The sequence below is a fragment of the Manis pentadactyla genome, chromosome 4 (genome assembly GCF_030020395.1).
Source record: "Manis pentadactyla isolate mManPen7 chromosome 4, mManPen7.hap1, whole genome shotgun sequence".
Lineage (NCBI taxonomy): Eukaryota > Metazoa > Chordata > Mammalia > Pholidota > Manidae > Manis > Manis pentadactyla.
The window spans coordinates 19433832-19574169 of NC_080022.1; the positions used below are offsets into that span (position 1 = coordinate 19433832).

General features: G+C 48.6%; 6 protein-coding genes and 1 pseudogene across 20 annotated transcripts; 4 read left to right on the top strand and 3 right to left on the bottom strand.

The window, feature by feature from the left end:
- The first annotated feature begins 1856 nt into the window (after positions 1 to 1856).
- On the top strand, positions 1857 to 30717 carry CEP85 (centrosomal protein 85). 6 transcript variants are annotated; one of them, XM_036914837.2, is made up of 14 exons: positions 1857 to 1983; positions 6077 to 6152; positions 8766 to 8918; positions 15729 to 16423; positions 17226 to 17359; positions 17772 to 17889; positions 18864 to 19049; positions 22295 to 22447; positions 22678 to 22832; positions 23936 to 24050; positions 24970 to 25020; positions 27167 to 27274; positions 28366 to 28591; positions 28977 to 30717. In XM_036914837.2, the coding sequence occupies exons 1-14, from the start codon at positions 1951 to 1953 to the stop codon at positions 29135 to 29137; spliced, it is 2364 nt and encodes a 787-aa protein (XP_036770732.1). In that variant the 5' UTR covers positions 1857 to 1950; the 3' UTR covers positions 29138 to 30717. The 6 variants fall into 6 exon arrangements, with proteins under 6 accessions (XP_036770732.1, XP_036770738.1, XP_036770734.1 ...); XM_036914843.2 differs by having other exon boundaries at positions 15729 to 16045; XM_036914839.2 differs by lacking the exon at positions 1857 to 1983 and adding an exon at positions 2203 to 2494.
- A 1157-nt stretch (positions 30718 to 31874) lies between these two features.
- SH3BGRL3 (SH3 domain binding glutamate rich protein like 3) lies at positions 31875 to 33497 on the top strand. 2 transcript variants are annotated; one of them, XM_036914856.2, is made up of 3 exons: positions 31875 to 32103; positions 32780 to 32947; positions 33060 to 33497. In XM_036914856.2, the coding sequence occupies exons 1-3, from the start codon at positions 32056 to 32058 to the stop codon at positions 33123 to 33125; spliced, it is 282 nt and encodes a 93-aa protein (XP_036770751.1). In that variant the 5' UTR covers positions 31875 to 32055; the 3' UTR covers positions 33126 to 33497. The 2 variants fall into 2 exon arrangements, with proteins under 2 accessions (XP_036770751.1, XP_036770750.1); XM_036914855.2 differs by having other exon boundaries at positions 31930 to 32103; positions 32762 to 32947.
- Positions 33498 to 33526: 29 nt separating this feature from the next.
- Positions 33527 to 55416, bottom strand: UBXN11 (UBX domain protein 11). Of its 7 annotated transcripts, none has more exons than XM_036914848.2 (15): positions 55264 to 55416; positions 51382 to 51487; positions 50610 to 50737; positions 49884 to 49982; positions 47325 to 47425; positions 46813 to 46903; positions 46300 to 46376; positions 43892 to 44015; positions 37569 to 37768; positions 37182 to 37259; positions 36187 to 36301; positions 35964 to 36067; positions 34636 to 34709; positions 34422 to 34562; positions 33527 to 34342 (listed from the first exon to the last, which is right to left on the bottom strand). In XM_036914848.2, exons 2-15 carry the CDS (start codon positions 51450 to 51452, stop codon positions 34180 to 34182), a joined length of 1566 nt encoding a protein of 521 aa, XP_036770743.2. In that variant the 5' UTR covers positions 51453 to 51487; positions 55264 to 55416; the 3' UTR covers positions 33527 to 34179. The 7 variants fall into 7 exon arrangements, with proteins under 7 accessions (XP_036770743.2, XP_057355857.1, XP_036770744.2 ...); XM_036914849.2 differs by having other exon boundaries at positions 33528 to 34342; positions 46813 to 46867; XM_057499873.1 differs by having other exon boundaries at positions 33530 to 34342; positions 50610 to 50638.
- Positions 55417 to 82464: 27048 nt separating this feature from the next.
- CD52 (CD52 molecule) lies at positions 82465 to 84156 on the top strand. Its single transcript, XM_036914858.2, has 2 exons — positions 82465 to 82615; positions 83766 to 84156. Exons 1-2 carry the CDS (start codon positions 82562 to 82564, stop codon positions 83934 to 83936), a joined length of 225 nt encoding a protein of 74 aa, XP_036770753.1. The 5' UTR covers positions 82465 to 82561; the 3' UTR covers positions 83937 to 84156.
- A 1360-nt stretch (positions 84157 to 85516) lies between these two features.
- Positions 85517 to 114760, bottom strand: CRYBG2 (crystallin beta-gamma domain containing 2). 3 transcript variants are annotated; one of them, XM_036914857.2, is made up of 22 exons: positions 114539 to 114732; positions 112499 to 112568; positions 110303 to 111030; positions 103095 to 105642; positions 102598 to 102645; positions 102400 to 102512; positions 102101 to 102230; positions 100087 to 100226; positions 99154 to 99280; positions 98890 to 98925; positions 98419 to 98555; positions 98144 to 98270; positions 97721 to 97860; positions 97498 to 97624; positions 97219 to 97251; positions 96983 to 97095; positions 90562 to 90691; positions 89290 to 89429; positions 88826 to 88949; positions 87158 to 87316; positions 85796 to 85955; positions 85517 to 85697 (listed from the first exon to the last, which is right to left on the bottom strand). In XM_036914857.2, exons 1-22 carry the CDS (start codon positions 114652 to 114654, stop codon positions 85609 to 85611), a joined length of 5535 nt encoding a protein of 1844 aa, XP_036770752.2. In that variant the 5' UTR covers positions 114655 to 114732; the 3' UTR covers positions 85517 to 85608. The 3 variants fall into 3 exon arrangements, 2 of the variants coding, with proteins under 2 accessions (XP_036770752.2, XP_057355860.1); XR_005030705.2 differs by lacking the exon at positions 85517 to 85697 and adding an exon at positions 86508 to 86620 and having other exon boundaries at positions 114539 to 114760; XM_057499877.1 differs by lacking the exons at positions 112499 to 112568; positions 114539 to 114732 and having other exon boundaries at positions 110293 to 110366.
- Positions 90718 to 91349, top strand: LOC118927152 (mitochondrial import inner membrane translocase subunit Tim9-like; annotated as a pseudogene).
- Positions 114761 to 115201: 441 nt separating the features above from the next.
- ZNF683 (zinc finger protein 683) lies at positions 115202 to 124195 on the bottom strand. Its single transcript, XM_057501972.1, is given in 7 exon segments — positions 115202 to 116560; positions 118075 to 118203; positions 119204 to 119883; positions 121329 to 121533; positions 122168 to 122238; positions 122241 to 122291; positions 124165 to 124195. Coding segments are annotated over 7 exon segments (1473 nt in total). The 3' UTR covers positions 115202 to 116254.
- Between the last annotated feature and the right edge of the window lie 16143 nt (positions 124196 to 140338).

Sequence of the window (140338 nt, forward strand, 5' to 3'; positions counted from 1 at the left end):
TTACCAAAGGGGAGAGGTGTGGGAGGGTGGGTGGGGAGGGAGGGAGAAGGGGATTGAGGGATATTATGTTTAGTACACATGGTGTGAGGGGGTCATGGGGAAAACAGTGTAGCACAGAGAAGGCAAATAGTAAATCTGTGGCATTTTACTACACTGATGGACAGTTGACTGCAATGGGGTATGGGTGGGGACTTGACAATATGGGTCAATGTAGTAACCACATTGCTTTTTCACGTGAAACCTTCATAAGAGTGTATATCAATAGTACCTTAATAAAAAATTATAATAAATAAATAAATAAACCAAATGACATGCAGAAATCCTCAAAAAATATATATATGTATACATAAGTAGGAGTCAGATAGACACTGAGAAGGGACTAGGGGTTACCAAGGGGGTGGGTAGCGGGAGAGGGTGAAGGGGATAAAGGGGCACAATAATTCGCAATCAAAATATAAGGTGTTCATGGGGACGGTAGTACAGCATGGAGAATATAGTCAATGATTCTGTAACATCTTACTATGTTGATAGTAACTGCACTAGAGGGGGTGAGAATTTAATAATATGGGTAACTGTTGAACCACTGTGTTGTATATTTGAAATCAACATAAGATTATATATCAATGGTACTTTAATAAAAGTATATATATATAAATGGAGTCATTCACTTTTAAAAATTAGTAGTATGATAATGGAGTTACTTTTAAAATATAGATTATCCGTTAGAGAAAACAGTACAAATGTACTGTTTACCATTTGTAAATTTTAATCTCAGCACTTTCACTGTTTCCAGTCAGGTTTCTCTTACATTCTCTGCATCTGCTCTTCAAATCCTCCCCATTCTTCTCAGTCCTCTACACAACCCTGTTCCTGCCTCCTCTCAGATGCTTTTCACAGAAGTAATAGAAGCCATCAAGTGGATGTGTCCACCACCTACAGACTACTTCCTACGAGTACACAAATGTATTCATTTAGACACCTATCCTTTCCATTTATATTTTAACAAAGGCTTCTGGCCTTAATTTCAGAGAATACCCTCTAAATTCATCTATCATATCACACCCAGATTCACTATCCTTAAATCTATATTATGCCTTCTATGTTCGTTCTTTAAAATGTTACAGAACAGGGCATGGAACTTTGGAGCACATCCTGAGTCCTTCCTCTAGAGTGAGTTTGATCCAGTAATTAACTCTGTCCGGTTCTTCAAAGTTAAGAAATCACACTTTTTAATGCCTTTCCCTCCCAAGATGTTTCCAGATACCTAGAATTTCACTATCCTTTGGCTAATGGCTTTGTTTCTCCTTTTAAACAATTTCCCTGTCTGATTATTAAGTATTGTATATATTAATGCAAATGAGCTTAGTTTCTTTTCTTGCGGACTGAGTGAGTAGAAGGCAAGGATATATCCGTTACATTTTAATCTGAGTCCTGGTCATGGACTGACCACTGATTCTAACCCAGCCCAAGCCCTGACCCTGACAAGCCAGTGACCCAGGCCACTAACTCCTGGTCATAACCTGACCCGTTACAGGTAGGAGTACAGCTAATGTGGTGGGGAATGGGAGGAAAGTGCAGCAGGTTGGGTGGGATTCCCAAATGATTTGCCCTGGCCGGAAACTTCTGGATCCACATAGGCCCCGCCAGCCACTCCAGGCCTGGGTGAGCTGGGCTCCACCCACAGGTGAGACCCGGCGTGGTGCTGAGGTTACAAGAGGAGGCGGCGTCATGCGCAGGGAGAACCGGCCGAAAGCGGCGCCGAGTGACGTACAGGGGCGGAACACCCAGCGGCCCGGCTCCTGATTGGCTGCAGGCGAGCAGAAAGCGGCGGGGGCGGGGCTGCGCGCGCTCTGAGGCGCGCGGTCAGGCGGGTGTATAACGGTCATTAGCCTGCGGAGGGATTGAACCGCCGCCCTTGGCCGACGTGGTGCCCCCAGCCGGTGTCCCTGAATGAGGGATTTCGCTGCCCGCTTTCAGGCCCACGTAAGTCCTCCTCCCCTCGGGGGCTCCGGTCGGACTGACAGACCCTGCCACACCTTGGGAAACCCCGGCGGAGCCTCAGACGCTCGGGACCTACCTCGGGGTACGGGGGTTGGGGTGGGGGTGGGAGGCGAGGGAGCGCGGGGCGCATGCGCAGAGCGACTAGGCCGTCCCCCTTGGTCTCTCAAGCCTGTGCTTCCTAAAATAAAGCCACGCATACGCCCCGTCGTGGCTCTGTAGCCTCCCCGTCTTCGTTGCCTTGCTTTTTCCTCCGTCTTTCACTACCCAGCAGTTGCTTTACCCTCGTAAACAGTAGGCCTTGTGCCAGTCGCCAAGGGGACGGCGAGAAGCATGTTCCTTGCCTTCATGGAGCACACAGTCCGTGAAGAGTGGACGTTAAGCCGGTGATTACCAGGTAGCCCTCGGTAGTGTCGGTTGGAGAATACAAAGACATAGGAAGGCGCTGGTGTAGTGTGGGGGGCAGGGAGCCCTCCTTGAGGAAGTGAGGTTTGAGGTGAGATTTGAGGAATGAAAGTTTTGGTACAGAGAGCACTTACGAAGGCACTAGGCTAATGTTTGTGAGCCCGCACGATTTTTGTACCCCACGGAATATTTGACAATGTCCGGAGACATTTTCGATCATCACAACTCGGGGACTGTTTCTAGCATGTCGTGGATAGAAGTCAGGGATGCTGTCAAACAGCCTATAGTGTGCAGGACAGCCCCCCATTGCAAGGACTTACCTGACGTAAACCGTCAGGAGTGCCGAGATGGAGGAGACCTTCACTAGACCAGGAGAGGCTAGTGCTTTGGATGAGCCATAAGCTTAGTGGGTTAAAGCTAATTTGTCAAATAGAGGTTGTTGGGCACTTACTTCATTGCAATAAACCAGGAGGTTCAGAACAGTTTCTTATACCAGTATTTTTCCAACACATGGCACAGCCAGGCAAATAGTGGGCACTGAGAAAACTTTCGTTGATGAATTGAATACTGTGTGCTAAGTATTTAGTAATGGTGATACAAGGATAAATTAGGCAACCATGGCTCATTACTTGCCCATTAGGCTTTTAGGCTTTGTCTGATTTGGTAGTGGTCTAGTGGTAGTGTATGTCACAGGACTTGTTCTTTGTAAAGGCAGTTTCTCAGCAAGGATGTAGCATCTTCTTTAGGTCTGTTTTAATGAATGATCAGGGCCATGAAAATAGCATGATGGTGTGAGATTCTTACTGTGTCTGTGTCAGCTGTCCGTGTATCCCTTCAGATCCTCTCCTGTCTTGATGTGGTTCTGTCAACAGCTACCAAGTGCGGTGTTCCATACTGAGATTATAATTCAAGGGGAGAAATACTTATTATAACAGTCAAAATCTAATTCTTGATGAGCAGTTTGGGAAATAGAACCTGGGTAGTGACCAAGAGCAAAGTGAAGAAATTATATGAGCTCCTAACAGCTTTGGGGCTTGCAGCTCTGGCTTCATCTGAGGCAGAAACTCCAGTTTGTGGTGTCTTAGTAATTTCCTTTATTCTTCGTCCCAGACAGAAAGACTACCGACTAGACTATAGCATTTCAGCACAGTCCTGGCTTTGAAGCCTCTTCCAGGCTATATGATCTTCACCTCTCTAAACCTTTATTTTCTCATCCATAAAATGAGAATATTAGTAACTGCCCTAGATTTGATGTGTGCATTAAACATGAGACACAATACCTATAGAGAATTTAGCACAGTGCTTGAATGGTAGTAAGTACTGAAAACATGTTAAGTTTGTTGGATGAACAAATGTTTCTGTAGTTTAAAGGGCATTGAAGATATAAACTAATGTTGGGTGGTTTTTTTCTGTCTGCTTCCACTCCTGCCTTTCTTGGCTGTATAATTGATTATTTGTGGTATTTCTTGTACATTCATTTCTTCACTTTTATCTCAGGAAATCTTTATCTCCTTCAAACGGCTCTAAAAACTTCCACCAGTAGCCCATCTACTTTTGAACTTCATAGGAAACAAAATCAGGAATTATTTATTCTGTAGTGTTTTACTCCCTGTCAGAGTTCTTTTTAAAAGTTGAGATAATATTCACATACCATAAAATTCAATTTTATATGTGTACAATGCAGTGGTTTTAGTATATTCACAAGGTTGTATAGCCATTGCCACTATCTAATCTCAGAACATTTTGATCTTGGAAGAGAACACCTATCGATCAGCAGTCACTCCTCATTCCCTCACTCAGCATGCCCTCCTCAGAGTCTTTGCCAACCACTAATTTATCAGATTTGCCAATTCTCCCAGATTTGTGCATTTCATATACATGGAATCATACAATATGTGGCCTTTTGTGTTTGGCTTCTTTCACTTAGCGTAATGTTTTCAGTGTTCATGTTGTAGCATGTATAGTACTTCATTCCTTTTTACTGCTGAAAAATACTCCATTGTATGGATAGACTACATTTTATTTATCGATTCATCAGTTGATGGACATTTGAGTTCTTTCAACTTTTTGGCTATTGTAAATAATGCTGCTGTGAACAGTCATGTACAAGATTTTGTGTGAACATATGTTTTTATTTCCCTTGAATATATACCTAGGAGTGGAACTGCTGAGTCATAGAGTAACTCTTTATGTTTAACTGAGATTTCTTTTGTCATCTGAATTTGGAATGGTCTCAGAATCCAGTGGGCCTACTTTATAGTATATTTTTATACTTTGTTTTTATTTTTCATTTTATTATACTTTATTAAAAAGGGGGTGAAGAAAAGGATTTTGATATTGACATGTAATATCATTAGTTGGTAGGTTATCTAATCCTTCTGTGTCACCATTAACACACTGAATGATACTAGCCATAGTATAAATTGAAGCTTTTATTGCTATACAAATCTTACCTAGTATGTGAAGACCTGGGTTTTCAGCGGATGGCACCCTTTCTGTTGTAGATGCTGTGAATTAGTGAGGGTTTTGGTTGTTACTAAGAAAAAACTATAGAGGTCAGTAAAATGCATCAGAGAAATAGGACCATGTATCCTTTGTTTTCCCTGCAAAGTTGAATTTCATCTCTAATTGTATTCTCTTAACAGTTTGTCCCAAACTCTTGGGGCTCTTAAAATTCAGAGTTTCTAAATTCATACCTTATTTTCCAGGAACCATATACTATGCTACTTTTTATGACATAAACTGCCAAGTAATAATAAAAACATTACTTAAGCACTTAGTATGTGTCAGACACTGTTGTAAGTTAATTCTAAATTAATTAGCATGAATTAGGTCCTGTATATCCACATTTTTATGTTAAGGAACTGAGGCACAGAGATATTAAGAAATTTGCCCAAGGTTTCACAGCTAACAAACTGCTAAGTCAGGCTTCAAACCCAGGCTGTCTGTCTGATCAAGTGCATACTCTTGAGCCACTTCCTGGTACTACCTCTCAGTGCTGTGCAAATGTAAGATATTATTATTATTTGCTGCTATTAGTTAAGCTTAATTAAAGCTTTTTATTTACACATATAGTCATCAGACTTCAGGTGAATTCTCAGAACCTACTACCAGAGTAAATATAAATGTTTTAAGGAATGGAGAAATAGAAAACCTCATGTTCTCAGCTGAGGATTGGGGTTCTGCTTATGACTAAGAATTTTGTCCATCTTTGTTCATCATATGACTAACTTTCTTTACTGGAGGAATTGGACAATTTGTTTTATGTTTATCATAATTGAAGCTATAATACTTCACTGTTGGTTTGGTTATTGGGTTCTTTCAGCACCCTACCCTCCCATCCTATCCCCAACTAAGAAGATCCATGGCAAAATTTATTAGAAGTAATATTATTTTAAATTTTGCAACAATTGGAAGAGTTCTAAGAGGACCATATAGGATTGGCATTGGGAATCACTGTTTGGTTCCAGGTTTTCTCTCCTTGCTTTAGGAAAAGAAGTAGGATGGAGTATTGGGAGTTGCTTTGCCTTAAAAAATATCTTCAGGAGTAAAACATGTGGAAGAATACTTGAATACTCTGACAAGTATTTGACAGTTTCAGTTGAACAGGGACAAGTTACAGGGGATTAAAAGAAAATAGAGAGATCTCACTGGTTATTCCTTCCTTCTACAGTTGGCTCAGATAACTGTGTTGATGGCCATGCAGGAGAAATACCCAAGGGAGAGGATCTCTCATGCCACTTCACCAGGTGAGTAGTCAAAATTTTCTAGGTTAAATTCTGACCTTTGCTCTGTTATTTCATAACAGTTTCCTTTAAAGGAAATACTGAGCAAACAAGTTGAAGTGCTGGTACTAAGAGACCAAAAATAACATGGGGCTTCATTGAATAGAGGAACAGATCTCTCTGAGAGAACAACTTAATTTCTGGTGCCACATGGCTTCCAACAAGGCCACATGATTGATTGGAAGGGGAGAACACATAAAGGATTGGAACAGACTGACTTTGGAACACAGTTCCATTTGAAATCAGAAAAACACAGCATAAATTACTGTGTTCTGTGTTGTCTTTGTAGTCCAATGGGTGTGTGAGTCATCTGCTAGCCCACAAAGATGGGGATTCTTGGATGCCAACAGTTTCAGTTGTGTTGTCACTACAGACTCAGGAATTTATCTCTAGAATGGATTGATAAGATTTTGAAAGCTCAGTAGATATAGTAAGTGGATATATTAAACATGTATAAATATATACATGTACTCAATCGACAATGTAGATAAGGTATATTCAAATAGCATTTTAGAAAAGTAACTTTTTAATTCTGGGGTATTTATGAAGAGTGGTACATTTTATTCAACTAAGGATATGTTTTATTTAATTTTAAAATTCCACAGTTCCTTACAGCAGTTAGTAGATATTTGTTATACTCTGCTAGGCACATTGCCTAGAGTAGGCACTTTGAAAACAATTTCCTGAATCAATTCGGTATTCATTCAGCAAATATTTATTGAACATCTGCTCTGTGTCAGGCACTGTCATAGGGCTAGATTGTACAATTTCTTACAACAATTATGTGTATAATGCAAGTTTTTGGAATGTAGCAATTCCTAGCAAAGCTCACTGCTTTTCTGATAGCTTTGTCTTCAGTAGTCTCTCATTTCATTAGTAATGGTCTTAATATTTGATAAGGATGTTGCTGATAGGCCATGTGAAGTAACAAAAAAAATTTCATCTTTCAAACTAAAATTTTGAAAAAAAGCATAAGCCTCTATAAGTATACCAAAACATATTTTTGTATATTTTAGCAAATATCTCTTTAGAATTGATGTATGGAATTGGTGGATAGAAAAGTGGTAGTGGTGAAGAATAGAAGATTAGTAGTAGTAGCAGAAGTGATTTCCAATAAGGATCCAGGAACATGGTAATAGAGGTCCTCAGTCAATTTTCACTATTTCAAAAGGTCTAGCAAATTATACATTGACTAGAGTGGTAACACCATATGGACTCACCAAAGAAGTCAAATTTCTTTGCCTGTTACAATTATCCTTAGTATAGTAGCACTGGCTAATCTTAGGCTGATCAGAAGCACTGATTAAAGCTGTGTTTTCTATTAAAGATTATTACAGATTAGTGCACTCATACAGATTCTTTCAGATCAGGAAGTCCTCTGTGACTCAAAGAATAAAAGGAGTCCTTGGGGAATGTTAGATTGCCTTCAATAGAAAGCAGAAGGAAGGGTAGCAAAAAAAGGGAGAAAAAGTAGAAGAAAGTATGTTAACAAGATGGGAGAAGCACTTAATTTGGAAGAAGGGAATAAGGTGATTTGTGTTCAAATGTTTGCTTCCCACTAGATCAGAGAGTCTAAAACCGTATTTTCTGATTTCAACTCAAACTCTTACACTGGAAATGGATAAGTATCCACTGTTACCTTTTTGTTTGTTTGTTTGTTTACATGGATCATCGAAGATTTAGGAAAATTATAGTGATTTTTTAAAAATAAGGTGAATTGAAGTCTTTGCTAGTATGTTTGTAAATCAAGTATTTATTGAACTCTTCCTATCTACCAGTCCTTAATGAGCAAGCTAGCAAAGTCACAGAAGTCTCATCAATCTTACTTTGTCTTATACACTCAAAAATTTTAGTGGTTGCTTTGCTTTGCCCTCAAAGTCTTAAACTCTTCAGAGTGACTTTCAAGACTCACTTTGATCTGGAGTCACTGCCCATACAAGTACCCTGCTTCAGTCAAGCAATTGTTTTCAACAGGGGCCTGGACTACCTGTTACCCTGGGAGGCATTTAGAAATGTATGGGTATTTTCATATTTCATAGTGATGATGGGATGGGTTGAGGGCTGCTACTAGCATTTAGTAGATGGCCAGCAGAGATGCTGAACCATCCTGCAATATGTAGACACACATTGAATAATTGTCATGCCTGGAATGCCAAAAGCATCTATTGAGAGACCCTGTAAGAAGGAAGAATGTGGGTGTTGGAATCAGAACAACCTGGGTTCAAATCTCAGCTCTGTCTTTTCTAAAATAGGGGTAATAATCTTGTCAGTAAATTAGTAGATGAGATCATGTTGGTAAAGTGCAGTGGCTTCTAGGTTTCAAAAAGTGGTAATTGCTATTAAATATTACTGTTTTCTGTCCCAGTACTCTGGATTCTTGGTGGGTCTTATTTCTGTCTTTGAACATTCTCACCTTTTATGCTATTTCTATTTAAAATTAACTAACTCAGTAGCAGAAATAGGCACAGAAGGGGTGGGGTGCTGCTATTCTCATAGGTTTAAGTGATTTTTTTTTTAAGTCTTTTCGCGGTACATCAGCTGGTTTACACTGAATGTGGGAAACGCCACTTCTTTCAGGTTCCAGTGTGATTCAGAAGGGAAGTTCCATGGGAACTGAATGGCAGACTCCAGTTATCTCAGAGGCCTTTCGGAGCCGCTTCAGCCGCTGTTCAAGTGTAGCTGACAGTGGAGACACAGCCATTGGCACATCGTGCTCAGACATTGCGGAGGGTAAGTAGATTAATGATTCAGTTATCGATATGTATTGTCATTTTCAGATTGTGTTCCACATCTGTTGTCTTTTCCAGAAAATTCATAGGTCAGTCCACTCAGTCAAGGAGTCTGATTCCTCTTACCTCCCTGCTTCTCACAGCTGGTCCCTTCTTCTCAGTTTCTACTGTTTGTCTTATCTGAGACAACTTTCTAACAAGTTTTTGGCCTCAAGTCTTTCCTGTTGTTGCTAGATGAATCTTTCTAAAAGCTTGATTTCATAGTTTCCCTTTCCTGCACATCCTTGATTGTTTCCATTATGTAGAATAGAGGCCTTGGTTATTCTGTGATCTGGCCCTATCCCACCCATTCAAATACATTTCTTACTGTTACCAGGTGTGTTGTCTATGCTGTGAAAGTACAGAACCCTTTTTTTTTTATGCCTGAGCACTTCGATTCTTTAATCTGGGCCCATTTGTGCAGTTCCCACCTTCTCTTGCCCCTCCCAGCCATACTTATCTTATTTTTCACTGGTGAAGTAAGTGTCTGACAAGACTTTTCCCATCTCTTGCACCCATTACTGATCTTACTCTTTGCAGTCTTGTGTCTTTATTGTTTCTGCCACTTGTTTTTTTGCACTTAATAACTTGCAGGCAGTACTTTAAGAGTATTTTGTTTTTTCATTTAGGGGACGAATTTCTAGAAGATGTAGGATGCAATAATATTAATTAATTACTATTGATTAAATACTTTGTGATGGATTGTTAAGTTTTTTCTACATTTTTTATTCATGCCTTTAAGAACTCTGAAATATTTTTTATTTCCATTTTACAAATGAGAAAGCTCAATTTCAAAGTGATTAAATGAGTTGATTGAAGTAAAAACTAGTCACTTTGGTACTTTATCAGATGTCACACCCACTAGACTGGCTATAATCAAAAAGATAACAAGTATTGGTGAGAATGTACAGAAATTGGAACCTCTATATATTGCTGGTGGGAATGTAAAATGTTGTATCTGCTTTGGAAAACAGTTTGGTGGTTCCTCAAAAGGTTAAGCATGGAGTTATCTTACTGTTCAACAGTTCTTCTAACTATATACTCAAAAGAAATGAAAACATATGTCCACATAAAAGCTTGTACAGGAAGGTTTACAGGAGCATTATTTATAGTAGCCAAAAAAAATAAAAACAACTCAAGTAAAATGTAGTATATCCATATGATAGAATATTATTCAACAATAAAAAGAAATGGAGTACTGATACATGCTACAAAATGTTGTAAAAAGTAGATCAGTGGTTGCCAAAGGCTAGGTAAGTTCGGGGAAATGGTGTGTGACTGCTGAGGGTTAGGTTTATTCCTAGGTATTTTATTCTTTTTGATGCAATTGTGAATAGAATTGTTTTCCTGATTTCTCTTCCTCTTGGTTCATCGTTAGTGTATAGGAAAGCCACAGATTTCTGTGTGTTAATTTTGTGTCCTGCAACTTTGCTGTATTCTGATATCAGTTCTAGCAGTTTTGGAGTAGAGTCTTTAGGGTTTTTTATGTACAATATCATGTCATCTGCAAATAGTGACAGTTTAACTTCTTCTTTACCAATCTGGATTCCTTGTATTTCTTTGTTTTGTCTAATTGCCGTGGCTAGAACCTCCAGAACTATGTTAAATAACAGTGGAGAGAGTGGGCATCCCTGTCTTGTTCCCGATCTCAGAGGAAAAGCTTTCAGCTTCTCACTGTTCAGTATGATGTTAGCTGTGGGTTTATCATATATGGCCTTTATTATGTTGAGGTACTTGCCCTCTATACCCATTTTGCTGAGAGTTTTTATCATGAATGGATGTTGAATTTTGTCGAATGCTTTTTCAGCATCTATGGAGATGATCATGTGGTTTTTGTCCTTTTTGTTTATGTGGTGTATGATGTTGATGGATTTTCGAATGTTGTACCATCCTTGCATCCCTGGGATGAATCCCACTTGGTCATGGTGTATGATCCTTTTGATATATTTTTGAATTCGGTTTGCTAATATTTTGTTGAGTATTTTTGCATCTACGTTCATCAGGGATATTGGTCTGTAGTTTTCTTTTTTGGTGGGGTTGTTGCCTGGTTTTGGTATTAGGGTGATGTTGGCTTCATAGAATGAGTTTGGGAGTATTCCCTCCTCTTCTATTTTTTTCTAAACTTCTATTTTTTCTAAACTTTAAGGAGAATGGGTATTGTATCTTCTCTGTATGTCTGATAAAATTCCGAGGTAAATCCATCTGGCCCGGGGGTTTTGTTCTTGGGTAGTTTTTTGATTACCGCTTCAATTTCTTTGCTCGTAATTGGTTTGTTTAAATTTTGTGTTTCTTCCTTGGTCAGTCTTGGAAGGTTGTATTTCTTCTAGGTTTTCCAGCTTGTTAGCATATAGGTTTTCATAGTAGTCTCTAATAGTTCTTTGTATTTCTGTTGGTTCCATCGTGATGTTTCCTTTCTCGTTTCTGATTCTGTTGATGTGTGTTGATTCTCTTTTCCTCTTAATAAGTCTGGCTAGAGGCTTATCTATTTTGTTTGTTTTCTCAAAGAACCAGCTCTTGGTTTCATTGATTTTTTCCATTGTTTTATTCTTCTCCATTTTGTTTATTTCTTCTCTGATCTTTATTATGTCCCTCCTTCTGCTGACTTTAGGCCTCATTTGTTGTTATTTTTACAATTTTGATAATTGTGATGTTAGACTATTCATTTGGGATTGTTCTTCCTTCTTTAAATATGCCTGGATTGCTATATACTTTCCTCTTAAGACTGCTTTCGCTGCATCCCACAGAAGTTGGGGCTTTGTGTTGTTGTTGCCATTTAGTTCCATATATTGCTAGATCTCCATTTTAATTTGGTCGTTAATCCATTGACTATTTAGGAGCATGTTGTTAAGCCTCCATGTGTTTGTGAGCCTTTTTGCTTTCTTTGTGCAATTTATTTCTAGTTTTATACCTTTGTGGTCTGAAAAGTTGGTTGGTAGAATTTCAATCTTTTGGAATTTACTGAGGCTCTTTTTGTGGCCTAGTCTGTGGTCTATTTTGGAGAACATTCCATGTGCATTTGAGAAGAATGTGTATCCTGTTGCTTTTGGGTGTAGAGTTCTATATATGTCTATTAGGTCCATCTGTTCTAGTGTGTTGTTCAGTGCCTCCATGTCCTTACTTATTTTCTGTCCAGTGGATCTATCCTTTGGAGTGAGTGGCGTGTTGAAGTGTCCTAAAATGAATGCATTGCATTCTATTTCCTCCTTTAGTTCTGTTAGTATTTGTTTCACATATGCTGGTGCTCCTGTGTTGGGTGCATATATATTTATAATGGTTATATCCTCTTGTTGGACTGAGCCCTTTATCATTATGTAATGTCCTTCTTTATGTCCTGTTACTTTCTTTGTTTTGAAGTCTATTTTGTCTGATACTAGTACTGCAACACCTGCTTTTTTCTCCCTATTGTTTGCTTGAAATATCTTTTTCCATCCCTTGACTTTTAGTCTGTGCATATCTTTGGGTTTGAGGTGAGTTTCTTGTAAGCAGCAGGGTCTTGCTTTTTTATCCATTCTATTACTCTGTGTCTTTTGATTGGTGCATTCAGTCCATTTACATTTAGAGTGATTATTGAAAGATATGTACTTATTGCCATTGCAGGCTTTAGATTTGTGGTTACCAAAGGTTCAAGGTTAGCTTCTTTAGTATCTTACTGTCTAACTTAAGTTGCTTATTGAGCTGTTATAAACACTGTCTGGTGATTCTTTATTTCTCTCCCTTCTTATTCCTCTTCCTCCATTCTTTATATGTTGGTTGTTTTATTCTGTGCTCTTTTGTGTTTCCTTTAACTGCTTTTGTGGGTAGTTGATTTTATTTTGCCTTTAGTTAGTCTAAAGGCTAGTTAGTTGGTCTGCTTTCTTTGCTGTGATTTTATTTTCTCTGGTGATGTCTATTTAGCCTTAGAAATGCTCCCATCTAGAGCAGTCCCTCTAAAATACCCTGTAGAGGTGGTTTGTGGGAGGCAAATTCCCTCAACTTTTGCTTGTCTGGAAGTTGTTTGATCCCTCCTTCATATTTAAATGATAATCATGCTGGATACAGTATTCTTGGTTCAAGGCCCTTCTGTTTCATCACATTAAATATATCATGCCATTCTCTTCTGGCCTGTAAGGTTTCTGTTGAGAAGTCTGATTATAGCCTGATGGTTTTTCCTTCGTAGGTGACCTTTTTCCTCTCTCTAGCTGCCTTTAAAACTCTTTCCTTGTCCTTGATCTTTGCCATTTTAATTATTATGTGTCTTGGTGTTGTCCTCCTTGGGTCCCTGCTGTTGGGAGTTCTGTGTACCTCCGTGGTCTGATCGATTATTTCCTCCCCCAGGTTTGGGAAGTTTTCAGCCATTATTTCTTCAAAGACACTTTCTATCCCTTTTTCTCTCTCTTCTTCTTCTGGTACCCCTATAATGTGGGTATTGTTCCTTTTGGATTGGTCATACAGTTCTCTTAATATCGTTTCATTCCTTGAGATCCTTTTATCTCTCTCCGCATCAGCTTCTATGCGTTCCTGTTCTCTGGTTTCTATTCCATCAATGGCCTCTTGCACCTTATCCATTCAGCTTATAAATCCTTCCAGAGATTGTTTCATTTCTGTAATCTCCCTCCGGACGTCATCCCTTAGCTCTTGCATATTTCTCTGCAGCTCCATCAGCATGGTTATGACCTTTATTTTGAATTCTTTTTCAGGAAGATTGGTTAGGTCTATCTCCTTCTCAGGGGTTGACTCCGTGATTTTGGTCTGTATCAAATTCTTCTGCCTTTTCATGGCGATAGAGGTAGTTGTGCAAAGCTGGCGTGTGTGTCAGCTGGGAGAACGTCCCTTCTTACTGGTTTTGTGGCCCTCCTCTCTTGGGAGAACAGCGACCCCTAGCGGCTCGTGCTGGGCAGCTGTGCGCAGACAGGGCCTCTGATTTTGCCCGGCCGCTGTGGAGTTAAGCTCCGTGGTTGCTGTGGGTGTGGCCTGTCTCAGGCTGCTACTCCAATATGGCGGAGCCAGGTCGGAGGGGAAACAGGCAGGAGGCTGTTTATCGCCGTGAGGGGCCTCCAAGCTGTGCTGACGCCCAGGGGGTTAGGGCGCCTGGAGTTCCCTGGGATTCCCAACTGCTGGACTAAGTGTCCCAGAATGCTTCCGTCCAGCTGTTGGGTCCCTGTCCCTTTAAGACTTTCAAAAAGCACTCGCTTTTCTTTGTCCCAGGGGCACTGGCTGCGGGGACCCACTCACAGGTCTTACTGTCCTGTTTCCCTAGTATCCAGCACCCATGCACTGTGTGTCTGTGCTCCGGTGCGGATGGCTAGGGCTGGTTATTTAGCAGTCTGGGGCTCCCTCTCCCTCCCCGCTCCGACTCCTCTCCTCTCGCTGGGAGCTGGGGTGAGGGGCACTTGGGTCCCGCCGGGCTGCGGCTTCTCTCTATCTTACCCCCTTCGTGAGGCACTGGGTTCTCATGGGTGTGGATGTAGTCTGGCTGTTGTCCTGTGTCTTCTGGTCTCTCTTTTAGGAGTAGTTGTATTTGTTGTATTTTCAAATATATATATGGTTTTGGGGGGAGATTTCCACTGCTCTACTCATGCCGCCACCTTGGTTCCGCCCCCCAGCTTGCCCGTGTTTTTAAAGAGCTGCTTACAAACCCATACAAGAAGATGGTAAATCTGTACTCATACAATTCTGGAAAAGGTTAAGTGTGTGTCCTCATTAGCTGAGCATATTCAGTGTTGGTTGATGGGAGAAAAAAGAGAAACAAATTAAATTGGTAGTCCAACCTTCTCTCTGGTTGATGTGCTTGGTTTGGAAAAGATTACCGCACATATTTGAAAAGGGAATTCATTTATATGCCTTGTCCCCTTATTCAGTTTTCTTCCTGCTTAAAGTAACAGGTATCGTTCCTCACATTCCTGTCTTGTTTGCTTGCAGCCCACTGCCCCAAGCACATTAGTTCTGTGACCCTGTATTCCCCATCAGACTAGAACTTGAGAGTTGGAAATATGTAGAAATGTGGACCTTCTGCAGCAGGGCTAGAGAGTTGTCTCCCAAGACTAGACAGGAGTTAAAGGAAACAAATCCAGTCTGAAGGAAAATTGAAAAATCACAGTTGAATACAAACAAGGGGGGTAAGTGAAAGGCAAAATATAAAATAGAGGATTTCAGTGTGTACCCACTTGAGAGTGCATACTGTGCTAGAGTGAAACCTGAGAGTTACTAAGAATAACTTCACATATCCAGGCAGTCAGGTCTGTTGTGTAGGAGCGAGAACAGAATACTGATTCAGATGCTGTGCTCCTTGCCCTGGATGCAGAGCAGCACTATCCGGCTCGCCTTTTCCTTCAGATGGTTTAGATTCATTGCTCACCTTCACTGGGGAGCTTTTGGAGGTCACAGAGGATTCTGGCAGCCCTTGGAAAAGGTATTTTTGTTAGATTGGATTATAGCTTAGAGTTTCCTAGCTCCCAGAAAAGTAGGACCTAAGCCATTTCCCTTAAGTAAGTTATTTCTTTTTAAGTTTAGCTTTCAGCTTTGTTTATTGGCTGACAGCATTTTTTATACAAATACAAAGGACAGAGTATAAGTTAACAGGGAAGCTAGGGTTGCCTTTTGTTGGTTTGCTTTGTGAATGGCATTTAAGATCCTAGAACACACATCTTCCAATAAGGCTGCCATGTCTTTATGCCTGATACTTGTGCGGATAGTGCTCTCGTGCCTGGTCTCAGGGCAGGCAGAGAACATTTGGCATACCAGCCAAACTCAAGAAAGCTTGCTGCTTCAGTTTTGACTTATATTCTCTCCACAGATTTTTGCAGCTCAAGTAGCAGCCCTTCTTTCCAACCCATCAAAAGCCACATAACCATTCCAACAGCCCACGTGATACCTTCTACTTTGGGGACCTCTCCTGCTAAGCCAAATTCTACACCTGCTGGGCCATCTTCCTCCAAACTCTCTTTGCCAGGCTTGGCTGAAAGTGTAGCGCTGACAAGAAATGGAGATCTTGCTGCAATGAAACGTTCTCCAGGCCTATCTAGAGAATTCATGTATCTTTGTGGCGCTACTGGAGAAAATGGAATTGAACAGTCCTGGTTTCCAGCAGTGGGCTATGAAAGAGAAGAAGAGGTGAGGAGGTTTGATATTCCCAGCATGGAGTCTACCCTAAATCAGTCAGCGGTGATGGAGACGCTTTATTCAGATCCCCACTACCGAGTCCACTTCCACAACCCAAGAACCGAAACAAACAAGGAGTTATACAAAGTGTTGCCAGAGACCAAGAAGGCACCAGGCAGTGGGGCAGTATGTGAGCGGAATGGACCACATCCTAGCAGCAGTGGGGTGCTCCCTTTGGGACTCCAGCCTGCTCCTGGGCTCTCCAAACCTCTGCCCTCTCAGGTGTGGCAGCCGAATCCTGACCCTTGGCACCCCCGTGAGCGATCTTGTGAGCTCAGCACGTGTCGGCAACAGCTAGAGTTGATCCGTTTGCAGATGGAGCAAATGCAGGTAGAGGCCCTTCTTCCCTTGGATTTAGCAAGTTTTGCACAGATCTTAGAACTGCATAGGTTTTTTCCTCCAAGTTTTGACTTTTAAAGAAAACATTTGTAAGAGGGAAGATGTTTGTAGGGAGGAAATGACAGCTTGTGAATGCCATTGAATCTATTGGTGGTCTAATTAAACACCGGGTAGGTTCTTCAGAGTAGTGGACTTCAAGGGAAAACCCAAAAGGTAGGACACTAACATTGATTGTATACTTAGGTACCACTCACTAAGCTGTGCACTGAATATAGCAGAATCCTTACAGCAGCACCCCACTGAGGTAAATGTAGAAATTTACCAGGTTCTTTAGACTAAGTTATCTGTCCAGGGTCATAAAGCCGGTAGTTGGCAGAGCTAGGGTTTAAAAACCATCTTTGAACTCCTATATTCTTACCACTATACCACATTTGTGTTTAAAAAAAAAAAAAGTTGTGCTACTTAAGATGTGAAGGACGGAAGCAGGACATATTCTCCTTTCTTGGTGAAGACATCTTAGCTCCTGGTTTGCCTCTGTTGCCAGATAATGAAAGATAACTGACCTTTTCTTAGAAACTAGAGCCTTTCTGAGCAGGGAGTGTCCAGTTGGCAGGAGTCTTCCTGGCAGGTTCTTTCCAGTCATGCATCAGAGCTAAAATTATTTCATAAACACTGGGCTTTCTCATCCTGAGCCAAAGTGAGCCTTGTCTGCATACCCGGCTGGGTACTGCTCGGGTATTTTCAGGTGTCTGTGGATTAAGATAAAGCCCCTCTGGGCCTGCTTGTCTTGCAGCTTCAGAATGGAGCCATCTGCCACCATCCTGCTGCTTTTGCTCCTTCACTGCCTACATTAGAACCAGCACAGTGGATCAGCATCCTGAACAGTAATGAACACCTTCTAAAGGAAAAGGAACTCCTCATTGACAAGTAAGAGGGCAAGGGGTGCCATAAGACCAGCATCTGCTCTTGCGTCCCCCACTGAGGGCACCTAGTGAGGTCTCCCCAAGGGCAGACTATCTCCCTCAGTTTAGCCTTACCTCACGGTAGAGGTAGGTTGATAAGCAGTCTAGTCCCATATTTGACTGATGTGATAGGGCAGTTATGTATCTCTGCAGGGGCTCTGAGGAGTGCCTACAGGGGGGTATCTGGTCCTTTGCAGCTGATCTTCCCTCATTTCTCCTCAGTCAGCTTTCTCATTTGCTCTGCCTCCTGCAGCAAAACAGTATTGCCTAGAATCCAAGGCCTTTACTTTCATGGTATGGATTGTATCCGCTAAGGAAAGAGGGGGCTCATATTGCAAATGGGTTAGTGTCAGGACTTTATCTACTGGCTTTTGCAGGCAGAGGAAACACATCTCTCAGTTGGAGCAGAAAGTGCGAGAGAGTGAACTACAAGTCCACAGTGCCCTTTTGGGCCGCCCTGCTCCCTTTGGGGATGTCTGCTTGCTGAGGCTGCAGGTGAGCATTGGTAGCCAGGATGGCAGTCAGCTTGCACTAACTCAGTGTTGCCCTGGCTTGGTACTGTTAGGTATGCAGGAGATAGAATAGAGACCAAATGATGGAAGGTGCTTCTACCCTAAAAGAATAAACATCCTAATTATAAAGTATCCCTTGTTCTGCCTTTGTAGGATAGAAAAGCTTGGGGATAGAATCAGGTGGAAGTCCAGATGCCTTGACGTCAGGGTGTACTTGGGAGAAAGGGAAGGCAGAGCAAGATATGTAGTAAGGTTCTAAAGTTGGGTGATGTTCTAAAAAGTCTTAATCTGGCCCTGGCCAAAAGGAGGGAGAGGCAGAGGTCATTGGGATTTAGAGGCATTCTCATTTTTATTCTTCCATGTCTAGGAGCAACTGAAGGGAACCATATTCTTAGTGAGGTCAGTGGCTTTAAAAGAAGCCTGCTTTGTTGACCAAGCTTCTTCTGCAATTTGGGTTTTTGAATTATGGGTATTAGACAGATTATAGTACTGGTCTGCCACCTAGGAGGCCTAAAATTGAGGTCCACAAAAGAGGAAGAATTTGCCTAAGATCATATAGGTAATGAATAGAGGAGAACCAGAACTTGAGAGTCTGGGTCTTCTGATACCTTGTTCTGTGTTCCTTACATTATGCTACAGTCCCTCAGGTATTGCTTTAAGGCAGTTCTGAAATTTGACTGCATCAGAACAAGCAGGAAGGCTTGTTAAAAGATAGATTATTGAGACCATCCCCAGAGTTTCTGACTCAGTGGGCCTGGGAGTTGGGCTGAAGAATTTGCATTTCTAACAAATCCATAGATGATGCTGAAGCTGTTAGTCCTTTAAGCACATTTTGAAAAGCACTCCTTGAAGAAATTCTTAGATAAAGGTGATATTTCTCTAAGTATCCTGGGGATAAGTAAAATACATGGGACTATAAGGGGAAGGAACAGTTATGTACTGAGAATCTTTCTGCAGGAGTTGCAGCGGGAGAACACTTTCTTACGTGCACAATTTGCACAGAAGACAGAAGCCTTGAGCAAAGAAAAAATTGAGCTTGAAAAGAAACTCTCTACTTCAGAAGTTGAAGTCCAACTCATCAGAGAGTCACTTAAAATGGCATTGCAGAAGCAGTCGGAGGAGGGGAAGAAACAGGAAGAAAGGGTAAGCTAAAGAGCTGTTAATCTCTAGTTCACAAAGGAGTCCACATTCAGTCCTCTCCTGTGAACCTTAAGCTGTACCTGGCCCCCATTCTTGGAACCAGGAGGAACCAGTTGGGTAAGATCCTACATTGACTTACCATGCAGGGCTGGTCTGCTGGAAATGGTCTCCTTTCTGCTTCATCTCCACAAAACTACCACAGACAGGTAAAGTCATATCATCTCTCATTGCCCCAGGTTGTGGTGGGCTGCCAACTGGCCTGGGTGGAAAACCAGCCTGGGCAGTCATACCAGATGGTACTCCTTCAAGATACCTATAGTAAATTTACATCATTCAGCTGGTTTCTTCTCACTCTGCCTAAAAAGTAGAGAAGAATTCCATATGTGCAACCAGTTTGGGAGCTTTTACATTTTTGCCAGTGTCCTTAGAATTGTCTTGGGGTAAGATTGGTCATCACAGAAGGAATGAACTTAAAATCTTTTGGTTCTGTTCACAGCTACTGTAATGCAAATGTTCTTGGGGGACTAGTTAAGTAATGTTTACTTCTGGACCACTTGCATCAAAATCAGCTAGAGTGGTGCTTCTTAAATGCTTCTTTATATGCATAAGAATCATTTGGAGGTGTTGTTAAAATTGCAGGTCCAGATTTAGTATTTAGAGGGAGGCAGGCTGAGATCCTGCACTTCTGACAAGCTCCTCTGTGATATTGGTGCCATTGGTACAGCGAGGAACTTAGAAGCTTATTTAAAAAAGAAACTTTTAATCAAAATAATACATGTATGTAAGTCAAATAATCAAATACCAATATGTTTATAGTAAAAATAAGTATTTCTTTGCCCAGCCCCACTCCACAAACCTATCCATCCTCAACTCTTTTCTTTCTCTTGGTATATACCTCTATATTTTGGAAAAATACTCTTCTCTTATATTTTTCTACTGTTTTTTTGTTTCTTGGATGTAGTATCTTTTCTTTCTGATTATATTGCTTATACCTTTTGAGATGTCTACATCTGCTTGGAGTGTTCTGTGCCCTTCAGGTCCTTTTTATTTTGTTTTGTCATCTTTCAAGTTAGAGGCTTGGTGTTCCTTGAATGAGTAGGCGCTCATATTTAAGAATGAAGTATTTAAAAGCTGAACGGAAGCTCTGGATTTGTGATAGTTGCCTGGTGAACTTCACTGAAGGATGGTCAGACTTAGATGGACTCTTCACTTGGGAACCCTTAATATCAGAATCTGAATGTTTTATCTCACTCTCTTTAGGAAAGAATCTTAGCCTGCTGCCTGGCTGGGGACAAGAATGCTCTGGCCTTTAGGTTCTCAGCATTGAGAAGGAGATTGGCTTAGTGTCCCACAGTTCTGAACATAGATTTTTTACTTAAACTTATTCCCAGTGTTGAACTCTCTCTTTCTGCTATGACTAATATCCCTGAGTCTGGAATCTCTAATTTGATTTCTCCAGAGAATGAATTTTCAGTCTCCTTTTGGGGAAACCTAGAGTGAGGATGGTATCCAGCTAACCTGTATACAGACTTCCAGTGAATCCCCCTCTCTTTCAGGTATATGGCTGCTGCCTGCCTCAGAGGTTCCTGATGCTTTGAGTACAGAGGTTCTTGGGGGTCATGAGGACACCTAGTTAGTTGTCCACATTGTCAGTAACTTCCACCCACTGCAGATTGTAACTCTTGTGCTCCAAGTCGTTTATCCCCGTCTACTTTCATCTTCTGAAAACACTGAACTCTCTCATATACTTTTGTCTCCTCCTCTATTGACTTTTTTAGATTAGTATTTCATTTATCCCTGTCATTTTAGAGATGGAGAAGAGAGAAACATCTGTGGGCAGTCCACCATTTCTTAAATTCAAATCTGGCTATCAGCATTTTCAATAAGTTTTCCAGCTGATTCTGATAAATATTAAAATGTGGGAATCACTGGTCAGAGCTCGAAAGGTACAGATTATACCTGGGGTAAAACTTGTGGCTGATTTTCAGGGAACTGTCTTATTTTTGGGTTAAATTAGGTCTGTACTTCCTTTTCATAAGTTAAATAAAAAGCCTTAATAGTGAAGAAAAAGTGTCCATTCAGCTTGGTTGAGTGCCTGCTCTGTGCCAAGCATTACACTACGTGTCAGGAATATAATAATGAGCAAAATGAGCACAGCCTATCCTCTCAAGGAGTTTATAGTCTCATTAGCCCTTCCAGATGATTACTTCGGTTCATATCATGTGGAGTGTTCAGGGAAGAATGCATTACCTATCTCACCAGACCAGAACAGACTGGTTGTACATCTACAGGGAAGTTGTATATACTTCTTCAGTTCAGTTCTAATGCAGACCACCTGGAGTTAGCATTGGACTTCATAGGTTTAAGCACATAGTCCCCAACAAGACTGTGCTTACTTCAGATGCCAGCTGCAAGTTCTGGGTTCCCCTGGCCACCTATACTTCTGATCAACTGACTACAAATCCAAGGGTTCCCATGACCCCTTCAGGTTCAGTAATTCACTAGAATAACTTAGAACTCAGGAAAGTGCTGTATATTTACAGTTTTATTATAAAGGATACAAAGCAGAACCAGCCAAATGAAGAGGCACATGGGGTGAGGTCTGGGAAAGTCCTGAAAGCAAGGCTACCATTTCCTTCTCCCCTTGGAAGCAGGGCATATCACCCTTTTGGCACAGCTATGTGTTCACCAGTCAGGAAATTCCACCAAGCTTTAGTGTCCCAAGTTTTTATTGGGGTTTTGTTATGTAGGCATGGTTGGAATCAACCTCCTACCCCCTTCCTCTCCTCAGAGGAATTGGGCTCAACTCCATTGGTCTTTCTAGTGGCCAGCCCCCATTCTGAGTCACCTCATAACATAAATGCTTGGGCAGTTTTCTTAAATTGGTAGCATTTTTATATAATAAATAATTCATCTGGTCTTTGCTCTGGAGGGAGGAAGTTTCCTGGGAAGTAACTTCTAAACTTTTAGAATTTCCCAAATAACAGGAGTGTCTTTGTTATTCATGTGAGCCAGAGCCCACCGTGAATGCATTTACGTATTTCCTCACCCTTTGATTGGAAAATTCAAGTGTATTAACTCCGCAGTTTATGCTCTAATCTCAAATGGCAAAATTTGATTAGCTTCCTCCTGCCTTCATTGCAGTAGAACATTTACAGCCTTAAGAGAGTGGTCACTTTGGGGAAAAAGTTGATGTTCAGGGTCCTAAAAGAGTTAATGGAGGCAGATTCTTGACATTTCTGTCCTAGGTCAAGGGTCGTGATAAACATATCAATAATTTGAAAAAGAAATGTCAGAAGGAATCTGAGCAGAACCGGGAGAAGCAGCAGCGTATTGAGACCTTGGAACGCTATCTGGCAGACCTCCCCACCCTGGAAGATCATCAGAAGCAAAGCCAGCAGGTAACAGCAATGTCTGGGCATACCTGGGGCAAGCAGGGAGTGGCCAGGCAGGGGGACTTTACAGCCTCTGCTGTATGCAGTTACTTTATGGCCTCCTGAAAGGAAAATCCCAAAGGAGTCATGTCCAGACTCACATCTGTCAAATTTGTAACTGGACTGCACATTTTCTGAGATACCTAAACAAAGCCTTCCTTGGCTTATTGACCTAAGCATAGGATCCTGTCTCTCAGCTTAAGGATTCTGAGTTGAAGAGCACAGAGCTCCAGGAGAGAGTAACGGAGCTGGAGAGTTTGCTGGAGGAGACCCAGGCAGCATGCAGAGAGAAGGAGGTTCAGCTGGAAAGCCTGAGACAGAGAGAAACAGAACTCTCTTCCACTAGACGTAGGTAAGGAAAGGAGTGGGGTTGAGGAAAGAACTGGAGAGCTAGGTTCTGGTTCTGACTACCCCACTCACTCACTACCTATGTGACTTTGGGCATATCACTTTGAGCTTTGTTTTCTTTGGATTGTGAATAATAGGAAAGCTGCTTATTGGGCAAGGAACAGGTTTTTGAGATGGAGTGTGTAGTGGGGGCAGTGGTCACATGGGACCTTATCACTGAGTCCTTTGGAAGAATCCAGTGCAGTACTTGGCATAGTAATAATTCTTGAGTATGTAGTGTTGAATGAATGGGAGCATTTCATAAACTGGGAGATGAGTTATCTATATATTTGCAAAAGTAGATTCTGATGCTGAGGACTGGAGTGCTGTCCACATTTTAAACCTTGTAAACTAAAGGCCAAGAGCATCTGTTTCTCCTCAGCCCTGGGGATTACTCTCAATTGCTACAACAGGCTCTGAGAACAAAACAAGATACCATAATGTCTCCTCAGGGTATCTTGGGAGCCTCTTCCGTATTAATAGCAGTTTCTGAAAACGTGATGGCTGTGTTTCAGTAGCCTCTTGGACCAAATCCATTTTCTAATGGGATGGATTGGATTTCTCATCCCATATTCAACCACAGTGACCCTTTGTTTATCTCAGCAGACGGGCCATGATGAAAGTGGTTGTGGGCACCCACTGGAGGAGACCATTGCTTGGAGTCAGAAGCAAGGTTAGGGGACGAAGCTGACTCAACCCCAGACTATGTGCCAAGAAAAAAGGAGATTTTTAAAATATTTTCCAAAATTTCTACAATGCACATGTATGATTTTTATAATCTAGATACTTGTAATGAAAGTTTATTTTTAAAATATTTTAACAAAGAGTAAAAGAGCCTTGGGCAGGTAGACAACTATAGATGCTGGCTTCTAGGAAAGAGAGCTGACTCACACTGGGCAGCTTCTGTGTGGCATACACTGTGTTACAACAGACCTAATACATTATCCTCAGCTATGGCTTGGAAGGGCCTAAGGGTCTTGCCCCAAAACCCACAGTAAATAGTAGAACCAGGAGTCAAATCTACATCTCTCTGACTTCAGATTTCTTGAAGAGGCCACTCTCTTTCAGCCTTCAAGATAAGCAGTGTGTGGAGATGACCAGTGGAGAAGGTCTAGCCCAACAGGGAGAAGGTCCAAAAATGGAAATGGAGTCCTGGCAAAAGGAATGTGATTCTCTCCGAAAGGTGACTAAGGGTGTCGGGGCTGTAATGGGGCAGGCTGAGAGGAAAGAGATAATGTATTGGTAAGGAGCTGTGAGTTTCTGGCCCTGGGCCATCTAAGATCTGCTGCTTAGAGCTTTTCTCTCTTTTTCATGACGTGACCCCTGTATAACAAGTTGCATTTTAGATAACTCATCCTTACGACAGGCAGGCAGTTAGGGGAGGACATGCCTCTAAACATCCAGACTGGATGCTCCAAAATGATGCGCTGAAGGTTGGTACACTTCATTCATGACCCAGGCCCCATACAGGTCCTCTTGTGTTGGGCAGAGTTCTAACCAGTGATGGCCATCACTCAGCAAAGAAGGAGCCCAGTGCCTGCCAGTGAGACTGTAGATCAGCAAAAAAGACGCAGAAATGGTTCAGAGAATACCTGCATTCTCAAAGGTTGGGAAACAGGCCCATTCAGATTCTCCCCTTGAACAGTCACTGTGACCAGTGCTATAAGTAGCAACAATCCTCACAGCCCTGGATGGAGCAGACTTCATTAGAGCTGAGTTTTTAGTCATATCCTTTACTAAAGAACCAGAATGTACTCTAGCATTCTCTCTCTCTCTCCCGCTCTCTCTCTCTATATATATAAGGTTGATTCCACTGGCCTGCAGTTATCAGGGCCCCACACCCAGTAGTGGTCATACTTCACACTACCTTCCTGTTTAAACCTCTATGTTGAGTGGAGTACAGGAATGTGAAGCTAGTTAGGTAAGATAGGGTGTCTGGGTTAGAATTCTGTAAGTAGAGCTAATTTGTCTTCACCCTGGTGTCACTATTGACTGGCTGTAGGCAGTGGGGTTAATAGCCAGACCACAATCCAGTGCAGCCTCTTGCCCTCTGACCTAACAAGCCTGTGATGATAGCCTTCCTTGATAACTTGGTCTTTCAGATTGTGGAGAAGCAACAGCAGAAGATAGATCAGTTGCGTTCACAAGTACAGGTGAGCTGGAGTTCTTGGGACATGGTATGCAAGACTTAATGATGGAATCTCTAGAATTCAGCCAATACTATTCTTTGGTGCAATTTGCTCAGTACTAGGAGTACAACCAGAATGAGACCCAGTCGATGCTTTTAGCTTACAGTCTTTTGGGGAAGGAGTTTCAGCACATTACTGTGAAAACAATGTCCATGTTACCCTGGGGAAGCATAGAAGAGTCCATGGGAAGTGGGGAGGCCAAGGAAGGGTTTTGGGAGGTCATGAGCCTTAAAGGAGGAGGAGGAGTTAGCCAGGCAAAGAGGAGGAGACAGATAGAAGGAACAGCCCAGGTAGGAGCATGGAGGCATAAAACAGCAGGTTTGCACATGGAGCTGCAAGCAGTTCAGTATTGTTGATGTAAGGTGGTGAACAGAGAACTGGGCTACGGGAGGGCTTTGTCTCTCTAACTAAATTGGCTTTTATTCTCTAGGTAGGTGATGGGAATCTACCATAGCATTTAATTGGGGAGTGATGTGGTCAGGTTTACATCTCAGGCTTAAGTGTGGAAGATTGACACTTGGAGACTGGCAAGGATAGAGGCTAGTGGACTGTTGAAGAAATCCTACTAAGAGATGACAAAGGAACCAGGCATAAGGCAGCACAGCAAGGAGGAGATGGGATGAATTTAAGTGAATTTGAGGAGGTAAAATTGAGAGGAATCAGTGATTATCAGAATGTAGGGGGTTGAAGAATAAGAAAAAAATTACAGGTGACTCCTGGTTTCTATTTTGGGTCCGAGTGGGGGAGTGTCCTTAATTGGGTTCTTCAAGAAATCCTAGGTGAAGCAAGTTCATTCAGGTTCTCTTTGGACTCAAAGAGGTTTTCACCCCAGAACAGGTACAGCACTCTGAGAAGCAACTGAAAGCTGCAGTCCTGACTTTGCCATTATGTGGGTCAGGCTGTTTATTTAGTTCACCTATTTCAAGTCCTAGAAGGAGATAGTTGAGCCTAGTAAGCATTCCTAAGAGTTTAATGTATCTCAAAGTACATTCCCTTGAGCCCTGGAGTTACACAAAGGTTGAGAAGTCCAACATTTTAAATGGTACCCATGATGAGATTTCTCAGGCAAATCGCAATGTCAGGTGAATTTGCTGGAATTAGGTGGATTCAGAATGGTCGCACTGGGTATTTCCTAGTTATCAGGCATTCTCCTTGGCGGTTTACATTTTTTAAATGGGGAAATTGAGAAATATTTTATATGCTTCATTTGTTCAAATCAGTTTCAAAATTGGGGGGAAATTATGATGAATAGAATGGAGTCAGGAGATAACAAATTCCTCCCTCCTCCTAACCCTGATTGTCCCTACACACGCACACACACGCACGCATGCATGCACTCAGCATGCACACACACACAGCTACCTATGTTAGGTGCCTGTGGGAGTCCTTGCTTTCCTACCCCTTCTCAATCTCTGTCAAAAGCATTTAATACACACTGTTGTCAAGGGCTTTGACAATGAGCTTAAGTACAGGGATTGTTGGGTATTATTCTCAGTATCCTCAGGGCCTGTTACAGTGAGTGCTCAGTAAATACTGAACTCAGCTGAATGGATGTTCCTTGTCCTCAAGAAAGTTATGGTCTAGTGGAGGGAGGAATCATGTGCACTCATGAACTGTGATGGAGGTATGAACAGCAGGGAGATATTAGGGTTAATTGGATCTGATTTGCAGATTGAGGAAGGCTCAGGTGGATCCTGGAGGTTTCCTGGGTGACAGGCAAAGCAGAAAAGCAGTCTGGGCAAAGTGGAAGAGGAGTGAGCAGCGGCGCTGGAGCTGGAGACTTCGGGGAAGAAGGCTAGTCAGTCATTCAGTGTAGCTGGAATGGAGACTGTGTGGAGGGCAAAAGAGATATAGCTAGAAAAGTAGGTAAGGGCCAGACTGGGCTGGAATGCCCTGCTGAGAAGCTGGTCTCTATTTGGCACATGGTCAGGGACTGCAGGAGGTTTCCATTGGGAAGTCATAGATTAGACCTGTTCTAAAATAATCTCCGCAGCAGTGTGGGGGCAGGGTGGGGCTTTACATACAGTCCAGGCCAGAGGTGATACGGTCTGAACCAGATTTATTATACCCCCTGGGGTGTTCTCCCACTGCTCCTTGCCGTGGGATTCAGAGCTTAGAGCAAGAAGTGGCACAAGAAGAAGGAACAAGCCAGGCATTGAAAGAGGAGGCCCAGCGGAGGGAGACAGCCCTGCAGCAGATGCGCACAGCGGTGAAAGAGGTGAGCATCATCAGCCAAGCCTTTTAGCACTGCCTCCCCAAACTGATTTCTCTGGGTACCCTCCCCATCCCTCCTCCCACATCCTACTCCCTTGTTTGAAGGTCACTGTTGAGCTTTCTTGGCAGAGGGATAAGAAGGGACTTTGCATCGTCTGTTATATTAAATGTCTTAAGCCAACCTTAGGATGGCCATAATTGCCCAGGAATGTCTTTTATTGTGAAAAGTCATTTTTTCTCCCTTTGTCTTGGTGCAACCACAGGATTGTGGGGTTGGGGAGGAAGGGTTCAAGAAGGCTGTGGATTGGGTGTTCCTTGTGGAGTGAACAGAGCTGTCAGCAGGGGGCAACCAAGTTCACTAGCCAAGTGCCTAAGAGGGAGTCTCTCAGAGCTAAGATTGTTATGTGGGCCACTGTAGGTGAAGGGCTGGGGCTGGAGGAGGAACTCTATTCAGTTCTTTAAAAGAGAATAGAGGTAGGAAGGGAAGGAGAGTGGGTTAAACTGTTCAGGGAGAGGGAGGGGAAGAGACACAGATCTCTGTGAATAGCTGGTCTGTGTAGTAAAGTCGGACTTCACTGGGGTGAAGGTTTGAAAAGGGCAGGACACATTCCTGCACTGTATCCTCCAGGTCCCCCGCTTCTCCAGGCCCCCATCCAGTGGCCACTGACTGTCATGTCTGTCTTGCCCCTTTATTCCTCTGAGTCACTCTGATCAGGCTGGCTGGTGGCCACTTTTGTCAAAGTGACAGGGAGAGATTGAAACCAGTGTCTCCTCAGATTTCACAGTTCACGTTAAGCCTTCTCTAATAGCCTGGCTAACAAAGTTGGCTGAGGGACTGGCTTCAGATAGAGTTCCGAGGATCAGGAGTATCTTCTCTGGGTCCTGAACAGAAACTTGGAGACTGATGTCTCAGAGCCTTGTGGAGAGCACTTTTCTCCCCACTGTTGGAGCCCAACCTACAGTCTAGAACTAGTATCAGGGGTTGGGTGGAACATGCCTGGGACTCATACCTTCCCCTACACACATCCACACTCATGCACAGATACTCTGCCTTTCCCTGGGCCTGGGTTAATGTGCTTGCCCATCTCTGCTCAGCTTTCAGTGCAGAACCAGGACCTGATTGAGAAAAATCTGACACTTCAGGAACACCTGCGCCAGGCCCAACCAGGGTCCCCATCTTCACCAGACACAGCCCAGCTGGCATCCGAGCTGCACCAGGAGTTGGCCAGTTGCCTTCAAGATCTGCAGGCTGTCTGTAGCATTGTGACCCAGAGGGCCCAGGGCCATGACCCCAATCTCTCCCTGCTGCTGGGCATTCACTGTGAGTCCTCAGGCCAGTCTGGGACCCAGGAGAGAATTACTTTCATTTTCCTCTCACCCTATCCCAACTTTCCCATCCCTCTGGTAATGTGTGAAAAGGGCTACAGAGGCCTGGTCACTGCCCTCTGGGAGTTTATGTATTTTCCCAAAGTAGATGGTAAACCTATTTTGGAAATGGGCATCTATATGGGGTACCTGGGTGCAGGAGAAATAAAGTGTTCCTTAGCAAGTTTTCAGCCCATTATCCCCAGCTGCTTTTTTAAAAGTGCCATGTCCCAAGACCACAGGTCTCATAGGACTGCTTATCCATAGTGCCCCCTCCACATGAAAGTGTCTCTTAACTGGCTTACTTACTAACATGTCCTTAAAATTACTCTCCTCCCCAGCTCCACAGCACCCAGAGACTCAGCTAGATTTGCAGAAGCCAGATGTGATCAGGAGGAAACTAGAAGAAGTTCAGCAGCTACGCCGTGACATTGAGGACTTAAGGACCACCATGTCAGACAGATACGCCCAGGACATGGGAGAAAATTGTGTCACACAGTGAGGAATGCTGGGGGTGGGACAGGCTGTATTCCGCTCCCCGGGAGAATCTGGTCTGCCGAGGTCCCATTCCAGCAGGTCCTGCCCTGACAATCTCTTGCCTCCTCTCTGCTGCTATTACCAGACAGAAGGGGTGGAGGAGAGCTAAGAGCTGGCATTCGGGGCTAAGGGCTGTTTTAGGGAACTGTGCCTGCCCTGCCCCACACTGGCCTTGCCTTGTTGGACTGTTTGTCCTGTCATGCTCATTCACCCTTTGAAGGTGAGTGACCAGTTAACTTTTGCAGGTTAACTGATAAGTCCTCACAAACTGTTCCCAGCCCCAGGCCAACATCAAAGGCAGACAGCGCTCTCTTCCCTTCTCCGTCCTCTGGGATGGATCCACATTCATTCCCATTCCATACTCTGGTCCTGCTGATACTGAGTTCATTAAAGGGCCCTGGAAAGGCTGAGTACCAGTAACATTGGACATCTGAGGATTCTCAGGCCCCATGTGCCAGCCTTCCTGGGAGCGAAGCTGGCTTTCTGGGTTTTCTTAAGCCCAGTCTCACTGCTTTTTCCTCAGGGCTTATGTTCTCACAGGCATCCTCAGGGTGATCTATTCATTTGTAAAGTACCCCCTAGAATTGGGGGCCTAGGGATTAGAGCCAGGGCTCCTTCATCTCCTAACATGCCATTTTATAGGAGACCCCACTCTCCAGCTGCTCTGTGCCCTTAGGGCCCTGGCCATGTGGTTAGCAGAGCCCTCTTTTCCTTTTGTTTCTCAGGCCATCCAGGTAGTAACCTTCTAGGGCTTTGAGTGCAGACTCTTCTCTGTGATTCTGGGTTTGGACAGGATTTTCCCCCAGAATACCATAGGGCAGCTGTTAAGCTGTTCACCCCCTACCCCTGGTGCTGGGGTCAGCACCTACCCTCTGATTTCTGCCAAACTTGTGTTTGGGGGCAGGGGTCCTTTCCCTTTCCTGTTCTGGACTCCTTCAGAGTTCCCAGAGTATCTAGTACAGGTCGGCTTTAAGGTACAGCTGTCAGTGTTTGTTGTGTTTTTGTTTGTTTCTCTGGGGCCTTTGGACCCTCTGCCTTCTGGTTTCTCTTGCCTCCTTGTTTAGGGAGCATCTTAAAATTGTTTGTATCTGGTTGTTGGGCCAGCCCCAGGCCTCCTTGAGATCTGGAGCCAGGCCATGCCAGGGCTGTGTGTGGGTATGGGGGAGCCTTGAGCAGAGTTCAGGAGCCCAGAGTCAGCCACTGTAAGATTCTTGCTAAGCTCTGGGCTGTCAGGGCAACATCCTGGACCTCACTCCCAGGCCTGAGTGAGACTCCTTAAGTGTTTTTACAAATTCGTGTTTTATTTATGGAGTGACTTAGCCTTTTCCATTCAGAGCGGCCCCACCCAGCCACCCCTCAGCCTCTGGGCTCCTGCCTCGTAAAAGGAGCTGCCTGGTTGGGCTCCACCCTGTATTGGAAGCCCAGTCACCATGCTCACGGGTATTTTTCCTCTTAAAGTTTATAAGTAGTTATTTATATGAATCCTTGTTATGTTAACTGGTTTGTATTGCCTATTTTGATTACAAAATAAAACATTTATCAGACTCATCGGTTTTCCATTGCCTTCCTTCACCATCATCCTACTCCACCCCTCATTTTGGCTTCGTTGAGCCAAAGCCTGGGTGTGTAGCCAAGTTCTTCAGAAAGCAGCAAAGCAGGGCCTTTGGCAAGTTGAGCCTCATGTCTGTTATCTCTCTATGACTTCTGCTCTGTCATTCTATTGGGACAGATGAGATCTCTTCCCAACCCACTTTCTATAGGGCAAACCTTCCCTGAGTCACGGAGCAAGTTTGTCACTGGAAAGCATTTCAGTAATCCTCCAAGAGAGAGGAAGTTGCTGCCTCTGGGCTGCTGTGAGGAAGTGGTTTCCCCAGAGCCAGGCAGGACGCTGGACTGCCTCAGGGAGCTGGGGTTTGTCTTCCTGGGCTACTCTCAAAGCCCTGGCCCTGAGGGATTCTTCCGAGGGAAATCATGTCCAATCCCAGGCAGATAGCTGACTCTCTAAAATTGGCTGGTTGCTGCAGTCTCCTTCCCCTGAGCCTCCTGAATTTTTGCAGGCAGGAGTGTTTGAGAGGGTCATCTGCAGCATGGAGTTGGGGCTGAGACACCCCAAGACCAGCTATGGATTTTTAACAAGGGCCCAGGCCTCTCAGGAGTCAATACCAACCTCTGCCTCCACCTTTTCCAGAGCTGGCAACCTCTTACCCTGGTTTCCATCTGGCTCCTTAAGGGCGTGGCCCTGTCTCCTGCCACCACCCTTCTGTCCAAACTTGCCTATCTGATGGAGAGGATCTTTGGAGGAAATAGTCTAAGCAGGGGCTGTCTCTGCTTTGGAATTCCTCCTGTCTTGTGGGGTTAGCCATGTGTGGGTGCCGCCGGGTATAACGTGGGGAGGGGTCCTTTAGAGCGAGATTCCCTAGCTTGGAAACTGTAGGTTGAAAACAGCAAGTCTTCAAAGCCCCGCTCTGAGCTGCGCTATCGTGGCTCCGGGGGTGGGTAGCTGGGCGCCCCAAGCTCAGGCGAGGCTGAGGTCTTTGACAAATCTTCATCCCTGCCCTCCCCGACCTTTCCTGCCATCAGGTTACCCCCTAGCCTCACTGTGAGCCCCAGATGTGGGAAGGGCCCAAGGAGCCGGCCTCGCGTGCGACTAGCTGGGGGGCTCCGCGCGCCCGGCCCCCGGGGGGAAGAGCGGGGGGCGCCCGCGGCGCAGGGGGCGGGGTCGCTCAGGCCCCGCCCCTGCCCGCGCCGCCCATTGGTCCTGAGATCAGTGACTCGCGGGCTGAGCAGGAAGGAAACCGCTCCCCAGCGCGGCGGCGTAGTCTCCAGGCCGTGCAGCTGCTACCGACGCCTGTCCGTCTGTCTGCCCATCAGTCCACCCTCAGCATGAGCGGCCTTCGCGTCTATAGCACGTCAGTCACCGGGTCCCGCGAAGTGAGTGCGCGCCGGGGGCCGGCGCCGAGGGAGAGCGCGGGCGGCCGAGTCCTGGGGCTTCGGCCCCGACGCCCGGGACCCGCCCCCAGGGCTGGGGCGGGGCGGGGCGGGGGCGGCAAGGCGCGGGACACAGCTTCCCGGGTCGGGTCCCAGGGTGCGCTCGGCGGCCTCGTCTCGAGCCCCTTCTTCGGGCACCCTGGATCCTCGGTAGCCCCAGTATGAGCTGCCCACGCCCATCCGCCGTCACTCGGACACGCATTCTCTGCACCCCGACTGCCGGTCCGACCCTGACTGTGTCCTTACCCAGCCTTTCCTCACCTTCCCTGAGCGTGTACCTGGGGCGGGGTGGCTCCTTACCAGCCTCCGCCCAGGCCTACCCTGCCTTCCCCTCGCTGAGCTCCTGGTTCTCCCCACCCTGAACTTCATCCCACTTCCCTTCATTCTGACTCCCCACGGTTGGTGGTCCCTCTCTTACCCTGCACCACTGCAAGCCTGACTCATCCTCCCAACTCCTAGTGGCCAGAACCCTTCCCCACGGTGTGGACGGGGGCAGGGGGCAAAAGCCCGTGGCCACAGCCCCTCTCTCTCTGCCCAGGGTGCCCCACGTAAACCCTCTCTGCAAAGGGCACCTCCCATAAATCCTGCTCACTACCCCCAGCGCGTCCTCTGCCCCCAGATCAAGTCCCAGCAGAGCGAGGTGACCCGCATCCTGGACGGGAAGCGCATCCAGTACCAGCTAGTGGACATCTCTCAGGACAACGCCCTGCGGGATGAGATGCGAGCCTTGGCGGGCAACCCCAAGGCCACCCCACCCCAGATTGTCAACGGGGACCAGTACTGTGGGGTATGGGCCCAGGGGTTGGGGGTGGGGGAAGTGCGGTAGGACCACCCCAGCCAGAGTCCGACCTGAGACAGCACCAGCACTAGGTGACCACTTCTTGCCTCCCCTCCCCCAGGACTATGAGCTCTTCGTGGAGGCTGTGGAACAAAACACACTGCAGGAGTTCCTGAAACTGGCCTGAGCCAAGCTGGCTCGCCGGACTCCACCACATTCCCCCCAGCCACTGCCACCGCCAGGCCCTTGTGACCAACCCCCTGTTAGTCTTAACCTTCTGACCTTGGAGCCCCTTCCCCCATCCCAGCCCCTTCTGCTCCCTAAATGTAGCCCCCTCTCCTCCACTCAAAAAGGCAACATTCCTTACCCACTAATCCCAGAAATTGTCTTCAGCAATAGCCCAAGTGCTGGCAGCCCTCAGCCAGGTCCTGTGGCTGCCACCCTGCCTGGCACTGGCTGATGGGCACCTTGTTGGTCCCACCAGTCAGGGCTCTGCCAAAGGCCCCGCAGTCCCTATCCTGGGAGCACCCTAGAATCAATTAAATATCCCATTCCATTGGCCCTGTGTCTGTCTGGTGTGGCCTGGGCATCCTGGGTCCCTGCTGTGAACAAGGTTGGTAGATGTGGTTGTGCTCCTGTGAGTAGGTGGGTTGAGCTCTCACGTGTGGCACCTGTGTGTGTGTGTGATTTGCATGTGTTTGCATCTGTCCAGCACACACACATTGATCCTTTGTGGACCAATGGTTTCTGGAGACTGGGTGTGTCACCCTCCTGTTACATGCATGTGATGGTATCTGTGACATGCCTTTGCCTTGGTCTGTCCTGCATTTGCATGCCTGTCAGCGATGTGTGCCATGTGGCTGTCTGCCTGTGTTCCAGCAGATTGGCTAAATGTGTGTCATGAAGAGGGTACACAGCTGCAGTTCTGCCAGTTTGGGGGCGGTGGCTTTGTGCATAATGTTGATCAAGTGTCCCCACATGCTTGTGGGTCTGTGCATATCTGTGCACAGCGATCTGCTGGCTGCACACTTGTACGTGAGGCTCTGCTGCCCCAGCTGAGGCTGAGCCAGGGCTCTCCTTCCACGGCTGGGTTGGTTTAGCCCTTCTAGGGAGAAAGAGGAACCTAGAGAACAAAGACCTGCGGCCTGCGGGGGCTCAAGTTAAGGGCAGGTTGACACCGCCCCCTCCCTGGGCCATCCAAAGAGGATCTCCTGGAGCAGCCAGTTTTGGGGGGCAACACTTTATTTGGAGAGGGAGCCAGGGGCGGGCAGTGGGACCATGCGTGACCGAAGCAGCAGCGTTGCGTTAGGCACTAGGCCTGCAGCCTGAAGCGTGAGTGCATCGTTCTGGTAGACAGTAGGTGGGAATGTACTGAAGATCTCAAAGGTGGTGGCATCCATGGCTCTGGGGACCCAGCAAAACAAGTCAGGCTGAGTTGTCGGCCAGAGTCCCCCTGTGGCTGCCAGCCCCACCCCATGCCCACCTAGCCTGGGCGAGCAGGGTGCGCATGTCCCCAACAGTGTCCTCTGGCCGCATCATCAGCAGGAAGACCTGCTCGCCATTCTCAGACTTGATGCGCAGCATGGAGAGCTGGGGTGCTGGTGACTCGGGCGACTCCTGGTTCCTGTGGGCCCAGAGGTGACCAGTGCCCCAGGTGGCCCAACTCCCTGGTCCTCACCTCTCCATTCTGCCCTTACCTCTCACGCTCAGCAGCCAAGGCAGGTGTCTCTACCATGATCTCCTGGATCCGGGCAGACCATGGGCAGCAGCTCTGGAAGGCATGGACAGGGGTGGACACAGCCCTGGGCCCTGCCAGAGTCACACTGACCCCCAGCCCATAGAGGGGCTTCTCCCTGACCAGGGATGGATGAGACCTCTGAGCCAAAGGGGAAAGGGTGTTGTCCGTAAACCAGAGCCCAAGGAAAGGTAACGGAAGGGAAGCTTTCGGAGGTGACACCATCATTCCCCCCAAGAAGCCTTGGGAACCTCAGTCTAGTTGGGGAGACAGAACCCCACACAGGATGACCTGGCCGGATGCCTAACCCCACATGGATCAGGGAAGGCTTCCCAGGCAAAATAACACCTGAGCTGTGACTGAAGGATGAGGAAGAGTTCATAGAAATGGAATGGGAGGCAGGGATATTCCAGACATCAAGGGCAAGGACCCCCAGGTCAGGGAAGCCTTCCAAGAGAAGCCTTATATTTGGGAAAGGGTCAGGGGTTCATGCAGCTAAAGCTGGGAATCAAGTTGGACTAGAAAAAGAAAACGTTAGATGTGGGAAGAGAACAAGCAAGAGATGACAGGCCCTGAGTGCCACGATAAGAGCTTGGCCTTAACCAAAGACCGTTAGAGGGTTTCAATAGGGAAGAGCCAAGATCCAATTTACATTTTTAAAGGAGCACAGAGGCTGCTGAGAAAGGTGGTTGGCAGGGCAGGAGTGGTGGTGCAGGAAAGGCCAGTGAAAGGCCATGGCAGTTGTCTGGGAGAGACACTGGAGCCTAGACGAAGATGGTGGGCAGCAGGGATGGATTTGGGAGAAGTGCTGGGAATAGATCAGACAGGACTTGGCAGTTGGGAGAAGGAGGCAGAGAATCGTAAGAAACTGGTTGGCACCTTTCACTGAGGTGGAGATGTGGGAGGCTGTATCAGGAAGGGGAGTAAGGAGAGAGGATGAGGACCTCCGTGAGGGCCAGGAAGGGGTATCCAGGACTGAACTGGTTATTTTGGTCTGGACCTAGCAGGGTGGCCTGGGTCTTGGGCTCACCCAGCCTATACTCTGACATTCCCCCTCTTACAGCCACACTCTTGCCAACCCAGCTGCTCTCTGGGTCCCAGCCAGAGCTCTCACCAGCTCTACAATCTCCAGGAGGCAGTGGAACAGCTCTGACAGACTCATCTCTCCAGCTAGAACCTCCTCAGGGGCGCAAAGGTTGAGCCTCCAGAAAAGCCACTGTTCTAGCAGGCGGGGCCAGGGTTGATGATAAAGTCCCCTGAGGAGGCTGGGGGAGCTAGGGCTGGCCTCACCTGCAGGGTGTCCCAGATGGGTCTCCGGATGTCAATCACCTCTCCTTGTTGTATCACACACTTGGGTAGCCTGTTCAGAAACTTCTTGGCAGTCATCCTGGAGCCTGCAAGAAACGCATTAGAAGCTTTGGCCTGGGGAGTGACTGAGCAATGGTGGAGGCCACCTGGAGCTCATCCTGCACAGCAGCCCCACCACCTAGCTCAGCTTCAGGGCCAGGCTCACCTCCATGCTCCATCTTGTCCAAGGGCTTGCAAATCTGCCGGCCCACCACTCGGCCCTTGCCTGGGAACAGGTCCAGCCCATTCTCCAAGTAGACCTGATTGCGCAGGTCACTTATCTGGCAAGAAAGAGAGACAGTGACAGACCCAGATCTTTAGCTCTGGGCTCCACACCCACCTGTTCGCCCAAATGCTCCAGGAGTGGTATATGGTCTGATGCAATCCCTATTTTACAGATGAGGAAACTGAGGCCCTGAGAGAGAGCAGAAAAGCTGCAGTTCATGCTGTTATCACCCACCTGGGCCCTGCTCTGCCTATGAGCACCTCTCACCATGCCAGCTGGAGCTGACGTTCTCTTCAAAGAGCCCTCAGGAGCCAACAGGGAGGGGAGGGACGTGGGTGTTAGGAGAGGGCAAGTCCCATCTGGGAATGGACTACCTCAAACACCCAATCAGGACTCACATGATTTCCAAGCTTTAGTGGTGCTCTCACATGCCCTGTGAACCTAATGCACTGTCCCTGGAACACTGCCCTTGGGTTCCCATCACAGCACCAGAGGTGGGGATAGCCTGGCTCTGTTGCATGTCCTTCAGTCTCAGCAATTGCCTCACTGCCTTCCACCCCAACCAGATGGCTTCAGGAGCCTCTAGAAGCCAGGCGGCTCTGGCAGACTCCTCAGGGACGCCGAGTTGTCCGTTGCCTGAATTCCTGCAGAGGCGGGGCAGTGGTCCTGTGTGGCTGAGGCTGTGCCTTCAGCTCGCCAGCAGGGGGCACTGCCTGCAGCTCAGCCAGAGGCTGTTGCTGCTGCTGAAAAGGCAACTGTGGCCCGGGAAGTCTCCCCAATATCAGGCTCACTCTCCTCCCAGAAGTGGTAAGATCAGGGTCCCCTGAGGTGAGGCAGTGACTTCCTGCCTCAGATTGGTTGATGCCTGAGGAAACAGTTTATCCCCACCTCCTCCAAATTCTCCATGCGGGATGGTTTGAGGCACAGCCCATCACCTTAAAGGGGACTCCATCAGGGTACAGCCACTGGAGCTCTGAGGGAAAGAAGCCGTCCAGTATGTCTCGGAGGCAGCGCTGCAGGGAGGAGAGGAAGGGTGAGGTCCAGTTGGACCACGGCAGCGCCCTCCCGCTGCTTCCTGTCTGGATGGCAGGACCTGGGCCCTGGGCCCTGGGCTTACCCAGCAGCTCACACTCTGGAAGTATTCAGAGCCCCAGAACTTGGAGTTGGGGGGACTCTCCAAGTTGTGCATGGGCCTGAGTGCCCATGAGGGGCCCGCTAGGCTGGGAGTGCACTGGGCCCCACCATCTCCCTGGTGAGCAGGGGAGCACCAGAGCAGCCTGAGTGTGTACAAGCCTGCCTCCCCTCCCAACCCCGACTCCTACCTGCGTGGAGGGATCGTGAAAGGGCCGGAAGGGCCCATCGAACATCATGATGCCATTCTGGTAGAGCTTCAGTGGGATGGGCTCAAGGACACTGGGCACTGGCGTCACCTGTGTGTCACTGTCTACCACCAGCTCGCTGAGGTCCTTCAAGCTGGCCAGCAGTCTGTCAAAGTCCACCTCGGGGGGCACCAGTGAGTCCCCTGGCAAAGAACACAGACACGGTTGAGCCTCTCTTCGTGGCTGCCATGTGCTCTAGCAGCCCTGGCTCCCACGGTCCCCTCCCATGCAAGGCAGTGGCCTTAGCATCTCCTTAAGTGACTACCTGGGCAGGAGGAAGAGTACTCACACTAGATAGCAGCTGCTCTTTCTTTCATTGTGCTAGGGGTTTAAAACCTTATCCTCATTCTCCATACCAACCCTATACTTTAGGGGCTACAATCATCCCCATATTTAAGATAGGGAAACTGAATGTTAGAGGTTAATGGCTGGCCTCGGGATGCACAGAGTAAGTGGCAGGAACAGGATCTGACCCCAGGTCTGTGTCAGGCACTGGAAAGCAAGTGTAGGACTCCCAGCTCTAGACTGAGGCTGGGTTCAGATCCCAGCCCTTCCACTTCTACCTGTATGACCTTGACCAAGTCAGTCAATGCTCTGTACCACAGCATGCTCTTCCTGAAGGGGGTAACACTGTCTGCTGCTCAGGATGGCTGCAAGGGATGACCGTTAACGGCCAGTGCGGAAGGAGCACACTGGCCCTGACGGTGACTGTAACCAACTCCACCAGGCACAAATGGCCCTCAGGCCAACCCAGAGGCTATGAGGCAGGAGTTATTTATCTCCATTTCATACATGAGGAAACAGGCCCACAAACATGAAAAAATGACTTGCCCCAGGCCACTTGGCAAGCGGAGGAGGGGCTGACTCGAGCCTCTTTCCCACCCATCTGCACCATCAGCAGAGAAGGGTTGGGGTAGGGACAGATGGCTGCCGGGGAGGATGCTGGGACAGCTGTTGGACAGAATAAATTTGGGGCAACTATTTCTGGGCCACAGACCCCTTTGAGAAGCTGACAGAAGCTTTGACCTCTTCTGAAAAATGTATTGACATACAGCTGTGCATAAGCTTCAGTGGGGAAAGGGGGTTGTGATGACAGATGCCAAAGCGAAAAGGGTGGGGAGCAAGTAGGACGCTGACGGGACAGGGCAGGGCAGTGTCTTCAGTCCTGGAAGGCTGCAGCAAGGTGTAAGTCGGGACCCTGGGGACCTAGTTTCTTTCACCACAGTGGTACAGTGGCTTTACTGAGGCAGTGGTTGTGCTGGGGAGCACGGATGTGGGCGGCCCTGTTTCCTGTTGCCTTTGTGGCTGCTGAAAAGGGTAGGCCCCAGCTGGCCTTCCCCTCTCCCCTACATTTCCTACCATTGTAGGGCTGCACCTGTCCCCTACTTCTTACTGGGGTCCCCTGGAGTCCCTGAAAGATTCCCAAGAAAAACTCATAGAATATCCTGGGCATCCCTGGCATCAGTCAGAACAATACTGAGACACTATTTTCCTTTAATAACCAGCTACTTTCAGGACACACTGGTAAACCTAAAGACAACAACAGAAAAGCTCACCTCATTCAACGCCTGCCCCCATCCTTATATTCATACAGGTGAGACAAGTGAGGCCTAGAAAGGGCAGCTGACTTGGCCCCAGCAGACAGTGTGGTCATCTAGCTGCCTCCTGGGGCCAAAACTTTTCCAGGGAGCTACTGGGCATGAGGTGGTACAAGCCCAGGGAAGGATGCCAGGAAGCAGAGATGGAAAACGGAAGTTGCAGAGAAGGTCAGCCCTGATGGCTCTCAGCCAGTGGGGCAAGGGCATGAAGTAAAAGCAGGGTGGGCCAGGCAGGTAACAGGTGCAGCAGAGCAGAGTGAGACGGGGCCCAGGGGAAGGCACAGCAGCTCTGGACGAGTGGAGCCCCAGGAAGGGGAAGCCTGGGCTCTAAGGATCTCAGGATTTACGCCAAGGAGCTTGGACTTGATCTCCATGCCTCCCTACTCCTTTAATGAGCAGGGGGCCACACTGCCAAGACCACTGTTTCCAAGCTGTGTGACCCTGGGCAAGAAGGCCACTCTCTCTCGGCCTCAACTTCCTCTTCTATAAAATGAGAACAAAAAAGTCCCCACCTCACAGGACTGCTGAGGCTCAGAGGAAGTACCTGGCAGATGGTGGCTGCTGTTGTCACTTACACCCCATCCTCTTGCTCATCACTGGGCTTAGGGTGCTTTCCCACCACCTCCCCTGAGAGGCCTTGCCAAGGAGCCCCTCCCCCTGAGGCTGGGCCCCTGTTCCTCCTGGGTTCCAGGAGCCCTTGGGCCCATTCCCCTGACTCTTATCATAGGCTGTTACCCTTTTCTGTTTGCTTGTTTGTCTTTCCAACCACACTGGGTACTCCTTGAACACAGGCTAGAGCCTCCAGCCCTGACCCTGGCCCAGAGTGGGTGCTCAAGAAGCATGTACTGTACGCATCCTGCCATCCAGCAAATATGTCTGCAACGCCCGTGCTCTGCTAGGCCCTGAGAGTCATGGCTACGCCCATGCCCAGAGTCTAACCTTCCTCAGGCTCATAACCAAGTGAAAGAGACAGGGCCACAAACAGCGACAAGGGCATGTGGTAAGTGCCAGTGGGGGGCATGGGGCCCAGAGAAGAGTGAGACCCTGCCACTATCAGCAGTGAGTGGTGGCCTGGGCTGGGCTGGCTCCCACCTTCCCCGGGTGGCCCATCTGCTGTGAAATACCAAGACGGTGCCAGCATGCCCTGCCCCCATCTCCTCAGGCAAAGGCTGTTGAACAAGGAAATGGACCTATAGTTCCACACCTGTAAGCCAGCCCTGCTCTGGGACTTCACCTGCATCCATTCTGCTCCTCAGGAGCCGTTGGTGAGAAAACAGGCCCTGGGAGTCTGGTAGCCTGCCAGGGCCACAACCAACACTGGCCCCTGCTGTTAAGCATCGTACCACCCGTCCCCACCTCATCCTGTGCAGAGGACTGTCCCAGTGTGCTCCAACTGCCCAGGCTGGACACCTGAGCACCACCTGCCAATCACATGCGTGTGTACGTGCCCTGGCCTACAGGCTGAGCACTGTGGGGCACAACAGAGGCTAAGCAATCATGGTTCACAGTCTTGTTCATCTACCATGTGTCAGCCCATGAACACACGCCACATGCACTATGGCATTCAGGGCTCTCAGCAGTCTAGGGGTCACCTGGACCAGCCCCTCATTTCACAGGTGAGGGCATGGACCCAGGGAGGTGAAGCAGTTTGCCCACACAGGGCTGGATCTGACCCAGGCCCCCTGCCACTCAGCCAGAGCCTCTAGGGCTTTTGCTCTCTCTCAGCCCTTCCCATGGCCGGGGTAGCGGCAGGGTGGCACGGTGGCTGGCAGTGAGCAGGCGCTCCATGTAGGTGTGTTTTGCTGGAGCAGGTAGGGTTTGAGCGGAGCTTCAAAGGCAGGGGGAAAAGGGGGCCAGGCACTTCAGGGGACACAGCACAAGTCTGAGGGGAAGGACTAGCCTGCCTGGAGTCTAGGCCAAGCCAGTTCTAGGGGCTCGAGGGTGGCCCAGGGACAAGTGAAGCCAGATACAGCCCAAGTTGTCAAACTGGCTTCCAGAGCAGGGGAGAGAAGAGGCCCCCACCAGAAGCAGGCGCATGGGGCTTTGGAGGAAGACTGGTGGGGGGACATGGGGGCTGGCAGGGGGAGGAGAGGTAGCGGGAAGGCAGGAACTTGACGAGGGGTGGGCAAGGGGAGAGGGAGTGACGTGCTCTGAGTTGACTGGAGCTCTCAGCCCTGAGGCTCAACACCTGGCCCTGGGCTGTGTGACCAGACCAGGACGGTCCCTTCCATGTCTCTGCATACCCTGAAGCACCTGGCATCCTGTTCAATGTTCAATATAGGGTTGTTGGGGAGGCAGGGGCTGGGGGAGGAGTGAATGATCCAGCCTGAGGCTAAGTTCTTGCAAGGCTTCCCCTTGCTGGGCCCCCTTTATGGGGTGGGAGGCAAGCGTCCCAGGCTCTAGAGCATTTGAATGGCCCGAGTGTGGCCCAGTACAGGTTCCCTGGCTCATCCATCCACAGCCGGCCGGTGGGGAGTAGCATCCAGCAGAGGGAAAACCAGAGAAAGGAGCCAGAGCATCAGGGCCGGCAAGAGGCCAGCTCTGTGGCCCCGAGGGCCCCGGGGCAGGAGCAGCTGGCAGCTGAAGACATGGCATGAAGACATGGGGAGAGGAGGAGCAGAGCTGGAGTCAGGGGAGCCCCAGGAGGAAAAGCTGCTTGTAATGAAGAACATGTTCGTCTGGCAAAAGAGCTAAAGCAAGGCCCCTCCTGTCGAAGAATCAAAAAACCAAAGGAAGAAGAGCCACAGAGGGAGCTTGTGGCCAGGTGTTCTTCACAAGTTGCTCTAGCTGTGAAACCGTGGGCTTCAGAGCCAGCCGTACTCAGCATAAACAACACGGGGCAGAGTGGGGCCTGCTCTCTCTTTTTGTGGGGAGTGGGTGGGAATCCTCAGAACCAGGTCCAGAAACCAGCTCTGTGGCCCGCCACCCCTCTTCAGAGGAGCTCCAGGGGAGCCCCCAGCGGCCGGGAGGAAGGCTGCCCTCCAACAAGTTGGCCATGTGAGGTCCGAGCCCAGCTCACCACAGCGGAGGCCCAACACGCAGGCTGGCAGGCCTCTGGCCCTAGATCCCAGGGACAGACATTCTTACAGCACCTGCCGTCACCTGCCAGGGCCTCACCTCTCACACAGGCCGGGTGCTGGAGAGCTCTTCCCACAGCACCCACTGGGGGTTCATTAGTGTCTTTGAGCGGTCCTGTCAGCACGCCCAGGCCCGCACTGCGCCCCCACCCCACGCAGGGCCCACGCGCTCCCCAGCTCCCAGCTCAGCTGCATCCCAGATGGACTCAGCATCTTTCCCCGCAGCTCTGCGCCCTGTGTTCATCCCTGACACTCCCCAGCCCCTCCCTAAGGCACACTTAATCACCAGGGCTACAGGCCCAGACTCCCACATCTCCGCTCTGCTCCTTTTCTCCGCCCCCACCACCCTCACCCTCCTGCTGGGCATCACCCCCCCTTTGCCTGGGCAGTTATAACCAAGTCCCAAAGGGCTGCTAGCTTTAAGTCTTGCCCCTTCATTCAACAGGCTTCAGACTTAAGTGCCTCATTTTTCCCATCTATAAAATGGAATGACCCCTGGCCCATGTGAAGCTACTTATGAAAATGCTTTGTAAGCTGCAAGTGTTGCACAAACGGAAGTGCACTTTTTAGAACAAGTGGTAAGGGAGCTGTGCCCTGATATTTACGGGGATCTGGCCAAAGTATTAGGCCCGCAAAGGGCTCAAATATTTTGAGTCTGGGTGTTTGCCCAGCAGGAAACTTATGAAATCAAGGGAGGCGTGTTGTCATCTTCCAAAGAGTCCTGTCAGGAGCCTGCTCGTGTTCCCATGAGATTGCCACTGACCATTTGACTATGGAAGACAGTGAGAGTTCCCACGTGGACCGAGGACACGCAAGGTCCACCCTAGATGCTCTGTGTCTGACTCCTTGTACCCTCACAGGGAAGAGGACACCCCATTTATTGATGAAGAACTGGAGGCTGAGAGTGGGAGTTGCATGCCCGAGCCACACCTGGAATAGGTGGGGAAATGGAGATGAGGGCCCAGGTTTGACAAACTCCAGAGTGTGGAGAAGGACTGTCGGGGCAACCACCTCCAGTCTCTGAAGACACAGGCCTGGCTTTCAGGAAGGGCCAGTTCTGTGGCCTCAGGTCCATGGGCACATCCCTCTAGATATTAGCAGTCAAGTTAAAAATAGCAAGTAGCAGGTCCCAGAGAGGCAGGCAGATTTCATGGCCTGGCTGCAAATGAATCTGGAAAAGGGATTCCAAAGGGGTCGAGCCTAGAATTGAGGGGCAGCTTCCAAAGCAGAGGGATTGCTTTCAAAGGCAACTGTTTTTGGATGGATGACATTTGGTAAACTATGGAGCCAGAGACAAATGAAGTCTTGTTACATCTTCTACCTCTGGGTCTCTGGAGCCTTTGAAAGATGAGCAAGCAGAGAGTCTGTGGCAAGACCAGAGGAAGAAAGTGGTGGCAGGTTAGGCGGCCTGTGAGGGCAGCCGAGGCCTTTCCTTCCCGCCCCTCTGGGGGGACACGGAGCGGGATGTTGGGCGGCACCTCATGCTTGGAGGTAGGAGTAGGAATGAGACGGCCTGTGGACAGACACTAGCCAACAGGAAGCTGCTGCAAAATCCTTTGCAGGAGGGGCTGGGGGCAGACCCCCGTTCTACCTGGCTTCCAGAACTTCTTGGCTGTCATCCGGTCCCTCGTGCTATCCTCCGGGCCTGACCCATCCCCGTCCTCCTCGTCCACAGGCTCACCCACCCACAGCAGGCCGTAGTCGCCAAGGAACCGCTGTGAGGAGAGAAGGGGCGACGCTGGGAGAGCTGTCAGGTCAGCCCCTTCCCAGGGAAAGGCGGCATCAGCCCGGTTCCCAGCCTCGGACCTCAGCTCCCAGGGCCAGCTTGGCAGACAGGAAGGGCTCTGGGGGCCGGGCCACCCCCTGGCTGTGACCTAGCTCTAGCCTCAGGCTCCTCCCTGCTAAACGGGAGTGACAGCAGCTGCTCCAGCCTGTGAGGAGGACTCAGTCAGCTCACTCACGGCAAGTACTTAGCACAATGCCTGGCACAAGTAGGGACTCCGCCGGTACAGTGGGGGGACCATGTGGGCCTGGCCTGAGTGGCAGGAGGGACAGGGACACCGGGCTCTGAAGGACTGCGAGGACGTGGCCTCCCACACGCAGCCTCCGTCACAGCAACACCTCCTGTTGCTGCCTCCTCTGCTCCCTCCTCGATCCACCTCAACTGGCCACCAGCTCCACAGCTCCCCGAAACTGCTCGGCGCAGCCACCAAGCCCCTGCCTGGGCAGCGCCCAGTGGGCCCTCTTCAGGCTTCATCTCTTGCACCACGTTGCTCCTTTTCAGTTTCCAAATTTCTAGCCACCTACACTCAGATGTCTAACAAGCATTTCAAAAGGAACTTGTCCCAAATGGCCATGGCTCCCTGCCCCCGCCTCCTAGAACTGCTCCCCTCTAGTCTCACGGCACCCCCTCCACGTCAGCCTCGTCCATGCCCCACAGGGCCTGTGGGCACCAGACTCAAACCCACTCGCTCCGCCCCACTCGTTCGAGCCAGTCACCTCCCTCCAGGACAACTCAAAGTACACTTCTGCCTGCCTTCCCCTGGCTGCCCCTGGACCTGAAGCCCCCTGTGACTTCCCATCCAACCCCGCAGTGGGGGAGCCCATGATGTGGCCCCTGTGGCCTCTCTCCTCCCCTGGCTCCCCACAACCACCCACCACTCTGAGTGGCAGGTGGAGCCTGTCATGTATTCCGCCTGGAACCCCTTCCTGGTCCCTTCCTGCACACAAGAACTCTTTCTTGTCCAACACCAGCCTGCAGAGCAGCCCAAACCCCGACTTGTCTCTACTGCATCACCCATGTAAACATTCCACCTCTTCTCTCCCTGGTGTATCTGTGCACTTGTTTATATCTCTGTCTCCTCCAGACTGTCAGGCCCAAGAGGGCAGAGCTGTCTATATCCCAGGGCCTGGCAGGGTGCCTGGCACACAGGAGCTACTTTGTAGGGGTTTGTTAAATTAATGAAACAACAATGTGTGACTGCAATGAACTTAGAACCATAGTGCCCTGCCCCTGAGATGCTGGTGGGGGCCCCACCCACTGTCGGCAGCTGCTCAGAGAAGGCCCAAGGCGGCCAACATTCCTGGCGGGCTGCTCAGGGGGCAGCTGTTTACCCACAGCCCCAGGTACAAACAGGCCTGAGCAGACAGGCCCTCAGCTGCAGCTGTGGTCTGGGGTTGCTTCTGTGGTCTTAAATTAGGTCGGGGCTTTGGAAACCCACTCTGCATGGAGAGGGAGAGGCCAGGGCCCAGGAAGGGCTTCTGGGGCAGGGCGACCATGAGGGAGGGGGGACCCCTGAGTGCGTGCCCAGGACCCGCCCTTGATCCCGGGGTCCTCCGGTTCAAGTCCTGTGGTATGAACGGGAGAGTGAGTGGGGGCCAGAAAGGTGACAGCAGGAGAATGCAATGCCACGTTCAGAGGCAGGGGATGACTGTGACACAGTGACCAGGTCAGTAACACACATGGCCAGGCACCAGTCTAGGCCGTGCAGGGACGCACAGCAACAGACAGACAGGAGGAAAGCGGTCCCTCCCTTCCTGGTGCTGCTCTGTCCCACAGAGGAAGAGAGAGGGGGCACTAGGAAAACTCAGGACAGAGATTGTGTCCTGGTCAGAGTCGCAGAGGCCATGGGGTAGGGCCCCCACCTCGATTTGAGACTTGAGGTGAGTGGAAACCTGCCAGGGGAAGGTGAGAAAACATTCTAAGCAGAGGGAACAGCATAAGCTAAGGTCCTGAGGAGGAAAAGAGCTCCATGTGGTCAGAGAAGAGGCAGGTCCCCATGGCTGGAGGGGATGGTGGTTCGAGGTGAGACAAAGAGGCAGGCAGGGACGAGCCCAGGCCCAAAGGAGGGGTGTGCTGGGTGCCAGACTCCCCCCTGGCTCTTTAAACTCCGCTTAGTCATGAGCTGGGGAAGACAGGGCAGGGCCCCTGTGTGGGATGTGGGGCAAGGGGGGCCCAGTGCCTGAGGAACAGACAGCCTGAGCCGCTGCCTTTCTCACCTCCATCTGCTCGACCTGCCGCCGCAGCTTTGTGCACATCGTCTCCAGCTCCTGCTGCCGCTGCTGGGTCACCTCACCTTCAGGAAAGATGGGGAGGGGTTCCGGTAGCCCAGCAAGGAGGCTGCCAAGGACCTGGGGACTTGACCAGTGCTCCGCCCTGAGAGTCATCTGAAGAAGCTGCCCTTTGAGAACTGCAGGGATGCTGAGAATGGCCCCTTGGCCTCTCTCTGACCTCGAGAGGGGATGCTCTGATGCCCTCAGGAGGCCATCCACTCGGAGAGAGGCTCCTGAGGGCATGAGCTTCCCCCATACTTTTGGTGGTATGTCCTCTGCTCAGGGCTGGACTGCCTCTGCACTCAGGGCCTCCATGCTGGGTGCGCCACTGCCCCTCTCTGCGCTCAGCTGTCCAGACCCTGCCACGGGACTCAGCTTACTCCTCTTGCAGCCCTGACGTCCAGGGGTCGCCAGGGGAGGGCAATAGGAGGGCCACTGTCTGCCAAGAGAGCCTCTTACCCCGATGCTTCTGGAGGGTCTGCACCAATTCCTCCAGCGCCCGAATCTTCCGGTCCTGAAGCAATGAGACATGGGGAGGTGGGAGGAGGTACTGCTGATCCAGATGGGAAGATTCGGAATTTTTGCCTCTGTTGGGCACTGGGGAGCTTAAAGCCCCCGCCCCTGCCATTCTTGGCACAGCCACCACCCTGTACCTAAGATGACCTATGCCTTGCGATTTCACTGAGGGGGCAGGTGAGGCACACCCTCGAGTGCCAGCCACTGCTGCCACCGGCCTGATGCCTGCAGGCCTTGGTCAGCTGTGGAGAAGACCCCCAGCCTCTCTGCTCAGGTCACAGGGATCCAGATCAGTCCCAGGCCACACCTGGCCTCAAACCGGGTGGTTCAGTGGGGGAGATGGTTCTCGAACCCATCCACCTGGCCTACAGCAGTGGTAGCCTCACTGGTCTCCCCAGCCCAGGCCCCTCCACCCCACAGGCCGGACGCTGGCTGAACCCCCACTGGGGTCCCACCTTGGACAGCAACTCATCAGTCTGGGCCTTCACCTGCTGCTCCAGATCTCGCATCTTCCTTGTCATGGTGGCCACCAGCTCCGAGTCGTGGAATACAGGGACTGCCAACCAGACAAGGTCCTAGAGCCCAGGCCTAGAGCTGAGGCTGAGGTATGGGGGTCTGGGGAGAGAGTAGACTCCCCAGGAACAGAAATAAGAGCAGTAACAACAGCTGCAACTTAGATAACAGGGACTGTCCTGAGTAATTTTCATACGTCCACTTGTACAAGCCCCTGGCTATGCCTCTGAGGAAATGAGCTGTTTCAGGAAGCTGAGGCACAGATTCAGTACCTGGTCTGAGGTGTATGAATAAGTGGTATGATAAGTGAGTGGGTCACATAACTACAAAACCTTGCCCAAAAGTTTGGCCTTTTGAATTGAATGGTGCCTGTAAAGTTCACCCCCAGTTTACAGGAACTATAGCAGATAGGGGAGCAAGTTACACAGCACCAAGGGCGAACAGGCAGGCCGATCCCCAATGTGGGGCACCCTGTGAGACTAGCCTAAATTCTTCAAAAATTCAGTGGCAGTTTTTTAAAAAGCAAGTATGCTGATTAACAGAGGTATAACAATAAAATGCAGTACACAGCCCTCAGACAGAACCTAGATCAGGAATAAAAAACCTGTAAGAGATATTTTAGAAAATGGGAAATGTGAATGCAGAAGAGATGTTAGACAGTATCACTAAATCATTCATGTTCTTTGGTGGATAGTTGTGGTTATGTATTTCCTTATTCTTAGGAGATGCACGCTGAAATAGACAGAGGTGACATCACTTGGTATCTGCTATTTTCATGCTGTCTGTGATAGATTTCTAAATGGTCACCCAGAAATACGTTTACAGTCATACACTTGTTTATATGGACAGACAGAAAGCAAGTGTGGCAAAATGTTACTAATTGATGAATCCAGATGGAGGATGTATGGGTGTTGAGTCAACTATTACTTCAACTTCTCTGTATGCTGGAGTTTTTTCAAAATAAAAAGTTTGAGAGAAGAAAACAAAGGCAAGAAATGGGCCCTCTCCTTCCCTGGACGTCACTCTCTCTGTGTGTGAAGCGGCAAGTGCAGCCAGCACTAGGCAGCCACGTGGGGACGTGCCAGAGAGGGCTCGGGGGACAGAGGAACACCTGAACTGCTGGTGATGCCCTCGGGTCACTGGATCGACAACCTGGAGCTGCCTCCTTAGGATGTCTTAGTATGGGGCACAGGAAGTCCTCGGGGCTCATGCTAGTGGACTAAAGGGTTTTCTTTGACCTGCAGTCAAAAGCTTCTTAAGTGACCCACAGTCATCTGGGGGCTGCCAGCACGTGCAGCGATGGGGAGCTCCCTGACGCAGAGTGCGGGGAGAGGCCAGAGGAGCATCACGCTGAAGAGCTGGGAGGAAAGGCAGGTCCCAGAAAAGTAAGCTGAGAGGAAGGAGCATGGGAGGCAGGAAGCCACCGGGAGAGGGGTCGCGTGGTGGCCCAGAGCTGGGGTGGTCCGCGATGGAGGGAACGGCGAACTGTGTGGATGCTGCTGTGCAGAGAAGATAAGACAGGCAGGTCCTTATTTGTGGCCATGGTGGAGACAGGCATTGGCTGAGAGTAGAGTGAGAAGTGAAGGGCAGGGGAGAGGCAGAGAGGGCAGGGGGATAGCTCCTTAGGGGAGGAGATGGTCACTGGGCTGACTGTTGGGAGTGTCCCCAGCTAATGTGACCGAGATGCTGGCTTTGTGACTAAATGGCTGGGAGGCCAGACCTTCCCTTTCCAACCTATAAAATGGGAGCGGTGTTCGGCGGGGGGTCGTCTCATGGAATCCCCACATCAACAAGCTGACTTTAGTGTTCTCATTCCCACTTCATAGAGGAAATGGAGACAGGAAGTTCCTTATCCAAGACATCACAGCTAGTGGAAAATCCCAGCCTCACCCCTGGCTCCTCCAGGCTCCCAGCTGCCTCTGGCCCTGCCCAGTGCTCTGCACAGCTCACCCTGCCTGCCTGTCTCCCCTCTGCCCAGTTCAGCGAAATCCAACTCCTCTGGGAAGCCACCCCGATGAGCCCCATCCCACCACAGGCACCTCCAGGATCACCCTGTCACTGCAGCCCTTTGGAGATGGTTTGGGCCAGGGTGGGAGGGCTATTCAGGGGACCTTGGGCCTTGCCCCGAGCCCTGCAGAAGCAGGAAGCAGATGGCTGGAGGTTGAGCTCCACCCTCAGATCCTCCATTCCTTTCAGACCCTGGATCCTGGACCCACTGACCTCCCACTGGATGGTAACTTCAGCCAGGGCCACTCCAGGGTCTCCAGCTGCAGCCTGGCTAGCCCTCCTGTGCTCAGGGTGGGGCCTGTGTGGCGTTATGCCAAACCAGGCCCTGGACAGGTTTGCAGGTGCAGACACATGGCCATGGTCAGCCAGGAGTGGGAGCAACTCCTGAGACCCAGCAGGCAAGAGTAGGTGCCATGTTTCTCTGGGCCTCACTGCTTCTTGCGGGCCCTCTCCTGTGACAGGGGACCCAAACCCCTTTGGGCCACTCCTCTCACCTTGCCTACTCACAGAAGCACATATGCCACCATAGCAGGAAGGGACGGAGATCTTTTCTTCCAAGCCATGTCCATCATTCAGCACGTCCACCTCATCTTCTGCAGACAGAGACCCAAGTCACTGCTCTGGGACTGAGACCCAGAGGAGACTGGGGCCCTGGGCCGTGGCCAAGAGGAAGCATCCTATTCTCTGCCCCACAACATATGAGGGTAGAAAACAGGATGTCTAGGAGCAAGGAGCCAATCTGAATAGACCTCTTCTTGCCTGGGTAACCTGAGTGGCCAGTGCTACCGTGGAGAGGGCAAGATGGGGTTGGTATGAGAGGTCAGCCTGCTGGAGTCAGGGCAGTGGTGTGAGGACAGGGCTTCAGGGAGGAAGGGCTGTCATGGGCTAGAGGAGGCTGTCAGGGGAAGGAGGGCTGGGGTCTGGCCCCCCTCATGGGTTCCTGGCACCCACCAGCCAACCCCACAGTGGGTGCATGGTTTCAACCGTTAGTGATGACATCTCTGCTAAGAGTGTGACGCCTCCTAATCAGAGCTACCAGGGGGAAGGCCCATCCTCAGGGAGCGGTCCGGGAGCTGCATGTGACACTGTAGTCGGGCCAGCTGCTCTGGCTGACAGGAGTGTCCATCATGCTCTTTCTCTCCATCCACCCAACTGCAAGGAGCCCCAGCAGATGGGAAATGAGGAGGACACGGGGCAGAACCCACACTTACCACACTTACCATCTCTGTAGATCTTTACCCCTTGCCTCCTGGGAATCCAGGCCAAAAGGAGAAGGAAGACAGACAAGTTAGGAACCCCTGGCATGTCATCAAGAGAGAGGCCCTGGGTACCAGGTCCCCAGCCGAGCCTAAAGGAAATGGGGGCCAGCCTCTGCCTCTTGAGGACATCCCTCACCCCAGTCCCATCCCAGCACAGGGGCAAGTCAAGGGTCAGGCTTCGAAGAGTCCTACTCATTCCAACAGGGGATGGGGAAGAGCCAGAGGGCAGAGTCTTGGGTGCAAGCCTCCCAGAGTTCTCGATGCCAGGAGCCCAGCCCCTGCTCTGCTTTGAAAGGCCTGTCATTGAACCTCTCTGGATCCCCTAGGCCTTCGAATGACTCAAATGGTGTTCAGAAGAGCACAGAGAGGTAAAAAATGCTTTGAGAAAATGGAAGTGCTAGACAGCTGTAAAGGAGTGCCTTTACTGAGAGCCCAGCCTGGACTATGTGCACCACCAGTGTTTGCAGAATTAACACGTGAACATGACTAGAGATGGGTGCTGAGCCACTCCTCCAGGGCCCAGAGCTTCCCAGAAGGAACAACCCACGTGCGCGTAGACACAGAGTAGAGCCCACCAGAAGAAAGCATGGAGAGAACAAGAAGGTGATCGGGGGAAGCTGGTCCATGTAACTCCTCATCGTTTGCCCGAGACACTAGAAGTCAATCTCCTGGTCCACAGGAGGGGAGGGGTGAGGGGTATGGACACAGAGACCCAGTGAGGCGGGTTCCTTACCCTGAATTCACAGGCTCCGACTGCAGAGGCACTCTTCGGGCCTTGCCAAGGGAGGCCAAAGGTGAACTCATAGTTTTACTTCTAGACTCTAGCTGTCAGGAACTCCCTGAGAAGAAAAAAGGAAGTCAGCCCTTGGGGACAGGCAGCTCGGGACTTCAGGAGCAGGGGGTAGCCTGAAGCTTCTCCCATGGCTCCTTCTCTGAGGAGGGAGCACTGTGCAGGGAGCAGCACCCTCCCTCCCTCCTGCTCCCCTGCAAAGGCAGTGCGGCCTCAGGATCCCTGTGCCTGAAGTCTACCTGCTCCTCTGACGGTCTCACTCTCTGCTGTGGCCCTGGAGGCCTCTGGCCCGGTAGCGTTTAGGAAAGGGCAGTGGGAGTGGGGCATGTGCAGCAATAAACCAGAAGCTGGGGACTTGCCCAAACCTAAAGCCCGGGGCATAAGACTGCCCGGGAGGCCTGGGGCTTTTGTCAAACTGTCAAGAAGCTGGTCAACACAACACACAGGTGTCCCCTACCCTCATATTCCAGAGGGGCACCCCAAAGACAGGATTCGACTAAGACACAGTCCACATGGTAGGGAGGTCAGGAGCCCAAGCTCTGGACAGGCTCTGCCGCCCACCAGTGTAACTTGTGCCTTGGCTTCCTTTGGTGTGATGTGGGGATGGTAATAGCACCGGCCAGGCGGGGCTTCCGAGGGGATCCAGATACACACAGAGCACCTAGCCCAGGGCTATGCTCAGAGGAAGCACCTAAAAATGGGAATTGTGGCTGTTGTGGCTTTTGTTGTTACTGGCGCACAGAGGATACCCAGAAATGTTGGTTTCCCTTCCTTCCCTCCTCCTTCTGGAGAGATGAACACACACCAGGGATGAAATTAAAGGCCAGTACTCTGTTCAAGGGATTAAGTATACCATGCGGCTAATATCTAGAAACCCTAGAACCAAGGACCTCCGTCAGGGCCTGACTCTTTTTAGGACAAATCCAAGATGTTCCACTTTGGAAATAAGTGGCACGGCCTCCATCCTGCTGCTGAAGCTACCCAGCAAGGGGACCTGTGCCACTTGGAGGCAGCCTCCTCAGCCTTCATTCTGGAGTCTAGGACTCCTGCGCCTTCCTCTGAGGAGCCTTCCAAGGACTAGGTCCAGAGTTTCCTCACCCACCATCCAGCCTCCCACATCTGCCCCAACCCATCCCAGCCCCTGGCTGTCGTATCCAGGTTTCCTGATGGTTTGCGTGGCCAGGTGTGGTGGTTCCCTGCACCCATCTCCACATGCTGCCAGATGGATCTTCTTATACACAAAGCTGACATGTCATTTTCCTGCTAAAAGCTCCCAATGGCTCCTTCTCACCCACAGAATAAAAATTCAAAACTCCCAAACATGGATGATCTGGCTCCTGATTGTATCTCCTGACCCCACCCCGACTCCTATACTCTGAACTGCCAGCCAGGTCTCAAATGCACCGGGCCTTTGCACGCCTGGCTCCCCTGGCCTGGAACCCCTTCCTGAAATGGTGTCCCCACCCCTAACAGCATCCTTCCCTTCATTAGGCTAACTCCTCTTTTTTGGTTTATTTGTGTCTGTTCTTTAGTTACATTTTAACTTTTTATTTTAAAGTTACTATAGATTCACAGGAAATTAGGAAAACAGTACAGAGAAGCCTTGTGTACCCTTCACCCATGTCCCCCAGTAATTACATTTTACGTATGTATCCTTCTATGCCATTGCATCCCATATGTAGATTTCATGTAACCACCACTGTTGTCACGATACAGAACTATTCTGTCACCACAAAGATTACCCCACGAGGATCTCCTTCATGTTACCCCTGTATAGTTACACCCATCCTCCTCCCTCCACCATCCCTAACCCAGGCAACCACTACTCTATAGCCATCTCTATAATTTCTTCAAGAATGTTTTATGAAAAAAAAAAATGAATGGGAACACATAGCATGTGACTTAAAAATATATTTTTTTAATGTTTTAATTGAAATATAGTTAATATAAAATATTACAATCATTTAAGGTGTACAACATGGTGATTTGACATATATCACCTTTTAAAAAATAGCTTTATTGAGATATAATTCATATACGTAACTCTTTCAAAGTGCACAATTCAATGGTTTTTAGTATACTTAGAGAGTTGTGAAGCCATCACCACAATCAATTTTAGAACATTTTAATCATGCTAACAAGCCCCAGGCCCTGTACCTTTAGTGGCTAAAACCGCCCTGCCTGAACTTCCACCAGACCTGATTATTTCTCCCAGTTCTCATCACCATAATGGCGCCTCAGAAGAAACTGGTCAAAAAGACAGAAATAACAAGTTTTGGCAATGATGTAAGTTGGAACCTTACTGGGAATGTAAAATGGTTCAGCTGCTATGGGAAATTCCTCAAAAGGTTAAACAGAGTTCATGTTATGGGCCAGTAACTCTATTTCCAGATGTATACTCAGGAGAAATGAAAATTTATGTCCACACAAAAACTTGTATACATGTTAATAGCAGCATTTATAATAGCCAAATAGTGGAAACAGCCCAATGTCCATTAACCAACAAAAGGATTCAACAAATGTGGTATATCCTTACAATGGAATATTATTCAGCAATTAAAAGGAACACATTACCACATGAATGGATCTTGAAACCATGCTAAGGGAAACTAAGTCAGTCACAAAAGATCACATTTTGCTATGGTTCCATTTATATAAAATGTCCAGACAAATCTATAGAGACGATGTCGATCAGTGGCTGCCTAGGGCTGGGGACAGCTGGGGGTCAAGTAGGGGTAACTGCTAAAAGGCACAGAGTTTCTTTTTAGACTGATGAAAATGTTCTAAAATTGTGGTGATGGTTGTACAACTTTAGAATATCTTAAAAATTACTGAAGTTTACATTTTAAAGGGGTGAAGTACATAGTATGTGAATTATCTCTCAACAGAGCTATTATAGAAAAAAGAGGGGCCTGGTCTCCAAGCCAAAAGCAGCAGTCATCCCTCAAAATAAGCTCTTCCCACTTCCCTATTCTTAACGGGCCCATCATCTAATCCAAGTTTTTCTCTCCTCCCTTCTCTCTTAATCCCATTAGTTACCACACCCTGCTGGTCAGCTCAGCAATGTCTCTCCCACACAGCTCCTCTCCACGCTGTCAGCCATCCCAGTGGGCTCTCACTGCCATTCTTCGGGGCTGTCACAGTGGCCGCCAACCGACTTCCCTGCTTCGGCCTCACTCCAGGCCAATCCAAACACACGGCCTCCGGATTAATTTTCCCATGGATTACAGGAGACCCCTGAGGGTGACGACTGCATCTTCCCATCATTCTGGGGACTCCTGGGTGGGGGGCTGTCTCCTCCTCCTCCCTCAGACAGAGGGGCCGGGGTGGGCCTGAGGGCAGAGCCAGGTCTACTCTCTCCACTTTGGGGACTTCCAGGGTCGACTGTGTCTTCCCCCTCAGGTCAGAGTTCCCTAAAGTTTGGACTATCTCCCCTTCAGACCCGGGCTTTGAAAGGAAGGCTGCGTCCAAAGCCCCACATCTTTGCGACCCAAGTAAGGGCTGTGCTTGATTGACAACATCCTGTGTCACAGCTGCATGGCCTGCCGGTCCCCGGCAGGCCCCAGGGCTCTCCTCCACCAACACCGCCCAGCCGGCTGCACGCATTCACGCCCTGTATCTCCAGCTGGAAGCGCTCACAGCGCGACTTCTATCACGACGTAACCCACCCTGGGGGCTGCGTTAGCCACGGTTGGCCACGGTAGGCGGGCGCCCGAACCCACTCTCAGGACGGTCGGGTCGCCAGGCTCACGGGTCCTCGGGGCTCGGGGTCCAGCCTGCGTGGGGGAACTCCGAAGGACTGAAAGGCCTTGAGCTGGGACTTACCAGGCTTGGCCACGGAACCGTCCAGCGGCGTCGCCATCTTGTTGTCAGGCGGTTTCCCAGGCAACAAGGAGCCATGAGCTTCTCATTGGCTAACTCCAGGGGGCCCCTGAGCAACCAGCAGTCAGCTGAGGCGGGTACCGCCGTCTGTGCTCGAATTCTATTGGTTCACAGAGTCTAAACTCCTCCAGCCGGATGCCGCATCCCAGAATCCACCACTCTGAGCAGGCAACAGGTCTGTGGAAATGGCGGCTTGGTTGGGACCTCCCGTGAATGGGGAGACTGCAGGGATTAGATTCATTGAACTGCTGAAAGCCTCTGGACCTGAATGTGTAATCCGACAGTACAACTGTTTTGCTAGATTGATTTTTGGGGAGATTACTCATCCCTCTGAGCCTGTTTCCTTATCTGATTAGTACTGTGCTTCCGGCGGGCTATTTTGAGCATTAATTTGTTAACCTTAAAAATGAAACTGTCAATTTGGGTTCCTTCGGGAACAGCAAAGAATTGCAGTTCAGCACCAACCACGGCAGGACCACAGGCATGTCCTGAAAGCAAAGGAGAGGAGTGCTCCTTTATGGAACGGGGAGAGTTGGGGGGACTGTTCTAAGAAAACAAAAAAAAGTCTACTGGGAGTCCCACATGTCTTGGCTGCTTATTGGCTGAGCTGTTGCTGGCGGAGACAGAAACTCTTCCTTACTGGATGATACACTAGCAAAAATAGGAGTTGCAAGGTGTCCTTTTCCCCTGGGGTCTGCAATTGACCGGGAGTGGTGGGCATGAGAGCTTCCCCTGCAGGCCTCCCAATTCTATGTCTGGGAGGCTTCCCTTTATTAATTTTCATATTTCCACCTTTTGATCAAGATTGTTTCTATGAAAGCATCGTTGCTCAACAGTCAGGTTTTCTGTATCTAGTGGTTTTGTCCCTCAGTACTAGGAAGGACCTTTCCTGATTCTCCTGTCCTATGTCGAGGAAAAGTGTACATAAGTAGGAAACCACGTAAGGCCACATTTGAGTAATTAAAAAGGTTAGGAGGGAGAATTCTCAGGCACTTCCCACCTATGGTCTGTATTTTTGAAGACTGTAAGCACTGGAGATCACCTGATTACTGGATATATATGACCTTTACAAAAGTTTGACAGGCAACAAAATACAAAACTTAAAATAAGCATATAACAGAAGAAGTAACATGATAATCTTAAGTTGCATTATGGTCCTAAACCAGGACCCTAGGTCTGAAAGTAGGCAACGGAAATATTTATTGGCACTTACCCCAACTGAGGGCATAAAAGTTCTCCCTACGGAGACAAACACAGAATCATATGTGCCTTCTGGAAGTCCCCGAAAACACCTATCAAAGCAGAATAGTGAATACTGCAAGAGCACACTGAAATAATCAAGTGCATTTGGATATAGTGTATGTAGGTATTAACTTGAAGTAATAGCTGTTGAACTCTGTGCAGAGCAGTAAAAATTAAAGACATTTTAAAACAGTATTTTATCTCAAAAGAACTATTGGGAACTAATTGTTATTCATAATACTGCCTGTAAAGTTGCAAATACAGAGACCATGCATTTGGATAAGGAGTCAAAGTCAGTTAATAATTCAGATAAAAAAATACTTTTGTGAATTCTGAGCCTTCTAATCTTTCAGAGAAAGCTCACCGGATCATGATGAGGCTATTTCAAAAAAGGCCATAAACAAAAGAGGAGGTTTCCCCCTTTTGCAAGAGTTTGGGAAATGCAGACAAGGTCATTTTCTTCCCATGAAAGAGAGAAAGGCAGCAAACACTGAGAAGAGGTATACAGGCATGGTCCAGACATCTTGAGAAAACTGTCTTGCCTAATGTCATTTGTTTCAGTTCTGAGAAATCTTTACTTTCAGGTCACCAGATGGAATGCAGGCCCAATCAGGGTCTGGTGCTTTCTTTAGATGTCATGTAAACCCAACAGTCTATTCTCTGAAGTTAGGCAGTACAAGGGTTGGTTAGCAGCTCCTGATGAGGACCTTCCCAGCGAGGCTGAAGAGTCTTTCTGGGGTTGTCTTTTCCAATACACGAAATTTCTAGGTTGGGTATCATGCTTAAGGTCACTGTCTCCTGAGAGTACACCATGAAAAAATTGCCCTACCAAAGCATCGTTATTTTTAATAGAAGCCATTAGGCCTTTATAATACTGAAGATATATATTTTTATCTGTGGGTCAGAGGAGGCAGGGGCCAAGTGCATTGGACATCCTGTGACTATTTCAAAGGGTGAGAGTCTATGAGTTCCAAAGGGGTGGTTCTGAGGTATAGAAGGACCAATGGAAACGCTTTTGGCCAAGGTATTTGTAATGTCTATAAATTTTGCCAATTGAGTCTTAATAGTACTGTCAGTGCATACAGCTAGCCTGAGGATGGAGGATGACATACACAATGAAAGTGGTGTAAAACTGTCCAGACAGTGCAGACTAGTCAAAGCACCTGTCCAGTAACATGGGTTCCCCAGTCACTCTGAGCTTTGAGAGGAGTTTGACAGGGAAAATCTTTTCCAACAGAAATTTTTAGACACAGAAGCACTACCCTGTGTACAAGGGAAAGCTTTGGTCTAATGAGAAAACATAGTAGCCACAACTAAAACAAATTTATCCATGAGCTGGGGGACGCTGTATGAAATTCATTTGCCAAACCTTAAATGAATGGCTCATTGGAAATTTAAAATGCCAAGGGCTGTGTGGACAGGTGGGACAAGTGAGATAGGCACTTTTTGCAGCCTCATGTCTATTTGCCCACCAATATTGGCTCATGAATGCTGTCATTTTGTGAGTAGTAAGCATGTATAGAGTAAGTAGTGGGAATTTTTGAATTTCTGGTAGGGCTGGATTGTTATTTGGTCCAAACCAGGGTTCTCTCCTTTTATCTAATCAATAATTATGAGATTTCCAGTATCATATTTCCTTTTCTGGGGCCAATTTTTGGGCATCTCTGGTAAGTTTTTCCAAACTATCATTTGGGAGAACATCCCTTTGGAATATGACATAAATTTATCTATTTGGTTCCTTGATAGTAGTATTTTTGGTGGAAATATCAGCACAGCGACTTCCTTTGGCCTTCATGGAGTTGAGTCTAGAATGCCAGGAACCTTAATAGCCAGAGCAAAAATATGGCATCTAATAAACTTTGGATATAGAGGTCATTTTCAATTTTATCGCCATTGGAGGTTAGGAAACCTCACAGTTTCCATAATATTCCAAAGTCATGGGCTATCTCAAAGGCATACCTTTGGCTATAAATGTCTGCAGTTTTACCTTTGGCTTAAGATACAAGCTCAATTGAGGGAATATAACCCAACTATGGCCAAAGTAGCTACAGGTAGAGGTGCTGCCTTGATGACTTCAAAAGGAGTAACAATAGCATACACAGCATGATGTTTACCATTTTCAAACTTTAAGTAAGAACCATCAGTAAACCATGAAAAATCTGTATTGGTTAGAGGAGTTTCTTGTAGGTTGTCACAGGGAATCAAAAGGTGATCTGCTAGCATTCAGTTGTGAGCAATTTCCTCTGGATCCAAATGTAGTCCTATTCTGAGATCAGATGCCCTAGGTGTCGAAAGCTGAGTTTGAGCAACTGCAGCTTTTCTTTTGGCGACTTTATGTTCCTCTAAGGCCAAAAGTTTTAACAGGTGGATGCTACCTTCCTATGAAGAAGTTTGAGAAGGGAACAGAGAAGCAAATTATCTGGGCATTCTAACAAAGCAGATCTTGCAGGAAAAAAGTTGTATCATCTAAATTAGCTTTTAAGGTTTGTGGAAAATAAGGAGTCTGTGAAATCCTGGGGCATTACTGTCCGTTGTAGTTCCAGTCTTCCCAAAGGAAAGCAAAAAGACACTGGCTATTCTTATCAAATGGAATACAAAAAATATACTGCATAGATTAATTACAGTGTAAAATTTGCTTTCAGTAGGTCACAGTACCTCATGGAGTTAGGAACAGGGTGCTGAGGGATAACAAAGTTGCTTATTGCTCAGAGGTGCTGGACAAGCCTCTATCCTCAGCCGTTAGGGGCATCACAAGGGCCAGTGCACAGGGGAAAAGCCCTGAGCCTTGTCATCTATTATGGGCTTGATGCCTTGAAAAACTTCTATATTTATAGGTGTAACTCCAGGAGGAAAATATTCTCCCAGCCCAGGGCAAAAGACCTTTGAACCAAAATCAGTCAAAGGGAGAAATGAAGTGGGAGAAGCCCATTTATTGCCTACAAGCAATCATCCACTTCTTCTCACCGTGTCTCTCCCGACCTGGCTGCAGAAGAGGGCCCCACCCTACCTCTCTGTTCCACATATGCCCTCACTCCCCCTGGTAATTACCGATTGCTATGGAGATGGACTACCTCTCTCCACCCCTTGGAAACACCTACTGATATGGAGATGCACTAAGGCCAGGTGAGAGATTCTGGAAATATTGCAATTTTACCCAGAGCCCACCCCTCCAGAAATCTCACCTCACAATCTACTCACCCCCATCTTCTGCAATGGCCCCTGTGCAAGAAAACTGGAGCACTGTAACCAGACTAACAACATGCAATAACAACAGCAATAAAATCATGATAATCCTCAAGCCTGAGAATTCAGCTGAGTTCAAAGTCCTATGCAGATTTAGTCCATAGCTCGCCCATTCCACAGGCAGTCAGTAGCTGAATGGGTAGGGAGCTCAGAGCAATCATCACGTGGCAGCTACAGCCAGCGGGCTGGTCCAGGCCACAGCAACTGTAGAAGAAAATAACCTTAAGGGTGATAAGATACATGTTTTAATGACATCAGCATAGGCAAGTCCTATCCATCAGGTGGGATACATGCAAGAGAGTGGTCCTGCATCTAGGATAGTAGCAGGAATGGGATCTCTAGTATACCAGATTTCACCCCACCCCTCACCTCATGGGAGTTACAGATGGGTCAATATATAGGACTATGGGAGGTACATGCACTGGCCATAAAGATAAAACAAAACTTCCCCACAAGATGCTCTTACCTCCAGGATGTTTTGGATACACTACCAAGATCTTTGGGGGCCATTCAGCTGTTATTCCAGGAATACACAGGAGACCAGCTTCCAGGCCTTTCCCCCAAGGTGCCAGAAGGGCCAGCCATCGCTGGTCCATGTGTCGAAATGTCCAGGGCCGGGTCCATTCAACAGTGTCTCCAGGGCTTAAGGCAGTAGGGACTAGCAGCAGGATGCTGCTCTGCTGGCCATAGCCTGGCTTCAATAACTCTTCTTTGGTTTGGATGTACAAGTGTATAGGAGAGGCAGCAAGGTGTGTGAGCACATCCACAGGGCTCAAAGCTCCTTTACGTGGCTTCTCATTCAAACACCGCAGCACTGTCCATAGGTGAACTGACCAACCCTGTAGACTATTGGTGTCCGACTTCAGGCCAGATTTCAACAAACCGTTGTACCTCTTTATCATGCCTGCCCCAGTAAGGTTATATGGTACATGAAACTTCCACTTTATTCCTAAGTGCTGCACCCATTCTTGTAACACATGTCCAGTAGAGTGGGTGCCTTGATCGCTCTCAATCACCTGCAGTTGTCCATAGGCTGCAAAGAGACACTCTAGGACCCTTTTGGTGGACTGCTGATCTGCATGACATATAGGAAGAGCAATCAACAGGCCAAGAGCTGTGTCCACACAAGTCATGGCACAGCAATATCCTTCTGATATGGGCAGAGATCCAATATAGTCTATCTGCCACCTTACAAGGGGTACTGGCCCCCATGTTGCTGTGGGACTCAGTGTAAGTCCCTCTCAGAGCACACAGGCACTCCTTCCAGGCTCTGCTGACTTCTTCAAAGGTCAATGGCAAGCTCCACTGATGGGTTACAGCCCACATTGTCTTTTGCCCCACATGCAACAAACGCTGATGTAACGATTGGGCCACATCAGAGGCAGGTTTTCCTTCTAGCCAGCGAACCTGGGCCATGTGTCTGCTTCATCATTCCCTGGGGATGCCAAAGGCAAATGGCCAGTCACTTGATATACAGTAACTGACCAGAGGCCCATAGGTCTTGCCACAGCTCTTGTGTTCAAAGGGGCTTGTGACCAACCATCCAGTTGGCATGGTACCATGTCGGTAGCCACAGGGTCAAGCCCAGTAGATGGCCCAGCTGTCAGTGCAAACAACTATAAGGGAGGGCTCTCCTGGATGACCACGAACCATACTGCCTGCAACTCAGCCCGTTGGCCGCTCTTCCCATCTGCGTCCTCCATCCATATTGTCTCAGTCTTAGGATGGAAAGCCACAGCCCTCCACTTCGGGGGCTGCCCAAGACTGGAGAGGAGCCATCTGTATACCAACATCTTCAGGTATAGGACTCTCGGCTACCAATGGTTCAGAAGTAAGTTCTTCCTGCTTTCCACTGGAATATGTCACTGGCCCAATAAGCATTGGAGTTCTCCACTTAAGGGGCTAGTAGAGAGGGCGCTATGCTGCTGTAAATATGCGCCCTATTTGGCCAGTGTAGGTGTTTGTGCCATGCCACTCTGTGGCCTTTGGGTCCAGTCTCACAGCCACCCCGCAATGGGATAGGTAGTTATTACTGTGGTCAGAGCTGTCCTGGTGATGGGCTCTGTAGCCAGCTAGATGTGGTACACAGCAGCCAATTGCTTCACTATCAAGGTATACTGGACCTCTGCTCCTTTCCATAGTTGTGACCAGAATCCATTAGGTTGGTGTGTCCATTCAAGCCACTGCCAAAGGCCCCATCCATAACCCTCTTTTGTTACATGAACATCTAGCTCACAGGGCCTTGATGAGCCCATTACACTCAAGGTGTGTACGGTCTTGACTGCTCACTCAGCAGCACTAAAAGCAGCTGCACTTGTCTCATCCCAGTCCCATCTGATGCCCTTTCATACCAACCAGTATAAGGGCTTCAGAATTTGCGCCAAGTGCTGGATAACACTCTCCAGTAGCCCAAAGGCCCCCAAACTCTTGTAATACTGCCACAGTGGTAGGGGTGGGGAAAGCCTGGACCTTCTCTATAACTGCTTCTGGGGTAACTTTAGTGTTACCTGGCCAGACAACTCCCAGGAACTTTACTGACAAACCAAGTCCCTGAACCTTGGTGCTGTTCACAGCCCATCCTTTCTCCTGAGATGTTGCAGCAGTCTAGGCACTACCCCTTCTAAATCTGCAAGAGAATCAGACGTGAGCATGATATCAATGTAGTGATACAACCTCACTGTTTGCAGTTTCTTCCATGTGGCCAAGTCCTGGGCTACAAGTCCGTGTACAGATGGTGGGGCTGTGGAGGTATCCCTGTGGAAGGACAGTGAATGTCCACTGCCAACCTTCCCACGTGAAGGCAAACTGTTCCTGGCTTTCCTGTGCTATGTCAATAGAGAAGAAAGCATTAGCAAGGTCCATAACATAATAATACCTCCCTAGTTCATGACTGAGGGCATCCATAAGGGCTGCTATTGAGGGGACAGCAGCATGCAAAAGGAGTGTGACTTTATTAATTCCCTGTAATCCACAGTCACACATCAGGAGCCGTCTGGTTTTTCACTGGCCACACTGGGGAATTAAAGGGACTATGAGTGGGCTTTATGATGCCCACCTTATCCAACTCCTGTAGGGTTTCTCCAATTTCCTTGTGCCCCCAGGCAATTTATACTGCTTAGTATTTGTCCCTTGCCGAGGTACAGGCAGAGCCACAGGTGGGTGCTTAGCATGTCCCGTCAGAACTGCCTTTACCACACATACCCTCAGTCTGAACTCACCTGCAGTGGTCTGTAACCACAGGCCCTGCACGATATCTTCCCCCAAAATATATTCAGGGATGGGAGAAATGTAAACAGTATGCTCCTTTGGGGGTAAATGCCCTATCCCCAGTGGGATTTGGGCTTTCTTCACTCTAATTGCCTTATCCCCACAGCCACCTATCACAGCAGCGGACTCAGGAAAATGCTCAGGGTTGTCATAAATCAGAGAACATTCAGATCCTGTGTCCACCAGCGCCAGGACACATTGTACATTCATGGGGAGCCAATGAGTTGCTAATTCTACATGTGGCCTCCAGTCACTACCATGTCCTCCAAGGTGGGGCCTTGACCCCCACCACAAACCACAATGCCCAGTCGTTCTCCTGTGAGGGTGAGGGCCCAGACAGATCCTGAGTACTGTCCCCCAGGAAGTCTGGCAGGGACACAGGCCGGACATGGGGCTTTGTCTCCGGCTTCCATGTTCTGGACCTCAGTGGCTGGAACTGCTGCTCTGGCTTCAGTTGGTGCCACAGTTCTAACAAGATTCTATTGGCCTGCCCATCATGTTTCTCTTTCACTACCCCAGCCTTTACCAAATCAACCCACATCTGGGTCCTCAAGACCTTCACAGGGCCCTTTGCACCTCTCCTTTCAGTCACAGCCCATACTTTCTCCCTTGCTCTTACTGTATTAACCTCCCCCAGATTTGCTAAAGTATGAGCAGCCTCACTTGTGGGTTGCTCTGTGTGAGGGGCAAGAATAGAGACGGGGGAGCTGTATGGAACACCAGATTTCTCATTCCTACAGTGAACAACTCCTCATCAGGGCCCTGGGGGTCCATATTATAGATGGTATTTTTCATTAACACCTGTTGGAGCTCTGCATGTTTTCCAGCTCGTGGTTAAGTAGGTAAATCACCCTGATTAGGCCAACTGCCCTGATGCCTGCTGTCAGCCAATCCAGAAGCACCTGATTCCCTGAGGTGTGACAGGCACTTTGCAACAGCTGCCAGACAGAAGGGTGAGTCATCAGGGAAACCATTCTACCCATTTCAGAATCCAACATAACAATGTTTTGCACCCTCATATCCTAGAGATGCAAAAGCCACGTAGGCAGAAGTTCCGATGGCTTCTGCTGAAACCAGGCGTTCACGTCCACCAGCTCATCCTGGGTATGGAGTACTCCACAATCTGGGAACGGGGCAGCTCCTCCTCGTGAGGAGCCTGCGGTTGTGTTTTTATTTTCCTAATTACAGCCGGGTGGGCCTTTAATATGGGAGAGGCTGGTTCCTCAGGCAGTGGCCTCGGCTGATCAGCCCTCGGCCCCACCCCTTGGTCCTTTCCTCTACCACGTCTAGGGCTGAGGGCACCGCTCCTTCCTCCCCCTCCCCCACGGCCTCCACAGCGCAGATCCCCTGCTGCCGCCTCCTCCCTCACTGCTAACAGACCTTCCAGGGGCATGACCTTTCTCAATAACTGTCTCTTTCTTAAGGGCATCCCATAGGTCATCGCCCAGCTCCTCCAAGTGATGCTGAAGTGTGTCTCTCTCCTGCCAAATTCTCTGTCCTCAATAACCTTTCCACTGTCTCAAGAAAAAGACATCCCACAATCCCAGCTTCTACACGGCCACTCCAGGCCTCTAAGCAGCCTTCTACCTCACAGGGGGCAAATCCCACAGCTTCCAGTGTCTCTAACCTTCCCCAATTCTGGCAAAGGGCCCACCCCTTCGGGGGAGCTTTACCTTAGACCAGTTCCCCACTAGGGGCTCCCCAGTTGGAAGCTCCACAGATAGGGGGCTCCCAGGTGAAGCTGCACCCTCAACAGCTGCAGCCACTGGGGCCTCTCCACTATCCACAGGGTGGGTTCCAGGTATCTTCCCACCATCTCTAGGGTCAGCTCACCCAAGTGTCACACCCATGAAGACAGATTTTGGGGTTCAGAGGTCCTGCCAACTATGCCAGATGTAACTCCGGCAGGGGGGGAATACTCCTTCCCCAGCCCAAGGTAAAATACCTTTGCAACTGAAATCAGTCAAAGGGAGAAATAAAGTGGGAGAAACCCGTTTTTTGCTTACAGGCAATTGTCCACTTCTGCTCGCCCATGTCTCTTGCGACCTGGCTGCAAAAAAGGGACCCCACCAAACCTCTCTGGTCCAGATATGTCCTTGCTCCCCCTTGTAATTACCTATTGCTATGGAGATGGACTACTTCTCTCCACCCCTTGGAAACACCTACTGATATGGAGATACACTAAGGCCAGGCAGGAGATCCGGAAATGTTGCAGTTTTACTCACAGGAGTGAAGGCCATGCAGTTTCACTGGCACAGTTTCGCAGGAAGAGTCCAACCCCATAAAGCATTTGGACTGAAGGCCAGCACAGTTCCAGGAGGAATAGTCCACTCCAAAACAGGAGTCATACCAAAAGCTTAGCACAATTCCAGGGAACAGCCCAATCCCCAAAGAATATGGACTGAAGGCCAGTACAAAGGCCAGCACGGTTCCACAGGAACAGTCCAGTTCTGAGAAGGAATCAGACTGAAGGCCAAACAAGTACTCTCAGAAAGTACAAGGCCTTAAAGCAGATCCCGAATTAAGTCTGGAGAACTCAAAAATGCAAAGACAATGGAGCTCAAAATCCAGGAGAAAAACTTGCCCTCCAACTCCTGGGTCAGCAAGAACGCAGTAAACTCAATACTACTCTGTAGGTATGGGCACCCGTTTGCTCACAAGCCTCTGAGCTGTTGGGGGTCTTCTCTGGATCCTACTTCTGATATCAAATAATATTAATGTTAAAAATAAAACAGTTATATTACCAGCAAAATGGGTTTATTGGGGAACAGCAGAAAATTGCATTTCAGGATAAGCAAGATAAGTCAGAGCAGAGGGCATATCTAGAGGACACAGGAGAGGAGACACTTTTATAGAAGAAAGTGGGGGTGTTGGGAGACTGTTTTAGCCAACAAGTCTATTGGAGGAAACCAGGAGTCCCATGTGTTGGGGCTGCTCATTGGCTGAATTGTAATAGTCTCTCATTGGCTGGGCTTTTGCTGGGCTGTTGCTAGGGCAGGCAAAAATTCTTCCCTCTGCCTACTGGGTGGTAAAGTAGCCAAAAGAGTAGAGTTGCAAACCCCTATGTTTATCACAGCACTATTCACAATAGCCAAGATATGGAAGCAACATAAGTGTCCATCAGTAGATGAATGGATAAAGAAGATGTGGTACATATACACAATGTAGTATTATTCAACCATAAGAAGAAAATAAATCCTACCATTTGCAACAACATGGATGGAGCTAGAGGGTATTATGCTTGGTGAAATAAGCCAGACAGAGAAAGACAAGTACCAAATGATTTCCCTCATTTGTGGAGTATAACAATGAAGCAAAACTGAAGGAACAAAACAACAGCAGACTCACAGACTCCAAGAAGGGACTAGTGGTTACCAAAGGGGAGGGGGTGGGGAGGGAGGGAGAAGGGGATTAAGGGGCATTATGATTAGCACATATAATATAGGGGGGTAATGGGAAAGGCAATATAGCACAGAGAGGACAAGTAGTGACTCTATAGCATCTTACTACGCTGATGGGCAGCGACTGAGGTGGGATGTGTGTGGGGGACTTGATAATATGGGTGAATGTAATAACCACATGTTGCTCATATGAAACCTTTGTAAGATTGTGTTTCAATGATACCTTAATAAAAAATTAGTAGAGTTGCAAAGTGTCCTTCTCTTCCTTCCTGTGGGGTCTGCAGCTCACTGGGAGTCGGGCGGTGGGGGGAGAGCTCCTCCTGCAAGCCTCCCAACTCCACATGGGTGTGATTCCTCTTAACAATTTTTACAAATTGAAATGATGGAAGTACTTAAAAAATATTTCTTAAAACTGAATTTCTCTGCCAACTTCTCCACCAGACGTGCCCTGAAGGGACCCTCGAACTCCAGTTCCTTTGTATAAAAGTTCGGCTGAGACCCCCTCCTGCCTTTGGATGAGACACTTTATGTGACTTTGGGTGAGATGCTTCCACTCCCAGCCTCACCTGTAAAAGTAAAGTGTCGGATTAGAGCAACTAGAGGCATATCAGTTAAGAGCATGGACTTTGGCCTCAGGAGTCCTGGTTCCTGACTTGTATTCTTGGGCAAGTTATTCACCTTATTTTCAACATCTGTAAAATGGGAATAATACCCCATAGGGTTGCAGTGAGGATTAAATGAGTTAATGCATACACAGTACCTATTGCAACATCCATACAGAGTAAGTTTTCAAAAATATTTTCCCACTTTTAACGGTCATTATCAGTACCTCTCTATCTTCCAGTTATGATGGTCTGGGAATCTATCATTTCTGATCTCAGGTACCTACTTTTTTATGCCTGGGCTCAACCCCCGAAGCCCTGTCTCTGTGCATCCCAGACTGCACATTTTAATATTTCCATCCAACTTTCTAATCTACTGCATTCAGGAGAGGGTAGGCTCCTTGAGGCATTCTTTACACATCAATTAGAGGTTAAAGAAAACTATCAATTAATGAGGGCCTTCCAAGTGCCAGATGCCAACATTCCATGGTTTACAGATGAGAAAACTGAACCTCAGAGAAGTGAAGTGCCTTACTCAAAATTATGCAGGTAGGAAACAGTAGAAGTGGATTCAGACTCAAAACTGTCTGCCTCCAGAATCTGTTCTTTCTAGAAGCTCCCACTTTAGTAAAACCAGCAAAGGTAAGCCAAGGTGTAGATAGTACAGTCCCACTGCCAAGGGCGGGGTTCAGGTGGAAAGTGGCTGGCGGACAGGGATGGGAGGGCCGGAGCCCGCTTGCTGCTGAGCTGCTCCCTCAACATTCTCTGCTATTAAGGTATATGAGATAAGATAAGTTTGAGGTCATGCTGAAGCAAGTGGGGTTTTTTGGTTTGGAGCTATGGCCAGGGGATTAGCAACTTTTTACTTTCACTTTGCTCATGTTCCTTCTGCTTTTGAAGGTAAGCAAGGACCAACAGCATGGGAGCCGGTGACAGGACAAGGATCCACTGCCCAATGTGCCAAAGCCAAACATAGGACACTGGCTTTTGCAAAAAGAAAAAGGCTTTATTGTGAGGCTAACCAGCAAGGAGACAGGAAGCAAAGTTCAAATCTGTCCCCCGGGGAGCTCAGAGGGAGTGAATAATTTATACAGAAAGTTTATGCATATTTCGTAGAGTTTATGCATACTTAACAAGGTTGGTGAAATGAACAGAGTAGGGGCATGACTTTTCACCTGAGTCTGTGCCTGGAACGGTGTAGAAAGTCAAGAGGCCACTTTATATGTTCAAAAAAATAGCAGCTGAGCCCCCCCACCTAGAGGTAGAGATTTTAGTATGACAAAGAGTAAAGGTGAATTGAGGACATCTTGAACTGTTTCTCTGAGGGTCTCAGTCTGGTTTAGGCCCGTTCCAGGTACAATCGCAATTACTCTCAGCTCCTGCAATCCAACTGGCTCTGAAAAAGAAGCTTGACATATTTTGTTACTATTATTCCTTTGGTGTTCCTGGCTCACCAGTTCAGCTGGAATTAACCGTGGGGTGGTTTCAGCCTCATGAGCCCTGCCTCAGTAACACTGGGGACCATGAATTGGCATTTATCCAGGCATCAGGATTTACTACATACCTCCTTTGAACCCAGGGCCTGAGGTGTGTCGTGTGATTCTACAGTAGGCAGATGCTCAGCAAACATCTAGCTCCTGTTGAGGAAGGTGGGGGCCCTCTAACCTGGCAGGTCAGTTAATTATTTTTTTAAATAACATCTACTGGGGTAAGTCAGAGCCCATTAGAAAAGTATACATTTTTATCTCAGAAACTTGGACATAATGATAGCCATAATTCATTGAGGATATATTATGGGCCAGGGTAATTTTTTTGTTTTTGTTATTTATTTTTTTTTTAGTAAGGTATCATTGATATACACTCTTATGAAGGTTTCACAAGAAAAACAATGTAGTTACTACATTCACCCTTATTATCGAGTTGCCCCCATACCCCATTGCAGTCACTGTCCATCAGTGTAGTAAGATGCCAGAGTCCCTATTTGTCTTCTCTGAGCTACACTGTCTTCCCTGTGACCCCCCCCCACAATGTGCACTAATCATGATACCCCACAATCCCCTTCTCTCTCCCTCCCAACCCCCCCTCCCCGCCCCCCCTCCCCTTTTGTAACCACTAGTCCCTTCTTGGAGTCCGTGAGTCTGCTGCTGTTTTGTTCCTTCAGTTTTGCTTCATTGTTATACTTCACAAATGAGGGAAATCATCTGGTATTTGCTTTTTCTGCCTGGCTTATTTCAGTGAGCATAATACCCCCTAGCTCCATCCATGTTGTTGCAAATGGTAGGATTTGTTTCTTTCTTATGGCTGAATAGTATTCTATTGTATATATGTACCACCTCTTTATCCATTCATCTACTGATGGACACTTAGGTTGCTTCCATATCTTGGCTATTGTAAATAGTGCTGTAATAAGCATAAGGGTGCATATGTCTTTTTGAATCTGAGTTGTTTTCTTTGGGTAAATTCCTAGGAGTGGAATTCCTGGGTCAAATGGTATTTCTATTTTTAGTTTTTTGAGGAACCTCCATACTGCTTTCCACAATGGTTGAACTAATTTACATTCCCACTAGCAGTGTAGGAGGGTTCCCCTTTCTCCACAACCTCGCCAGCATTTGTTGTTTTTGTATTTTGGATGGTGGCGATCCTTACTGGTGTGAGGTGATATCTCATTGTGGTTTTAATTTGCATTTCTCTGATGACTAGCGATGTGGAGCATCTTTTCATGTGTCTGTTGGCCATCTGAATTTCTTCTTTGGAGAAGTGTCTGTTCAGCTCCTCTGCCCATTTTTTAATTGGATTGTTTACTTTTTGTTTGTTGAGGTGCATGAGCTCTTTATATATTTTGGATGTCAACCCTTTATCGGATCTGTCATTTATGAATGTATTCTCCCATACTGTAGGATGCCTTTTTGTTCTATTGATGGTGTCCTTTGCTGTACAGAAGCTTTTCAGCTTGATATAGTCCCACTTGTTCATTTTTGCTCTTGTTTCCCTTGCCTGGGGAGATATGTTCATGAAGAAGTCACTCATGTTTATGTCCACTCCACCCATATTTTAATAGGGTTATTTGCTTTTTGGGTGTTGAGGCATGTGAGTTCTTTATATATTTTGGATGTTAACTCCTTGTCGGATATGTCATTTACAAATATTCTCCCATACTGTAGGATGCCTTTTTGTTCTGTTGATGGTGTCCGTTGCTGTACAGAGCTTTTTAGCTTGATGTGGTCCCATTTGTTCATTTTTTATTTTGTTTCCCTTGCCGGAGGAGATGTGTTCAGGAAAAAGTTGCTCATGTTTATATTCAAGAGATTTTTGCCTATGTTTTCTTCAAAGAGTTTTATGGTTTCATGGCTTAAATTCAGGTCTTTGATCCATTTTGAGTTTACTTTTGTGTACGGGGTGGGCCAAGCTAATTTAACAAGTCTGTGAGGTTGGGCTCTGAGCTGGCTGTTCCTGCTCAAGCTACTTCACTGAGCCTCAGCTTCCATATCTGTAAAATATAAATATTAATAGATTCCACCTCATAGGATTATTGTGTAAATTAAATTCTCATAACATTGTCACATTATTGTTTTTAAAAAGGTGTTTTCCAAAAACAAAGTTATGAAAACAAGAGTCTAAGCTCACCTAATAGTTACTTGTCTGTTATGTTTATATTACAGTTATATTTATATTATATAATAGTTATAGTTTTCTAACCCCCATCTTAGATAGTTCTGGAAATCCTTTCAAGGTCTCTAGGCTCATATAAGACTTGAGTGTTGGACATGGTGTTGGCAAAACTGGACAGCTACATGTAAGAGAATGAAACTAGGTTACTGTCCTCTGCCATATACAAAAGTAAACTCAAAATGGATCAAAGACCTGAATTTAAGTCATGAAACCATAAAACTCATAGAAGAAAACATAGGCAAAAATCTCTTGAACATAAACATGACCAACTTTTTCCTGAAGGGAAACAAAAGCAAAAATGAACAAATGGAAGTACATCAAACTAAAAAGCTTCTGTACAGCAAAGGACACCATCAACAGAACAAAATGGCATCCTACAGTATGGGAGAATATATTCATAAATGACTTATCCAATGAGGGGTTAACATCCAAAATATATAAAGAACTCACATGCTTCAACACACAAAAATAAAATAACCCAATTAAAAAATATGTAGAGGATTTGAACAGACACTTCTGCAAAGAAGAAATTCGAATGGTCAACAGGCACATGAAAAGATGCTCTACATTGCTAATTATCAGGGAAATGTAAATTAAAACCACAATGAGATATCACCTCACACCAGTTAAGATGGGCAACATCGAAAGGACAAGGAACAACAAATACTGGCAAGGATGCAGAGAAAGGGGAACCCTCCTACCCTGTTGGTGGGAATGTAAAGTAGTTCAACCATTGTGGAAAGCAGTATGGAGGTTCCTCAAAAAACTAAAAGCAGAAATACCATTTGACCTGGGAATTCCATTCCTAGGAATTTACCCTATGAATGTAGGATCCCTGATTCAAAAAGACATATGCACCCTTATGTTTATCACAGCACTATTTACAATAGCCAAGATATGGAAGCAATCTAAGTATCCATCAGTAGATGAATGGATAGAAGATGTGGTACATAAACACAATGGAATATTATTCAGCCATAAAAAGAAAAAAATCCTATAACATGGATGGAGCTAGAGGGTATTATGTTCAGTGAAATAAGCCAGGTGGAGAGAGACAAGTACCAGATGATTTCACTCACCTGTGGAGTATAACAAAGCAAAACTGAAGGAACAAAACAACAGCAGACTCACAGACTCCAAGAAGGGGTGGTACCAAAGGGAAAGGATTGGGAAGGGTGGATGGGGAGGGAGGGAGAAGGGGATTAAGGGTCACTATAATTAGCAATCACAATATAGGTAGCTCACAGGGAAGGCAGTACAGCACGGACAAGACAAGTTATAACTCTATAGCATCTTACTACGCTGATAGACAGTGACTGCAATGGGGTGCAGGGGTGGTGAGGACTTGATAATATGGGTGAATGTTGAAACCACAATGTTGTTCATGTGAAACCTTCATAAGACTGTATATCAATGATACTTTAATTTAAAAAAAAAGGCTTGAGTGTTGGGAGGACATTGGAGGCCAATCTGTCCAGCTTCCAAGCTCACCCAGGATTCCCCCTAGACTTCTGCCCGAGGTGAGGGGAGTGCTGGGGGGAACTGGGGAGGCGCCACCCAGCCCCATCTTGATTCTATCACTGGGTGGATGTTCACTGATAGTGGTGGAAAGACCCTGCACTGGGCCTGTTTCCCTCCTGTGGGATGAGAAAGCAGACTTGGCTGTAAGGTTTCAGGTTAGGAACGAAAATAGAGGAGGCATGGCTCAATGATCGTACAGGTTTATTGGAGATGAACCCGCAGAGGGGGTCTCCAGCAAAGGACTGAAGCCCCCATCCACTTACAGGCTGGGATAGATACATGGCAGAGGGAGTAGGTACTTCGGGAGGTGGGAAATTTTCCGGTGACTGTTGCTAGGGAGATGGCTCTTCTGGTGGGGTTGATGGGGGCCAAACAGGGTATTCTCAAGGTTTGAGCTCACGTGGGAAATTTCCATTCTTCACAAAATGGAGATGGTGTTAAGATGGCAAATCTCATGCTTACAATGGCCATGGAGTTAGATGGCTCTGGAAGTCTCTTTTCTTGAGAATGGAGAGTCCACTTTGGTTTTAGGTCATTTCCTACAAGACCTTTATCAGTTATGACCACTTTGGGGCTAAAAAGTTTATTGGGTCTTAGCAGCTCAGGAGGGAAAAATAAATAGTAAAGGAGAAAAAGGTCCTCTCAGCTCCTGCATTCTTTCAGAATAAAAACCTGGTTATCTCTCTCACCTTCCCCCTCTTGCCCACCTACATCACAAGTGCCTTGGACAAGCCCTCACTAGCACTGGTTCAGCATGGCATTTAAGGCCTTCTAATTATAAGTCCTTCCCTCCACTCTTCTCAGGGTTCCAGGAACTATCATGCTCTCTCCTGTGTTCAGGCCTCTTTCAATGGGAACATCCTCCTTTGCCTTTTCCCCTGGGAACATCCCCTTCAATCCTTCAAAAACTAGCTCAATTTTCCCCTCTTCTATAAGTACTCCAACTCCCCCAAGCACAACTACACTTTACATTCTAACAGCCCTGCTTCCATTATAGCATTTCTTCCTCAGTGTTGTGATTATTTCAGTACATGTCTCCCTCTTGGACTATGAACTTCTCAAGAGAAGGGACCCTCACTCATTCATCTTGCCTGACACACTTGAGGTGTCAATGAATTACCTGAAATGAATGGATTGGTGGATGGACAGATGGACACATGGATGAAGATTTACACTGGAGTGCTCGTGGTGCTATTGGATCATAGCCCTCTCTCAGTGGGGATGAAATATGCAAGGCAGATCATACTGTTAATACATGCTGCAACCTTTTTTTTCCCCTCCACCCTGCTATATTCCATTCTGTCATTGAACTCAAGTACAAATTAAGACTTGCCCTGTGTGGAACTGTGCTCAGCTCTGGGGATGGTCATTAAAAAACACTGTGAAACTGGGACAGTGAGTTGTCTGCAGAACACCCAGACCCTCTTGTTCTGAAGGTCTCAATACAAACATTTCTTCTGAGTGATCTATTCTCTGAACACTTACCTATTATATCCTCCTCCCATTTCTCTTTTCTCACATTACCCTCTAGACTTCCTCATAGCATTTATTGACATCTTAAATTATGATTATGTATTATTTGTCCTTCCCTTTCAAATGTCAGCCCCATGAGCAGGAGCTATGCCCTTTCTGTTCACTTCTGTATCCGCAGTGCTTAGATCAGTACCTGGGATACAGCTGACACTTAATACATTTATTATGTTATGATAGTATTTTCTTATTATCTATTTTCCACTTCACTAATTCTCTCTTCTTTTGTGTCTAATCTGTTGTTAAACCTATCCACTGTGTTCTTAATTTCTATGATTGTATTTTTAAATTCTAGAATTTCCATTTGGTTCTTTTCTATAATTTCCAGTCTTGATCTTGTCTCATATATCTTTCAATATACCAAGCATTGTTATATGAAAGTTTGGTTGGTAATTCCATTATCTGGATCTTCTGTGTAACTTTTCTTATTGCTTGTTTCTCTCGTTTTTTAGGTCATGATGTCTTTACTTTCTGTAAGGGCTGGGCTATTGTTTCCTGTTCACTCTTTTTTTTATTATTATTGAAGTATAGTTGATATACTTCTATTCACTTTTATTCCTCAGGTGTAAACTTTTATGGTCCCAACCCAAAGCCTAGTAGGGGTAGGGGAGCTTACAAGCATTTTTAGTAGATCTTGAACTACAGTTTTTCTCCCCCATCTCCATAAATTTGTAGAAAATTGTTTTCATTTTCTTCACTGTCTCTTCTGCAAATAGCAACTACTTTTTGGAGGAAAACCAGCCCAAATGAAGGGCTCACCTCTCTCCTCCCCTTAATTCTTTTCTGCATTGGTAACTCTCTGATACTTAGTCTGCTGTTTCCCCATAATAAGTACTTACTGACTGAATGAATATATGTAAAGCCTGGAGGTGGGAGTGGTTGCCCTATATTCATTTATTCATTAGCCATCCCTGTCACCTACTCTGCCATGTTCTGTTACTGTTCATGCTGTTGACAGATCAATGAGGTGACAAGATGACAATACCCCTCAAGGGACCAGACCATATTCTTATTGTCAACAGAATCTGGGCTATTGTTTCCTGCTCAACCACAATCTGTCAATAGAAGGGGCTCTCGAACACTGAAGAACTCCTTCTCTCTGAAGGAGTTTCCTGGGAGAAGTGGAAAGTTTCCCAAGAAAGGGGGCTTCTGAGCTAAGTCATGAAGAACAAACAAGAGTGTACCAGATAAAATAATTGGAGATGGGCTTTCTTTGCAAAAAAAACACACTTGTGAATGAGATTGGGGCAGCTGGGGAGATGCAAGTTGTGTGGCATATATGGGCATAGGGGAAGAATGTTATTGAACCCAAAACATGAGTTTTTTCCCACCTGGGAAGGAAGGTGCGGGCCTTGAATGTCACACTAAGGAGTTTTGTCTTATCCTTGGCCAGAGTTGTGTTTTGGGGGGTGTTGACTGAGACTTTCCATCTTGCTGGTTAAAGTTGAGAAGTCATGTTTGGAGAAAATATACAGTAGAACTTTAAAACTGAGAGATAGACTAGGTTCTACCTCCAGCTCTGCCATTAACCTGGGCCCTGAGTTCTCATCTGCACAATGGGGGTTTCTATCGGCTCTTTAAGCTTTATGATCAGGGTTCCATCTATCCAGGTGTAGTCAAAACAGAATGAAACTTCTCAGAGGGCAGGAGAGAAAAAGGTATGAAGCCCCACTTCTTTTCTCAGGTGCTGACAAACTCCAGATGTCCCTCCATGCCCCAAATCCGATGATCCTTAAAAACCCTTCCAGCCCCCACAAGACCCCACCACCATTAGCAGCTCAGGCTCACACCACAGGAGAGGCGCAGGATGTGGAAATGAAATTTCTAGGGTTTTTAAGAAAATTTTTTACAACTATGAGCCTGGCATCTAACTATGAGCCTAGTATCTTCACGTGCATCCACAGCATGGAGAAAGTACAACCTGGCTGGCCCCAGGGCTTAGCCTGTCCAGCTGCCTCTTTGTAAGAGGGAAGAAAATCGGGGTTAACATCCAAAATATTTAAGAACTTGTATGCCTCAACACCAAACACCAAATAACTTGATTAATAAATGGGCAGAGGACCTAAACAGACATTTTTTTTGAAGATGAAATACAGATGGCCAACAGGCACATGAAAAGATGCTCCACATCACTAATCGTCAGCGAAATGCAAATGAAAACCACAATGAGATACCACCTCACACCAGTGAGAATGGCCACTATCCAAAAGACAAGAAATAACAAGTGGTGGCAAGGTTGTGGAGAAAAGGGAACTCTCCTACAATGTTGATGGGAATGTAAATTGGTGTAGCCACAGTGGAAAACATTATAGCAGTTCCTTAAAACAACTAAAAACAGAAATACCACTCAACCCAGTAATTCCACTCCTAGGAATTTACCCAAAGAAAGCAAAATTCCTGATTCAAAAAGATTATATGCATCTGTATGTTTAATGCTGCATTATTTACAATAGCCAATATATGGAAGCAGCCAAAGTGCCCATCAATAGATGAATGGATAAAGAAGAAGTGGTACATATACACAATGGAATACTATTTAGCCATAAAAAAGAAATCCTGCCACTCACAACAACATGGATGGACTTAGAGGGTATTATACTAAGTAAAATAAGCCAGGCAGAGAAAGACAAATACCATATGATTTCACTTAAATGTGGAATCTAAAAACGAAACAAAACAGCAGTACTCATAGACACTAAGAAGGGACTGGTGGTTACCATGGGAGAGAGGTTGGAGTGGGTGGTTAGGGTGAGTGAGGGGGATAAAGAGGCACAAAAATCTCAATCATAACATAAGTTGGTCACAGGGAAGGTAGTACAGCATGGAAAATATAGTCAATGGTTCTGTAACATCTGCCTATGTTGACAGATATTGACCACACTAGTGGCAGTGGGTATTTAATACGGGTAAGTGCTGAACCACTGTGTTTACATTTGAAACCAATATGAGATTGTATATCAACTATACTTCAATTAAAAAAAAAAAAAGAAGTGAGAAGATTGTCCAGTGTGATGGAGTTCATTTTCAGCAGGGCAATCATGGACTTCAGCAAAGGCCTCCTGACTCTGGGCCAGTGCCCTTCCAGCACCTGTTGTCCCCTCAACTCTCATTAACCCCCAGAATCACCTACCCCCATAGGCGCACCACAGGCAGCCGAGACTTGAATTGAGCATCAGGGGAGACCTGTGGTGAAGCAGCGGATGGGGTGGGCAATGGTGAGTACTTGAGGGCTTCTCCCACTGCCCCTTCCACCTCCCGCCCAGGGACCTCAAGACTCCTGCCACCTCCCTTTCCATTTGCTGGCTTTTTCTCACCTCTTGACTCTCAGTTCTTTTTTCTTTCTTTCTTTTTAGCCAGGGCTGGAGGCCCCAAAGGGCCCAAAAGCATAGAGGGGAAGTGAGAGGGGGGTTTCTTTTACTATCTGGCATGCAAATGAGGCACAGAATAGACTGAGGAAGGGAGAGTGAGTAGGGCTGGAGCTGGGCTACAGAGCCAACCCCTGGGCCCTCCTGGTGGGGTGGAGCAGGCAGGGAGTCAAGACTTAATCCGTGCGTGACTTCAAGGGCAGTCCAAGAGGTCACATATATGGCTGTGGCTTCAGACAGACCTGGATTCAAGTTCAGATCGGACTAGCTCCACCATTTGCTATCTTGGACAAGCCACTTAATAGCTAAGTCTCAGTTTCTTCATCAGGAAAATGGGGATAATTATAGAACCTACTGCAGAGCCCCACTGAGAGAATAAAGTGAGAGACTGTGTAGAGAATGGAACACTGTGTAAGCTTTGCTTTGGGCTTCATCTCATCCCCCACCCCTCCAGGGACTTCACAGCCATCCCCACCCCAGCCCTACTGCTGCTGTTCAGTCACCTGCTTATCCCTTCACTAATCATCTTCCCATCCTTCCTAGATTGATACTGTGAAAACTAGTACCGGAAACGTTACTAAAAAATGGGGTTGAGAGGCCAGGATGGAGAGCTCCCATGCCATAAAGTCAATTACAGGAAGAAATGTCAATTACAGACCCCAACAGAATCTTCAACAGGGAAGAATCATCAGTTACAGGTCCCAACAGGAAAAGATGTGCAGTGCCATCTCCTGCAAGAAATCGACTACCCGCAGCAACTCAGCCAATGAGAAACCCTTATCACCCCTCAACTCGGGCTTTCTCCAGTGGACTTTCTTTCATTCAAAACAACTTCCCCCAACGTCCTCCTTCTTCTCCATAAGATACTGGTCTTCTCCTTTGTTCGTTGCACTAGCATATGGTTTTTGTCATAGCTTTCTTGTCTGGAGTTACAATTCTCTCCTATTCTTGAATAGGCCCATTTTTGCTGGTAAAATGACTGTCTTATTTTTAAGGTCAACATGACTTGCTGTAAGAAGTGAGTTAAATTGCAGTATTTCCAGAATCTCTGCCTGGCCCTAGTTCATCTCCATATCAATAGGTGCTTCCAAGGGGTGGAGAGAAGTAGCCATCTCCATATCAATAGGTGGTTACTGGGGGACCTAGGGCATATTTGGACCAGAGGTTGGGTGGGGAGGTTTGCAGCCACGTTGCCAGAGACAGGTGGGCAGAAGTGGACCACTGATTGTAATTGTAAACGGGTTTCTCCTATTTCTTCCTTTGACTGATTTCAGTTTTGAAGATAATTTGCCTCAGGCTGGGAGACAGATTTTTCCCCCTTGGAGTTACATGGGAGCCACAGAAGCCCCCCCAACCGCTCTGAGGCTAGTGAGCAAACAGTCGCCAGGACCCACAGAGCCCCTGAGCCCACTGCTTTCTCACTCACCCTGGAGTATGATGGGAAGTCTCTCCTGGATTTCAAGCTCTGCTCTCTTTGCAGGTTTGAGCTCTTCCAGCTTTCCTTGGGATCTATTTTAAGACTTTTTCCTTTTCTCAGTATACACCTTTTTGGAACCAGGCTGTTACTATTGGAACTGTGCTGTTTAGGAATTTTTCTTCTTGTTCTAGAGAAAAACCTCTAAAAAATGGGATCCCAGTCATCAAAATGCTTTGAGGGCACCCTCTACCCTGGGACACCAGCCAGTTTTAAGTTTAAGAATTGCGGACCCTCCTTGTGCACATTTCGAACTAACTAGACTAACTTAACCAAAATTAATTTGGAACATTGATGGCTATTATGGAGAACTTTTGATCCCCAGACTTACTTTTCTCAAAACTGAACTGGATAGCCATGGCTCTAAAATAGTCAAAACTGAATGGAACATCAATTTTGACTGGTATTTTGAAGCTTCCAAACATTATCAGGAATCCAAGAGTGCCTCTCTACAAAATACAGTATCTAGACTAATTGAGGCATCCAATTAAAGAAAGACAGTAAGACCCCTGAAGATCCAAATAAACCCCAAACTTCTGTGTTCCCAGGACTAAGGTCAAATTGTGAACCACACTTGAGAGTTTCCTGAATGACTTGAGGACCCCCATAGGTTTGCTGAAGAATTTAACACAGTCATTCAAACCAATTAGCAACTTGGTTTCTCAGATTTTTATCAGTCAGTCCACATGCTTGTTGGTGAGGGCCAAGTCACAAATCCGATGAAATATGGGAACATCCTGAACAGGATTTAGAAAACAAACCCTTAACTTTTGGCAAAATGCTAAAACACTCACTGAAAACCCAACCAAGCATTACAGTTGCTTTTCCTAAGCCTGTTGATTGGTACAAAATTCAGTCTTGCATGGGAATGTAAACTAGTTCAACCATTGTGGAAAGCAGAATGGAGGTTCCTCAAAAAACTAAAGATAGACATACCATTTGCCCAGGAATTCCACTCCTAGGAATTTACCCTAAGAATGTAGGATCCCTGATTTAAAAAGACATATGCCCCCCCATGTTTATCGCAGCACTATTTACAAAAGCCAAGAAATGGAAGCAACCTAAGCGTCCATCAGTAGATGAATGGATAAAGAAGATGTGGTACATATACATAATGGAATATTATTCAGCCATAAGAAGAAAACAAATCCTACCATTTGCAACAACATGGTTGGAGCTAGAGGGTATTATGCTCAGTGAAATAAGCCAGGCGGAGAAAGACAAGTACCAAATGATTTCACTCATCTGTGGAGTATAAGAACAAAGCAAAAACCGAAGGAACAAAACAGCAGCAGACTCACAGAACCCAAGAACGTGGACTAACAGTTACCAAAAGGAAAGGGACTGGGGAGGGTGTGTGGGAAGGGAGGGATGAAGGGGATTATAGGGCATTATGATTAGCACACATAATATGGGGTAGGGGGAGCACTGGGAAGGCAGTGTAGCACAGAGAAGACAAGTTGTGACTCTATATAGTATCTTACTATGCTAATGGACAGTGACTCTAATGGGGTATGTGGTGGGGACTTGATAATAGGGGGAATGTAGTAACCACAATGTTGCTCATGTGAAACCTGAGCATAAGATTGTATATCAATGATACCTTAATAAAAATAAAATTAAAAAAAAGATAAGAACAGTGCTTTAGTAAAGGAATCTCTTGACAGTGCACTCCCAGGAGATGAAGATCTCACCCATCATACCTTACAACTTGGAGATTTTGTCTATTGAAGAAAGACACCTCCAAAAAGACTCTGCAACCTCACTAGAAAGGACCCTATCAGATATTAAGACTGACCCTTGGGCTGCCAAACTCCAGGGAATAGACTTTTGGATTCATGTGACATTTCTAAAGAAAGCGCTAAACCCTAACTGGACCTATACACCATCTGGTGACCTCAATATAAGATTTCCCAGACCTGAAGGAGAAGACGTCAGAAGAGGCAGCTTTCTCAAGACGTCCAGACAAGACCTGTTAGAAGGTTCAGGATTCTTAGAAGTTAGCCTTTTTCATCTGGACTGTAAACTGACTCTGGATTCTATCCAAATTCAGTTTCTGAATTTACAACTCTACAGGCTATATTACTGTTAACACATTTGGTTCCAAACAGTTCTTTTGAGATAACAATAGTGTTTTAAAACATCTTTGAAGTTTTGCTGTTTTGCAAAAAGTTCGTCAGCTTTTGCTTCATGTTTATGCCCACACTTTCCAAACACACTCGGGCTTTGGACTGTCAAACACACTTGCTTATCCCTCCGTGGGCTCCTGCTGTATTCACTGTTCTGCTTTCACGGCCTCTTTAAGCAGGGACTTCCAGGAGGCATACATCACTCCGGGTTCTGTCTCCATAGGGAGAAATTTTCTCCCCTAAGTCAGAATAACTGCCAATATTTTCAGTTGGCGACTTTCAGACCTGGAGTCCTGGTTGAGAACCATCATACAATTTGGAATTCTCATGTCACTTTTGATTCTGAACTTGTTGCCTGTCCGACCTTTGTAAAAACAATACACCCAATGAGGAGATGATCTCCAGGGCTTGTAATCTTGATCAATATGGACTATAGATGGGAAGCTCCTGAGAGCTTCTCCCCTCTGCCCCTCCTTGTTATGTGAATGTGACCTCGGGAGGCTTCCAGTCTGTACAGATTCCCTCCAAGTAGGTCATAACACCTAGGAGGCCTTCCTAGCACTGAGCGACCAAAGACCACTGAACTGAGAAAAATGATGTTTTCAGAGAAGGATCTTGATCCAAAGAGGAAATGTGAAAATTAATAAAGGGAAGCCTAACTAACAAAGAGTTGGGAGGCCAGAAGGGGGAGCTCCAACACTGTACCACTTGAGGTTACTTACAGGAAAATTGTCAATTACAGACCCCAACAGGAAAAGATGTACATTGCATCTCCCGTAGGAAATCGCCTATCCCAGCAACTCGGCCAATAATAAACCCTTGTCATCCTGAAGTCTTTTTGTTTTTCTCCAATGGACCAAAACAACCCCTCCCATCTTCTTCCTTCTCTATAAAATAATGTTCCTCTTCTTTGTTTGTTTGTTGGACAAACCTATGGTTTTTGCAATAGCTTGCTTGTCCTGAATTATAATTCTCTGCTATTCCTAAATAAACCCATTTTTGCTGATAAATTAACTGTTTTTAAGGTCAACAAAAAAAACCCCACCTGCTACTCTCTTTATCCAAATCACAAAATGCTGGGTCTTAATAAACTTCAGAAATAATACATTTCAATCTACTCACTTGAAATAAGAAATGAGGCCTGGAGGGAATGGGCCTCCCTAGAAGCTAGATTTCCTGACACCTAGTATTGTATACCTTCATTTTCACAGACTCTACTAACCAGCTCCTTCCTGAATTTCAGTGTTCACCCAGCCTTCATTCTGAAACTGTGGAGCCATCTACAGCTTTATCTTGAAACCTAAAACTATCCCAGCCTTTTCTCCTTCAGCTCCTGTCCCCTGCCCCAATGTTTTAATTAGGTTGCACTTAATCCTCCGGCAGCTCTTTTGTTAAAGGCTGGGAGAAGTAAGAGTTTCTGGCCTGGAGTCTCAGAGTTGATTGGTGATTAAACCAAGATTTAATCCCCAGTACGCATAACTCCAAGCTCAGGACCCTATTCCACCCTGGAGATGCCCCCCTGGTTTGCCCACCTCCAATCCCCTGGGGTTACCTCCAATCCCCTGGGGTTTGCCTCTGTCCCTACCCAGAACCCATCATCTGCCAGGACCTGTATCCTCAGCCCCAAGGGCACAGGAAGGAAACAGCACCCACCCCACCCCATAGGCCCTCCTTCCTCTCCTTCCACCCCGCCTCCCGTGCCTCCTCGTACAAAAGCAGTCAGGCCAAAGAAGCCTGCAGACAGTCCTGCACTCATTCCTAAACGCTGCTACTAAGACAGTCACCAAGACTTCCCAGGATGAAGGGCTGCCTCCTCTTCCTATTCACCATCAGCCTCCTGGTTACGATTCAGGTAAGAGCCCCCCAGAGGCCCTGGCACCAGCACCCAGGACTCCCCAGACCCCCTGGTATGGGAGGGAGGGAATGTAGGCTCCTGGGCACCCAGCCTTCTCCCATGGGAGCAAAGACTCCAGCAGGAGAACCAAGGACTGGGGGCCCAGCTCCCAGCCTGCCAGACCTTCTTCCTGGGGTCTGACTACTTAAGAACTGTCCCTGAGCAGAAGCCTGTGCCAGAGGCTGGGGAGCACTTCCAGAGTGCCTCATGAGGTTCTAAGCAAACTGAGGCACCCATGGGTGCTGTGGACTAATACAGAATTAAGAGGCTTGGAAGACAGAATGAGAACAGCATCACCCACAGGGAATCTGGGAAATTCGGTCCTCCTGGGAACAACCAGGAAATGTTCAAGTGGAGCCTGATCTGGTTCTGGAAGTGGCAGGGAACCTCCCAGGGAGAGAAGCCTGCAAGCTTGGGAATGCAAAGATCTCCCTCCAGAAACAACAGGTTTCAAAACCAACTGCTATTTCTGGAGGCAGCTCTGGCAGCATCCCACATGCCCGGAGTACTCGTCAATATAGGAGATGGCAGCCATCAAGTTCTTGATCTAGAATAACTTGATCATGCATTGAGAACAGTTTGATCACCATAAAAAACAGCTTAATCTCCATCAAGAGCAGCTTTAGTTGCAGCTTGATCAAGCATTGAGAACAGTCTGATCACCACACAGCCATTTCCTCAGGGAAGAACTGCACCCTCTCTACTACATATCCACCCACTCATGCTGTGTCAGGTGCCTCTCATCAGCCTTGTCTCATGTGACTCCACAACTGTGATGGGCTCTTCTCCACATATAGAAGATAAGGAAACTGAGGCTCAGAAAAGCCAATCCCTTGACCCGGCTAGTAAGGTCAAAGGCTGGGGCCACAGGCTCCTGTCTTCCACGTGCTGGAGGAGCTGGCTGCCTGGTGGAGGCGGAAGGAGGGTTCCACAGGAGGCGGACCATGGACTACCTTTGCAGGTAGCAACTAACCCGCAGGACCTTGTGGCAGAAGTTGTAGTCATGAGGGACAGAGAAGTGAGGACTGTTTTATCAGGGAGGGGAAATGTCTCTAACAACAAACGTGAGGTTCAAAAGCCCCCTGCTCTTGCCCCACTTCTCTTGCAGATACAAACTGGAGTCTTGGGAAATATGACCACGCCAAGAGCCATGGAAAACACCGTGAGAACCACCAAGAAACCCATGAAGAGTGGGGCCCCCACACTCAGCAGCCTGGGCGGTGGCAGTGTCCTCATCTTCCTAACTAACACCCTCATCCAGCTCTTCTACCTCAGCTGAGGTGACGTGCTCGAGCTCTACCCCTGTGCCCCCGAAAAAGCTGCCACTACACTAGCAGGAGAAATCCTCTCTCATCCTTGGGAGGGGTTGATGCCAGAGATGACCAGGTGATGGGAACTGATAGGTAGTGCCTATGGGGAAATGGCCAACACGGGGAGGTATGGAGGCGAAAGGCAAGCAGTAGCCAGCCAGGGGTCAATAAAGCTGTCTTGTGCTTGGAGTGGGGTCCTGTGTGTGGTTACTGGACATCACTGGGCACAAGACCCAGGTTTGCAGCAGAACCACAGAGCCTCCCACGCTTCCATTGCAAAAGAGGTGGCACCAGGGAGCTCTGGCCCCAGCTCCCTTGCCTCAAAGTCCAGAAGCAGAGGCCCCTCCCCTTAGGATCACCTTGCAGGGACTTGGCCCAGAAACTGCCCTCCTCAGCATCCCTTCACCTGTCCCTGGGCGTCTGGGAATGATAGTCCCCAGGGACCTCCCCCACTAGCCTGGACATCCCCAGTTAGAGAAGCTCAGAGAGTCCCCCACCTTAGTGCCTGGATGTCTTCAGAATGACAGATTCAGAGAGAACATGCACACACACACACACTCCCTAACCTCAAAGGCATCCTGTGCTCTTGTCTCCAACCACTGGGGCCTGAGAAGGATGAAGAGGCAACTGTCCACTTCCTGCCCACCTGCTCATGGGCTGGGAAGGCAGGAAGGACACAGCTGCTCAAACCACTCCTCCCTCTTCTGGGTTTGGGGTGGCGGTATTGGGAGCTGCAGAGGGAGAAGGGAGCCACAGAGAAGCCCTCGAGGACTTTGGCCACGGGGCAGAGCAGTGCCTGCTAGATGGGGGTCAGAGAGAGCTGTTCCTCTCCTATGTCCTGCCCTCTCTGAGCTAGGTTAGGACCATAGCACTCCCCCAGCTTCTTTGACTGAGGCCAAGCCTTCAGGCCTTGAGGCCAGAGTTGGGGGAGGCTGAGAGGAGCCCTGCTGGGCAGGCCCTGTGGGGAATGATTCCTGCTCACCTCCCCTGTCTGGCCCACTGTGTCCTCATCACACTGAACTTCAAGCTTCACCCCTGCACTTGTCTGCATCCCTAGAACCTTTTCCTCTCCCACCCTCTAGGCTGGCTGACTCTTTTCCATCCTCCACATCTCAGCTGAGGTTCCCCTCCTCCAAGCAGTCTGTCCTGCACCCGAATGGTTTAGGGCCTTCCTCCACACATCATCCTTCTGTATCCATTCTTACACTGTCACTGAGTGTATCACCCTCCCTGTTGGAATCCCCCACTGGCGAGTTTCCTGAAGGCAGGGACCAAGGGCTTGGATCGTGTTTGTGCCCCCCCAGTCCAGGGCCAGACGAGGCTCAGAGCAGGCTCTTGGAACACCCCACCCAGGGTGACAACCTAAAAGAATGGGCTCACCAGGTAGTCTGATTCCAGGGCTCCCTCTGGTGGCAGAGAGAGGCCTTGCATCTGAGCCCCAGAACGAGCTGGGAGGCAAGGAGCCCTGAGTAGGGGGAAGCAAGCAGGCGAACAAATCCTCACTCCCACCCCCAAATATCAAGGTGCACAGAAACGAGAATGCCTGGGAGCATATTAGAAAAAGCTTATATTACAACAAAAAGACCTATAAAAACATTGCATCCCAGGGAAAGCCTCCAGGGCTGGAGGGGAGGCGTGGGGTCAAAGCACATGGATGGTCCAGATCTGGGACACCCTGTCCTTGGCCAGCTCCCACAGCACTGCGTGGTCTCGGTCATAGCCCTGGCCACCTGGGGGAGGAGGTAAGAGACGGGGAGATGGTCAGAAGAGAGCTGCAGACTCCACTGCCCTCCCCCCTCAGGTGCCCTCCCCCCTCCCCCCACCTTACCCTTCACATCTAGGATCTGGCCTTCAAACATCTCGCTGCAGACGTGGCCTGATTCACTGATGCTCCACGTCTGGCGAGGCAGGCGGCTGTCAGCCCACAGCACCACCTTAGAGCCTGTGCTGGGGGGTCCAATCACCTGCAGGCTCATAGTAGGGGCAACCTGGGGCCCCAGAAAGTCATCAGGCACTGTTCCTCCCCACAGGGCCCCCACCAAACCCAGGATACCCTTGAGAAACCCAGCTCTGGATCCTGACTCTTACAGACTGAAAATCTCTTAATCTTTCTGGGCTTTGGTTTCTTTCGGGATAGGAATCCCTGAGTGCTGATTGTTGTGAGAGTTCAATAGGAGAAACCATACAAATGCTGGAAAAGTATTAGCTCCTCCAGGAAGTCTCCCATGACTGACTCCCAAAGCACAGGCTTTAGTATCAGACAAGTCTCCACACACCTACTGGCTGTGTGGCTTTCAGCCAGTTACTTCACTTCTCTGTGCGCTGGTTTCCTCACCTGTAATGGGGAGTATAATAGGACCTGCCCCACAGTGTCCTCTAAGGGTTATATGAGGCATTCGTGTGAAGGGCTCAGCACAGAGCCCGGCACACAACCAGTGTTCCCTCTCACTCCAAGTAAAGGAAACCCCTTCAGTGGCTGTCTGGCCTGTACCCCCATAACCTTTCTGCTCTCATCTGCTGCCATTACTTCCCTCACTCACTTCACTTCAACCATTCAGGTGGCCTTGCCAGTCCTGTCACCAGGCATGCTCCCCCCTCAGGGCCTTCTGGTCCTGCAGCTTGGAGCACTCCTCACACCTCTGCATGTTGCCTCCTGCAAACGGCACCTTCTCAAGAAGGGCTCCCCTTGGCGGAGCTACTGATACTCCCCGTTTCCTTTCTTCATTTATTCGTCCCCTATCACATTTTTCATGTTCAAAGGCACTTAAATATTTTACAGATTTAAACTATTTCTGTTTCTCCGTACTAGGATATAAGCTTCAGGAAGGCAGGAGTTCTGTCTTTTCACTGCTGTATTCCCAGCACCTAGAACCAGGCCGGCAAAGTAGTAGGTGCTCATGAAATGTTTGTGTAAAGAAGCTAGCATAATTAATAAGATCCAAGCTCTGCCGCAGGCTATCAGAGCTGGGAGGTCCCTTAGAAGCATCTGGTTTGTTCTTACTTTGCAGGTGGGGGTTTAGGGCCCAGAGAGGAGCCTGATTTGCACAAGGACGCATAGCCTGAATTTTCCACCTTCCCAGGATCCTGGCCAAGAATGGGTCTATTCCTAACTGGACTGGGACTCCCCAAAGTGGGACTGCAAGTGTGCAGGACCCTGGTATCCTTGTCATCCCAGTCCCTCAGCTGGTACCTGGCTCTTCAGCAGCCCATCCTCGTAGTACCAGATGCAGCTGCCTCCAGCTCGGGGCTCTGCGACCACCACACGGCCCGCCTTCATATCTTCTACATGGTCTGGCACAGCCAGGAATCCCCCCAGTGCTGCGTTCCAGAGGCGGAAATACGCCCGGCGCTGGTGAGTGAGGGGGAGCTGAGAGTCAGGGGTGCTGGGCAGGGATGCTCCCACCAGGGTCCCCAACATCCTCAACTCTGGACCCTCAGTATCCCAAATTTCCAAGCCCTCTTTCCTGCCCCTAACCCTTCCTCAGTCCTGCTTCGACATCACCCCTTCTTTTACACACACACTAAGGGAACCTACAGAGCGCACATCCACACTCACACAGTTCCATGTCCACAGTGATACCCACAGACATGTGCAGAGGGACACACTGGCGGATACACCCAAGGTCCACATGGTCTCACCAAAGTTGGCAGCAGACACAAACACACGGATACACGCAGCCATGCAAACTCACACATCCTGGCCGATGCACAGGTCCCTCCCAGCCTACTCCATGCCAGGCTCTTAGGTCTGCTAAAAGGATGCATGTAGGAATACAGACATACACACACATTCATGATGAAGAAGTATCACAGGAGAGCAGTCACTGGCCTGCCAGACATCACACCAGGCTGGGCCACAAACCAGCTGGGGTGCTTGGATAGTGGGATGGTATTACTTGTAATAAGAATCACAGAATCACAGCTAATATGTGTTGAGTGCTTACATACTCAAGCACTGCTTCAAGGGCTTTACATGTGTTATTTATCTTCAGTCTTCAAAAACTCCATATATATATCTTAACCCCATTTTAAAGATGAGGAAACAGAGGTCCATGGAGGTAGAGTACTTGCCCAAGACTGCTGAGCAAATCCTCGTCCACTTCTCTGGGCCTGTATTTCCCCATCTGTAAAATGTGAGGGTTGGAGATAATCTCCAAGATTTCTTCTAGCAATGATAAGAATCTGTGGATATAGAGAGCCCACAAATGTCCTCATACAAAGACACTCTCAAGAGTGTCACAAATACATACACGTGTAGTCATAATCACTCTCAGATGTGATCACACACACCACACAGGCAACCTTTCGAGCAGACGGACACATGGATACACATGACATTATGGACACAGAGATACCCTCAGACAGGCACATGCACACACACAGCCCCCACACAACCATGCCTCCACATGTATGCACATGTACACTCATGAGACCCATGTCAAGGCATGTGCTCACAGACACAGGAGACACAAGTGGGAACACAGGGTTTCCCAAAGTGAGATGTGCTTCCTACTGGTGGGTGGGACATGAGATAATTTTCAGCCCTCTGTGGAGAAACTTACTATTAAAAATTTAATGGTAATGTAGTTATTACAATGTCTATTAAGGACAAATCATACGTACACATTGAACTCATGACTTTTACGGATATTATTCCCTAGGATAAGGATAAAGTAAAAAAAAGTTGAGTTGATTTAGAGAAAAGTATTAAGTAGGTAATGATTCAAAAGGAAGGACAATGTAGCAAAAAACTGTGACACAAGTACACAAATGCTGAGTCTGGGAAACATGGGCAACACAGACAGACTCATACCCACATGGGCAGGCACAGACACACTCCACCTGACACACTACCCACCTGCTTGATGGGGTAGAGCGAACCCACCCTCTGGGTCCCACTGTAGGTCAGCCAGTTGGTGATCTCGCAGCTGCCCACCAGCCACTGGCGGCCCCGGAAGTCACTGTGCTCACACAGCACCCAGCTGGGCCCAGCAAGTGCCAGAGACACAGAGAGGAAGACAGACAGACAGACAGGTGGAGAAGACATGAAAATCAGAGCATCCTCCACCTTCTTTTCTCTCTTACTGGGACTTCTCTGCCTGGGGCCAGGGTGCCCAGAGGGGAGAGGGAAGTAGATTTGGGACTTCACAGGGCAGAGGAGGGTCCAAAGCCTGGGAGCCGGTGACCCTCGGAAGTCTGCAGTTCTCCCTCCCTCCTGGCTGGGAGGGGAACAGATTAGAAAGGGGAGGGAGAGGAGGCCAGAAACCCAGCCGTCACTCACTAGCAGCGCCCAATCCCTGTGCCTCCCCACAACCCACTCACACGCCCCCCTTGATCCGCACGGACAGCACGTGGTTGTTGAAGCCCTGGGCTTGCAGGCTCCGCACCTCCCCGTCGAGCTCGATCTCCTTCCCCTCGAAGCACTCCAGGCCGTACAGGGAAATGGAGGGCTCTGAAAAGTGCTGGGGGCCCAGGGTATGGAGAAAGGGTGAGGCGGTGGGGGCTCCAGCCCCAGACTCAGGCCCCAGATAGGTATTCCTGACCCTCTTCCCTGAAAGGGCCCCCGACTCCTGGACACGGCCAGCTAGATGTCCCCCAGATTCTCAGAGGCAACATGTGCCAGACTAGGCCCACCACTGCCCCTCAGCACCTCCTCCCCAGGAAATGGCCCTTCTAAGAATAATAATAATAATATTGGTAATTATAGCAGCTCTCATATTCAGGGCTTACTACATGCCCGATTCTGTGCTAAGCACTTTACCCAAAATGTTGTTAACTTCTCAGCAACCCTATAAGCTAGGTGCTATTATTATCCGTTTGACAGAGGGGAAACTGAGGCTGGACAAGATTAAACCACTTGCTCAAGGCCCTGAAGCTGGACTGCAGATAACGTCTATTTGCCTTCAGAGACCAACATGTAGTTGTGATGAGCATGGACCCAGGAGCTGGGCCTGCCTCAGGGAGAACCTGGCTCTGCCTGTTAGCAGCTGTGGGAACTGGAGCAAGTCACATGACCTCTCTGTGCTTGTTTTCAAGCACATCTGGAAAAGGGAGATGGTAATAGCAACAAACCCACACGGTGTGTGGTGAGGCTTAAACGCCCTAGTATGTGGGAAACCTCTTCAGCACTGCCTGGAGTGTGGTCTGTGCTCAGCAAATGTTGGCTGACCTATGTGTGCTGCCCCCTGGCCAACCAGTTGGTCACTAGTCTTGCAGACCCCAGCTCCCTAATGTGACTGTGTCATTTCTCTCCCTCTCGCCCCAGCCCAGGACATCACTTGCACAGGCTTGCTTGTAGCACCTCTGCGGCCTTGCCCCGCCCACAGCCGCAGAGCCACCTTCTGCTCCCTTCCTCCCAGCTCAGGACCAGCACCTCAGCTGTCCAGGCCCCTGCCCCCAACAGACCCCTGAAGGCTGGTCCCTACTGTCCCTGTACCTCTTCCGTATCTGCACATACTCTGCAGTGCAATCTTTATGTCAGTGTGACCATGGAGTCCTTGGAGGTGGGGCTATGTGCCCAGGCGCCATGCCTAGGACTCCCCCAGCGGCACACACTGCCTCTGGGGTTGCCTGGAACTGAACAAGGGTACTCACCAGGGGTACCTTCCGGAGAGAGCCCAGGACTGTGGAGGCTAGGCAGCCCATGGCTGTGAGAGTGGGGAACTCGCCCTCGGAGAGAATGTGCTGGTCACCCTCGAAGTTCTTCTCATCAAATAGAATCCAGCTGGGGAAGGGAAGGAGTTAGGGGACGTGAGTGGGTATTTGGGCCTGCCCTTTCCTCAGCCTGCCCAGGCGCCCTGAGATACAGCCAACTGTATAAAGTGTCACTTGATCGTGACCCCCCACCACTTCAGGGGAGGTCAAGAATGAACAGCAGAGATTGAGGTCAGACTTAAGAAATGACTGAAAGGACACTTGTCTCTCTGGCAGCACAGCCACCCAGGCTCACATTGGTGTCGGATACAAGAGCTTGTGCTTAAGTAAGAAATCGGGCCTCACTGGAGACATTCGAGCAAACGTTGGACAACTATTTTCCCAGAACAGAAAGGAAACTCATGCATGATAAAAGGTGACTAATAAACATACCAAAAGAATATGGCTGCACAAATACCAGAATCTGATCAGATAAAACAGTTTAAGGAACTTCTTGGAACCTACAATAAACTTACAGAAACATGCTTTTTGGATGGTGTTAAAGACTTCACAAAAAGAGAAGTAAAACCTGAAGAGACCACCTGCTCAGAACATTGCTTACAGAAATATTAAAAAATGACAAGAAAGAATATCCATGAGATTTCAGGATCATATTCAGCCATACTCAGCAGAATGAAGTCCTAGCAGCCAAAGCAGGACTCTGGTCAACCATGATAGAGAAGTCCTGATGGATGGACTTCTGATGAAAGATTGCCAACAGCTATTGCCTGGAAATGAGGATAATATCCCCTGAAAACAGGAGCCAGCATGTTAAACCATCTGTCACGACTGTTTGGCAAATGGAAACCACTGGAAAAACAAAATTGCTATTTACCAGGAATAATCAAAATAGGTCTTCTTGTTCAATGAAAATAGTAAGATGCAACATTTATTAAGGCCTTAAAATTTAGAAGCTTGGTCTCTTGGTTAGAAAAATAAACCTTCTTTAGAAAAGTGACTTCTTCGATTGTGACTTGCTTTAATTTTAAAGCAAAATTGTATTCAATCATGCATGAAATAGAGGAAATTTTTTATTACTCAAAGTAAAATAAATGGAAATATCTGTGAGTAGTTGTTTACACTATATAGTACCACAGTATTCTGACTGGACTACGGATATGTTGAAATGTTTTTCAATCAGGATCGTTCTCCAAGTATTCCTGTTCATTCATGTCTGCCTCAAATTGCTGGTAAATACATAAAGTAGTTACTTGCTAATCATTTTAATGCATGATCCTTTTCTCGCCTCCCTTGTGTCAGGATGGGCATCACACATTCCCATCCTAGCTACGTTTTCACGATCTTCAGGAAACATCCCGTCTGAGACTAGCTTGGGCATATTTAAGACTGTTAGGCTCTAGTGGAGACTGTGTTGTTCTGTCTTGTTCAAAACCATAGAGACCAATATGGACGATTCTGAGTCACACCAACAAACAATGTTCAGTGCACTCTCAGCCATGACATGTGATTAGTGTAATAAAAAGGGAACCAAAGTTAAGAAAGAAAAAAGGAATGACTGAATGAAATCATACTGCCCCTACAGAGGGAAATTTGGCAATATCAAGCAAACCTATGCGCAATTACTTGGCAACCCCATTTCTTGGAATCTATCCCAGGACCCCCTTCAAAAACATGAAATGACACAAGCACAAGGCTGTTTATTACAGCGCTTTTTGCAATGGCAAAGGGTAGAAACAGCCCCAATGTCTAATCAGTAGGGGATTGGTTGAACAAACTAAGAGTCTAGTACAATATAGCAGTAAAAACGGATAAGGAAGAGCTCTTAAGGGGATATAAAGTGATCACCAAAATATAAGTAAAAAAAAAAAAAACAAGGTGCAAAAACACTGTTTATAGTAGGCTTTTAAAAACTGAGATACAATTTGCATAAAATAAAATTCACTCTTTTAAAGTATGCAATTCAATGTCTTCAGTATATTCACCAAGTTGTATTCTTTTTTACATAAGAAAATGGGGGAGGAGAGAAATAAGACATATTTGGTTTCTATAGTCATATGTAAATGTATATATGAGAGTATATTTGCTTGTCTTCAAAAAGAAACAATGGATGAATAAACAAAACACCAAAAAGAAAAATTACCTGCAGGGAGAGAGGGGGGAAAAGATGGCAGGGACAGAATGGAAGGCTATCGTTTTTAAGTGTTGCCTTTGACTGCGTACTGAGTTTGCGTCTCCCCCAAATTCACATGTTGAAGCCCTAACCTCAAAGATGATGGCCTCCGGGAGGTAACTGGGTTGAGATGAGGTCATGAGGGTGGAGCCCCCATGATGGGACTGGTGTCATTATAAGGAAAGGAGGAGACAGGAGCTCTCTGCCATGTGAGGATGCAGCAAGAGGGCAGCCAGGAAGAGAGCCTTCACTAGGGAGCTAAATGGGCTAGCACCTTGATCTTGGATTTCCCAGCCTCCAGAATTGTGAGAAAATTAATTCCTTGGGTTTAAGCCACCCACTGCATAGTATTTTGTTGTAGCAGCCCACACTAAGAATATTGTAAATATTCTACATAATTAAAAAACAAGTATCCTTTTAAAATGTATCCTAAAAATTAAAACAAATTAAATAAAATAAATGAACTTAACTGTGTACCAGGTTGGTGGTGTAACCAGACAGAAAAAATAATTATTTCAAATGTCTTACAAACACAATATTTTGAACTGTACATACTGAATGGGATGTTGGTGAATGTGCCGAGAACAAAATGAACCACAAGGAAGCCTCAAACATCATTCACTGGTTTTCACTGTTAGTAGTAATAGTGGTATTATAATTTTGAAATACCCAACATGCAGATTTTGGTCTCTAAATACCATTTCCCGCTAAAAGGAATCAGAAATGGCTGATAACAAATTTGGAGTAAAAAAATGTACAAAATGATCCTGGAGTGTCTTATTGTGCCAGAAAAACAAGGAAGTTATAAAAAAAAACAATTGGGATCATATCAAAAGGACCCAGCAGGCAATTTAAAGGGGCTGCCATTTGTCAAAGATGTCACATAAAAGAATAGTGACTCCAACAGATTGAAGCATTTTGAAAACATAAAACTCTATGAGTTCATAACAATACTTAAAAAAACTTCACTGGTCAGCTTTGGAGGTTGCTAGGATACCAATTCACAAAGTATTCTGAAAAATGCACAAGAGAAAGGGGCAAACATTGATTGTTGAGAAAGGACCAAACTGCCCTTTTTATATATACTATTTCAGGTAAACAAATGGTTGCAAAGGGAAGGTTCCTTATAGAAGTGAGGTAGAGCAGGGACGTGGGGCAGCACCATGCCACTACAAGGTCCAGCTTGCGAACAAAGGCCAGCCTATTCTTTAACCTAACCTTAAAATGTTGTTTTTCCTTCTCATGTTTTTCTTCTTCCAGTCACACTAATCAATTAAGTAATGTCTGTGTCCAAGACAAGAAAGAAACCTCCAAGGAACTGACCTCCAGAGCATAACAAACTTGATAGAAAGTTGTCAGCTTTGATGGATAAAGAATGCCAGGATGCCAATCAACACAGTTATCTGGAAAATCCTATCCTTAAGAAAAAGACTACATACGTCTTGCCTAATACTGACCACTAGCCAAAAGGCCCTATAAAACTCCAAACCCTAAACCCATAAGCATATCACCTCTTTCTCTGAGATTGCCCTAACTCCTGTCAGAGTTTGTACTGGCAATTTAAATAAAACCTTCCTACTCTCCCTCCGAATAAACCTGTTTGGCACCTTTTCTCTGAGGTTTCCCACCCTCCCTCCTTCTAATGTGTACTTTAGTTTAAATAAAACCTTCATACTGCTTAGCCTATTGCACTTTTTGTTTGAATTCTTTCAAGCCAGCTAGAAGGTTACTAAGAGATCTCATCCATCGTTGGTAAGTGTCTTTGACACTGCAATTTCATTCAACTTTACAGTCTTAATTGTGGAAAGCAGTATGGAGGTTCCTCAAAAAACTAAGAATAGAAATACCATTTGACCCAGGAATTCCACTCCTAGGATTTACCCTAAGAAAACAGGATCACAGATTCAAAAAGACATATGCACCCCTATGTTTATTGCAGCACTATTTACAATAGCCAAGATACGGAAGCAATCTAAGTGTCCATCAGTAGATGAATGGATAAAGATGTGGTACATATACACAATGGAATATTATTCAGCCATAAGAAGAAAACAAATCCTACCATTTGCAATGACATGGATGGAGCTAGAGGGTATTATGCTCAGTGAAATAAGCCAAGCAGAGAAAGACAAGTACCAAATGATTTCACTCATCTATGGAGTATAAGAACAAAGCAAAAACTGAAGGAACAAAACAGCAGCAGACTCACAGAACCCAAGAATGGACTAACAGTTACCAAAGGGTAAGGGACAGGGAGGGTGGGTGGGAAGGGAGGGATAAGGGGATTAAGGGGCATGATGATTAGCACATATAATATAGGGGGTGCATGGGGAACGCAGTATAGCACAGAGAAGACAAGTAGTGACTCTATAGCATCTTACTATGTTGATGGACAGTGACTGTAATGGGGTATGTGGTGGGGACTTGATAATAGGGGGAATGTAGTAACCACAATGTTGCTCATGTGAAACCTGAGCATAAGACTGTATATCAATGATACCTTAATAAAAAATAATTTTTAAAAAGCAAAATGCAGCAAAAAAACCCAAAAAAAACCTTGCAGTCTTAAGCACAAGCCTTTTCTCTCTCCCTGTTTTATTTCAGCCAAGTAGGGAAGTGGCTGTGGGGACCTCTGATTTGGGGCCTTGCGTGTTCCCCTTAAGTGGGTGACGCAGACGGGACTGCAGCCATACGATCATGTTCTTTAGCAGCCTGCCTGACTGTCTCCTTTTCTCTGTTTTGGAAAGTTCCAAGAACATAAATTCACTCTATCCAGAGTTCCAAGGCTTTCCCAATTCTGGGGTGGTAGGGATATAATTCCTTTGCCATGGAGATCCAAGTGGACATCGTACGCCAGGTGACCCTGGCTTCATGGGTTGGCAAGGGATCTGTCCCTATGCTGAGCAGGAGTTCAGTGAACTTTTGTTTTCTCTCTTCTGTTCTTTCTTGCTTTCCATGGCCTCCATAGCTGCACAAATAGAAGAGCCATTCTTCCTGGCACTATGCAACTGTGACACTTGCTATTACTTTTACTTTAACAAATTTCTTCTTGCTTTTGTTCAACCCATTTGTGAATTCTTTCTTGATCAGTCAAGACCCTCTCCTGGGTTGAGGTTTCACCTAGCGCTCAGGGAGAGATGTTCCCAGAAGGGACTGCCTGACAACAGAAGTATTACAGCTAATCTATGTAGAAGGAATAATACAAATTCAAAAATCGTCATTTTTAACCTCTAAAGAAATAATGGGTCTAGACAATTATTACCAACCAAATACAGAAGATGCTAAAATCATTAGGTGAAAGGTAAATGGGGAAGCTTATAATGTAGGGTCTTAGTATCATTAAAAGTGGGACATCCTCCCAATATGCTGCAGTGGCAAGTACTTGGTACCACCTAGATAGTCTTCTTGAGAAGAAAACAAAATACAACACCCTGAATCTCATAAAGCCTCTAGGTCTAGCTACCAGTTTACAGAAAATACAGGGCATAAAGGAACAGTTAAAAGACACCACCAAGAATCAGTCAACCAAATACAGAAGATGGGAAATTTACAGGGCAAATTATTGGGTTTCTTCAAACAAATAAGTGGTATAAAATAAAAAGAAGGGGAGGAGGACTGTTACAGATTAGAGACCAAATCAACCAAATGCAATGTGTGGACCTTGCTTGGACCTTGAGAAAAACGAACCGATTTCACAAAGGTATTTTTGAGACAATGGGGAGAAATCTGAACATGGACTGGGCGTTAGGTGATGTTAATAAAGTACTGTTAAACTTACTAGATGTGATAATAATTTGAGCTATGTGTGTGTGGCAGGAGCAGTTCTTTCTAATTGGATACACATACTGAAGTATTTACCTGTGAAATTTTATGTTGGGTAGGGGATTTTAAATACTCCACCAAAAAAAAAAAAGGGCAGAGGGATAGATGAAACGAGTGGGGTTCTTTATACTATATTACATACATGTTTTACATTTTCCACAAAGGCTCTTTATTTTGCTTTGTTTGTTCTAAGACTGAATGATTCAGAACATAATAGCTAATCTCAAGAGAGCCGAAGGAAGGAAATCATTGGAAAGAAAGACCGTCTTCCTTAGTCCAGATCTCTAAGCTGAGTTAAACGCTTCTGGACGTGTGCGCCCGGCCTTCCCGCCCCCTGCCCCTCCGAGCCTCCCCTCCCCCCATCCTTACCTGCCTCCGTGGACACGGCAGGACTGGGGCTGGAAGGAAGTGGGTAGGGAGGCCTGATCATCCTCGAAGGAGAAGTGGTCACCCAGGAAGTCGGCGCCGGAAAAAAGCTGAATCTGGGGGCAGAGGCGGGAAGAGATGAGAGGAAAGGAGGGAGACGGAGAGAAGACAGAATGGGGAAGAGGCGGGGATATGTGAAATGAGGTCAGAGGAGCCAGAGGTCTCGACCAGCTTCTTACCTTTGAGACAAAGTGTAGATTGTGCTCCCCGACCTGAAAGGAGGAACCGAAGTTTCAAGACTTAAGGAGCGCACCAGCCCCTAGCCACACAGTTCCCAGGGTTTCAGTATTCACGACCCTTTCCTCAACTCTCCCTCCTCCGTCTAGATTAGCCCCGCCCCTCCCAGAGGCCCCGCCCCACGAGCGCCCCGCCGGGTCCTTCCAGCCCCGCCCCACTGCGGTGGGACAGCCCCGACTCCAAGCCCTTCCCCTCTCAGGAACCCCTGCTGCCGCACGCACCTGCAGGACCGGCTGCAGCGAGGCGAGGGCGCTGTTGCCCGCCCCCCAGTCGTCGCAGTTGCGGTACACGCCCTTCTCCAACACGTACTGCTCGCCGGAGAAGCCCACCTTCTCGTAGGCCACCCACCTGCAGGAAGGGCGGGGCGCAGGTCAGAGGGGCGGAGCCGGCTCCTCTGCTGGACCACTCCCTGCACGCCCCGCTCCCTAAGCCCTGGTCACTCACACGCCGCTGAGCACGTGGATAGCCTGCGTGCGGGGGCCGTGTCGTGCCAGCTCCACGTCCAGCAATGCCTCGCTCACCTCCACACCATGCCCCTCGAAGTCCGTGGCCGCAAACAGCACGATGGCCGGGTCCCCGAAATCCTGGGCCCCAGGAACAGTCAGGTCTCTCCCACCCACCGATGGAAACCTTGGGAGTGCCCAGACCCTAGGAACACAGCCCGCCCCCAAAGGGGACTTTGGGGTAAGGCGATAAGTGTGGCCTCAGGAAGAGCAGCAGGAGGGAGAGAGGCTAGACCTCAGGAAACGCTTCTGAGTGCTCTGGAAAACTGGGAGGGGGGCACAAATTCTTAAGTCAACCAATGGTACTAGGGGGAAGTATGGTCACGGCCAATGGCAGAGGGATGCCCCAATTGCCCTTGCTTACCGTCCGGATGACCCGGAGGGAGGTGAGCACCTCGTCATAGCCTCCCCAGTGTGTCCAGTCAGTGTATTCCCCCTCCTCCAGCAGATACTGGTGGCCCCGGAAGCCCTCCTTCTCGTAGCCCACCCAGCTGCGGGAAGGTGGAGGCAGGCGGACAGACTCAGGAAGACTGATGTGTAAGACAGCTGCCCCACCCCCAGGCAGCCCAGTCACTCCCCACCCCCACGGGTAGAGGCCAGGGGGAGGATGAGGTAGAAGGCAGGGTCCTGCGTCCTCACCAGCCCCCAAGAACTCGAAGGGACCCCACAGAGGCCAGGTGGGGGCTCTGGCTGTCCTCTGGCTGCTGAAGGTTGTAGATGTCTCGACACAATTCCCAGCTGCGGCCCTGAAAGTCTGGGGCCTCATACACCACAGCCTAGGGAGTGGGGGCTGTGTGAGGTTGGGAGGCAGTGATCGGGATCCAGACACCAGACAGCCGGGGTTGGCTCTGCCCAGCAGCAGCCCAGAGCTAGGCATTCCCACTCCCTCACTGAACCCCATTCCCTCACCTAACTCCACTCTCTTCTCTGACCTGATCCTTACACATCAAAAGCCAGTTCCCAGTGAGCCCACTGACTTCCACCCTCCCAGACCCAGCTTCTGGTCCCCAGCACCCTCCTTTCCCACCTTCCAGTCTAGGCCATGACAGCCGCACACATACACACACCCCACCCGAAGGCCTTCTTTGATCTTGAAGCCCAGGCCCTTACCTTGGGCTCCCCTGGTCTCTCCACGCTTGGGCAGCCCTGCAGAGGAGACAGAGCTGAGACACCAGCCCAGAGGTGGGGAGACAGATGGGGCTGGTGACCTAGGATTTACTTGATCCTGAGACCCCTAAAAACTGCAAACCCCATGTCCTCCCTCTCCTCCACCCCTCGAATCCTCCTCTCTTCCAGTCTCATTCCCAGTAAGAGCTCCCAGGCCCTGCCTCTTCCCCGATTCTCTTAGGATAAGGCCATTGTCCTGCTCCTTACCAATCTCATGGGCTTTAGGGAGCCCACGCTGGGGTCTGAGGTACCCCAGGACTCTGAGGTGGGGTACTCTCCAGGTTCCAGGATGCAGGGAGTGTCCTCAAAGGAGGGTTTGGGGTACAGCAGCCACCTGGGGGGAGGCAGAGGGGCAGCTGTACCCCCAGACACCCAGGGATTGGGGGTTGGGAGGTTTAGAGGGGAAAAGGTTTTGGAGGAGAGGCCCCCATCTAGGGGACTGGGGAGGACATTTCAGGCCCCCATGATATCTCGCAGGAGCCACTCCATTAGTCTCTATTCCTCTGGCCTGGCCATCTCTAATTCCACACAACAGCTGGAGAGTCTTTCCTAGCATACATACCTGCTTAAAGACCCCAGGTAGTTCTCCCATTAGGCTCACAGTGCAGCCCAGCTGCACACAGAGGCCCTTTGATCTGCCCCCTGCTTCCCTCTGGACAGCACATCTCCCCACCCGCTGCTTTCTCTGGCCAGACTGAACTTCAGAAGCTTAGATGGCTCACCTCTTTGCAGCTTCTGTTGCCTCTGCTAGAGAGGCTCTTTTCCCCATTAATTCAAATAGCAAATATTTGGAGGCATCTACCCAGTGCCAGGCCCTGTGTCAGGCATCAGGGATACAGTAGTGAACAAAACATAAAATCCCTGCCTTCATGGAGCTTAGAGTCTTCTGGCCAACTCATCCCTCCTAAGGTGTCTTCTCTAGGAAGGTTTCTCTGACCTCAGGCTTCTTTGGGGCTTTTCTGTGCTCCCATGCCCCGCGCTCCCTGTCCCAGAACTCTGCATTACTACTGCTTATTTGCCTTCCCCACCAGTAGAGTGAGCACTTCTCAAGGGCAGGAACCGTGTCCTGTCACCTCTGTGTCTCCAGCACCCAGCACAGTGAATGTTAACTGAAGGGATTCCAGAACAGCCCAGACTCACAGTCCTGCCGAGACTGTGGCAGACGCCACCTGCAGGGTCCTCTCTAGGCTTTGAGGGTCCTCCAAGGCCTCAGTTAGCTTTATTTGCTCCCCATTAAGGCCCTCCTCAGAGTACAGGGTGATCTCTGGGGTAATGTAGGTCTGCAGAAGGAGAGAGGTGGAAAAATGTAGTGTAAAACAATATCCCTCGGAAATTAGCCCTGCCCACACCTGCTTCCCCAGGTCTATCCAGTGTGGCTCCAAGGGGCTTCTGGGAAACTTTGTGGCCATCTCCCTAGAAGCCAGGAGCATGACTGGGATGTTCTCTGCAAGGTTGGCTCGACAAAACCAAAACCAAAGCCATTGCTGGTCCAGCACTAGACCTTTGGGGGAACTTAAGTTCCCAGCAGGAGCTTGTCAAGTGCCAGGTCCTTTGCCTTATCTCTGGATAGCCTGACTTCCAGCCTCCTGGAGGGACAGGCAGGATGGATAGCTGCTTCCTAACTTTGACCCTTTCTGTGCAGTTCCTGCCCCTGTCCAGACTGGCTTCCACTTGAATGTCATCCCAGAAAGCAATAGTTCCTCTGTGCATTCTGGGAGTTTCTTCCTTACTAGGACCATATCATTCACTCACTCCCTCATCAAATTGATGAAGCATCTACTGAATGCAAAGCATTGTGCTAAGGGATGTCCTACCCCATCTCATTTGGTCATCCAGATAGGAGATATTCTCCATTCACAGACTAGGAAAGTAAGGCTCAGCAAAGGTAAGTGGCCTGCCTGAGGACACACAGCCTGTGAGTAGCAGGGCCAAGAATGCCGTGGTTGTTTCTGTTCACTCTTGCAATCCAGCACCTCCTAAGTGCCTGGATACATTAGGTGCCCAATCAGTGCTGAATGAATCAAATGAATCCAGGTCCACGTGACTTCAAAGCCCTTGTTTTTCTCTTGTGCCTCATTACCTCCCACATGAAGGTGAATTTATTATGAGAAGCTCACAATAAATTGTCCACAAACATTTGTGTGCTTCTAGAGAGGCTTTGAAAGCTGTCCCCTCTTTTGTGTGGCTGGGCTACTGCCCTAGTTAAAACTCGTCAACTCTTGTCTGCTCTTACCAGGAGGACTGCAACAGTTCTGGTCTTGGAGTTACTCATCCTTCCATTAAACAACAAACAAATAAACATCTTATAGGCCCTTGCTTTTAGAGTTACTGCTTTCTCTTCTGGGGCTCCCTTGTGGCCAAGGTGGTTTTGTCAAGGTTCATTTCAGCAGTCTTTTTGTGTTATGAAAAAAATATTGTTTTTTCCCATTTTACATATATGAAACTATAATATCGACCATGCCTTTTCAAGCCACACACCCCTCCCTCATAAACCAGAGGTGCCCCTCAGCTGGGAATCACAGCCCTTCCTGGTCTTCCTGCCTCTGGGATCCCCATCCAGTCTTTTCTCCTCTTGGCAGCCAGAGGGATGTTTATAAATCCCTAGTCTGGTTATATGACTTTCCTGCTTCAGACCCAACCCTCGCTTGACCATGAGTCCTGCAGTGCACAGAACAGGCCTCCCCAGCACGCCCATAGCCTGGCATGATGCCTGGCGCACAGTGGACATTAATGAGCATCCGTGTGAGCAAATGAATGAACAAATGACTGTGACACTTTGGGTCAACTGTGGCCTGGGCCCTGGGTGATAGGCAAGTGCCCACATCCACACTCACCCATTTCTGTTGCTTTAACCCATCCCTTCTCTAGTGCCAGCTCAAGCCTCCCCAGGCTGCTTTCCCAAGCTGGGCTTGGTCACTGCCTGACCCTTGCCTCCCCAAACCAGGCTGAGCACCCCTCAGAAATCCTTTCTTCTCCAGTTAGCTCCAAGGGCAGGGATCTACAGGTGAGTCCATAATAAACCCTCTTTAGCCTCCTGCCCCATAAGATCTCTCCCAGAGACTCCAACTCCAGGCATCTGAGGCTGTTGGCTTCCTCAGGGGACCTGGGCTCAGGATAGAAGGGGCAACACCTGGCCTCCCACCCCCACACTCACCCGGACAACCCTCCTCAGGGAGCCAATGCCTTGGGTGCTCCACGCCGATCCCAGGACTCTGAGTTCCACATCTCCTTCAGGCAGGACCAGCTTTCGGCCCCGGAACTCTGACTCTTCATACAGCACCCAGCTGTGAGCAGAGATCCGGGGTCAGCAGCTAGGGATTGGTGTGCCCACAGGCAGGGGCCCTGGGTAGCTGAGAGGATTTCCTCCCGGATGGCCTGGACACATCTCACTGCCCTCACGTTCCCTGGGTTCACAAGCAGGCCCTCCCCACACCCCTGACCCTCCACACTCACCAGCCTCGAACCACCCTCACAGAGGCCACGTGGTCCCAGCTGGAGGTATCGACCGTGTCTTCCCAGACCTCCCTGCTGCTGCCTTGGCAGCCAGCCTCTGAGAAGAGGATCATCTAGAGAAGGCACAGGGGAGTTCCTCAGGCCCTGCCCCCAGGCCCCTGCCTCCTGCCACCGGCTTGCTCCCCTCCACACACCTACCTTCCCAGGCCTAGTGTTCAGCTTGCCCTGGATCTTCAGTGCTGGGCTCTGGCATGGAGGAAAGCGGTAAGTCTTAGGGGGTTGCCGCCTTACTGCCTCCCTGCAACCTGCCATTCCAAGGATCCCACACACCCCGTTGGCCTCCACTTCCAAACAGCTGGCCCAAGAGGGTACCACGCTTGTTCCCAACCCCCAGGGGCCTCATCAGTCTGTCCCAGGAACTGAGTGCCTATCACTCCCTTTCCCCAGATTCTGAGAGAGCAGAGTCGCCAAGCTCTTTGGAACCCACAGTGCAAACCTCCTGTTGTTTGGATAGGGAGACGGAGGCCCAGAGAGCCATGGCTTGCATAAATGAAGTCACACTGGACTAGACCTCAGATCTAAGCCTCTGTCTGGCCTCTGGAGACTCTGCCCCAGTACCTCAGTCCTCACAGCAACCAAATCCTGGCCTAAGAGGGGCCAGGCACCCTCCCTGACCCACCCAGGGCCTCACTCACCCACTCCTCCAGGGGCCAGACACATGCCGGCTTCTCTGGTGGGGGCCTTGCACTGCAGAGCAGGGGCAGCTGTCCTGGCACCTTCCTGAGCCCTGGTGCCCCATGGGGTGGCAGAGAAGATAGTTTTGTGCCCAGTGGTTCCAAGGTGGGGATGTCCTTGGTGGCAGGCACCAGACCACCAAAGAGAAGGCTGCCTCCAAGACGGGAAGTAGGCCGGCTACCTGCCTGCCATTCTAGCGCCAGCTCTGCGTGGGGGCCCTTGGCACCTGCTACATGCCTCCTCATCATCTCCAGTGGAGAGCAGGAGATCTGGGGAGGCCTGGCAGGACGGGACTCCCAGGAGAGGCTGGACTGAGCCTTCTCCTGCCTTCGCTGGAGTTTCTCATCATCGCTCAGGTAGGGGTTCTCTGGTTCTTCTTCCTCTTCCTGCTCCTTCTCTTCCAGGTCAGGCACCTCCTGGGGGCTGGTTCCCAGCACCCATGGTCCGGGCTGGTCCTCCTTGATGGCGGGCAGGGTAGCATACATGGCCAGGGAGGAGGAACGGGGGGCTCGAGGCAGCCGGTGAGTGCGGAGGATCTCAGGGGGCTCCATGCTGCGCAGTGTATCCAGGAAGATCTCCAGGTCAGTGGCCAGGGCCACCTCATCCTCCCTTGCTAGCTCTGGGAGCACCTTTCCCTCACTGGAGTCAGGGACAGGCTGAGCCTCTGGGCTGGCCTCTTCTCCCATTGGCACTGGGGAAGGGGGGCCTCCTGAGCTGAGGGACACCTCGCCCACTGAAGAGGGGTCAAGGAGACCTGCAGGGCCATGGATGACCACTTTCTGGGTGGAAAATAGGGCATCAGAAGCACCAGGGCCCTGGGCACCTTCTTTTTGGGGAGTATATGAGACGGGGCTCCCTTCAGAGCCCTGGATCACCTTGTCCTCTTTGGGGGATGGGAGAGCAGGAGCAGTCAGGCCTTGAACAGCCTCATCCTTCGGGAGGGGAGGGGAGAGGCTGCCTTCAGTACCCTGGGTAACCTTCCTTGGGGTGCTAGGGCTGCCTTCTGGGCCCCGGACAACCTTGGTTGGTGTGGAGGAAGAGGAGGCAGGAGCACCAGGGCTCTGCACTACTTCTTCCTGGGTCGGGGAGAAGATGGGGACATTTTCAGGGTCCTGCACAACTTCATTCCTTGGGGAGGATGGAGAAGAAAGACCTCCTGGGCTGGGGGCAGCCTTTCTTCTCACAGAGGATGGAGCAGGAGGTTGTCCAGGGACTGTAACAGGCTCGCTCCTCACTGTGGGCAGGATGGTGGCAGCTGGGGGTTCCATGAGCTTTTCCCTTTTTACAGAGGGCGGTGCCTGGGGAGTCCTGGAATCAAGGGTGAGCTGGGCCTCGGGGAGAGGAGTGGGCACCACAGGCTGCTGCGGGGGGTGGACAGGGCCCAGAGACAGGATTTGGGTCTGGTGTCTGGGAGAGGAGGGAACCGGTGCCTGGCCCTGAGGAATCTGGAGAAGGGCCTGGGTGGGGCTGGACACTCCCTGCACCCTTGAGACCTCATGGGCCCTGGCATCTGGGACGCTGCCCTGGTCTTGGTCCAGGTTGGTTACAGAGACATCCTGGTTCTGAGGTGGGCGAGCATCCTCTGGGACGCCTGCAAGGGCCAGGGCAGATCTGTCCCTTGGTTCTACTGTCCCTATGCCTGCCCCCACTGTGCTGCCCAGAACTGGACTCCTTGGCACAACAGCTATAGACCTGGGGAGCTGGCTAGCAGGTGGGCTACGCTCAGCCGGCACAAGGCTACTTAGCAGCTCTAGGGCCTGACTGCGGCTGGGAGAGTTCTCAGCCCGGGGGCTCACCACCACCACCCGTACTGCGTGGGCAGCATTGCGGCCCCTTGGCAGGGCCTTGCCTGAGAGCGTTGGCCCCACGGTCACAGAACTGTTCACTCGTCGGTCCACGTGCCCACCCACCACCATGGTGGTCCGCACGGTGCGAGTCACCCGCAGTTCCTCTGGGCTCTGGGGCCTCCCACTGGTGAGACTCACACGTGGGTGGGGGCTCGGCTCACGGGGCCCAGGCAGGGGCACCAAAAGGTCAGTTCTGGCCATGGCTCCTGGGCTTGGTGGCTCAGTCCTGGAGTCTTGGGGGCTGCCATCACCCTGTTCAACAGTCTCCTTTAGCCTCCCCACTGGCCTCTTCTCCTTGGGGGGTGGGGTGTACTTCTTGGAAAAGATAGGCCCATGGGTCTGGAAGCTCTTGGAGCCAGCCTCGTACCGTGGTCCCTGGTAATTCACAGTCTCTTCCCGTGGAGCAAAGCCATTGACTTCCTCTTGACGGTGACGGTACTCAAACATCTCCTCCCAGGGGGCATCCATCTGGGCCCCTGACACCAGGGACACCTTGTGAAAATGGTGTCTGATCTCTTCTTGGGCAGGGGGCCGCTGCCGCCATGTCAGTGTGGCACTCACCACTCGGGCCTCAGCCCGAGTCAGGGGCCCACCTGCCTCCTCCATGTTGGGCCCCAGCAACCTGTCCTGAGGGGTCCTTGGCTCACTGTGGCCCAGCTCCCTGCAGATGGTACCAAGAAGAGACAGGGTCAGGGGGCAGCTCCCCAAAGTGTAGAACAACTACCTCTGTCAAGGTCAGACTTGGTAATGTCAGGCAAGTCATTTGACCTTTTGGGCCTTTGTTTCTTCACCTGTAAAATGGGCATGTACTCAGGTCTCCCACCCTTCTCCCCACTTTCAGGTGATCCCCCACGCCAGGGTCCTTCAAGGGATGAAGCTGAGGCCTGAGCCTGGAAGGAAAGCAAAGAGAGAGGGCAGAAAATTATGTCTGTCTAGGGAAGGGGCTGTTTCTGCCCAAGGAGCCCTAGGTCTAGTCCTCCAGGAGCCAAAAATAAAACCGGAAAGCTAAAAATTAAACAACTGTCCTTGACCCTGTTACTGATCATTATAAAGGAAGGGAAGGAAAAACAGGCTTGGCCACAACCAAAGCTGGGTTCCCCCTGGTCCTGTCACTTTCTAGCTGGATGACCTTGGGCAGGCCATTTCTCCCCTTCAAGCTTCAAGGTTCCCAGCCACAAAACAGGAAAAATGAGTATGTTCTTCATAGGGTTATTGTCAGGATCCAATAAGACAGAATGAAAACTTGCTTTATAAACTGAAAGGCTGGTTCATAAATTTCCCACTTCCACCTTGGAGAACTGGGACCAAACATTAGGTGTTCACGAACACGTGTGTACTAACACAAGCATGCGGAAAACCGTCAGAGCCTAGTGCATGTCTGTAGGCATCTGTGGGTCTGAACAAAGCTCCGTGGGACACAGGACTTTGGACTTGAATGTACTTTCCCTCCATTCTCTCCTCTTGATTATTCCCCCCATTGTACAGATGAAGACACTGAGGGTCAGAGAAGAGGAACGACTGGTCCAGGTAACACAGGTGCTAAGCTGCCCAGGCATCACCCCTCTTGCCTCCAAGGCCAAGGCCCTGAGCACGTCCTGCCATTCCTGTGATCCTCTTCAGCAGAGTGATTCTCACCTCGGCTCCTTGATGGGTGGGGCCTGGGTCTTTCTTTTCTATCCCTCCCTTGATCTCTCTGGGTCTCCATTACCGCCTTTACTAAGTAGGAGGATAATAATAACTGCCTAAGACCTCAAAGCACCCTATTCTCTGGTGAATCTCTGTTTTAATAGTAATAATAACAACACCAGCCATTTGTTGAGGGCTTACTCTATACCTAACGGCTTGCTAAATTGCTTTATGTTTGTTGTCCTGCTGAATCTTCAAAAGAATCCCATGAATTTGATAACTTACAAAGAATAAGTTATAAATAAGCATCTCCATTTTGCAGATGATGGGGAAAAAAGGCTCAGAGAGGTTAAGAAATTTGCCCAGAGCCACACAGTAGTAGAGGCAAAACCTGAACCCCAATCCTAAGAGCTTAACCACCATTCCAAACTCCCTAATGTATGTATCCAGTAAACTGAGATTCTGTGGTTTAGAGGTTTACTTTTAAAGGGGTTCACAGTAGTCCTGGAGGGACCACCCAGCCCCCACCGACCTTCAGGCTGCACTGACCAGCGCAATCTTATTGTCAGTCCCCAAGGAGCCAAGGGGTCAGGCGGTTCATCCCAGACTCAGGTCCACCTGTCTTCAAGTCTGCTGCTCCTCTCCACGAGGCAGCCCCCAGACCACTGTGATGAAAGCTAAGGCCAGAAATGCCCCCATGTGCCCAGTTCCCCACCCTCATCTCTTCTTCCCTCCTGAGAAGCTGGTGGAACCCAGCACTTTGACCCTGCTTCATGGCCCTAGCAGTGACTCAAGTTTTATGAGGGGCAGAGATGAAAGGGGTTGAGGGCCAGGGAAGCCTGACCTGACTACAGGACCACTGGTGGCTACGACAGGGCCTGAGTGGCCTTGGAAAGGCCTCGTATATGGGGAAGGAAGGGGGCTGAAATGGATCCCCAATCATTTCCCCAGGCCAGAATTCCTGAGAGCAAGACACAATGAGACACATGAGCTCTGACCCTCTCTCCTCTGCTCACTGAAGAAGCCCCTTTCTTCCCCAAAAATCCCCGACTACCTTGCTGGGACTTTCCCAGCATGGAGCTTCATCCCCCTCATTGACCCACCCACTGAGTCTCCTCTCCATTCTTGAAAAACAATAATAACAACTACCATTGGCTGACATTCCCTCTTCCTGATGGCACTGATAATAAGTGACAGAGCCTGGGCTCTTAGTCATTTATTCATTGATTAATTGCTTCATTCATTCATTTAATGCTAGTTGTGCTAAGTGATGTGCTAGACCCTGGTGAGGTTTATCCAAAACCAACTTTCCCATAAAGGTGGTACCCTAGGGGTCCAGGGGTCAAAGAATTAGACATAAACACAGGAACCACATTTGGAAGGCCCCACAGGATTTGGCAAAGCAACAGAACAGCTTCAAAGGAAGCTGCTGGTAATCAGATCAGATATTGTAAATGACCTCCCAACAATCAGAATTCAAAGCTGTTCTCAATCCAACCCAACCCCTGGACAACACCCCTGACAATCAGTCATTCCACAAGCATGTGGTCATTCACTTGTGCTTGCATATTCTAGGGACAGAGAGGTCACCATTTGACAGTTGACCTGCCCCATCCCTGGCCAGTCATGACTGCTAGAATGTTCTTCAAACTATGCTGGTATCAATCTGCCGATAGCTCCCCCATTTTGTCCTCACTCTAAAGATCACCCCGATGGCCCAGGATGCCTCTCCTAGGCCAGCAGAAGTGCTCATTTCCAGAGCCCTTTTTCTCCAGGGCCGGAGACTAGAAACAGATTTGTTGGCAGGGTGACTGTGACCTCCAAACAAGGTGTGTGGGGCTGGGAATGGGAGAGGCTGAGGAGGGGGTTGAGGGACTGTGGGAAAGAGCCTTGTCTAACCCAACAAGTCCTGGATTCTCCCCGCTTACCTGTGAGTCACCCCCAAACTAGGCCAAACCAGTCCACAGGCCCACATGCCTGCAAACACATGCTGTGTCACACAGGCACACACAGACACTGGTACAGACCAACAGAGTCATTCGGACACAAAAATGTGTACATAAACTTAAATAGACATACACAGATACAAACACACAATCAGAGGTACAGACGTTCAGAAACAGCAGACACACAAGTCACGCACACACATGTACACACACATTCACAGTATATACACAGTCAATTCATAGCCCCAAGCCGTCTTCCTCTTGAAATTCACCTACCTTGAACACAGACACCTACACTTGGATGCATACTTATCTCATACATTCCCACTTGTAGCCTCAACTGTGTTCCACCTGCACCCCAACGTTTGCCACTCCTGGCCCAGAGAACACTTCCTAGCAAGGGGACCTGGAAGGATGATATCCCGGGGGGTCTGCTTCCTCCCTCCCTAAGTGAGTGCCTAGCCTCCTGCCAGAGTCTGTCATTATCCATGCGAGCCCAATTCCCCTGGCTATACCTACCGCCCTTGTCTTTCCTCTGTAAAGCTGGCTCGTCTGCCCACCTTCCCTCCCTCTGCAGCCCTTCCTCCTCAGCTGGGCCACCCAAGCTTGTCTCTGAGCCAGCCTGGATCCCTCATCTCCCTTTTCCTTGCCACAGGACCAGGTACCCTGACTCCTGCCTAGCGGCCTAGGCCTCCCGATGCTGTCAGCACAGTGCTGCCAAATCCACCTCCATGAGGTCCTGGTGTCCACCAGCTCTACTCAACACTGTCTGCACAGGGCCAACAAAGCCTCTATGAGAGGCAGGAGAGGGAAGTAGTTAGAGCGCAGGCACCAGGGTTCAAATTCTGGCCCCTTCACTTTCCAGTTGATTTTAGGCAAGCGATGTAACTTCTCTGAGCCTCATTTCCCCTATTGTAATGGGGGGGGGGAGTGAAAAGAAGGATTCATCCTATTTCATGGGGCTGTTGTGAGAACTAAATAGAATTATGTTTAGAAGGCAAACCACAGATGACAGCCGCCACCCTCATCACTAGCAACTTTTGAGCCTGTTTGAGACCCAGTGCCCCTTCCCTGTGAGTTTTAGGGGACCCACCCTTCCATCTCTGATATGGGAGAGTCATTCCAACACAAATAAAAACCGAGTTGGGAATCAGGGCGCCTGTCCCTGTAGCCGCCAAGACAGAGCCAGATGAGATAGTTATTGCTGTGACTGAGGCATTATTAATAATCATCCCTGCTGTTTGGGCAGCCCAACTCCCTGGATTTCAAAGCATGTACCTGTAACCACCTCTTCCTTCTTCATCTCCGTCTACCAAATCTACTTGACAACTCAAGGCTCAGAGAAGTTAAGCAACTTGACCCCAGGACACCCAGCACTTTGGCTGGGTGCCTATTCCCAGGCTGAATCTGTGGTCTCCTGAACAGAAGCAGTGAGTGGTGGGTACCGCTGAGAGAAAGTGTCCCCTCTCCCATCCCCTCCGTGACAGGCTATCACCCTCTTCAGGTGTGGACAGGAAGGAGAGCAGCCGTGGGTATGAAGAGGTAGCCTGTGGGAGAAGGGAGGGAGAGGAGGGCAGAGCTGGGGTGGGGAGGCCACAGCCGAGTCAGCACAGGTTCAGGAAGCTGAATGAATGGGCCTTGAGCGGGAGAAGCCCAGAGATGAGAGACAAGGCAGAGACCAAGAGGGGGCAACTAGGCCAGTTTCCCCACCACCACCATCACCCCACATGGGGACTGACCTCTACTCACCGTCTGTTTAGGGACCCGGGTGTGCAGCGGGCCTGGAGCTCCTGCCAATGGGCTGTACTCTCCTGATGCAGTGGGGCTCTCAGCTGGGGCTCCTTGGGCGGGCTGGTCAGGCACCCCGTGATGGGGTGGGGCCCGTGGGGAGGCTCCTGCCAGCCCCAGGATTCCTCAGGGCCACAGGGATAGAGAGCTGGTCCGGCCGGTTTGGGCTCCTCCGCCTCCTCCCCAGGTGCCTCCCCACACCCCCGCAGGATGATGGTGATGTGGTAGCGGGTCCTCCTGGCAGACGGACGCTCATGTAGGCTCTGGGCTGACTCTGGCAGGACTGGCCCTGGGGTGGCAGACTCGCCCTTTGCCCCTTCTACCTTGGGGAAGGTTGCTGGGTGGGGCAGCACGTCTTTCAGGTTGGCTTGTGGCTCAGGCCCCAGAGGAACCTCTGGGGTTCTGTATGGGGACCTGGGGCAGGCACAGCCTGGGGTTCCCTCCTGCAGACATCCAGGTGCTAGCACTGGGCATGAGGGGCACCTGACACCAGAAGGCTCTGCTGCCAGTGCCAGACTCTCCAGCCCGCTGGAGGCATAGTTGGCCAGGTCAGAGGCACTGCCCACAGTTGGCCTCTGTAGGCGCCCCAGGAGTTGAGAGGGGCCCCCTGAGCTGTGTTGTCGCTTCCAAAGCCAGGAACCACGGCTCCCTGCTTGAAGGTCCCATTCTGAGTAGCTCTGGGCTTGGGCCTAGGGAAAGCAGAGGCAGGACCCTGGTGACAGCATCTGCCCCCTGTCCTCCAGATACCCCTGGCTGCCCTCCTTGGCACAGGAGAAGCTGAGCAGAGCCACAGGAGCTGGAAAAAGGGGCAGAGCTCTGGGAAAAACTCCCAGAGTTAACTCATCCTCTCCCATTCTACATATGAGGCAAGTGAAGCCCAGAAAGGACATGACTAAAGTGACACAGTGAGGGCCCAACTCCCAGCCGATTGCTGCTTCTCCAGGCAATCTCCAGACCTCCAGCCCTTTGGCACCAACTGCCCTGGGGATTGGGGTCTGCGGGGGCATACCTGCCACAAGTGCCTATGGCCTCACCTACTCCAGGCTTCCAGGGAGCCCCTTCAAGGACCCTCCCAGCCTGAGATTCCCAAGCACTCCTGGGTGGAGATACCTGGGCCATGAGGGAGCCAGGGAGCAAGTTCCCCTGAAAGTGGGACAGACCTGACCTCTATCTGCTCTTTTCCCCTGGGGCCTAGCCTGGCTGTGGGGGTGAGGAGAGAGGACCCAGGATCCTGACCCATATGGACACTGCTCCCCAAACCACAAGTTTATAGGGATAGGCCGTGTCCTTGGCAACTAAGAAAGCAAGTCTGAGATCAAAATTCCTTGTAGCAAGAGCACTTGATCCCAAATGCCTCAATTTACCCATCTATGAAATAGGTGCAGCACCTTGTTCCCCAGGGGCTGAACACCTCAAGAGACATACAGGAGGGCAGAGTGATTAATGTGGGGGCCTGGAGCAGGCAGTGTGAGCCTGAATCTAGTAGCTCTGCTACTTCCTAGCTGCACTATCTCTTGCGCTCTTTTCCCTCAGTTTCAGCATTATGTAGAATGGGCGTGAAACAGCACCTGCTTCCTGGAAGTGCTGTGAAGATTGTATGAGACAATCCACACAGAGCACCCGGCACATGACAAGTACTCCATTAAATGCTAGTGATTATTAATGATATGCAATCCATGGCTCAGGTCCCACTGCAATGGGGAAACTGTGGCCAGAAGGTTAAGCCACTGGCCCAGCAGCAGCCCTGTGGTGTCAGGAAGTGGGGGAAAAAGGACCAAAGATAGAAGGCCAAGCTAAAGGAGAGAGTATGGAAAAGGGGGAACAGGCACTCCCCTATAGGCCTCCCCTAAGGGCCCGTAGCATTAGGAAACATTAGGAAGCTCATGTTTCCTGAGTGTGTAGGCCCCATGCTGAATGGTCTATACCCGTTACTTTATTTCTTACAACAGCCCCTGAGAGGCATTATTTCCCCCATTTTGCAGACAGGCAAATTGAGGTTCAGAGTTGGGGAGTGATTAGCCCAGGGACACACAGTGAAGCAGAGGGAAGACTAGAGAACTCCGACTGCCTGACTTGTAAGTCAGGGTTCCCAAGGCCTTCCCAGCCCTCCCAGAGCTTCTGCCCCCCAACCATCCTCCCCTTTGGAGTCTCTCCTACCTTGAGGCTGACATCACTGGTGCTGCCCTGGCCATGGGCCAGGTCAGGGCAGCTCTGGCCACTCAAGGGCCTGGAAAGGAAGCACAGGGGAGGCAGTGAAGTGGCCTCCTCCTCTCCCACCCCCAGACTGGACCCAGCGGCCCCTGCACCTTCTCTCAGGGCCCACAGGCAGTGAGCTCCTGGAACCTTGGGAGTGGGGGGAGGTCTATGCAGCAGCCTCCACTCTGCTCCACCCTCAGAGAGACAGAGACAGAGACAGGGATGAGTGTGGGACAAAAATGGAGACTAGGCTTGTATCGGGGCCAGACTACAGATAAAAGACAGCACCCCAGTAATTCAAAAGCTCACCATTTGCTGAGGCCCTCATGGTGCCAAGGTTAGCACTAGGTATTGCTCCTACCTGATTTGATTTCCTTTAAGCCTCACAATAATCCTAAAAGGTGGGTGCTAGTGCCCCCATTTTTCAGATAAGGAAACTGAGGTCCAGAGAGGTGAAGTGACTTGTCTGGAGTCACACAGCCAGTGAGTCTTGGAGTTAAGACGCTAGGACCATCCCACTCCAAGGGGATTGGACATCACCACATGAATGGGGCAAGAATGGGCCCTGGCTTCCTCTTCCGTGTACTCCGCTCCCTACCCCAGGCAATCAGCAGGGTTCAGAGGCCTGTGCCTGGGTGCCCAAGTCCCATTCCCACGGCAGGTGGGAACTGGGTCCAAATGCACACCAGGATGTATCCTCACGCTGGCCTGGGAGCATGTGCAGTACCTCCCCTGCCCTTCCTACCCCTGACTCACCTGCACCCCAACCCTGCCTCCGCAAGTGAGGAAAGGGAAGGGCAGCACCACCTGGGCCTATAGGGCAGGTCCCTGCCAGACAGGGTAAAGGGAGAGGGCGTGTCTCCCAGGTGGTGGCGGGCAGGGCACTGGCAGGGTGTGGGTACCCCGGGGCACCCAGGCTTCCAGGCACAGGATAACTAAGCCCTCCCCTCCCCTCTCCTCAGTGTGAGAGAGCAGTACAAAGCCCCCCCTTACTCTGCCCCCACCCTTCCCAGGGCGGCTGAAGACGGTTGCCTCGTGATAAGATCAGAACAAATTGCCCAGTAACTGCATAGGTACACAAACAGCAGTGCCTGAGAGCACACTCCACACTCCCTTCCTCTTTTCCAACATAGGGCCTGTGAGCTACTGGGGTCCTCTTCACTACCCTCCTCCCAGCCGTTCAGCTCAGCCATCCACAGAGCCTTTTTCCTGTATGTAGACATCAGCTACCCATGAACGGAGCTGGAAGAGATGAAGCAATCTGTTCAAGATCACACGGCCAGGGGCACCTAGGGTTAGGACACAGCTCTGGCCCCAACTTGCAGTTCTGAAATCTCTCCAGGCAACAGAGTGGCCTAGTGTTAAGATGTGGGCTCTGGAGTCAAACTGCTTAAGCTTGTGTCCCAGCTCCACCACTTCCCAGCTGTGTGACTCTGAGAGGTGACATCACCTCTCCGAACCTCAATTTCCGTCCCTGAATCACACGAAATACCTGCCTCATAGAGCAGCTGTAAGGATTGAGATAATCCAGGTAAGGCACGAAGCAAGTGGCAAATCAAGGTTTATTATTACAGTCTGGGACGACAGGGGAAAACCTCTCCGTGGCAAGTGCAGTGCAGTCTAGGACAGGTCAGGTGCCTCTCACACTCATGGCCAAGGGCCTGGGAGACCAGAGGTAAACTGCGATGGAAGACAAAGTCCACAGCGGCAAGAAGGGGTGCTACAATTGCCTTTAAACTGGCTCTGGAGAGGAAATCATTGTCTGCAGGCCGCTTCCCTGACTTAGGGAATTGGAAAAAGTTGTTTTAAAGTTTTAAAAGAGCACAGTACTTTATAAAGACCGTTTTTACATTCACATATCCAAAATCCTAGTACATCGGCACGTACATTTTTATGCTTCGCGACAATCATACACGCTTATTTGAACATCCACTACACTCTAACACACACACACACCAGGGTCCCAGGGGCGCCCCAAGTGGTCCTCCTCCATCCCCTCACCTATCCCGGGCTCTGGCCTCCTCCGGGGTCCGCTTCCCCCCGCGCTCCCTCCAGACCCTTAGCCGGGCCAGGCGGCGAGCCAGGCGGGTCCCCAGGCCCCCGTGCCGCTCGGTCATGGCAAAAGCAAAGCCCTGGGCTTGGGGCGTCGGGGCACCTGACCACTCCGGGACGCGGGGGCCACCCGGATCCGCTCATTTGCGGAGAAACGCCTCCTCCGGCCCGCCCCCCTCAGCAAACAGCGGCACCGCCCGCAGTCCGTGCGGGCGGGGGACCGACCCAGATGTTGTTGGTGCCCGGGAGCTGAGGTTACGGTTCTGTAGGGGCCGCCCCCACCCCGGGCCGCTCCGCCCGAGCCCCCGCTCCCCGAGGTCCTTCGCGCAACTTCTTATGCCTCCGGAGGCGCCTTCGGCCCACAGGGTGCGGACAGCCCCCCAAATTCGGCCGCCAAGAGGTGGGCAGGGAAAGAGGGGCGAGGAGGCGAGACCGAGCAAAGGACCTCCCCCAAGGGCGGGGCTAGAACGAAGGGGCGGGCCAAGGGCTGGGGGCGTGGTCTTGCTGAGTGGGCGAGGCCTAATCCGCGCGGGGCGGTAGGGGTGAGGGGGTGGGCTTGGAACCCGGACCTTCCTTGATGACTGGTGGGGCCCAAGCCGACCCTGCTTGCTGTGCCGTGATGCGCTCCCAGTGAGAGTTCTACCTCCGTCCTTGAGACCCTTAGACACAGTGGGAGTCTCCCAGTACAGGGGTGGGAAAGCCGCTCTGAAACCCACAGGGGGGCGAATGGCGCTCCCTGCTGGAAGCTGGCTAGCTATTATTATTTCCTAATGGTTGGTTATTGTGATTATAACCAAGGCTTCGGCCCTCCTCCCTCCCAGGCAGGGTCTTTTCCCACCTTACACGATACTGCCTCTCTAACTCTCGAGTGGTACTGCGAAACACCTCGCACATTTGAGGGGATCTTCCAGACTGCACGGAGAAAGCTATCAGGAGGGTCCCTGTTTCCAGACTTTATGCCAGTTCTTTCCTGCCTGTAGTCCTTGTAGGGTCTCTACACTTCCCTGAGCCCAGCACCCGCTTAGGCCTTTGCCCTCTGTGGTGACTGGTCCTGGCCCACGGGGACATCATGCTCTGGGCCATGAGTGGACACTGACATCCTTGTGTTCCTGCCCCTTAATCCCCACAGGGGGCTCACATCCAGATTTGCACAGGAGGGCACAACTCACCTGACGCTGGCAGGGAGTACCAGCTTAGGGGGCAAGGTGGCCTCCTAGGAACTATGAGAGGAGGTGGTGGGAAGCAGCAGACAGGCACCTGGACAAGTATGGCAATATCTGCTCAGAAAAGAGGGCAACATGTCCTGTGCTTGGCAGCACAGTCTGCACCTGGCAGAGTCCTGGAAAGGCTAGTCTGTCACAGGTAAGCTGAGATAGAGGGCCGGGTTCTAGATAGGTCCCAAACAGGGAGCAGAACCCAAACCCAGCTGCAAGTGGATGGCTGCAGGCACGCCCCCCGTGTGCAGGCAGCAGACTCTTCCTGGCTGTGTCCCCTGACCTACTTCCAGGTGGGATGTGAAGTCTGGCACATACATGATGGCTTGCTTCTCTCCTGTGGAGGCTCAGAAAGCCTCAACTTGTCATAGAGAAAATCCTTTAATTGCTCTGTTGCTCTTCCACTGCCCCCCCATCTTCCCCCACCTCTGGGCAGTCCTGGCACCACTGCTTAGGCTGGTTGCCCTTTCTTTCCCCAGGATGCTGAGGACACCTTGACCTTATCCAAGTCCCAGCCCATCTGCCTCTCTGATGGTGCCTCCTTGTGCCATCGGGAAAGGCAGGCAAGAGATGCCAGGGGCAGGTGGGTGTGAGCTTGGTGGCAGGGCCGTGGGGCATGCAGCTGATGGTGCAACTTCAGGTGAATGTTCTGGGTGAAGTGGCTCGTGCAGACATTGCACTGGAAGGGCCGGGACCCTGAGTGCAGGCGCAGGTGGGTCTTGAGGTTGCTGGAGCTGCTGAAGCGCTTGTGGCACATCTGAAGAGAATGGGTACTGGCATCAGCTCTGCCCACCTGGCTGGCTCAGGATATCTGCTTCCCCTCCCCATCTTGGAAACCTCTGCAACCCCTCCCTATAAGGCAGGCCTGGGAGCTTTACCCCAATGATTTCTCCCTGGGACCAACAGTGTCTGGCACATTAGAGCCAGGCAAACCTGGGTTAGTGTCCTGGTTCTTCTACTCCCTGCATGATCTTGTATAGATGACTCCCCTTTTCTGAGCCTTGCTCTCCTTGTTGGTAACATGTGACCATGAATACCTAACCTCATAGGTATGTTGGACTGAATGAAATAATCACATAGAACCCTTATACGTGGGGCTGCAGCTTTAGTAGATATAATTAACATTTGCTGGGAGCTGCCACATGTCAGGAATTTGTCCCACACAGTCTTCCCTAGGACCCTGGAGAAGCATAACTAAAAGTACAACTCTTATCTGACAGTGAGAAAGCAGAGGCTCAGAGGAGTGAAGCCACTAGCCAAAGGTCACACAGCAAATTGGAGACAGAGCTAGGATTTGAACCCAGAGAGCCCAGACTCAGAACCATTATTTTGCTTTCATTTCTGCCTCTGTTAAACAGGTGAAGAATCCCTGCCCTTCTGACCTCCAAAGGAATAAGGCAAGGCTCAAAGGAGGAGGGAGCTAACATGGAGCTGATGTTATATGTAGTGTTTGTATACAGGCATACCTCGTTTTATTGCACTATGCTTTATTGTGCTTTGCAGCTACTGCATTTTATACAAACTGAAGGTTTGTGGCAACCCTACATGGACTAAGTCTGTTTGCACTATTTTTCCAATAGCAATTGCTCACTTTGTGTCTCTGTGTCATATTTAGGTAATTCTCACAATATTTCAAACTTTTGCATTATCATTGTATTTGTTATATTTGTCATGGTGATCTGTGATCAGAGCTTACAACTGCCTGAAAGCTCAGATGATAGGTAGCATTTTTTAGCAATAAAGTATTTTTAATTAAGGTAAGTCCATCATTTTTTTAGGTATAATGCTATTGCACACTTAATAGACTACAGTATACATAAACAGAACTTTAATATGCACTGGGAAGTTCACTTGGCTTGCTTTATTGTGAAGTTCACCTTACTGCAGTGGTCTAGAACCGAACCCACAGTATCTGAGATATTTGCACGCAGTGTGGCATGAACTCCTCCAGCAACCCTGGGAAGTATGTAATAGGTAAGACACTCCCCAGGACTCCCCGAATTTATTCTGCTCCCCAAACAGACATACATCTCCATTCCCTGCTCCAGGCCCAGGAACTGACCTCCGATCCTGGCCCTTCCAAGCAGAGATGGTCATTTTCACCCCCCTCCACCTCTCTCACCACCTTTCAGCCTTGCCTCCTTTCCTGTCTCCACTTGCTCAGGAGGACTGGGGAATGGAGACTGCAGATGCTAGCCCTGCCCCTGGCCCAGCCTGGAGCTCCTCCTCACCAGCCTGCAGGAATATGGGGAAGGGGGAATAGAGTCTCACCGGGCACTTGTGGGGCTGCTCCCCCGTATGCACCAGGTGGTGCTTCTGCAGGTGGGCAAGTTGGGTGAAGCTCTTCTGGCACAGGGCACACTGGAAAGGGCGCTCCCCACTGTGCACACGCAGATGGACCTGAACCGGGTGTGGGAGAGATGCTGCCAAACTGCCCAGTCCCTCAGCAGGGCATGGATCCTCTCTGAGCCTCTACCCACATCCCCACAGGACTCCTTTTTGACATCAAGGCCTCCCAGTCCCCTTGCCTCTCAAACATCCCCTCAGGGCCTCTTTTTCATTCCTAGGATACTCCCATTCATTCTGCTGCCCTGAGGGAGGCAAGATGGCAGTGGTCAGAAGGCCAGGTCAGATATACCCCCTGTATAGATACCCTGAGCAGTGCTACTCAAAGCGTGGGTCACAGACCAGCAGCAGCTGTACCACCTGGGAGCATGTTAAAACGCAGATTCTCAGATCCTACCCCAAACCAACTGAACCAAAATCTCTGGGGTGGGAGCCTAGCAATCTGCATGTTTAGTAGCCCTCCAGGTGGTTTCAGCCTTTTTAGAGCTTAACAACTCATCCCTAGCAGATCCAGAAGGGCTGTTTCCCAATAACTGTAACTTCCTCCACTTGAGTGAGTGCCAACTTGTGCATAGCTTCCTGTCCAAGATGAGCCCTTGGTCGCCCCCTGCTGGAAAATGTGGTCTAGACTCAGTAAAACCTACCCATTCCCCCACCTGACCTTCACGTGGAGGCTTAACTGGGAATCCAGTCAGGATGGTTGTTCAGGAAAGGGCCTTTCACTAAATGTTGAGACACTGAGATCAAGACTTAACGCCACTGTTAAATAAGTCTCGGGCAAACACTTCCCATTAGGAGCCTCAGTTTCCCATTTTTAATTTAAATGAGATGACCCTATAGCCAGTCTTTTAGGGCAGAGAGGACTTTGGTAGCTATCTTAACCTAGCTCTCTTCTTTACAGATGTGAAACTAAAGAGCCAAATGAACCATTCAAGGCCACAACGTAGAGGCTGCCCAGGAGTTCCTTCTTGCTTTAATGCCCTTGCTTCTAGAAGCAGGATGGAAGGGGGATTGAGGATGCCAAGGGGAGCAGGGGAGCCTGGGAGGCAGGTACCTTGAGGTTGGAGAGCTGTCCAAAGCTCTTGCCACACACGTTGCATTGGTACAGGATTTTGCCATTCTCTTTCTTCAGAGGGTAAGGCAGTGCTGCAGTGCCCACCCGGGAGCCCAGTGGGACCTGCTGGGCTGGAGCTGCCCTGCCGGCTCTCTCCAGCCCTGGAGCTCCAGGGCCTGGATTCTGGGCCTGAGACAGTCGGGTTTGGCCAGAGGCTTGGGCGGCCCTTGGGTAGGGACTCAGGGTCTCCCCCTGGGCACTGTGGTGCCCAGGCTCTTTGAAACTCATCAGCAAGCTAGGCACAGCTATGGTGGGGTAAGAGGTGGCTGGCGGCAGCATGAAAAAGGAAAAACATTGAACAGAAGGTAGGGCCCCATAGATGAACGCATAAGGTGGAGGCAGGAGAAGTGGGTACCCGGGATAGAAAGGTTGGAGGTGGAACGGGGGCTCTTTGGACATGGGAGCAAGTAGGGGGCAGGAGCAGAAAGCTAAGGGGCTGGAGTTCTTTCTGTTCTCCCAGGGGGCTGGAGAAGAGCTGTTGTGAGGCGAGAAGGATGGGCAGGTGTCCCCCTCGCCAGCTCTTTCTGGATGGCTTCCCATCTTGTCCCCATTCCAAGGGTATTTGGTTGTGACCACCGTGTCACTGGTAGAGCCGGCATGTGGCCTTGGTGCATGGTGCTCTGAGCAGGAAGGGGAAGATAGTCAGGGCCCCACAGCCTGGGGTGAAGTTCTGTTCCCCATCTAACCTGCCCTGCTCAGCCCTGGGAGAGAACTCTAGCTTGCAGGCCTGTTGGGCAAGGTATTTCCCTTCTCTGGGCCTTCCTGGTCTGTAGTCGCACTTGCTAATCACAGTGGCTCGAATTTGTGCAGTGCTTAACAATGTTAGGCAGAGACAATGATTCAGAAGCTAGTAGACATCTGGGAAGAGAAGTCAAGTGGACAGTTGGATGAATTGGTTTGTAGTTTAAAGGAAAGGTCTGAGCTGGATACATAAATTTGGGTGCCAGAGGCCTAGATGAGATCCCATAGGGTGACACTAGATCAGTTGTGTCCAAAATGGTAACCACTTCGGACATATGTGACTACATTTAGATTAATGAAAATAAGTACAAGAAAAAATTCAGTTTCTCAGTCACGGTAGCCACATTAAGAAAGGTCAATAGGTATGGTATTAGCACAAGTATAGGACATTTCCATTATTGCAGGAATTTCTATCAAACAGTGCTACTCTAGATAAAGAAAACAGGAGGGGAGAGGAGAGAGGAGAACAGGGGAGGGGAAAAAAGGGAGGGAGGGGAAGGAAGAAGGGAGGAGGAGGGGAGGAGAGGCAGGTAGGGGAAAGGAAGGGAATGGGGAAGGGAGAAGGAGGGGAGGGGTGGGAAGAAGGTCTGGGCTGAGTTCTGGAGCACGGGAATATTTAGGAGGTGAGCAGAGAAGCCTCCCTTCCAATGGAGACTGGGATGCAACAGCCGACAGTCAGGTAGGAGTTAAGCTAGGAGTAATATGAAATAAAACACTAAAAAGAAAAAACTATTAAAAGGTAGATTGTTCAGATCCTCATCTATTCACCTAACCAACTTTACTGAGCTGTTTCACTCTGTGCTCTGTCCTGGGGAAATAAAGGACCCAGCAGCATAGTCCCTGCCCTCTAGGAGGTCACAGCTGCATCATGGAACAGTGTATTACATGCAAAACACCTAGAACACAGGTATAGTGAGATTCTACTTTCATGGAAGAAGAAACTGCCTCAGTGATGTGCCCAAGGTCACAGATCCAGGAAGGGCAGAAGCCACAACTCCCTGACTCCCATAATCAGTCCTCCTGTCTGCACAAACACACTGGGCAAAGTGCCATTCTCAACCCCCAGGACTTTGGTTACACCTATGCCAGCTCCCATGCCCATGCCTGAGAAAGCCACTGTCCACCTCCTCTGACTCAGGTGTCACCACCTGGAAATCTCCCTGCACCCCCAGGCCAGAACTCCAGGCCAAAATGTGGAAGTTCGGTGTGCCTGAGGCTCTGTCCTCACCAGGGACACTGGGCCCCCACCCCCTCCCATCCCTAAACCTAACGGTGCTCCTACCTCCCGCCTCCACCGAGGTGCAGCCCCGCACCATGGGCTTACTCGTGCTCAGGACGTCCTCTCTGAGACTCTGCAGGTCTGTGCCCACGGATGCCTGCTGCAGAGCGCACAGGTATGGGTCCAGGCCCTGGGGGCAGGCCATGAGGGCAGACCTGGCCAGTGCCAGTGGCATGGGGTACAACCAGCTGGCACAGGATGGGCCATGGGCATCCACTCTGTCTGGAAGTGGCCTGCAAACTGGGAAGACCTAGAAGGCAGGGGGCAAAGGGGCTTGGGGGTGGGGGCTGGGACTCCTGGCCCCACTCCTAGTTTGATTTCCATGGAAGAAGAGGAAGCTAAGACCCACCCCACCATGTCTGTCACTCAGATGGCTTCCCCTTCTCTCATCCAAAAATTTCTTTCCCTAGAGACTTTCACCCCCACCCCCAAATTGCCCTCCTCTGCCCCCTAGAGCCCCTTATATGCCCCTTTCTCCTCCCCAGCCTCCCTTCCTCTTCCTCACCACCCTGGTCCTACCATGTCTCAGAACGTCAGCTGTTTTGAATGGAGCCAAGGTGAACTCGGAGGAAATCCTCATCAAAGATGAGATCTCCCAGGATGGGCCTGACCCCCTCCCACTAAAGCCCAGGCCATTGTCATACAGCCAGGCCTCCTGCATGGCCCTGTCCCTTCTCAGCCCCACAGAGCGTCTGACTTCTCGGGCACAGGACAGGGGCTTTGGCACCTCAAAGGCACATCTCTGTGATGTGCTGGCGTAGGAGTTCTCAGGGCCAGGAGATGATGGGAATCTAGGTCCCTTCAGATTTTCCCCACCTCTTCCTGATGTCCCCTCCATCCCTAAGCAGGCTGGCCTTAGAAACAAGTCTGGAGCCCCACCTTACCTGGTCACCTGGGCAGAGCTGGCAGTCCAGGCTGGAGGACAGGGAGCCCCCTGTGTCCCCCAGGGATTGGTCTTGTGGCAACACCCCAATTCTGGAGCCAGTCCCCCTTTCGTGCACCCACTACCTACTGGAAGACAGGTAAGTCACAGGTGAGCAGTGGAGGACCTCCAAATAGCAGCCTGGCTTTTAGGCTGGTTCTCCCTCTAAACCACTGTGTGACCTTGAGCCTGGCACTGTCGCTCCTGGCCTGTTTCCCTATCTGAAAAATGGGAGAATTGGGCTGGCTGATGTGTAAAGACTCTCTTCATGCTGACATTTAGAAGCGGATGGTGCTCTCCTGGTAGGTGCAGGAAAAGGAGACCAGCCAATCAGAGAGGAGAAGCAGAGCCAGCCTGAGCCCCTCCCTGGGGAGGAGAGGAGACAGGAAGGTCCTCATGGAGGTTACTTCCAAGTGAGCTCAGGGATCTGAGGGAACACTCCAGACTTCCTCAGGACCACAGGGAACTCTCTGGGAAGGACTCACAGCTCCACGGTTCTACCCCCCACAGACCACTCCCCACAGCCTGCCCTGCCCCCTAGCTCACCCACACAGCTCTTCCTGCGGTGGAGGAAGCCCCTGTGCCCCGTCACCTGGACTGCCCAGGCTCAGCTCCCCTGCCAGGACCGTCTGAGAGAGTAGCCAAGAGCCCCCTTGTTCCCTGATTAGACTGACGGGGGGTGCCCTGAGCACCGGCTGCCCACTCAGTTAGCACCCTGCTCCTCTGCCACCTTTCACTGAAACCACTCAGCACAGGGACCACTGCAGCTTGCCAGGTGCCCTGAGAGCCCTTCCCCTGCCCCTCAGAAGTCACCCTTCCCTCCCTAATCCCAAGCCCCTCAGGCCCTCGCCCTCCCTCCAGCATCTCAGCCCTCTCAAACCCTGTTTCCTTTCCTTCCTTCCTGACTACCCTAACCCTACCCCAGATCTCAAAGCAGATACCCCAAAAGATGAGACCCCTTCATGAGGCTCTTCACCTGGCTCTGCCGAAGTCCCCTTTGGTGGGGAAGGAAGGAGGTGGGCAGGCGAGTAGCTGCCTGTGGCCGAGGCCCCACTGGGTGTGAGAGGTGACAGGAAGTGCTACATCTGAAGTTGTCACAAGTAGGAAGAAGGGGGCAGGCAGGCTGGGGGCCCTGTGAGATCTAACAAGGGGGAACTACCCACCAGCCTTACCTGCCTGTGACAACCCTATAGGACAGTGTGCTGATTTTTGGGCCACTGTGAACTAGGGCGACTGGGTTCAGTATGTGTGTGCAGGGGGCTGATGGAGGCTGGGGTGGAGTTCCCTCCTGGTTCTTAGAGAACCCAGATGCTGAGCAGGAGAGGGATGGGGCAGAGGATGAGGTCCTTCTGCAGATGGGGGCCCGGCTGAGATGGATGGGCAGTGATGATGACAGGGAAGACAGTGGTGATGGCAGAAGGGACAGGAATAGGTGGCGACAAGAGCAGGCAACATGGAAGGACACCTTTGGAAGGGGTGAGACAGAGGCAAGAGCAGGAATCTGATCGCCAGAGAGCACTGGCCCAGGAGGCAGCAAATACGTGTCCCTCCTTGTCCCACCTCTGTTCTCCCTTTCCTGAGGAGCCCTTTCTCTGATCCAGAGAGAGCGCTGAGGCCCCAGCAGGGCAAGAGATAATTCAAGGACACAGCAAAATGCTTGTAAGGAATACTAGGTATCAAAAAGGGAGGCCCATCATCCAGGAAGCAGCTTTTTAGGCCAAGCAATTGCATTTTCCTGTAAGCAGAAGGTGCATCACTCCCGGGGCCTCACGCAGATTCTGCCCAGGCGGTGGGTCTGGGTCACACAGTGTCTGGCCCAGACTGACACAGCCCCAGGCAGGCATCTGAATCCATGCCAGCCTGGCGGCCTAGAACACAAGGACATCTCAAACTCTCCACCACGGCCAGGGGCACTGTGTTGGTGTTTGTCCGGCAGCTCAGCCTCTGGCTGGTACTCACCTTCTCCACGGCCTCCGTCACTTCCTATCATAGTTATTTGCCCACATAACTGACCCATACATGTCTGTGATCGTCTCAAGGGCAGGGACCACTGTCACCTCATTTTTGTTTCCCACATAGACATTTGTCAGGTTTTTTGGATGCCTAGCAGCTGGGACTTTTCCCCACGTGAGTCTAGAGGGAGACAGAAGGCATCTGCCACTGTAAAAGAGACAAGCTTCATTCCACCCTCCCTGCTCCAGTGCAGGGTGCGAGCACACAGCAGGGCCTGGCCGGTTGGATCCTCCATCCAGATGGCGGATCAGAAGCCTGTGGCCCTGAGGTGGCATGGCAGTGGGGCCTCCACTCCCCACGTGGTGCCTCATCAGCTTCCCGGGCAGCAGAGGAAAGAAAGAGGTTCAGAGGGGGGTGCACAGTCCCCTCTGACCTGGTTCTGGGGCAAGTGGTCCTGGGGCTCCCAGCTTCCCTTGATCTAGTCTGTTCTTCAAGCCTGGCTCTGTGGCCTTCCCAGTCCTTCTGTGAGCTTCCTCAACACTTTCTATGAATTTGTTTTCACCTTAAATCCTGAAATGGTTGCTATAACTTACAACAGGAATCCTGCATAATAACTATCCAGAACAGAAGATGAAGCAACAGGGTTCAGGCTGGAATATTCCAAGGATCAGAGTAGGTAGCTACTTGTACAAACAGCTTACGATGAGCCTGCCACTGTGCTGGGGGGCTTCATAAATGTTCATTTAATCTTCACAATAAACCTGGATGGTTGGTTTTATTATCCCCATGATGAAGGAACAGAAGTTCAGAGAGAGTGAGCAACTCAGCCAGAGTCACACAGCAAGTAGCCAAGAGCTCTCTAGTGCCCACCCTCAGATTCTGCTGTCTTTTGTCCATGTCAGCTTACCCCACTACCACCCCCGCTGCCTTGTTTCTGTCCCTCATGCTCTCTCTTCCAACATGCCATTCCCAGTGGCCAGACCACCCTCTCCATCCTCCCCCTTTCCCATTTGCCCTCTCCATGGCCTTCAGATGAGCAGAGGAGCTCTTCTCACGGCACCCTGTGCAGTCATGGTCCACCAAAACCCCACTCCCCAAAGCTAGGGCCCTTCCAGCTTCCCAGGACACAAACCCACCTCCCCTGCCACTTTGCTGCAATCACAGTGGGGGCACGGGGTCCACTGCACACCCCTGGAAAACCCCACCATATCTCTATGGAGGATTCACACACACCTTTGGCTTCCATCTGCCAACTCCACCCTGGCATCATGTTCTGCTCTCAACTCTTAAAAATGTCTGTACAACCTTTTGGCTAGAAGCAAAAAGAGAAATGACCTTGGAGACTTCCAAGCCTACAATCCATGAAAGACCTGGCTGGGAATGTCCTGGGAGGTGGGCTGAAGACATAGACCCTCAAGTTCCCACCCCAAACAGCCTCTACCTGCCAGCCTCTCCTGGCTCCCATCTCCTGGGCCCTGCCAGGTCCTCTGTTCTGTCAGCCTCCAGGTCCACTGTGATGTCACTGGCCTAACCGTAATATCACCATGTCCTACATGCCCCTGGGGGAATGCAGGAGTAGGACCATGGCCTCTTAACTGGGGAACCTGGGAAGCAACTTAGACCCAGCTAGAGACCCAGGCTAAGGCAAGTTCTCGGTGACCAGAGGGGGGTTGGGACATCCTTGTGGAGGGGAAGTAGGGCTGAGGGATGCTCAGGGATGAGTGGGGAACACCAAGGAGGCCTCTGAAAAGAAACAGCATTTGAGGAGGGGACAAGAGCTGGAGAGTGGTACAGGCTCCTCAGGCTCCCGGCTCACTGCACACTTACTATTTACTTCCTTCTTTCTGTTAATTACATTACAAAATAATACATACTAGTGGTAAACATTTCAAACAACAGAGAATATAAAGACACAAAAGGAAGCTTCCTCCTTCCCAATTTCCAGTGGTCAATGTGAATTGTTTGGTGTTTATCCTTCCAGGCTTTTATCTATGAATCTACAAACAGATAAATGGAATTTTTGATGATGTTTTTGTACAAAAATTAAGTATATGATATATACTTTTCTGCAGCTTTTTCTATCCAACAATCCACTATGGTCATCATTTCATGCCAGAACACACACATTTGTTTCCTGCTTTTTCCTGACTGTAGAGTGTTCCACAGCAGGGATGGACATACCATATAGAATTCCTCTATTGGTGGACTCCAGTTTTTCCCTGTTCCATGCAAGACTGGAAAGGACCTCCATACAGAGGTAATATGCAGAGTGGTTAAGAATATTAGTTCTGCTGGATTTGATCCTAGCTCTGTGATCTTATGGCAAATCACTTAACCTCTCTGTGCCTCTTTCCTCAGCTGTCAAGTGGGGATAATAATAGTACAGTACTTGCCTTGCCTCTGAAAGTTCTTTTGAGGATTCTTCAAGATAATTCATGCAAAGCCCTTAGAATGGTGTCTGGCCCAAAGCAAGCACTTGACAAATGTGGGTTACTGTTAATACCGTACATCAGTCTTTGCCTAGTTGGGCAAATATCTGCAAGTCAGCTTCCTAAAAGTATTGAAATTGTGATGGATATTCCTGGCACACTTTGGAAGATCAGAATTTGGGCAGCACACTTGAAGAAATAAGCTACATTCAGTTTTATTGCTTTGTTCATTAACTTCTGGTTGGAGACTCCTGATCCCATCTGAAGCATCTGAGCCTTCAGCATGTGCCAGGAACCCTGCAAAGCACTTTGACATGCTTTGTTTAACTCAAGCAGCACAATGAATACCACTATTCCTGTTTCACAGGCAAAAAAACTGAGATTCAGAGAAGGAAAGCGACTGGATCAAGATCACATAATACAAGTTGGGGCTGCAACATCCTAAAGGGGAAGGAGAGCTCAGGGAAGAATCCTAGCATGACATCTATGAATGGGTAAAAAGGATCACAAATGTGGTACAGTAGAGTCTGGGTTCCCTTCAGGGGCCAAAGGATCTCCAGAAAAATCAAGATGGACAGAGGCCCAAGTTAAGGACTGGAGCAGAGCTGTGGAATTAGCATCTGGCCCCCTGCAAGCATCCCCAAAGAGTCTGTCATTCATTCACTCACTCACTCATTCATTCACATATTTACTGATTGCCAACTATATATCAGGCATTGGACTAGTTGCTGGGAATATAGCCCATAGGAACATGACCCAGACCTTGGAATTTACAGTCTAGTTATCAGAAGACTTGCTGGATGTTGCCAAAATAGAAAGTGGTATGTAACCTTTGGAGCTCATTATTATCAGGGTGGAGGTTTGGAAAGAAAAGTAGAGCCAGGGGGATGAGGCTGGCTTGTGAAGTAACAAAGAAGAACAATGGAACCACAGGCAGAAGCCCTACTTTCTCTTTGAAGACCTTAAAAACTTCTCCAATCCATAACCACTGTCACCTCCAACCTGAGGCCAGCCAGCTCAGTGCAGGGATCCTGGAGTTCTGTTGCATGGTTACTTTTGAAGGGCATCAAGTAAGGAGTCTGGGTCAGGGGGCTGTCTGGGGCCATCACTGGTTCAAAGGGTTAAGCAGCTATGAGGGATGTGACTCCAAGTACAGGGTTGAGTGTGGGGAGCTCAGCCCAGTCTACCATGCTCTTGCCTTACTCCATTCTGTGGTTAACACCTCCTTCCCTCTGCCTGATACGCATTTTTCTCATCTCTTCAGACAGCCCAGTTGTCAGTCTGTCAGATGCAATGAGTTGGCTTTTGGCTTCACACCCTAGGGTGGGGAGATCCTGAGATAGGGTGTGCCAGCTCTCACATTTGCAGAAGGGGCCTTGAGACTCTTGCGTCTTCCCCTACACCCACCTGTGACCTTCCACTCCCTCCTGCAGATGGGTCTTCAAATGACATCTGAGGTCATCCCATCCCATTCTCCTCTCATCATCCATTCCAAGGGGATAGGAAACAAAGAGATCACACAGGTGGAATCTAAATCCAGTAAAGTTAATATACTCTTAACCACGATGCAACACTGCCTAGTGGACATGGATGTCCTTTCCAGCCTGTGTGAAACAGGGAACAACTGAAGTCCACCTATATGTCCACTATTATTGGAATACTACATACTGTGTACATCCATGCAACAGAATACTAGGCAGCCAGGAAAAAGCAAGGTTAAATTTATTGAGTGCCTCCCATATGCCAAACTTCTTTACAATCATCTCATTTTATCTTCCTCAAAACCTTCCAAAGACTTATTAATATCCCATCTTACATATAAGCAAACAAAGACTCAGCAAGGGTAAACCAGGTAGCATCAACTTAAATGCCTATATAAATGGCCATGCAGCTAACATAACGTGCTCCAGGAAGAAGTCTAATACTTCACTCAGCCATGGTGTCAGGATTAACAGGGACAGGTGGGAACTGAGGCAAACCATAGAACATGGGCCATTCGCCATGACTCAGCAAAATAAGGAGTCAGTGTTGCCAGTTCTGATTTTTCTAGAGAATCTGAAAATCAGGATTTTTATGTGCAATCTCTAGATTTTTTTTAAAGTTGGTTCAAATATTTTAAAATAACATTCACCCCAATCAGGACAGACCTGTGTGGCAGGTTCAACTGCCTCTGCCCAAGGTCAGAGAGCCCTAGTCCCTTCCATGTTTCTAGCTGTCCTAGAACACATTTCTAGTTATAATAGCTAAAGAGTGGAAATAACCCAAATGTCCATCAATTTATGAGTGGATAAGCAAATGTGATACATTCATACTATGATATATTCTTCACCCACAAAAGGAAATAAGGTACTGATATACCCTATAACATGAACATTGAAAACATTTTAAATGAAAGAAGCCAGTCACAAGGTGGCATATTGTATGATTCCATTGACATGAAATGTCCAGAATAAGCAAATCTATGGATACAGAAAGTAGATTATGGTTGCTTAGGGCTGGGGGTTCTTGTGGAGAAATGGGGAGTGTCTGCTTTTAGTATGATGAAGATGCACTAAAGTAGATCATGGTGGTTAACACAACTTTGTGAATATACTAAAAACCACTGAATTGTACACTTTAAGCAGATAAATTACATGGTCTGTGTATTATATCTTAAGACTGTTAAAAAGAGAGAGGAGAGAGATGAGGATAGTCTTGCCTTCCTGACACTGTAATGCTTTCCTGGAGTTTCCAATAAATGGCTCCTGCCGGGATGGGAGCTCCAAGAAATGAGGACTCAAGGGAAGTCTCCATTAAAACCCTATGTCTGCATCCCCACAGCATCAAGGGTATGCAAGCAAGAGCAGGCCCTCAGCAGAGTGCTCTGCACTGGCAGAAAAGGTGGTGGAAATGGAGACTTGGCACTCAATATCCCTCCCTTGCTCCCTCCTAGCATGCCTTCCTGTACTGCACAGGTGGAAAGTGAAAAAAAATGTATTTCTCAGACTCCCTTGCAGCTAGGACTCTGACTGAATATGGTCTGCTAATCTAGATACATTTGGGTGAAATTCAGAAAGTGAAGAGGTCAAAGGTTCTAAGCCAACCATTTCTGAAACTCAGCAGAGAGCCCAGGGTCAAGGTTGGGGCATATTTTCTTCTTTTTTTTGGTGTGGATCTAGTATAGGTCTGGTGCCAACAATTACAGATTCTTCACCTTTCAGAGTGTTGCAGAGGAAGCAGCTTCCTGACTGCTCAGTTCTGTGGAGTTGTTCTGTTATTCCTGGAGGCCTAGTCTAGAACCAGCTCCCTGTCCCTTCTAGTTGTTTTGGAAGCACTTAATACCCTGTATTACATACCTTCCCACTTGGCAATAATAGTTTATATTATCTGCAGCTGAGTCCTGATGCATTTGCCCACTTCACCCAAGTGATCTTGCCTGAAGACATGCAATCACTCTGGGCCTCTTTTTCATCTTTAGAATGGAAATAAGAAATGCCTAAGTGAGCATTAAATACAAAGTATTTTAAGTAGCTAGCATACTATTTGATAACAGTTTCAAGAACTGAAGCTATTTTTGGTTATTTATCAGGAGTCATCACAGCTTGTACCCCTGTGAGTTACCAAACAGATACAGTCTGCATCCTCCTTCCTCCCAGACATCATCCTGATCTTTCCTAAATTTGAATCCTTAAAACTCAGAGTTCAAGACTTCTGCGAAGCAAATGTTAAGAGGGAATTAGACGTGGGATAGATTTATTGGGGAAAATACCTGTGAGGGAAAATGGATAATCAGCCAGAGGAAGCTGAAAGAGCTCGTGGACCACAGTGCAGGTGAGACACCCATAGAGGACAGAGGAAGGAATTAAGTTTGGACGTGAGAAGTCTTAGACTGTCATGCAATTAATTCTAAGAAAGTTTCAGCAGAGCCAATGTGGCGTCCTTGATCCAAAACTGCCCATCAGAGGACCCCCTTGTCTCCCAGGATGGTCCCATCGTCTATCCTTACCTACTCAGTCACTGTCTGGGAGCAACCCAATGGAAGCTGGCCTCAGAGGGAATGTGGTGATGGATTTCGGCCATTACAGAGGGACATGCACAACACTTGGGTATGGCATACCATTTATTAAAGGCAATAATTATGTCACAGCAAAAGCAATCATAGAAATGTGTTGAGTTTTTATTATATGTATATTTTTCTAATAAATTAAAAAATAAATATCACTAGCCTTGATTGTGTTTTCAGAATACTTCATGAAGTCTCAGGGAACATTTTGGAAAGTTCTAGATTCCATGGATTCTTGGCCAAGGAATCACTGGGACTGTGGAAAGAGGACACAGGATAGAGCTGGGAGATCTGGGTTCTAGCTTGATTCCGTCACTAACTTGCTCAAGTTACTTCCTTAATTTCCACTTCTTAAAATGGGTGCAAGGAAGAGGGGCTCCCTAACATGCCATTCAGAGTCCCCAGAGACAGACTCCAGGACAGAGGATTCCATGGCAATGTGGCTGATTTTGTGGCCTCAAAGCCTGATGCTCCTGCACACCCTACTTGTGCCCAGGGGGCATGCCAAGCAGGGGCCTTGTTCCTTACCACCCTTTTACCCCTGGCTTCTCCTGAGCAGACTGGCTCAAATTCTGGTCTTGTGGTTTCCCTCTGTCAGCTCATAGCAGCTATGAGTGCTGGGTGGTGGGGAGGCTTTGAAAGGGGGTTGTGGTAGGCAGCAGGAAGGTGTCACCTTCCAAAATAACCCCTGAGGAGAGAATGTGGGCCACTTTGAAGCAGACTCTCACCACTGCCCTGCTTCCAGGAAACCTCTAGAGGCTGAGTGAAGGTGGCTTTTAAGAATGTAGCCGGGTACAAGATCAGATGGCCTCCTGGACAGATGGGAGACCAGCCAAGGGTCTGAAGGTCCAACCAGATTTGGAGAAGGATCGGAGCAGAATGGTGGGGGGGAGGCATGCTCAGAGGATGAGAGCCCCAAGAGCAGGGTCTGGGTCTCCCTCATCTGACTAAGGGTTTCTTTTTTATTTCTTTATTTCAGGTTTCTTTATTATAATATACCACTCTTTTTTTTTCTTTTTGATATTGTTAATGTACAATTACTTGAACAACATTATGGTTACTAGATTCCCCCTATTATCAAGTCCCCACCACATACCCCATTACAGTCACCGTCCATCAGCATAGTAAGATGCTATAGAATCATTGCTTGTCTTCTCTGTATATACTGCCTTCCCCATGTCCCCCCAACCGCTACATTATGTCTGCTAATCGTAATGCCCCTTAATCCCCTTATCCCTCCCTTCCCACCCATCCTCCCCAGTCCCTTTCCCTTTGGTAACTGTTAGTCCATTCTTGGGTTCTGTGCTTCTGCTACTGTTTTGTTCCTTCAGTTTTTGCTTTGTTCTTATACTCCACAGATGAGGGAAATCATTTGATACTTGTCTTTCTCTGCCTGGCTTATTTCACTGAGCATAATACCCTCTAGCTCGATCCATGTTGTTGCAAATGGTAGGATTTGTTTTCTTCTTATGGCTGAATAATATTCCATTGTGTATATGAACCACGTCTTCTTTATCCATTCATCTACTGATGGACACTTAGGCTGCTTCCATTTCTTGGCTATTGTAAATAGTGCTGCAATAAACATAGGGGTGCATATGTCTTTTTCAAACTGGGCTGCTGCATTCTTAGAGTAAATTCCTAGGAGTGAAATTCCTGCGTCAAATGGTATTTCTATTTTGAGTTTTTTGAGGAACTTCCATACTGCTTTCCACAATGGTTGAACTAATTTACATTCCCACCAGCAGTGTAGGAGGGTTCCCCTTTCTCCACATCCTCACCAACATTTGTTGTTGTTTGTCTTTTGGATGTTGGCCATCCTTACTGGTGTGAGGTGATATCTCATTGTGGTTTTAATTTGCATTTCTCTGATGATTAGCAATGTGGAGCTGATTAGGGGTTTCTTGATGGTCATGTCCAGGTCTCCCTTGAGGTGAGGAGGCCCCCACAGAGTGAGTTCTGTGTGCTGCCTTAGATGGGGAGTTCACACAAGGCCTCTGAAATGCAGCCTCATCCACTTGTCTCCTCAGTCTAGCACAAAGCTTATTGTCATCTCCCAGAAATCTGCCTCCATCAATGATTCCTGCCTTTTATCTTCCTCCCACCCTTTCCTCCACCCCAGGGTCCAGTGCCACCATACTCCTTCCAAAGGTGTTCGCTGATTTCTAGCTGCAACCTCCTCTGGATTTTACTGCCTGTCTTTGGCCCCCCTTACCAGACTGCTTAGTCCAATTTTTAAAATATTTTTTATTAGAACTCTTTCTTCCTCCGAAAGGGGCAGAGGCCTCTAGCTAACCATCACCAGTGCACTCCTGACAACCAGCTCTATCTGAGCATATACAAATGGTCCATTAAGCAGACCACACCCAGTAAATAATAACAGCAGCCATCCCTGACTGCAAGCTGGCTGCGTGCTGGGTACAATGCTAAAGCTTCATACCTGCCATCTTAGGTCATTCCTTCCTTCAAGACTATCACGGAGCTCCTCCTGAGCACCGGCCCTTTCTAGGTGCTGGAGATACTGCAGTTTAAAACAATGATCCTTGCTTACCTGGAGTTTACATCCTCACCACAACTCAGAGAGGTAAGCATTATTGCTCCCATTTTATAGTACCTAAGGTCACAAAGCCAGAGAGTTGAATGTTCAAGCTCAGTTCTTTCTAAATCCAAAGACTTTTTAAGAAACATGATATTTTGGATTCTACAAACTGAAAGCACTAGGTTAATAAGAACACAGCTGCTGAGTATTACTTACAGTTTATAAAACATGTGGCTCCTTGAGTAAATGGCTGATCTCAGTGCTGGGCTGGGAAAGCATAGGTGGGCTTATACAGCTCGAAGTGCCAGAAGGCAAGGAAGTGCTCAAAGAAAAATGGGAACACAAGGCTTCAGGAACCAGTTTGAATGGGTTTCCACTGGCCTTACTGGGGACAACTTAAGCATCAAAATAACTGATAGTAATGGATTATAGCCCATTGAAAAATGAGGTATCCATGAGTCCATTCTGATATAAATAAACGAATAAACAAATGGAGAAGGAAAAGCTCTTGTAATAAACAAAGAGAAATAATGTAATCAGAGAATCACGGTGATCATCAAAATAATAATTGATCTAGGCCAGGATTAAGCAATGGATGTTAAAACTACTGGATGAAAGTTTGGAGAAACAGGATATTTATGCCATCTCAGTGTATGACTCCCCACAGAAAAAAGATACTTATTAATTACAAAGGGAAAAAAGAGTAACCTTACAGTGGAAAAACCCAACACCTCAACCAAGTGATTCAAGTTCAACATATAATGGTTCAAATTAACATCATTTACCTCCTGATGAGAAAAATTCTTCTGTGGTACCCCTGCCAGAAATGAAACTTTTGAATCCAATCATGAGGAAACATCAGACAAAACCAAATTGAAGGATATTCTACAAAATAACTGGCCTATTATTTTCTTAAATGTCAGGTTATGAAAGACAAAAACCAGTGAATTAATCCAGGTTAAAGAGATAAAGATGTGAGACTGTAATAGAATGAGTGATTTAGAATTGATTCTGGGCAAGAAATGACATTATTAGGATCTCCATAGGACAATCGAAAAAACTCAAGTAATACTTGTAGTATATCATCCAGACTTATTGTACTATGATTATGTTTGAGAATGTCCTTTGATTTTTAGGAAATACTCTCAAGTATTAAGGGATAAAGGCCCATAATGTCAGCAATTTACTCTGAGATAGTTGAGTATATTTAGTATACAACAGGGGGGAGGGGGAAGGGAGAAAAAATGATAACAAATGAGGTAAATTTTTAACTTTTGGGGAATCTGGGTGAAAAATACAGGAATTCTTTTTATTCTTCTTGTAACTTTTCTATAAATCTGAAATGACCTGAAAATAAAAAGTTAAAACATTTTACCATCAATTATCTCCTTGGCTCTTCCTGTAAAAGTTGGAAGAGAAGGTCTTTATCACATCCTCATTTTACAAATGTAGCTATAAAGGTTTAGAGATCTAAGGCTACTTGTTCCGGCTGTTAAATAGTGTTGAAGTGGGATTTGAACCCAGATCTCCAGGCTTCAGCTCCAGGGCTCTTCCATGTGGGTGTGAGGGATCAATATTACCCAGTGCCTGACAGGGATGCACCCCTCTCTCAGGCTCTATCTATCCTAAGAAATCACATTATTCAAGCCATTATTACCACCACCCCCATCTCAAAATACCTAAGCAACACAAGTGGACCAGACCTGCTCTGTCTGCAACACGACCTGGGAAGGGTCTGTGGAGATGCCTCTGACTCAGGACTAACACACACCCGGGAAGGAGGTATCAGAGCCAACGAGGCCTCTCAGAGCAGCTGTGTGAGTCGATGAAGGAACGAACTGAGTGAATGGACACCTGCAAAGACTCCCATTTGGCCTTGGACAGTTGAGGTGACTCCTCTTTTGGAGGCGCAGCTCCAGCTCTCTGTAGCCCTCGACATACTTCCCTGGGAACCAAAGGACCCCTCACTCCCCTTGGCATTCTCATTACCCCTGGGCCAGCCAGCCACCCAGCTTACCCCGTGGACTACAGGGGTAGGAGAGGCTGCTCAAGGGGAAAGAGGTCGGGGCCGGGGGCTGGCTGATGTCTGAAGCCAGTAGGCAGGCTCTTGGAGCCCCTCTCAGACAGATCCAGCTCTTAGGGGGCCTGGAGCTTTCACAGTTTAGGAGGTCCTCTGTAAGAAAAGGAATATAAGATCATAAGTATAAAATGTATATAACAAGCGAATGTTTATTTAGAATGAGAAAAGTCATGATGACACACAAATTTTAAAGTTGAAAAATACCAAAAACATCTTAAAACATTTGTATTAATTAATTGCCTGCCACACCTCTGTACCACTTTCCAACAGACTAGGTGCTGATACATCCCATTTCAAACTCCCAACTGTGACTAAAATATCCTATTGTGCCTGTTTTATATCAGCATGTGTGCACGTGACTTGGATCCCCCCACAGCCTTGGGAGGGGCTCTGAAGCTTAAACTGAAGCTACTTCTGTTTCCCTCCTTTTGGACAAGAAGTTTTGAACTTGAGGGATGAAAAGGGATGGAAAGGGATGAGCAGGAATTCTCCCTCCCAAGGTTAATTGCTGTAGAAAGGCCTCAGAGAGCTGCTGGCTCTGTCCTCCCCTTCTCCAAAGAAGAAAAGCAATTAGGCCTTGAAAAGTTGAGTGCCCCAGCTGTTGCGTGTTCTGCAGTGGAAAAGGGTCAAACCTCTGAGTACAGCCACAAGCAACTTTCTTTCCCTCTGAAGGGGTCACACTCTTTCCTGACTCAGGGTCTTTACACATTTTTCCCACTGCCAGAAACACAACCCCTACACACCCCCTCTACACCTCTTTTTCACACTGTCACATGGTCAAAATTTAGGCAACTGTTAAGTCTCAGTTTAAAAGTTATTTTCTCAAGAAAGCTTTGTCTGATTCCTTTTTCCTTGAATCACTATAATTATTTATTTGCTGTAATCCTACCCTCCTAGCACCACGAAATCTGGGACCTTAGCTATCTGTCTGTCTCACTCGTCTGCATGTGTGCAGTCTGTGGCATAGGGCCTGGTGCACAGTGCCCGGCACACAGTGGTACTCAACCAACACTTTGCAATGAATGAATGAACAAAGAAACGGTTCTGGAGGGTGAGGGAAGGGGAAATATGGGGACAGAGCGCCCCCTGCTGGACACTGGAGTACCAGGGACCCAGTACTCCTCCGAGCAGGGAAGAATAACGGGCTGGTAAATTTCTCATCTGTGGGGTAATCTTGGATACCCCACCTCATGCCAAGACTGTTACCAGATATGCCTTCTCACTTCTGTCAGCTCCACCACAACCCTCTTCCCTGCAGAATCTGACCCCACGGTCCCACACACTGCCGACCACCTCACCCTCAGGCTCCACAGCAGCCATCGTCTGATCCTTCCTACAATTAATATCCTTCCCTCCTGGACCTTTAGTTTTGAATAGGAAGAGGCCCAGAGTCTTCCATCGATCCTCTCTCTCCTCCTCCCTAATCAATCAGTCAGAAGCGATTGGCTGGGGCACGGCGTGTGGAGAAGGAATGGTGGAAGCATGGAAGTTGGTGGGATGGGGGTGGGGTGGGTGGGTGTGTTTCTGAAACACGGTCCTGTTAATGTTACAGCCAGAGCGGTAGGTTTGTTCTTGGGGAGCTAGCGGAGGCGATGAAAAAAGACCTGGGATGAGATGTTTAGAAAATGGGGAACGAGAAATTCCTGTCTGCTGCTTTGACTGGAAAAGCTCAAAAAAACTCCAAACACACTGCACATTGCGGGGTGGTGGGGAGGAGTCATTGAAGGAGACTGGGCTGAGAAATGTAGGGTTTCAGTGAGGGAGGGAGGGTTTCAGCAAACAGGCTAGAGGCTCAAAGAGGAGCCTTGGGCGTTCAGGGAGGGGAGTAGGGGCCCAGTGCTAAGCATGTGGGCGGGGACAGAGGGGACAACGGGAAAGCTGGGGTGAGGGTAAGGAGAAGGGGGCGGGGTCAAGGGGAGGTGCAGGCCCTCTGGTGGAGAGGGGAGAATCGCCCACACCTGTATTTCTCCACCACGGTTTCCATCCCTGGCTCCTCCCCCAGCGGTGCCCCAAGTGGGGCTGGGGAAGAGGGACAGTTACTGAATGACCCTGAGTCCTGCTAGCTCTTTTGGGCAGCCTGTGGTCACCGGAGGACTAAAGGGGGCTGAAGCCAAAGTCCATGCTATTGATCTCTGGTCCCAAAGGTCAGCGTCATGGGCAGAGGAACTGGTGTTGCCTCGGGGGACCCCACAACTGTAGGGTCGTGCTGCACAGCCTGGTTTTGGTGACTACACTCGTGGCTCCCATGATCCCCCCACCACACACCTCCCATCCTGCCACCTGAAACTTCTTCCTGTGAGCTGTCTCAGAATAGACCCTTGGGGTCTGGATTTTTAAGTAGCTAGAGAACATAAAAGCAGAAACTTGGGTGGGATTATTTACTACTACTACGACCCCCAAGGCAAAGCCCTGGGAATCCATGAACTCCTTGGTGAGCTCAGTGGGAAAGCACCAGTCTGGTAGGAAGGATGCCACAATTTGCTGTGTGGCCTCGGGCAAACTACTTAACCTCTATAGATCTTAGTTTTCTTATCTATAAAATTAAGAGGTTGAATCAGCTCTAACATTTCTTCCAGATAAACAATCTAAGATACTAAGGCATTAAGTGGGGACGAGGTCTGGCAATAGGGGCTAAGGGTAGGCATTAGGTTAGGTTTAGAAGACAGTGAAAAGGATTCTTGTACTTAGAAATAAAACCTGAATTCTAATTTTGGCCATTATTAGCCATGGAATCTGGGTAAGTCATTCATTTATTCATCTGACAAATATTTAATAAGAAATTACTTTATTGCAAGCTTTGTGCTGTGTGCTGGGCCCACAGTGAACAAGAACAGACATAGTTCCTGGCTTATGGAGTTTACAGTCCAGTAGCCAGTGGGAGAAAAAGACAAATAAGCAAACAGAATAAAGTGGGGCAAATACTGTTATAGAAGTGCAGGGTACTATAAGAACACACGAGAGGGGTGTTGGGTAGGTGAGTGGGTGGGGGCAAAGAGATCCCTGGATGAAGTGTCATTTATGTTGGAGCCTAAAAAATAAAGAGTGATCAGCAAAGTGAAGTAAGAGAAATGGCGTTTTTGGCAGAGGGGTAAGCATGGGAAAACACCAGGAAGAGAGAGAGAGCAAAGAATATGGAGGCCCTAGAATGCTAATCGTGGCAGGAGTGAAGAGTGTGTTTGGAGGTAAGTCTGGTACAGGGGCAGAGACTTGCCTTACCTGCCAAACTGAGATAACCACATGCCTGTATTGTCTCCCTCCTTTTCCCTGTCCAAGGTCTGGTGAGATAATACATGGGAAAACACTTCACGGTTGCAAAGAGCATTGTACAGAGTAATGCACAGACAATGAAAAGAGGTTGTGGACCACTGAGGATCAAACTCGGTAAACCTGGCTTTAGGCTAACTTCCAGAGGAACAGTGGAAATTAACCAAAATTAAGACATTGAGCCTCTCACAAATTTTCCAAGGTCTCACAGCTGGGGAAGGGTGGACCTGGGGTTTGAACAGAAAGCTTACCGCAGAGTCTTTGCGCAAGAGGGAGGGAGCTTGTTCCAAAGACCCCAGTGGGAAAAGGCTATAGAAGTCAGCTTCAGTTCAATGGAGGAAAGAACTTTCTAACAATGCAACTATCAGGAGATGGACAAAGCTTCCAGAAGCAGTAAGCACCCTGTTGCTGAAGGTTTGTAAGCTAAGTTTAGAAAATGGTTGGGGTTTGGGAGGGGTCAGCATAGCAGAGTGATGAGTATGGCTTTGAAACTATCAAAAAAAGTAAGGTAAAAAATAACACACTCAAATGTAAGGTTCAGAAAATTTCCCATCCATGTGCCCTTTCTTAGGTGGTTACTTGAGGTTGTGCTCCTCAGTTGTGAGGCAAGAAAGAGGTTGACATGGGGTCCAGTGGCTCTAACCACCACAGTGAGAGGTTGTGAAGGTGACAGGGTGACAGCTGTAAAGCAAGCCCAGACAGCAGCCAGAAGGGAGGGCCTCAGGAAAGAGGCTTTGGAAAATGAGGGCCTATTGAAAGAGATAATATGATGGAGCCTTTGAAATAATTGAGGATATTTCATGACAAATATTGCAGAAAATATAAAGGCAGTTAGAGAGTACAGGGAAAGTAAAACTCAGAATAAGAAAAGAAATTTTGTCCTAGTATGCTACTTGACAATGCAGTGAGCATTTCCACACTCATAGCAATGTGGACTGGATATTGGTTATCAGTTTAGCTAAAAATGGTGATGTAACTGTGCTGGGAGGAAAGGGAAAGGGGAGGTGGGCCCTGTAAGAGAGGTGAGTCTTCATCCACCATAACAGGAAATCAATAGATAATATCTAAAATTGATAAATCAAGGAACAGAAGTGCATGCATATTATTTAGAGATATAGAAATATCCTCTAGAAAAAAATGACTCAAAGAGTGGTTTCCTCATGGGAGTGAAGGGGGTGGGGTAGTCAGGGCACTGTTGTTTTTCATTATAATTCTTTCAATACTAATTGATTTTTTTTTAACCACATGCATTAATTACTTTAACTATTAAAAAAAAAAGTAAAGAAAAATACTGGCCTGAGCTAGACCTGGAATGCACTCTTTGTGATACGTGAATCAAAGCAAGTCGCCTCATTCCACTAAGTTGCAGTTTTTGTTCAGTAAAATTAGGGTGGTTGAGAACAGACAGAGACAATACACATAAAGTGTTCAGTGCACACCTGATATATAACTAGCCTTCAATAAACAGTAACCTCAAAGTCAGGGAAAGGTAGGTTAAAGGTCTAGGCTAAGTAGTATTGGGGAAATGACAGCATTTGGTTAGACACCCAGCCTCCTGCCTCCGTGACATGTGACAATCATTGGAAACATTCAAATGGACACCCGGTGAATGGCAGCTGATGAGTTGTGACCCATAGACCAGATTAGAGTCCCAGTGAGGATCACTAAAAGGATCAGCAGCCATGAGGGAAATGACAATGGGCATGGCAAGTTCTACTGCAAGAGGACACCTGGTGAGTTAGTTACTGGACAGTGGGTACAGCAGGCTCATCATTCCCTCCTCTTGCCTGTACCTTGTGGGGGATGTGTCAGGAGGAAAAGATTTA

Excerpts from the sequence above, each read along its gene's own strand:
- CEP85 (XM_036914837.2), top strand. The coding sequence starts at position 1,951 with ATGAGGGATTTCGCTGCCCGCTTTCAGGCCCAC. Across the intron at positions 6,153-8,765 it reads CTCTCATGCCACTTCACCAG|GTTCCAGTGTGATTCAGAAG; the intron begins GTGAGTAGTCAA and ends CACTTCTTTCAG. Across the intron at positions 22,833-23,935 it reads CTCTCTTCCACTAGACGTAG|CCTTCAAGATAAGCAGTGTG; the intron begins GTAAGGAAAGGA and ends ACTCTCTTTCAG.
- CRYBG2 (XM_036914857.2), bottom strand. The coding sequence starts at position 114,654 with ATGACCGAGCGGCACGGGGGCCTGGGGACCCGCCTGGCTCGCCGCCTG. Across the intron at positions 102,231-102,399 it reads GTGAGGGTGGTTCGAGGCTG|CTGGGTGCTGTATGAAGAGT; the intron begins GTGAGTGTGGAG and ends CTCTGCTCACAG. Across the intron at positions 88,950-89,289 it reads GTGCGGATCAAGGGGGGCGT|CTGGGTGCTGTGTGAGCACA; the intron begins GTGAGTGGGTTG and ends TGCTGGGCCCAG.
- SH3BGRL3 (XM_036914855.2), top strand. The coding sequence starts at position 32,056 with ATGAGCGGCCTTCGCGTCTATAGCACGTCAGTCACCGGGTCCCGCGAA. Across the intron at positions 32,104-32,761 it reads CAGTCACCGGGTCCCGCGAA|CGCGTCCTCTGCCCCCAGAT; the intron begins GTGAGTGCGCGC and ends CACTACCCCCAG. Across the intron at positions 32,948-33,059 it reads ACGGGGACCAGTACTGTGGG|GACTATGAGCTCTTCGTGGA; the intron begins GTATGGGCCCAG and ends CCCCTCCCCCAG.
- UBXN11 (XM_036914848.2), bottom strand. The coding sequence starts at position 51,452 with ATGAGTTCACCTTTGGCCTCCCTTGGCAAGGCCCGAAGAGTGCCTCTG. Across the intron at positions 49,983-50,609 it reads GGTAAAGATCTACAGAGATG|AAGATGAGGTGGACGTGCTG; the intron begins GTAAGTGTGGTA and ends CTCTGTCTGCAG. Across the intron at positions 36,068-36,186 it reads GGACAAGATGGAGCATGGAG|GCTCCAGGATGACTGCCAAG; the intron begins GTGAGCCTGGCC and ends CGTTTCTTGCAG.
- CD52 (XM_036914858.2), top strand. The coding sequence starts at position 82,562 with ATGAAGGGCTGCCTCCTCTTCCTATTCACCATCAGCCTCCTGGTTACG. Across the intron at positions 82,616-83,765 it reads GCCTCCTGGTTACGATTCAG|ATACAAACTGGAGTCTTGGG; the intron begins GTAAGAGCCCCC and ends CTTCTCTTGCAG.